The following is a 114321-nucleotide window of genomic DNA, read 5'->3' as shown; positions in this document are numbered from 1 at the left end:
TTAGCCTGGAGAAGGCTCAGGGGCATTGTATCAACGTATACAAATATCTGAAAGGAGGGTGCAAAGAGAGAGCCAGGATCTTTCTAGTAGAGCTCAGTGACAGGACAAGAGGCAATGGACACAAATCAAAACAGGAGGTTCCCTCTGAACACCAGGAAACACTTTTTCACTGTGAGGGTGACCAAGCATCAGCACAGGTTGTCCAGAGAGGTTGTGGAGGCTTGATCCTTGGAGACGTTAAAAAAAATGTCTGGATGTGATCTTGAGAAAGCAGCTCTAGGTGGCCCTGGTTGATCAGGAGGGGTTGGACCAGTTGACCTCCAGAGGTCACTTCCAACCTCAACCATTCTGTAATTCTGTGAAGGTGTCCTAAATGTGCATGAAAATCGAGTAGGTTCTTTCACCTTGCTTCAAAATCTCATGGAGTTCTAGTAGTAATCTGAAAAGTCCCCATTAGGAACAGAAGTCCTATGAGACAATGAGCTTAGAAAAATGGGACCCAAGGAGCTAAGATAACCTCAGAGAAATACTAGATGGCAGCTGTGAGAAGAGATTGATTCTGGCATCTGACAGAAATTTTTTATTTTGCAACTTTTTTCCCTATTTTATGGACAAGAGCCTACACCTTGGGTTTCTTGGAATTATTTTTTCTTATTGAGGCTTTTTGGCTGCTGAAGCTGATTCCAAGCCACTCTGGAAAATGAAACCTCCTTCTCAGTAAACAAATCCGTATAAAGTGATGCTGCATTAAAGCAGTGTTGCAGATGAACTCTTCATGTGCCTACCACGCAAGAAAATCTCAGGAACTGGGACTTACTTGCTGTCAGGTTCATTTGGCGGTGGGCAATGCCAAGTACCAAGAAAGAAGAAAGAGTCTTTCCTGACAGGCTTTGGCCAGATTGCTCCTGCATGGAGCAAGCGGTGGAGAAAGAATCCATGGCACAAGGTAATCCCATATTGACATGGGGGCCTTCATCTCCAGTGGGCTCCATGAGTACTCCTGCAGAAAAAAAACGCCTCATAATAAAAAATTTAACCATCTGGGTGGGTTTGGGATTGTTCAATAACAAAGAAGCCTTGCGAGAGAACTGGGACTTCTTAGTCCTCCTACAAGCAGATAGGACCCAAATGCTTCGTTGTGTTTTGGCAGTTTTGGCCTCCAAAGCATCCAGGGATTATTGCAGAGTGAAAATTGAGTACATCTGAAGGAAGCATCTCTTTGGGCTGACCTTCCTCTATTAATGCCATTAAATTCATGCCCCTGGGTGGTAGGAGGCAGTGAGGTGGTGAAGAAGGGTCTTAGGTGAGTTGTTTCTACCATTCACTACACGTTAAGGAAGAAAGTTTTTACTGTAAGGGTGGTGAGGCACTGGAACAGGTTGCCCAGAGAAGCTGTGGCTGCCCCATCCCTGGAGGTGTTCAAGGCCAGGTTTGATGGGGCTCTGAGCAACCTGGTCCAGTGGGAGGTGTCTCTGCCCAGGGCAGGGGGTTGGAACTGGATGATCTTTAAGGTCCCTTCCAACCCGAACTGTTCTGTGATTCTCTATGATTCTGTGATTCTGTAAAGGAAATGAATAAGTACAGCCAAACATGTCTCGGTGCTGTCTCTGTTGTGAGGTGTGATGGCCACACTCGTCACCAGAAGAGAAATGACTGGAGATGCTGTGGGATGGGGGTGTGAGAGGTGAGACAGTGTAGGGGTGGGGATGTGCAAGGTGTTGGGGGTGTGTGGAGGTGATGGGGTGTGGGTGTGAGGATGTGTAAGGGTGTGGGGGTGTGAAGCTATGGGAAGATGTGAGGGGGTGAGAGGGGTGTGAGTGGGGGGTGTGTGTGTGGGAGTGAGATGGTGCATGGGTGTAGGGTTGTAAGGTTGTGGGGGGTATGGGTGTGGGGGGCTGTGGGTTTGAGGGGGTCTGAGTTGAGGTGTGAGGGGGTGTGTGGGCGACTGTGAAAGGATGTGTGAGGAGGTGTGGTTTTGAGGAGATGTGAGTGTGGATTTAGGGGTGTGTGAGGGGAGTGAGGGGGTGTGAAGGGTGTGAGAGGGTATGAGTGAGGGCGTGTGAGTGTAGATTTGGGGGTGCGAGAGGATGTGAAGTGTGTGAGGGAGTGTAAGGGGTGAGGACATGTGAGGAGTGTGAGGGGGTATGGATTTCAGGGGGTGTGAGTGTGGATTTGGGGGCGTGTGAGGGGTGGGGAGGTGTGAGGAGTGTGAGGGTGTGTGGCTGCTGTGAGGAGGGGTATGAGGGCGTGTGTGGGGGCTGTGGCGGTTGGCGAGGGGGGTCACCGTGAGGTGGCCCAAGGGGGAGAGGCCGTGGCGGTCGCCCAGCCCCGCTCCGCTCCCGCCCGCCGCCGTCCCCCCGTCTCCCCGCCGGCCGCAGGCGCTGGAGGCGGCCACCGCGCTGCCCGCTCCGCTCCGCCCCGCCGGCCGGCCGGCGCTCAGCCCCGGCGGGGAGGCCCCGCCTCACCCCGCAGGTAAGCCGCGGGTGGCGGCTGCTGCTCGCTTCCCCTCAGCGCCGCTCGGGGCGGGCGGGAGGCTGACGGGGAGCCCGCGCCTCCTCGCCGTCTCCCTCAGGGTGCGCGCTCCCGTCGGCGCCTCGCGGGCGGATCGGCCCGGCCGGGGGTGCCGCCGAAGGCAGGTCGGTGGACGGTGGCAGCTGAACTTCGCCGCTCGGCCGCTGCACGCCGCGGCGGGGGTTGTTCCGTGGGGCGGCGCGGGAACGGCAGAGCGCTCCCCTCGCCCGGAGCTGCCCGAGGAGCTGCAGGCGCGTCCCTTCCCGCCCGGCGGGCCCTGAGGCGGCAGGAGGTAAAAACACATGAAAACGCTCCCCTTGCCCTCCCCCCGGCACCTCCGACCGCTGCCGAGGCGCCTTGCCCTCGCCTTTCTCCACACGAAGGGGATGGCGGGGGTTTTTTAGCGTTTGATGGCAGGTTGGGGTGGGCAGAATGCCGAGGGAGGGTTCGGGTCGGTGTCTGAAGAGATGGGATGTTATTTTGTGTGGGATGTTTGTGTCGGCAAAGCGGTTCTGTCAGGCTCTTCTCAGTTCGAACACCGGCCCCTTCCTTCTCGGAGAATTTTTAAGGTAAAAGCCTTCATCATGCTTACTCTTACAGCCGGCTTTTATATTTTTCAGGTGTGTTCTCTGTAACTTCTCTGTTAGAGAAGTTGCCTGTCCCATTTTTTTCCACGTCCCTCAGGGAAATGGTTAGAGCCATTAGGTTGGAAGTCAGGGTTGTGTGAGACAGGAGTGAGCAACAACATTGACCTTAATGTAGAGCCCCAGTGAAAACTTGCGGCTCTCGGTGCTCTCCACCGTGCTCCTGCCACTCTCTGGCAGTAATTACTGCAGTAGAAAATACCTCCAAATGGGAAAGAGTACTCGGAAAGAGGATAAACGCTATGACAGGAGAAAGCTGTTGTATGAGCTGGCTGGACCTCTCCAAACTTTCTTCCAAAGCACACAGCAGATTTTAAGTGAGAAGAGTGAGAAACACACAGATCCTGACCATCCTGCAGTTAACCTTGGAGAACAGCAAGGCTGAAGAGATGACAGAGGCTTCACTGTGGAAAATTGCGCTTTACAGGATAGGTTTCCAAAACTGGACTTGATTCTGGCAACTCTGGGGGAAGGTGGGCAAGTTTTGGCTGTGTTAGAATGGTAATTTTTTCATCAAGTTATTCTCATGTGGTAAATTTCAACGTGTTTATGACACTGTAGGAAATCAGAGTTCTCATACTGACTGAGAGAATTCACAGGGGGTTAACATGAATACGAAGAATCACAATATTTAAAGGCTTACGCTCTTTTTTTGGAGATGAGAATTGATGACTTGGTTTTACTGGAATGATTTTAGACTCTCTAAACGCTACTGTGAAAGCTTATTTGTGTTAACTGAGAGTGCTGAGGCACAAAGGGCAGAAAATTTGGCTTTCACATTGAAAAAGCGAGGAGTATCTTGCAAGAGCATTGATTCATAGCATTCTGTTACTTGTGAAAATGTTGTTTCTGTTTATGTTTGTTTATACATCAATGAGCTTTTTCCCCCTGAATTTTGTGATTATTTCTGCTGTTAGATGTAACAAAACACTGTGAGAATTTCTCCGTGTAATTAAATGCTGCTCACAAATCAAGAAACAAGAGCTGGAGGAAGAATTGCTAAAACTTTTGAAGTCTTTGTGGCTTTTCCTGCTATGATGGCAGCAGGACCTGTATCAGAATACGACTCTGGGTTATCACTCTTACATTTGCCAGCCTGATCTCAGGATAGGACCCAGCACAAATACACAACAGCAGCTATCTAATTCTTGGAAACAAATCATCATCGGCTTAAAAAATTGATTTTCATACTACAAGGTGCTTTGTACTACTTCATCTCAGAGCACTTTCCACTTTTTGCTTTCTGACAATATTGCTTTTTGAAAATAAAATGAAGCTCTTCCTAGACACACAGAGTGTTCCAGGAATATTTGTACAAGAACACCTGAAATTTGTGGATGATCTGAAAGACCAGTTCGTGATTCAGTGTCGCACACCGGGTTGTATAGTTCCTCATGCTTTAAACTGCTATTTTGGCAGAAGTTAACCTCCACAGACAAAAAGCAGCTGTGTCAGTCATGACATCTCAGTAACACATGTAGTGGTTCTGACATCGCAGTTAATTAGATTTAGGAATGTTTTATAATCCCAATCTGTTCAGTATCAATGTGTGATGAATTATCAAATAAATTAGTCTTTGAGGGATCCTGCTTGAACTGTGGTCTTTCTCTTCAGAATAGTTAGCTGTGGGTTTTTTTCGGAGCAGGTTGTGCCCAGTCCAGGTGTGCCATGGTTATTTCCACTGGTTGGTGCCAGTGTGGGTCTTACAGAGTCCATCTGCATTTTGTTCTGCATTGCACAGTGGCAATTTTAGGATGACACATCCCCAAGCACATTCTCCTGTAATTAACAGATTCTCCAGGGGAAATCATGCCTTCATCCAGCATCCAGGAATGTATTCTGCTTTATATTGTTCTGGGTACAAACCTGTAACACTTCATTTTATCATATTGTATCTGATTAAGAAATTTTGGGGGATTTTTATTCCCTGCTTTATATATTTTTTTCTCCACTTTCCCCTGCCCCCACGCTGCCCTCTTTTCCTGTTCAGTGGAAAGTGTAGATCAACCTACAAATAACGTGGCTGGATCTTGGCAGCACTGATTCTTGTGCTCCTTCTTGCAGGGATTAGCCAGCCTGCTTTGCAGACCTGACAGTCTGTGTACAGAATGATTAGTTTGGTTTCTGAAATGAAATTTGTTAGTACCTACAGGCCCCAGTGAGATCTCGGGCACACTGGAGCTGCTGACCTGCCTGCACAAAAACATCTTGGGCTTTCTCCAGGTTGGATTCACACAACATCCTGGCAACACAGTCTACTCCAACTTTCAGACTTTTAACTATTGTCTTAGACTAGCCTTCCTCTACCCTCACTCGGGTTTACAGTCCTGGTAAAGTCTATGTAGACAGTTAATTTAAGCAGCTGGAGGCATTAGATCGTATGGCAGAAAGACAGTCTCATTTTCAGCATTGACCTGCTGCAGGACTTCAAGTAGCATTATTCTCTCTCTGTGCCTGTTTAAATATTAATGTTCTTTTGTCCATAAAAGGTATTTCTACTGATAAAAAGACTTGTGTCTTTTCATTCAAAGAAGTGCTATATGGCATCACTTCAGTAAAGTGAGCAGTTAAGTATCAGAAGAGCTTTAGATAAATATGAAAGAAATGTAAAATCACCAATGACTTCCAGGTAGGTCAAAAACAAGGGAGAACACCATCAGAACCCTAGCACGTGTGCTATCTAAAAGATATTTTTCTTTAGTTTGTTTCTGGGAACCTAAATGCACAAATTAATTGGATACTTTTATAAAAGACTTGATAATAATCTTGAATATATTACTTGTCAAAAATATGCATTTCACAATAATGATTTGCACATCAATGAAAGCTGAGATAGACACTACTGAATCATGTACTTTCAGTATAATGGAATGAATCCTTAAAGTAATTTCAATGCAATTACTTTTTAAAAATGTTTTATCAAGACGGAGGGGAAGAAAAAAAAACAACCGGTCAAAAGAAGATGATAGTGCCACAGCCGTGCCCCCGCTCTCAGCATTGAGCAGAAGTGGGATGTTTGCTCTCATGAGAGAGACGTTCTGGCTTCTTTCATCCTCCTTAATTGTTTGGAGCAGGACTGCAGTCATAGACACAGTGCACAGTCTCTGTGAGGGCCGCAAGCCCAGAAATAAATGCTGCCAAAGGTGAACTGGTTCATCTCATGTTTTTTTTCCCTCACATACCAAATATTGTGAGGTATCTCACCTGAATACATGCTGCTCATGACCATTGTTACACCATGCCACCAAACAACGACTATATTGAATAATAGTTAAATACTGAATTAACCCACTGCAAGTATGAAGCACCCTAGCTAACTGTTCTCACTGTGGCTGATAAGCCACTGAATGTCACTGCGTAGCAAAAGCACCTGTAGCTGCAGAGCACGATGCTATGGAGTGAAATAAACGGCAGGGAGGAAACTATAATAAAAATGTCATGTGTGTTTGAGCTGACTTTTTTTTGTTTGTTGGACTTTAGGAACAAACTAAATTGGTATGAGGATGGGGCAGGCTCTTTTCAGTGGTGCCCGGCAACAGGATAAGAGGTAACGGGCACAAACTTGAGCATGGGAAGTTCCACCTAAACACGAGGAGGAACTTCTTTACTTTGAGGGTGGCAGAGCACTGGCACAGGCTGCCCAGAGAGGTGGTGGAGTCTCCGTCTCTGGAGACATTCCAAACCCGCCTGGACACGTTCCTGTGCAACCTGCTCTGGGTGACCCTGCTCTGGCAGGGGGTTGGACGAGGTTATCTCCAGAGGTCCCTTCCAACCCTACCGTTCTGTGATTCTGTGTATCATCCTTTGATTTTGGAATTCAAAGTAAAACTCCCATGTGAAAGAATGGAATTACTGCTCTTCAGTTATTCACCAGAACATTACTAGTGCTTTCAGTGGCAAATAAAAAGTAATCTCTGTTAATTTCCTTTGCAGTTAAACTAATTACACATTTTTACTTCTCTACAAATATATTGTAAATAAACAAATGTAATTTTCATATCCATGTTGAATCTTGTCTTGGAATTATATTGCTCTGCCAACTGTTAAATATTGATTTTTTTTTGTCTAGAAGTTTTCCCTACACATGGGTAAGCAAGCACATAAAAGACATAAATAAAAGTAATTGGATCGTATTAGTTGCATGTATGCAGGTTTACATTCATACAAGACCTTTTGTTATTTATAATATAAATATATATATATTTGTGTTCCGTTCAGCTCTTAATTTTTTTTGTGTGAAACCTCCAGATGTTCTTCGATGCTATTGAATGTTTCTTTTGTTTTAGAGATGATACTGTCTGCCCAGGTACGGGACTCCTCTCAGCCCCCCGATCCCCAGGATGAGTGGCACAGGTTGTACATCACTTCGTTTATGCTGCTTCACTGCAACTAGCATGTTTTCAAAGGAACATGAGGAAGGTAGCGTACTTCCACAGCTGTATTTACTTTTATAAAATACATTGATATTTGCCACACATTTAACAGTTTCTTCTTAGATAAAAAATATTTTACTATCCTTGATTTTCTTATTTATTAAGAAGCATGAACTCGTTAATTTCTAGGTGTTTAGCATTGTCATCTTAGGAGAAAGAATGAGTGAATGTAATACTATCTCACATAAATGAACAAAAACACTGCAGGATTCATTCAGTTCTTGCTTCTTGGGTGTTCTGAGTATAAAGCCATTAGAGTGTGGAGAATTAAACTTTTCTTGCAGCTTATTTGGCAGAGTGTGACAAAAGGGAGAACAGTTATTAAAAAAAAAAAAGGTGACAACCATGCTTTACGCATCTATAAATGTTATAACTACATCCAAATATTATTTTAGGTTTTTAATGCAGTTCTTGGAGTCTAGGAGGTGGGAATACTTTTTTTTTTTCCTTCCCCCCTTCATGCTCTTTTCACAAAGTACAAGGGTATTTACAGGAACAATTTGTACAGTTAAACCCTCTTTTTTCTTTTTCCTATTTTCTTTTTTCTGTGGGGCCTGTCTGCTTTCTCTGTGAAAACCAGGTGTTCTGTCCAGCCACTAGGAAGGTGTAAGTGGGACAAGTGTGATGACCGAAACGGTGGAGCTGCCAGCGGAGGGGAATTCCCTGATAAGAGCCGTCTACCAGAGCCGACTTCGTCTCACCAGGCTGTTACTGGAGGGTGGCGCCTACATCAACGAGAGCAACGACAGAGGTGAAACCCCTTTAATGATTGCTTGTAGGACAAAACATGTGGACTCGCAGAGTGTCAGCAAGGCAAAGATGGTTAAATACCTACTGGAAAACAAGGCTGATCCGAACATACAGGACAAATGTGGAAAGACAGCCTTGATGCACGCATGTTTGGAAAAAGCAGGGCCTGAAGTGGTATCTCTGCTACTGAAAAGTGGAGCTGACCCAAGCCTGCAAGATCACTCCAATTGCTCTGCACTTGTCTATGCCATAAACTCTGGAGACAAGGAGACCCTGAAAGTTCTTCTTAATGCCTGCAGGGCACGAGGAAAAGAAGTCATCATCATCACAACGGACAAGTCCGCCTCGGGAAGGCAGAAGACGAAGCAGTACCTAAATGTTCCTCCTGCAGACCTCGAGGAATGCTATTCCCCGACTGCTTGCACTTCCCCATCGGAAATAGAACTGAAAACGTCTCCATCCCCACTTTCAAGTTCAAATGAAACTAAAAAAGTACTGTTCAGCTTTAAAGATCTAGATCATCCACGAAGCATGGACAGCTCATCTCAAACAGTTTCACCAACGAGAAAATCCAGCTCAACAAAAGTAGGGACCAAGCTGGCACAAGTGACACGGCTACAGTCTGAGCCTTGGATAAAGAGCTCTCCGTCACTGTTTCACCAGAATAAAATTGCCTCTTTACAAGAAGAACTTCAGGATATTACTCCAGAAGAAGAGCTCTCTTTTAAAATCAATGGCCTTGCCTTATCAAAGAGATTCATCACCAGGCACCAGAGTATTGACATAAAAGACACTGCTCATTTATTGAAAACCTTTGATCAAACTGGATCAAGGAAATTATCATATGATGAGATAAACTCTCAGATTCCTTATGTTGAAGACAAACATAACCCCTGTGGGATTCCTATGGGTAAGGATGCCAGTTCAGGACAAATCAACTTCATTTCAAACCTCAGTAGTATTATCCAGAAAAGAAATTCAGGAGCAAATCACTACAGCTCCGATTCTCAGTTAACTACTAGTCTAAGTCCTGCTGCTGCAGAAGACAGTAAGTCAGTGATAGCAAAGAAAAAGATTCTTTCTCCATCTCATTCTCTGTTATCAAGTTCTAGGGAAGTACTGGAGAACATGCCTTCTGTTGCTCTGAGCAGGAGAAATCAAGCTTTTCTAGAAAGGCGGGGTTCAGGAGCCTTATTGTTGGATCATATTGCTCAGGCAAGACCAGGTTTTCTTCCCCCACTGAATGTGAATCCTCACCCCCCAATTCCAGATATTACTTTCATAAACAGGGTTTCTGGGATGATTTCTTGTGGACAAAAACACTTAGTACCAGCAGCACCTGCTTTTCCTAAGGAGACCAAAAATACGAAAATGCTTCTAAGGAGGCAGTCATTACAGACTGAGCAGATTAAGCAACTAGTGAATTTTTAACAGGGGATTAAAGCGTTGCAAAATCATTAAGATATGTACATATTCACTGCATTACATGATTGTAATGATACATATCACAAAAGACAGCAGGTCTGTGATGTAAGGCTCTCTGCCTTGGAATGAATTAAATAGCTTAGAAACTACATGAAAAGATATACTTAACTAATAATGCTGCTTTCTGGAAACTGAGGAATATTTATTATACTGTTTTCATAATGATTTCAACGTCAGCACTGAAATCTTACCTGTGACAGGCTGAACACACAATGGGTCTCAGGCACTGCAGTTCTCATTTTAGGTTGGAAATGCTATGCCTCCGAGGTTTCCCCAAACGTGTGCTCTTTCTGCACCAGAAAGGTGGTACAGGTGGGATTTGGGAATTTGAAACATTTGACTGTGATGCTAGACACCAGACTGACTCTGTCCAAGTTGTGCAATATCCCTAAATCCAGTGTGCACAAAGGGTGGGCAGTGGCAGCTGTACATAGCAGTGTCTTCTAGCTTCAGTGGTTTGCTGCACGTAAATGGACAATACGCAGAGTCAGTAAAATTTGTGTAGCAGAGCTGTGCTGCATGCATAGCTATGCCCAGAAAATCCCAGCTGAAAACTGGGAGCCTGCTTTAGACGCCTTGCTGCCCACTGGAAGTCAGCGTGATAGCCAGAGTGCTGGAGAGCTCAAGTTCAGCACACAATGCCTGGAGGCCAAGTCAAGAAGCCAGCACAGCGAGCAACAAGTCCTAAATAACCTCCTGTAAAATGACCAAGCCCTGCTTGCAGTGTCAATGCGGTACGTCAGTCAACTTCGGCTTCTCAAGCTATGAGATTGCTGGAATCTGCTCATTTAAAAAGAGAAAGGGTTGGGAGAGGCAGAAGCTGTATGTAAACTAGGGTCCATTACTTTCTGTAGTTCCAGACTCCCAAAGCACAGATCTCCAGATCATGCAGGAGCTCTTTGGCCCCAGTCACAGGTCTGGGTTTCTTTTCAAGACAGGATACAGATGGTGGTACGCATCCAGATGTTGTCTTGATCAGCAACAACACTTCACACACATGCTTGGGAGCAAGGAAGAGCTCTGTCCTCCTGCTCAGACAGACCTAAAAGGAATCTGACAGCTACGATACTCACCTGGGAGATGGAAGTCCTCGTTTTGCCTAATTTGAAGCAGAGGACTGAATTTCTTACAGATGAGAAACATGCTGTTGCCTCCAAGCTGTTGCATATTTTTAAGTATCTCTATCTAAAATCTATTTTTCCTTCCCATTTAGTGTTCTGCAAGTCCAGATATCCACTTTGTCTTTGTGTACATTCTATAGCTGGTTGATTTCTGGCATTTTATAACTCATCTTTTGAAGACTGAAAAATATTGAATGTGTTCTGTTTTGTCATAATTTACAGAAATTGTATTGAAATTGTGTCTGTATAATGTGAATTTCTGTATACTGAAATGAGATGCTTTTTTTCTGAAAATACACAGTGGGCACTATCTGCCTTCTTGCAGCATCACTTAAAATTCACCCAGTCTGGCATTACCTTACAAATAACTGCAATTTTACTTAGCATTGCCCTTATTATAAGACAATTTCAAGTGGATGATAAATATACAGTCTCTGTAAATACCTTTTAATGTAGAAACAGAAAAGTGTCCAAAAATTCATAATATGCATATTTTGAAGAAGGGAACATTTGACACCTGGAAAGCAAAGGAGTATGGTTTACATCTCTACACAGCAGAGTTGTATATCAAGCACTGATCTGAAACTACAAATTTAAATCTTGAAATCAAATTTGTGACACAAAATCTCTCCAATCTCTAGTGACGACTGCTGGAAGGCAGATGATCATACCGCTGATTCTCTGTCCAAGCTCTCAAAGGTAGCTAGAATAAGCAAAGATGCAAATCGGTATCACAATTGTCAAAATTAATTCTTGCCCACAAAATACAGGTCTTGAAAGCCGTGGTGTCCGTTGCCCTCTTGCAGTCACAGCTCTGCTAACCTGGTGACAGCTGGGAAGGCCCATGGTGAGCTGCACTACGCAATCACGTTTGATGTACCTAGACATGATTGTCACGCTTGTTTAGCTTCTCACCCCTCAAGAACAATCAGTGCCAGTCACAAAAATGTTGCTGGCAAACCCATTGTTTGTTTTTTTTTAATTAGAGATGGACTGTTCATCCACTGAAAGAGTCTTGGTCATGGTGGATTGGCTGGCAAGCCCCAGTCTCTGTACATACACAAGCAAAAAGTGTTCACTATGGTAAAAAAAGCAAACAACAAAAAACCCACCACCTGAGTTCATGCATTAAGCATCCAAAAATGAGAAAGTTCCAAAAGTGAAATTACGTACATTTTAAGAGCTCTTAAATACCGGTGGAAACATGGTGAAGGTGATGCAGTATTTGGTTCCATTCAGGTTCTGCCTTTTACTTCACGAGATGTTGCTGGATCAGCATCTGCGTATACCAGGCAGAAACGACGATTACACAGAAATCGTTTTATGGCAGAGAAATTAAGTGGAACAATATGTGTCAATATTAACTAATCAACTGGATACAAATTGGTCCCTACAAACACCACATAAAGACACAATATACTTTTCAAATGTTTTTAAGATATTATAAATGGAAACAGCAATTTGTAGTGTGTTCATCTCATAATGCAGTTAAATATTTGAAGCTAAAAATCTATCTTTAAAAAATATAAATCCTTTAGAAAAAATCAACTACTAGTGTCGTTGCTGAAGGTACAAAGCCCAATTTCCGCTGTACTGATTTTAAAATTAATTACAGAGAGATTACTGATCCCTCAACTGAAACAGTAATTTTTTTACAAAATGCTTAGACAATGGAGGAAAATGGCAAATGTCTTGAGGAGTTTTCTGTAGTGTTGCCAGTATTTGGTGCTTAATGTGCAAATGCAGAAGTAATGTGAAAGGTTAACAATGTTTATTGTTGCATCAATGTTAAAAGTGACCTTCAAAGGAAAAACAGTTCCGTTTTGTTCTCTTGATGTTGTTATGATGCATAAATAAAAGTGATCCCCCCCCCCCGCCATTCAGGGAATACGGAAATAGACACATCCTTTTATTCACCACTTAGGAGACGCTGAGTCACTACCAAAGGTGCTCGCTCCTAAGTGTTTCTCAGGCTGTCTCTACACGGGAAAATTGGAACAGTTAATTAGATTTAATCCAACATAGCTAAATTTGTACACAGTATTGTGTGAGAGAGGCTCTGTCTGTCTGTCAGCAGCTTTCTGTGGTTCCACTTTAGTCTGCCATCTTTGAAGTCTTAATCCTTGTCATTTTCCAGTCATCCGTAATATCTTTTAAGCAAAGACTGGGAATCAAGACCTGAATTTCTAATGTTAAATTCCATCCTGAAACATTAAAGTTTACAAACAACAAAATACCTTTCAGGTGTTCTTTATGCATCTTGGTAAAGAAAACACCACAAGCTGAAACTTTTTCCTTGCTAGTTTTAAGAGCTGTGGCTTCCCATCCAGGGAGAACCATTGGTTCTCACACCGTACAGTGAGAAATGAGTGAAGCTTGTCCACACTAATTTATAGAAAGATTAATGGCAGAAAATCCTTAAACATTTAAACGATATAAAATGGAAGTGACATTTCTGTCAGCAAGCACTCCTGCCAACATAAGTTACAGCTTTCAGTAAAACACACTGCCTGGGAGATTGTTGATTTTTGAATCTACGTGATGAATTTAGAAAGGTGAAAAACTTTTTTTTCCTGTTGGTTTTCATTTTCTCTGCAAAATGCTGTGAAAGCATGCAATGAAAGTAACCTCTAGACAAATCATGGTGGCCTCACAAAAAAGCAGTGATCATCTAAAAATCTTCATATTTTGGTTTAAGAAATTTAAGAACAGCCACTACACAAGAATGCTGTAAAAAAGCAGTTTTCAAGGTTGTGTTTAAGGCGTGGTGTTCAAAGGACAGTCTTCAAAGTATCCTTCTCTGCACTGTTTTTGCTTTAAGAAGAAAGGCATTTGGAGTTGCTTTGTCTTGATTTTTGTCTGCTACAGTTATGCAGCACTTCCAGAAGAATATTGCCATAATTTGATGCAGCTACGCAAGAAAAATAGTAAACTAAAACAGTCATTAAATTCCTCTTTTTTCCCATCATCAAACCTTAATAAGACCTTCATCTTTCTGCGTCTGTAATGCAGTACAACTAATTAATTTTCCAACTAAAATGAGGTATTCATAAATAAATGGATTCTTGCATTAGTAAGCCATTATTCCATTAGTTGGCTATTTTGTTTATATAACAAGAGCGTGGCTTGTTATAGAAAGGCCAACATTAGTCACAACCAGACGTCCTACTAAAAACATTAACACTGTATTGATAAAAGGGACAAGCTTTTTTTTTTTTTTAATTAATGTTGAAATCCAGAATTAAGAGGGAGAAATGCCAGTTGTGAAATATTTCCCAGCTGCACATTTTCACCTTAAGGTGTTACTGGCATGGCAATAACTTCAAGGAGATCAGGTTTGATAAGGATACATCTTAGGAAAACTCAAGGTGGTTTTTTTTTTCCACAGAGTGAAAGGGATAAAATTCCAATTTTTATGATTAATTGTTCTGATAAAATACCCAGCTGTTAATCCTTTTCAAAAGAAAGTAGGTCTTATACTCCTTTACACAAGTTAACCTTATTTTAAAATATATATGCAAAATTCCTGTTCTTCAGAGGACACCCATTACCTGAGACAGGCGTCTCCTTGGCCGATGGTGCATGTAGCTGGTTGAAAGAAAGCGCAGACCCCGTAGGAATGTCCTTGGCTTTAGCGTTTCACACACGTAAAACAAAAGCTCGCTTCTTTTTGCTGGTACAGCATGGGCTTCAGAATCCTGAGGACTCTGATTAGGGACCAAGGCGCTCTGTAATTTGTACAAATTCTTTACTTAAACTCCTTGCAAGTATCTGTTAAAGCTCAACAAAGATGACAGTAGGTCACTTAAAACTCTCCCTGCAGCCATATCAGTGCTCTATGGTAGTATGTACGGTGTAGCAGGTGAAATGTGTTATTAAATCATAAAAATTGAGGCTGAAAGGAACCTCTGGAGGTCCCATCCCACCTCCAGTTCCAAGCAGGGCTTGCCTCGGCCATACCGCTCATCCCAGCTGGGGTTCAGGAAAACCAGGTATCAACAGTTCAACACTTCAGGAGGCACCAGAGGACTCCGCGCTACCAACGTGAAGTCAAAACCCCTATTTTAACTTTAACCATAAAGATGGCATCTCCTGTGCTAGCACCGCACTGTAGATCCAATGTTAATTCAGAGGTTTTGTCCCAAGCAGAAAAAGTGAATTTATGTTCAGCCATTTAAAAGACACGGTAAGAACTTGAACAGTGAAGGTATTTTTTTTAGAATTGTATGCAGTAATGTTTATTCCCAAATTTCTCAAAGCCAGATGCAGATGCATGGCGATGAACTGTAATTAATTCCTGTATTTTTTCCCTGAAGGCACCAGCTAGCAATTTTGAACACTTTCACAAGCTGCCACGGATACAGGGGTTACAGCCTTCTCTCTCAAAAGGTAGTCCATTTTAAAATTAAAACTTGACCTGTATGTACATTTTAAACACACAATAATGAGCACACCTTTTAAAAACATATTTTAATTCTCCTTGGTCAGATCCCGATTAAGATTCTGAATTTGCATATGCCATTTTTTTTCTGCTACAGCAATGAGAGGAATTGCAATTAGGCAGTGAAAGCAACAGCTATAATGACAGAAGGATCACTGAAAAATTCAAGGGAACCAAGCCAAAACATAAGGATATTAAAAAACAACATAAAATTGCCCCAAAAATTTAGATGTTCAAAATTCAGAAGATGAGAGTACAGTACTTTTAATTTTACTGGAAGCAAAATCAAAACCAATGCTTCCTTATTCGGGGATTTAATGAACCACCTCTGCTGTGGCAGGCCAAGGTGTCATCCTCGGCTGCTCCTTGCACCCGTCTGCCAGAAGCAACTGGTCCAGTGCGAGGGAACACAGACCTCAACACCCCAGTGCAATCTGGAGTAACTGCAGCGTGCAGTGAGTATTTTCTTTAACCATTGTACTAAAAAAGTAATAATAAGGTAATTACCGTGATTTACAGTAAAAAGACGTATCAGAAGTAGCTGGAAGATGGTAGTAACATCTCACTTCACCGCAAAGGCGTACACCAAAACTCATCCAGCAGAGCCCTAACAAGAGGCAAAGAACTAACGACTAACACAGCACCCTGGCTTGGCTGTTACGTAGCAGCTCCTGGGTTAGTACGAGATTCATAGGTAAAACTCTCAGCAAAACTGACAGTAAATATAACAAGTTAATACACAGAAGAGGAGCCTGGGCATCAGGGAACCACACTGCACGGGCAAACGGATATTCCTGCAACAACAGGTGAACAAACTAAAGAATAGAGATCTCCATGAGCATCAAAACACAACAATGAAAAAAAAATGGTTCACAATTTTAATGAAAAAAAGTATAATTAATTAGTTTTGTGGTAGAAAAAGGTTTCTGGTTAACAGAGTTTATGGAAAAAATGTTTCTTTAAACAACTGTTAAAATGCCTCCTAATATCTTTCCTTACATTAGTAGTTTTACCCTTATTAAAAGAAATACACTCTGAAAATTGGAAGAAATTTTAAATGAATTAGAAGAAATTTTAGAAGAACATTGAAACTGATGGAAAAGCTCCCTTGACTCTTGGATATAATGTAGGATGCAGTTCATAACGGGCTCTCCCTAACCTTTAAAAAACCAACCAACCCCAAAACAGACCAAACATTTTTAATTCCCCAACACTGTGATTTCTGTATTTTTTCTTAAAGAAAAGGAAGGACAGGGCCATTTTATCACAGAGTTATTAAGTGAGGTATGAAGACTTTCTGCGCAATTCACTAACTCCGTCTTCTTAATCACCAGGATCACGAGTCCCTGGTGGTGGGCTGCAGAGGTGGAGGTTTGTGTAAACCCAGTTCTGCAGGCGGGTGCTGGGAAGGTTCAGAGGCACCCTCCCTTGGCGGCTGCACAGACACTGCCCATATGAAAAAGACAGCACAGGCCAGGTGCCGAATCAAATTCTTCATTACCCAAACAAAGCACAATAAAAAATCACAGGTGAAAAGCTTTACAGTGCTCGGACTCAAACATTAAAGAGGGTTTAATGGACAGTGCAGAAATAAGTCTGCAGTAACATTAGCAAATGGCCTGGTCGCAGGCAGCTGGCTGATAAATAAAACATACAAGGGTTTAATGTCAAGGTTTTAATTGAAGACGACGACTGGCGTTTTTTGCAGTCCGAGTAGGCCAAAACTGAGTAATTCTTCACATGAATTCTGAAGGTGGAGAACTGGTTTTTAAAATGCATGTCTTTGGGGGCATTTTCTTCGATTCCACAGCGCATTTAAACAACACAAACCTCAGAGAAGCGGCTTCTGTTTTCCTTTCATCATATTTACATCTTACTGCAGGATATTATTGAGTAGTTGTGCAGGACTAATGATGTCAATTCTCTTCTGTAACGTGTTATTTTATCTATTTAGTCAGTTCCGTCAAATTCACAGAAAAACATGAGGCTTGAACTACACTTGCAGCAAATTAGAAACATTTTATTAATTGGTTAACTCCCCTGGACATCCTGAACAATATCTAATTCATTTAAATTAACAGATTTTTCATGTAACAAGGACAATTATGTCTAAAAACCTCTCTGAAAGATATCAACAGACACAAAGCAACACCGACAGAGAAAATGATTCCACAAAGAAGCAGCAGAATTTATAGCTTCTAAACATTTTAAGTACAAGGAACAGATCACTGAGAGAAGGTTTTAAAAAAAAAGACAGCAACAGCTCGAGTAACACAGACCTGCCACAGAGCCCCCTTTCCAACAGAGTAAGTAGCTGTCTCTCTTCTCCCCTTTATTATCTTACTGCCAGCCCCACAGCTAACACATCTTATTTTAGAAGGAGAGCATTTGTACGAAGACTGGCATGAAAACAGAGAAACAAATTAAAATTAATTTATTTACGTGCAAGTCAGACCAGACTGACATAAACACCACAAACGACTTCACAGGAAACTAACAGAAATCCATAGGTAGAAAATACATACAGGAGTTCAGATATATAGGAGAATCCATACAGAATAATCAAATTCACCACACAGTCAAACCTTGTCACTGCAAGCATGCTCCATATAATTCATTTCTAGCATTTTATTTAATCTAGTTTCACATGTCTTGTTGCCTTAATTATTTTTTCTTGTAATATAGATCATGTCTTCTTTTAATTTTATCTGAATACCCACATGTATTACTCACTGATATTTCTTCCATGATGTCTGCACCCTTAATACCTCTGGCTGGTATTTTTTACTTAATAGTTTAACCAGTTTTAACAATACTTCAGGTGGGAATTGGTAAGTGGGAAAAAGGTTTCCAAATAACAGAAAAGTCTGCCAGTGTGGACGCAAAAATGGCTAACAAACTGAAAGACGAAATCCCTTAAGTCAATAAATATAACGGCCTGCAACACGGAGCTGAAACAAGACCTAGGAGTCCACCCCTGCCCTAAATGTTCACATAAATTGTGGAACAAAAGGACAATGGGATACTCTTGACTTTAAATCTATTTGAAATAAATATATGGCTAGAAAGTATTGCTGCTTCTGAATGACCACCAATATCCTGAAAAGAAAGCTAGACTAAGCCTAGAGCTAGTAAAGTGATCAATAAGAATTAATGCAAAGAACTCAGTGCTCTTTAATGGCACCTTTCACTCAATAAATGAACCCGGCTACAGCAGCGTGTCCTCAAGCTATGTCCTTTATGCCCCTCAAAAGCAAATTCTGTTATCCAGGCACCTGCCTGACTCATTTTGGCTAATGCAGCTGTGTTGCGTTTGATTCCAAAAGCTGGCTGATGGCCCGAAGTGGTTCTTGTTCAATGGTATATCCCAGAAAACAAAAACCTCTGAACTATACTATTTCCTACTACTTTATTGTATGTACTATAGATTCAAAGCAATGTCTATAACCTGGGTTTAACTGGAGCTTTGGTCATTTATATATCCTGTTTTCCCTGAAAAGGAGTAAGGTGAAAGGGTCACAAGGATACCACATGATCGTATCTGACAGCACGCCTGTCATCCAATAGCTCCTGAACCTGTTCTAGTCAAAATGATCTGGGTTAGAAAAGGGTCTTCGAAGTACTTGAAATGTTTTACATAGTTATGGTCAGTTGGGAAATAGTTAATCTCGCTTCCTGCCATGGTATAGCAAAATGCACGCGCAAACTTCAAAGAAAGAGATGCTATGAAGAACTGAGAGGTCAAATCTGTTCAAGTCAGATCATGTTGTCACAGCGAACTGAAAAATACGTCATTTCTCCCCATTCATTAAGAGGAATGGCACTGACAACTTGACCTTTTGGTGGTAACTGCGATTCACATCAACTGCGTAAATTAAATTAAGTACTCTATTTAACTATTCCAAGTACAACTAGATAGTTTTTTTCCTTATTTAGAAAAAAATTTCCTATTTTTATCCAAGTATATTATATCTTATTAGACAATAAAAATGATGAAAGATTTGCCCCCCAAGAACACAAACCAATTATTACATAAACCTGCCAAAGGAGCGTAGGTCAGCAATCCTGAATTTTAATGGCTGCATGAAATCACCATATTTCAAGATTTAGGATTAAGAAATATAACTAACTTTTCTATCACAGTTGTACTAATGCTATGTAATAAGCAAAATTTGCCCTAATTAACTCTTTAGTACTAACAGCCTGGACAGTATTGTGGAAAGCATCAAAGTTCACACAACTCCTGCAGGAAGCACGTGAGAGGATGGGAAAAGGAGGACAAGAGGATGACAGGGGACAGGGTAATGCCTCTTCACAGCATCAGCTTTCATTTAGAAATCAAGATCTCCTCTGTCATTATGAAAAAAAACTTTGTAACATTTGGCAGAAGGCAACAACACACAGCTTGTGCCTCAATCTGCACAGATTTCAATATCTCTATTTTAAGGGACGCAGAAGTTAAAGATGCAAAAAAATGCTTAAAAAGGAAATAGGTTGGACTCTTCCTGCAGGTGATACACAGAGTTGCAATGACTTTACTCTCCCTCAAAGGGAAGTCCAACTTTTGAAAATTTTTGAAATTGTATTCTGAGAATTAAAAAGATGCACAAACCAGGGGATTGTAGAAAACAACTGTTCCATCACAGAAATGTACAGGTTTTGATGTAAGTACTAATCACTGTACAGCTATTTCATTCTTAGAGCCTCTGGCCTTCAGAAAGACTGCAGCAGAACATTTTACATAACTGCTGTTAAAATTTCGTTTCAAACTCTTGAAAGAACTACCACTTTTCTCTTACAAAACCCTACAGCTCTTTTAATGCTGTCTCTGATGTGTACCTCCCTGTAATCCATCGCTGTGCTCTATGTACAGGACAGGATTTTTCTTCATTTTGGGGGTTCTGTTTGCCCGAGCACCTCCTGCCGTGCAGCTACAACTCCAGCTCCTCTCACAATCCAAGGACTATGTCGCCGATGGCTCAGAAAGCATGGAGGCAAGACATGGTATGACATGCACAATTACCACATTGCAGAGAACCTGATTAGTTTTAATTCAGTAAAAATAGCCATTCTTTCTCAATGGAGTATGTAGTATCAGAGATCCCACTCTTCACATCTAGCATACAGACTCATCTGTTGACCAGGAGTGAGAACATTATCAACCGCAATGGCATTAAAAATAGTGTATCAAGATGAGCTACAAAAAAATACCCTTTGGGAAGCGCATAGTTCTGTACTTAATATGGTCTTGACTCTTGTCCTCCCCTATAAAAAGCAAAAGCAGGCTTTGGTAGAGATAGAGTGTCCCATAGACTTTGTCTTACACAAAAGCGGTTAGTAGCGAACCACCTTGGTCCAGAAATATCAGCTGGGGCCATTCTCCCCTTCAGGTGCTTGCAGGGAAGAAGTATTGGTATATTTAGGTAACGTGAGTAGCCGTTACCACGCGCCACCAGGTGAATGAGAGGGAATGTGCATACGATGAGTAAGCAGCAATTCTGACCTATTAAAGAAGACATTAGATTTCTATTTGATAAGCATTTCAATACAAGTGTTATATAAAAACTCCTCCAATAACCACGGCTGTGTTCTATACAATTCTTTTGGGAAGGAAAATGTATTTCCCTGAAAAAGAAATCTTCATGTTTAAAGAAGCTAAGTATTATAAGGTGAGAGATTGCCTGTTTTGTGTTTACTATTCTACTCCTATGGCTTTTTTGAATTCAGAATTTTGGGGCTCTAAGATGTCATAATAAACCCTACTTTTATCAAAGTTTTCTCGGATGTAAAGCAAATCTTCTACAGAATACACATCCTCCTTCCCTGTCCAAACAGTGAGGCTGTACCTATATCAAAAAAAGGGAAAAAAAAAAAAAAAGAGAGAGAGAAAGAGAAAAAAGAGTATGTTATCTTAAGATAAAGCACATACAACAGAAATACATCGCACTAATAAGCTCCTAAAAATATTTTTTTCCTCGTTACAGAGCTAAGTCACACAATTTGGCTCCAGTCAAACTTCAAGTTCTTGCTCCTAAAGCTAAACTTGCTAGAACTTCCCAAGGAGGACTGCAAAATGTTTAAGATGGACAATCGTACGCCACCCAGAACCATTTATCTGTATTCTGGTCCTTGTGTGAACTGTTGTGCCAAACCTAGCAAGGAATAAAATAAAATATCCTAGGCAGATGTCCAGCAAATGAATTTATCAGTCTGAGCATTTAAAGTTTGACAAAGTTATAAACAGTTACATGTGGAGCATTATAATAGAAAATATGAGGCAATCTCAGTTATAGCTGATTTTCATACTCCATGTTTTGTCACCTACGTGATGTGTAGTTATGCCATCTGATTAACTGAATGTAATTTCTGCACTTTTCTCATTAATTGCACAGACGTTATTGTAACTCTAAAAAAACCTGAAAAACTTCCAAGTATCATTTAAAGTTAAAAGCATTACACTCCACAATCTCCATGTGACAAATACTTAAATTTTCCCCTTTGTTTATTAAAACTGTATGTATTTCAAATACAGGTAGACCAGAATTTAGTTGCATGTCAGCAAAACTGGCTCAGCAATTTCTTTCTTCTAATCATGTCACTAGAAAAAAATCATGATTTTTATGCTGAGGTAAAAGAGAAAATACTAGTATTTCAGTGGGAATAATGCTTGTATCCAATGAGGACAAATTCGAGAATGGCACAATTCACAAGACGTACTCTTAACATAACTATATTTTGAAATTAATTTCCCAGTTTCAAATGTTCAATTCTAATTTATCTCTTGATTCACCACTATAAACAAGAAAAAAACCCTATAGTTTTTCCACTCTGTTGTCTCTAATTACTTAGAAATTTTCCATACAAGTCACTGTCCTAACATTTCCGTCTTGAGCTTTGACCGTGGTTGGTGCTTAAGGAAGAACTTTATTAAGTGCAGGTAGGCAGAGTAAGTGAAAAAGATGAGTAAAAGACAATTATATACAAAGCAGGCTTTATTCTCATTCTATTACATGTAAATAAATTTTTTCTATGAAATTGTTATGTGTTTGTAAGAACTATTTTTAGAAGGAAATATTAAGTCAGTGTTTGGAAACCATTGAATGTATTTCAAGTACATAAGCAAAAACAGCTTTGTAGCACGCTCACTGACTTCCAACCTAAAAACCACCTTTAATGTTTTTATGTCACATTATTACAGAAAATATAAATACTGAATCCAATAAAAAGTACCTATGAAGTTTAAATATTTAAATATAATTATTCCAAATTGCAACATCCAGCTACTTGGTCTATTTAACTACATTAGTCCTACAAAATGCTTATAGTGCAACTGGATTACAAACCTACACAAGATTCACTACTATAATAAGTAATTTTAGAAGAGGCTTTTGGGATTTTCTTATTTTAAAGAAATTTATAGTGACCGTTTCTGTATGACAACACAATGTAACTCAAGGAACTCAAGGAATTAAAGAACTGAAGGGATAATCTAGAAGAAAAAATATTTTCAAAGTAATTGAGACCAGCATGTACACATAACTGTGCTATATTTCATATAAACAATTATGTGCCTTTGTAATAAGGACAGCTAAAAATAAAGGCCCTCAAACTTACCTATCCGACTGTTGGATTAACCAGCACAGCTCAGATATTGACTGTCGTACTAACGCTGCTCTTACAGGGAACGTTACAGGCTGGGAAAGCGTACTGCATATCTGAGCCATCTCTTTCACCATCACCCAGTCATAGCCTACAATAAAGACCATTTGATTAAAAAGAATTCTTCACAAATACAACCTCTATAAAGGCACAATAAATTCTAAAATGGTTAGGTTGCATGGTAATACAAGAGTGAACATGGGTTTTGTGAAAGTGACATAACTCTGCAATGAAATTGCTAAATTGTTATAAATAAAAAATGTCATTGTCCCAGAGGAGAAAAACAATACTAATATGAAAAAATAAATTTACTTTGAAAATCTTTATTTCTATTAATCGCAGTGTTATTTTACATAAAGCTACAGAATGTGACATCTTCTAACGTGCAGGAAATTATATCTTTGCTCTCTCTCTTAAAAAACAGTGTTACCATTGACTTCAACATGGACCAGTTTTAACTTGAAAGTGAGCCTAAAAAATGGAAACATTTTGAAAAATTTGGAAAAAAAATTCAATGAATTTTTAAATTATAGAGAAATGAAGGATGTAAAACATTTTGAACATCAAAATTGCTAAAATTAAGCATTGTGAAACGTTTCAAGTGCCTGCTGTTGAGATTTTTACAAGCACTGAAGCTAGTTAAAACAGTATTTAATATTCTCTTATTTCTACAGGCTATGAAAGTCTTAACTTCAATAACAAAGAGTTAATATTTTTTTTCTCAAGTACTCATATGCAATTTGAAAAGACTTAAAGCACCAAATCTTAACAAAACAGATTTTGTTGGGCAAACAGCAACTTGTAGTTGAAATCAGTCAAATAAGCTGGTTTTCTTGTGTCTTATCCTTAATTAGCATCATCACAAACTGAAGTTTAGAATGGTGATAAAGTTATTTATTAAAATGGTTACTTAGTACAGTATTTCCAGTACATTATTTCCAGCAACTCTTTACTGCACTGAAAATACTTTGGACAAAGTACTATATAGTTTAATAAAATTGCTGTATAATATAAAACAAAATCCTCATGCCACAATATTAAATCTTGCTAATGAACAATCAGCGATTTAGAAAGGTGTATAATTTTGCTGTTGTGGTCACAGACAATATTAGTGGGACTACACTACTGCACACAAATGCACATGCACTGGAGTAAAACATCCTAATCAAAGCAGCTGTGAGAATTACGAGAGGAAGCCTGTGAAAAGGACCCAAAGATAATGCTTATATGTTCAGGATCTAAATTCACGTTAGGGATTAACAATAAGAAACTTCAATTAGATTCTCAAAACTGAGACTTAAAGAAGTTACTAACATCAATAAATTGGAAAATTTATTGCAAAAATTTAATTATTCAATGGAAATGAAATGTTAAAAACAATGTTGACCTACAATTTTATTTCAGTGATCTACTGCAAAAGCACACTGATAGGGTTTTAAATTTCCAGTTAATGTATTATTGCTCAGGAAACGTGCCAGAATTCCAATTACCAAACCAATCCTCATAGGATGCAGGGAGCAGACTACCTGAAACAGGGCGTGAGCAATTTGCCCCCCCAAATTCCCCAATATGTGTGAATGAGTTCAGTAACAAAATACAAAACGTTCAGTAACAACAAAAACATCAGTTTTTTACACAGTTCCGCTACAACTCAAACATTGAACTAATTGCTCTAAAACACTATCAAATATAGACCAACAAAGAAAATAATTCTTCTTACATTCACTATTATTTTCGAACGGACCAGGTGGCATGTAATGTATTTTGAATCAATTATAAAATTAATTTGGAGAAAACAGACTATGCAGTATAAGCATTAAATGTTTTATCTTTACCTTCATTGTGTTTGCCAGGGTGCCAGCCAGTTGTCCACCCCAGCGATAAGGTTACATTTGGGAAAAATGAAGTGACAGTGTCGAGGAACCCTTTTGCATCCACCACAGCACTATTTCCATTAGGTCCTGGTAGGATATCTGCATTGATCCAAACGGGTCGCCTCAACTGCTGCTCCACCTGTTCAAGAAGCTCCAAGGAAGGCCGTACAGCTTCTAGACTATAATAATAACACATGGGTGAGATGAGACACCTCATTCTGGTTGAAGATGGGAAACATACAGTATGTATGTGGATGGGTATGTTAATGACACTGTCCCTGTAAGCCAGAGAGCAAATGCTGAGGACCCTTTCTACCATAAGGTGACTATTTCTGTGGGGGTAAAGTACCGTAAGCCTCTTGTCTCCCTGCTGCCCAATATGGACTGCTTCATGGGTCTTACCTCATGGCTCTTCTAACTCCAGACCTGTTAAGACTTCAATGTTATTGAACTCTTAGGAAGGATTTTAATTAAGGAAGCCACTGCAGGCTCCGACACTTTTGCAGTGGTTGTTTCCATGTTTCCACAGCTCAAAAGCCGTGGCATAGTACTGGCAGCATGAAGAATTCTGCCCACTGGGTGTTCATCCTACCGCTAATTATTAAGTCTGAGATGTAGTCACTTGAGCAACCAGCGTAGCACCACTTGTAAGCATTTAACAAAATATCTTAAGTCACATATTCTCACTATTCCCTCAAATCAAAAGAAAAGGCATAACTAGAAGGCAAACAATAACCTTTCTCTATCCACCAAAACTTTTGAAACAGCAGTATTGTGGATGGAAAGGAAATGTGGAATAATGGGGAAAAGGAATAAATGCCAAGAAAGTATTTTTTTCTCTCACAGCAAATTAATTAACATTCTATGTAACATTCAGGAATTTTTAAATTCCTGAATCATTACGGTCAGAGTTGTGATATCCTTACTAATACCTGTGTTTTCTCCTGCAAGTCATGAAAAGCTCAGAATAAGCCATCTTCTAGCTTTTCCTCAAAATTTTGCAGCGACCTGATACCGAGCTGAGCCAACAGAAAATTCTTTGTGCTGCTCTGCAGGGTTAGTTTCCCTGTTCAACATCCTAAACTGGTCCCTCCGGGTGTCGCGGGAGCACCAGGAAAAGCAAGGGGAAGAGAAGGCACTATGAAGAGCGAGGAGAGGATCACAACTGGTAGAGCTTACTCAAACATGGGCCACAAGCTACATGCTGCACAGATGCCTGTTCGAACAGCAAAGGTGATGGTTAATTAGTACCATCTCTTCCCAATTCCCAGGCCATTGCATCTCCCACCTGCTACACCAGCGCTGATGCTTGCCTTAGCAGCAGTGTGTGTGTGTTCAGGGATGTAAAGTGGTAAACAACTTTTCTCATTGTTTTGTAGGGGTGGTTCTGTACCAAGTGATTTCCTAACCTAGCTCATGATGAGGTCAGATGAATTGTGTCAGGATTTGTGGCCACACGTGGGAATGGCAGCCAGCTGGTACATTAGGTTATCTCTAAAGCGAAAAAGCACCCTGGGCTGCCTGTGTTATTTCCTGTGAAAAGTCATTTTGTACATTTTAATTTTTGTCTTGTTGAGAAAGCTGCAGAGTGGCAGGAATTCCTCTCAATGTTTTCAGTCAGCATTAGCTCAAGTCTTCTTCGAGAAAAGCTAGTGATGGCTTGAGTTAACATTATTCGCTTAAGTATTTCTCACATTGTCTGAGGCCAGAATAGATGGCATTTTCACATATACAAGGGATTGTGAAAGCCAGTGGAATACCTTCCTTTTTACTACAAAGCACAAAATAATGGAAGTAGAAAAAAGCCCAAAGCAGCATCTCTTGAAACAAACAAAAAAAACCAAACCCAAACTCCAGACAGCACTGTTTTTATTGCACAGCATTTGGAAAATTCAAACGTATTGCTGACTCCATGCTGAATGACTCTGGCATTTTAGAAGTGGGACTCTGAAGTCCTTTTGCAGAATACATTCATTCCTGCAGATAAAGCCAGCAGGAAATGTGATTATGGGGTCAATCATGCTGACAGAGTAGAAATACACAAAATAATTCTTATTAAGTGCTGTTGAAATAATCTTCAAAACTTCAGCAACGGTATCCAAAGGAATATTATTCAAAAGAACATCATAATCTCTATCACTCATTTGACTATAGCTGCACTGTGTGCTTGTATTTTTAAAATGCATTTATGCAATTAGACTTTGATAATGCAACATAATTTTAAAAACCTTTTTTTAAATGACTGCACTTGTGTGGAAATCCCATGTGGAAAAATAAGAGGCAGATGTTTTTAAATTAATTTAAACACTGACTAAAATGAAAGGAAAAAAACAAACCCCAAAACCAAATAAACCCAAACAAATGTCTACTTCTCTTGTCCTTGCCATTCTCTGTCCAGGCAGAGATTTACAGGTTTTGTTAACAATAAAAGGACTTAACCTGCCCACATTTTTTCGCAAGCAGAAAACTCACAGGAGCTTCCCAGATAGGCATTATCATTTCAGTTTTCTCTATCGAAAGCTTTGCTCAGTAGCAACTTGGTAACAAATTCACTGAATATAAAATAATTATTTGTAGTTTAAAACACTTTTGAAGCTTTTACTCTTGAAATGCATTTGGTTATACCGATTACGTTTCACTGCATTTTCTGTTTGGGAAGGAATGCATTACACGATAAGAAAAAGGTTGGTCTAACATCGCTAAAAGATAGTGCTACCTGTAAAATTGTTACTTAGTCAGAACACAAAGAATATAAAAATCTTTTTGTCTTGAGATACCTCTTAAAATCCAGCTTGATGCCTTTATTTGTGTCAACAACCTCTTTTAGCCATTCCTGCAATGTGTTATCGCTGTCTGTTTCAGGTGGGTGAGCCATGATAGGATCTCCATTTCCTCCCAAGCCACCACGAAGAAGAACATCTGCTTCTATCATGTGAACATCACCTGTTGATTTAAAAAAATGAATGCTCTAACAGAAGCAAATCCAATAGTTTCACTATTGCTCCACTTCAGCGTCACAATTACAGGGCAAGTCTTTCCACACTGGACTCTGCACACTTAGATCTCACTCCACACTCTCCACAAAGATCACCCAGTATGAGCCGCTATCTGCAAAGCAAGAGATGCATTTCTTTGGGTACTTTAGTCAATAAACTCTAGAAATCTACAAGCACATGAAAACTGATTTTTGTAGACACATTTGGCCAAGTAATCACTTTTTTTTTTCAGAGGAACAGCAAAATTAATATCCAAAATGTGAATCCACTCTTGCTAAATTTCGAATCTTTTCCTCTTAAAACAGGGCTCCGGACAGAGTCTTTTAGGAAAAGGCGACCAGAAGATTTTAACACTGGCAGAGACTGAGTACTCTCCTTGTCTCACTCTCAAAATCGACAAACCCATATGAGCCAAAACTTTAAAAAAAAGTCAGCCAGCCAGCCAGAAACATATGCCAGGAAAACAGTAGCTAAAACACACGACAAATGAGTGGAAATCTTAGGAATGCGGCAAGCTCTTGAAAACAGCTTCCTATGGTGAGAAGCATTCGAGAGTCTGGGCAGTACTACTAGCTTTGCAGAGAATTCAATGTATACTGAAATAATAATAAAAAAGGTAATAATTATACAGCCAATAGAAAGCAAACTACATATAAAATTACATAAATAAATTTACTATTTCCCCAATATTCACATACATTAAATTAAAATTCCCTAAAATAAACTGCTCACAAATAACCTGAAATACCTTAATCATCCTAAACTAAATAGGGGGGGAAGTAATAATAAAACTGTTCTATAGAATACAAGAAATATTACCCAACATTACACAACTTCATACTAAAAAGACCTGGAAGAAGAAGATCCATCCATATACGGTCAAAACTACCTGGGAATCCTTAACTGTTTCAGGAAGACAGGGCAAGTTTTGCAGCAGAGCGCTGACAAAACCATTGCGAGCAGCGATCCTCACCGCGCTGCAGCTGCTGCTCTCGGGCAGGCACCCAGGGCAAAGCCAGCCTGAGAGGTACGGCAGGTTCCCCTGAGGTTGTGCTCCACTGCCCGCTGTCCCTGTAACAGCACTGGTACTGAACCTCATCGGAAGGAGGGATGGAGGGAGGAAGGGGAGGATGGAGAGGGGGAGGATGGAGAGAGGGAGGGATGGACAGACAGACTTCTAATCAGGTCATTTCCATTTTCTGTTTTCCAGAGCAGATCCACAAGCAGAAGTGTCAGCAGACTGGACAGGGTGACCTACCATGAGATGAAACTGGAAAGAACAGGGCCGACTTGACCACTGCTGCCCAGGCTGGCGTATGAGGGATCTGTGGTGGGTCCTCAGCACAACCACATCACAGACAACAGTTTTGTCTGCAGCAGGCGGCTTAGTGTTCCCCTGTGCCAACAAATAAACTGGACAGCACTCCAGGCAATCTTAGCTCCAGTGTGTGAAACCAGAAGACTCCTTACCCACGGCTCTGGTCTGCTGACAGGGGACGACAGGCTTTGTTAATATGAAGGCCTGACCTGAGAGAGGGCCTGTACGCCTGGAAGTTGGTTGTCTTTTTACAACTAAACAAGTTTGTCTGCTGAAAGGGTATCACCTCCACGCCTTGTCCTGCTGGCCCGGTGGCCCGCGGGGGCCGGCGGCCGTCACGGGCTGGGGCTCGCCTGGAAGACAAACCGGGATGGCCTCACGGCCCCACCGGGCCGCCTCCCTCCGCCAGCCCCCCGACGTCGGGCCGAGGCGGCCGCCCGGAGGCACGGCAGGCCGGCTGCGGCTCACACTTACTTCTGGCGGCCTCCCCGGCCCGGGCCTTGCTGTTGGCGGCGTGGAACCACCTGATGGCCGCCGCGTCTCTCGCTCGGATGCGCCGCCGCCTCAGAAAGTGATCCACCGCCGCCTCGCTCCAGGCGCCTGCGACGGCGCCAAGGGAGACCTCCCCTCAGCACCGCCGCTCGGCGGGACCGGACCGAGGAGGAGGGGAGGGGAGGGAGGCCCGGTCCCCGCCGCGCAGCTCTTACCCTGCGCCTCGTCCGCCATCTCCTCGCCGGACCCCGCCCCGCTGAGGCGGGCGGAGCGGCGCCGGCGGCCGGGCTGGGCCCCGCGGGGCGGCCGGCGCTCTCCGGACCGGGGGAGTGATAGCGACGGGTTTTCGTACCGGCCGGTGAGGCGATGGCCGCGGGGAGTGTTTCCGCAGGAAGCGGAACGGGCGGGGAGCTCCGGCCGGGCAGCACCGCCATAGCCCCAGCGTCCGGCACTGCGGCAGGAAAAGGGACGGGCAGGAGAATGAGAGTGGTTTGGGTTGAAGAGACCTTAAAGACCATCCAGTTCCACCCCCCTTCCGTGGGCAGGGACACCTCCCACTGGACCAGGCTGCTCAAAGCCCCGTCCAACCTGGCCTGGAACACCTCCAGGGATGGGGCAGCCACAGCGTCCCTGGGCAGCCTGTGTCATCACCCTCACACTCAAGAATTGCTTCCTGACATCTAATCTAAATCTACCCTCTTTCACTTTGAAGCCATTAGCCCTTGTCCTGTCACTACGTGCCCTTGTAAAGTGTCCCTCCCCAGCTTTCCTGTAGCCACCTTTAGGTACTGGAAGGCTGCTGTAAGGTCTCCCCGGAGCCTTCTCTTCTCCAGGCTGAACAACCCCAGCTCCCTGAGCCCATCCTCACAGCGGAGGGCCTCCAGGGCTCAGAACATCTCCACGGCCCTCCTGTGGACTCGCTCCGCTCCAACAGGTCCATGTCTTGGAACAGGTCCAGGCTCCCCAAAACACTGCAAAGACCAGACACATCCACCAAGAAGTTGTCTTTTTTTTTTTTTTTTTTTTTTTTTAAATAACAGTGATAAGATATCAAGCATTTTAGTTAACTTTCCTCATGATCATTACTTAAAGGAGTTAGTAGAGGGCGAGTGGCAGCTGTTCCTTTGGTTACCCCCATGGCCTGGCCCACACAGTTCAGGGTACAACAGCCACCTCCGACCCCGCCACAGTCCTTCGCTTCTGTTCAACCCTTCGCTGTTGCTTCTTGGCTGTCCGGCTGCAGCTTGTTTTCAAGCAAGGACACGGTTGTTCATACTGCATATGGTGTGGTCTTCATCTCTTCTCCAGGACTGCAGGTTCTCTGAAGAAGTCACGTTAACCAGCTCAAACGCAGCCCCAGTTTCCTCCTGGGTCAGGATCTTGAAGCCTGAACCCTTCTAGAACTGGTATTTTAAAGCACAGGTAACAGCAGAGCGGATTAGGTTAAGTTACAAATTGTTTTTGATACAAAAACAGAAAATATCCCCTTATTAGCATCAAGAAGGCATCCAAGTTTAGTCTCATTACAAAAATGGTACCAGCATTTTTACTAAAACAATATAGATCCTGTATGTATTTAGTTTTGGTTCTGTTCTTGATAAACAGTTGTGTGACAGTTACCAAACCCCAATTATGGTTCATTGAACCTCAGTACAAATCACATGCATCACAAGTACATAAATAGATCTTAATGACCCAATATCAAAAATACGTAACTATACATGAACTCAGGTATACTAAAAATCAATCTGTTCATGAAAATTCACACTTAATACATCAATTCTCCCTGAAAGTAAAGGTGGCTACTAAGAGGTGGCAAAAGCAGTAGACAGGAGCAGAAAAGATATTGCAGAATTCTGGTCTGACTTATTGCTACATGTAGATTACATCAAGGGTAATCTGTTTTTTATTAATCCTTTAAAGGTCAAATTGTATCAGGACTTCTGAACACAGACTAAAGAAAAAAAAAACAGCATTTATAAAAATAGCATCCATTTAAGTTAGATAAATCCTTATAAATACAAGAAAAGAAATCAGTTGTTCTATAAAAAAAATTAATTCAGAGCATATGTTCCTGAAGCACCAGCATAATACTCTAATGTTAAGGACTTCAACTACAACATCTTCATAAACAAACCTGCAAAATTCTTCCTTGTGCTGACCATAACAAGTGTCAGAAGGTGTGCACTTATAACTGACACATGAAGTTTGCAGTCAGCTACAGATCTTGTATTTGAATCTCAAATGGCAAGAAAACAGTTTTGTGCCAGCTTCTACTTCAGTGTTTTAGCTCATTTGCACATGCAAAGCACATGCTTCAGACAGAAATTAGATCTAACCACAGCAATTTTCAGTAACACATTTATCTGAATTTAAGAGGCAAGATAGTATGGCTTAAAGTTACACTACATATAGAAAATGCTACAGCTGTGTAAAGAGGTAACAAAACCTGCCCTCTTCTGCACCAGTATTAAGTGTAAACTTTCAGAACTTTAGGAAACATTACAAACTACAATTCTTTTGTGGTAGAGTAACCAGAAAGGACTTGAGGGTTTTAAAAAACAGCCTGAAAATCTATTAAAACATAACAGGTTTAGTAAGTTCAACATTTTTAGTGTTTGTAGCATTACAACTTTGGTGTTCAGATCTAGCAAATCAGTATATTGCCTGTAATCAGCCTCATCAAAACAGATGTTCTATAATGAAAAATATTAATTCCATTTTCAATGGTAGACTTGTGGGATCTGACATCCCACCGTGAATCACAGGAATCAGAGCACTGTCCAATTCATTCAGATAGTTCTGTGGAAGAAGGTGACCTCCAGATCCGGCTAAGTACTCAACCTAGAAGGAAAACACATTAATGTTGATACTAACATTTTTTTTATCAACACGACAGCGCAAAAGTGTAGTATCTTGGTAAAACAGTATTTCAGCTAGCATGAAGTAACAAAATAACATTCAAACACTGGGAGCTGGATGGTCTTTGAAGCCAACCATGAATGATTAGGCTTGCCATCAAGAAGCATGCAACATTCCGCATAGGTTTACAGGGACACGCATCCTCTGTTTCCCACACTGCTTCAGTCCGATACCCAGGAGTGATGTGATTGTGTCCTAGTATCACAGTTGCTATTAATTTCAAAATATACTACTGAAAATTGGATTTTCAGGACTGTATTTCCAGCTTCTCTCAAAAAAAGCTGAGGAAGTGTAACACAGAACACCTTCAGAGGCAAGGAACTGAACTGTTCTACAGTTTTGTGATCTTTTGAGGGGCATCGCATGCTGGAAAGCCTTGCCTTCCCTCTCTTCCACTGTCAGCTGGGTAGACCTGTCCTTTTCTGCTGTACGGATTTTGATGCAAATATCCCTTACGGAACTACATTAAGGAGCAAAACCATCAGTAATTCGAGAAACGCCTCAGAAAATTAGCCCTACGATTCTCTAAATTGACTCACCTTGGAGGCAGATGACTGCCAGAGAGAGTTAGAACTAGGGAAGGACTGACAGCTTACTGCAAGCAGCTACTAGGGAATTTGGGCAGAATAGGGACTATTCCTTTCAAGAAAAACTAGTCATTAAGACAGTTTCTTCATGAAATTCCATCCTCAGTCTGGATCTGGGGTAGGGCAAAAAAACTAAAAGCTTTCAAAAAGAGATCCAAGGTCTTTACAAGAAAGAGATTTCAGTTGGAGTGTCTGCAATAAAAATTGAAAGATTACCATATCTGAGTCAACAGAAACTCTTAGGCCTATTTTATTCATCCCATTATTTTTCAAGGTTTTAAGGTGTCGGCAAAGAGCAGTACTGCAGGCGATAGCAATCTCTTTAGCAAACTGGTGAGGAACAGGACTGGATAGTTCACGGTCCTTTAGAAAATAGTATACCTGAAATTATAGAAAGGATAAGGACAGTCAGCAGCCTGGTTGTATTGAAAAATAAGGAAAAGAATAGTTGAGTACACACACAATGCAGAACAGAGCAAGCTATAATGCTTGTTTGCCGGCAAAAGTATTCTAGTATTTCATATACTCAATCAAAATACTTAAGTGGCCGTGAGAATATCTGGAGTATATCTTTATAGAGTTATCAATGCTAAGAGGCTTTTAGTCTTTTTCAGATGAGAAAAATGAAAAGCATGTAAACTTATCAAAGAGCTACTGAGAACATTCTGCCTATCAGTATGGCTGTACATCAAGTAAGTTAGTTTCTTTAGCAGTATCACTTAGTATGATCACTTCACCACTTAATTGTTCTAAAAGTAACAAAAAGACTCAAGAACAATGTAGTTTACTAACTTCGGTACACTTCATAACTCTTCCCTCTCTTTCAAAGTCTCTGCCTTGTGGTACTTTTTCACTCTGTGTTCCTTCCATTGGTTTTCCATCGATTGGGCTTAAAGTTCTATGGAACATAATGTTATGGTTAATAATTACAACAAGGTTTTATGATTTAGATTGAATAACTTGTATGAAATAACATTTACCCCTCCTTAAATGCTATTTGAACAGCTTTACAAGAAAATGTAATACAAGACTTGTACCCATGAAAATACAGATGCTACAAAAAGAAATATCCTGAACAGAAAACAAACAACACTTAATAAAAACCTAACCTTACAGGTTTAAGAAGCTATAAACCACCTTCGGTAAAGACACTGTTTGTTGTAACTGGTCAGAGAAGCCACAGAAAATGGTATACCAAGTCAAATGCATGGTGTGAGAAACAACTTAAGATGAGACAAGTTCTGAGTTAGTACAATTTAAGTTTGAAACTACATAAACAAGCATTCAAATCACGACCAATAAAGATGTCTTGCACCTCCTTTAGCTTTGTTGAATGCTGGCATTCCAAGCAGTGAATGGCCAAGGGCAGTTCTACGCACTTCCAACATCCCCCTGACAAAGAACCTTAAACAGATTAATTGCATCCCCACACAAACTCATTACTGATTTGATAGAGGACTTTCAAAGGGAAGTGAGGATTCATGCACTTTTCCTGTCAACTTTTGAACAGAGAAAACTGTATTAAATTTTGGTGAACTACAAGCAAAATTGTTCTGTTGGTGACATCTAGAGGATTGCAGGTAGTTTACTGTTCTATCCCCTTTCAAGTTTTAGTATCAAGTACTTTCTTTCAATAAAAATACCCTTAGATTAATTTCAAGAAATTAAAGGCGGATATTTGAAAATTGGGAACAAGAATTCTCCAAGATGTTTTGCTTTGGTAATATGTTTACCTTTTGTTTGTTTTCTCTTCATTTTCTACCCAGCAAATATCTACATATTCTTTTATGTCTCCTGTATCCGTTTTGCCACAAGTTATTTTAAAGTCCTTCTTGTCTCTTAATGCCTGACGTAGGTTTTCCATTGTTTCTGGTGTTATTTGTACCATTAATCCATCTAGAAGAAAACCAGTTAAAATTCCAACTTATCTACAGAAAGAGTAGCACAGCTTTTTAGTAGAATCTTGGCTTAAATTCTAGTGGGACCAACCCTCTCCTACAGCTCGTTAATAAAGGCGCATCAAATGGACTCCACCACCCAACTACACCATTAAGTGTTACATGAAAGAGGAAGTAATGAAAACCTTTCTTGTCAACAGAACTAAGACTGAAAGATCAATCTTTGATTAATCTTAGAAGTTTTTTTGCATGTCTGTGATAATATATGTATTTCATGAATACGGCAACGAAAACAGTTCCAGATGTAGGCAGCTGTAAAGGAAAGTCAAAGAGACTTGCACTGACTAAAGCAAAATATGTTAAAAAAACCAACTTAGTATCTTTTAGGTGAACTAGCACGTATTTTCCATACAGCATTTGTTTGCAATAGTTTTTATACAAAGTTAAAAATCCTGAAAAGACAAAGTTTAGCTTACTGAGAATAAAGATCCTGCACAAGACTGCTTCTATTTTTATTTTTTTTTAAAATTTTTTTCTAAAATTCTTACCTTCAACTATACTGGATTTAGCTAAAAATCCTGAAGATGTTTTTAAGGCTCCATTAAACACCACAAAACTTGCACCCGTAACTAGAAAAAGTAGGAACAAAGTGAGTACCACTCCATATCACTCAAGTTTGTCATTACTAACATTTAATTTGCATTCCCTTTCAAAAAGGCAGGCAAAAAAAGGTACTGCTATACTGAAAGTGCTAACAGAAATCCCTTACTGGCAGGACTGTATGAAACATAACTCTCTAAAGAGAGAAGAATTTTTTCCAATCAGACCTTGGCAAAAAAGACCAGCTTTGTTAACTTATTTTCTGAATACATACAATATCCTTTTAAGGTACTGGTGGCAAGCCAACACAGGCAAGCCAGAAAAGCTCCATGTACGAAAAGGAGAAATAGTTGAAGAAACAGTGGTATGGGTTTTTAGACATGCCGCTCAACTGTTAAATTTAATTTATTTACAGAAGATATTCCTGAAGTTTTAGATAATTTTCAGAGGTACTAAAAGCAACTGGAAGCAAAGACAACATAAGTGAATTTCCATGCACACAGTGCTTCAAACAAGAACATGCTAAGTAGTTATGCTTAATGAAGCACAGAACAACATTTCAAGTTGACACTAGAGGTGGTAAGAGTACACACATATCAATCTGGAATTCCCCCCAGACTAACAGGCCTTTTTGAGAAGCATGCTTTATGAGCCCAGACATGCTGCCACGCTGCACAGCTGTATTACTTTCAGAACCTAAAGGGTACCCTCTACACTCTTCTCTGCACAGGTGGTTGCTATCAGTTTGCTAGGTGTTGCTCACTGTTACTGTATTTCTATACACTCGGTTATTGAGACTATTTGTTTACGTGCGTAAATACATTGCCCAATTCACATGAATATTAAATTTAGATTTTGAAATATGTAAAGAATCTGTCTGAAAATATAAGTTATATTAATAACATTCTGGAAACAAGGAGGAAAAAAGTATTAATCTCCCTTTAATGTGACATTTGTAAAAGGTAGCTAAGTGTTGACATAAACCAGCAACATTTTATTTTGCATTTAGAATCACCGAATCTTCACGGTTGGAAAGGACCTTTGAAATTGAGTCCAACCATACATACACAAAAAAACCCCTACAATCTCTGCCACTAGAGCATGCCCTGAAGTGCCACATCTAGACGTTTCTTAAACACCTCTAGGGACGGTGACTCAACCACCTCCCTGGGCAGGCTGTTCCAGTGCCTGACCACTCTTTCAGTAGAGTAGTCCTTCCTAATATCTAATCTAAACCTCCCCTGCCGCAGCTTCACACCATTTCCTCTGGTCCTGTCATTATTCACCTGGGAGAAGAGGCCAACACCCACCTCTCTCCAACCTCCTTTCAGGTAGCTGTAGAGGGCAATGAGGTCTCCCCTCAGCCGCCTCTTCTCCAAGCTAAACATGCCCAGCTCCCTCAGCCTCTCCTCACATGCCCTGGTCTCCAGACCCCTCACCAGCCTGGTCGCTCTCCTCTGGACACGCTCCAGCACTTCAATGTCCCTCTTGTACAGCGGGGCCCAGAACTGGACACCGTACTTGAGGTGAGGCCTCACCAGTGCCGAGTACAGAAGCAATTTAAATTGCTTTGCTGCTTGAATGCTGAACTTTTTGTCTCAACCACTTACTGGGAATACAGATTTTTCCTTACAGCCTAAAAGCGAACTAATTTCTCCAGAAATGTGATTTTTCTCCCTAAGCCAAATTAGACAAGCTTACCTTTCCTGGGATGTCCAGTAGCACTGATTGCTTGTGTGTGATAGAGGCCATGCTTATTCTGCACACACACTAAGTGAGAATCTGCTTCAGTATTAAAACTTGCTCCAATACTAATTACATGTTCATTAGAAGAATTTATCACCTTCATTACCTGCCAACACAAAATTTGGCATTAAACTGACAAATCTCACTTCACAATATTCACTTTAAAGACACGACATTAGAAAAATCCATCTCTCAAAGCAAATCCCAAGAATTATTCACATAGTTAATTACAGAGAGTTTGAACAATGCAGTTTACCATGACAGGCTGGACCAACACTAAGCATGATAAAAATACTACTTCATTTGAGAAGGATAAGTAAGTCTGAGTACCTACCACTGGACAATGCAGAATATCAGCTGTACGGATTTTGTTGGTCTTAAGGCTAAAATACCCATTAAGCCTCATGCAGTTTACTATTCAGGGGATTTTTTTTGTTAAAGCTGAAGTAAACAAATTGTAATAAAAACTACACTGGCAAGAAAGATTTTTTTATTTTCCCCAAGTTTTACGCAAACCACCATCATCAGGAAATGTGTAAGAGAGAATCCTTGAAAAGACATGCTAAAAGATTTTGTAGAAACTGTTGATTTTTCTGCATTTAATAGGTATCCTAAAGCTCAGCTTTTCACTCATCATTATCCACCTTCCAACATACCCAGGAAGAAGGAAATGTGTGTTCAGATAATTCCATGCCCTCCCCCCATCACATGCTTACATCAGTTTGAAGTTCAAAGAGCCTACTGCACAGCAAATAGCAAAGTCATCTAGAGAGCTGATATCAAGTGGAGAATTCACTTGCAGAACTGCCTGGAAACTGATTACAGAATAAAAAAATTACAGCCTCTAAGAACCAGCCCCCCTATCCTTTTTTTAAAAAAAAAAAAAAAAAAAAAAAAGAAAAAAAAAAAGGAGCTCATGTGAAAGATGTGACTGATATTATATTAAAAATAAAGACTAAAGCAGTGTATATTAGAAAGCTAATCAAGATGATTTTACTCACCTCATTATACTTCCTTAGGGGTATTTTAATACAGCTTCTACCCATTTCCACATGAACAAACAGGTTGTCTATAGTATGCAAAGTATACTGATAATTTCTAAGGTCCTGTAACAGATGACGTTTTTATGTTAGCGGACAATTAAGTATCACTTTCTTACCTTTTATAACAAATATTATTTAACTAAAGTACTTTACATACATCTCTAACACTTCTAAAGAATAATGACATTAAGGGTTGCTAAAGACTTTTTTCCTGCTATGATGTAGGCGAAGGGTACCTTAGTGAATATATAAACAAATATATAGCACTGACAAGGTAGCTCTATTTACTAGTGGGTTATTTAGACTATGGCTACTTTATGCATTTTAGGATCTTACAGTGTTTTAGGTAATAAAATACTTCAACACCTTCCATCTCTGACAGAAAGGCAAAGCATGGAAGACCGCATATAGCTTTTTTCCAGGCTCACGCTCTGTCTCTTACAGCTCTAACTTCTTGAGCTATAGCTTGAATACGGCACTGTTTCTCATACCTTGCTCTGACAGAAGTTATGATCTATTGTACGATCTATGATACGATCTATCATCTCAGCCACTCCTGCAAAATTTTCCTATTCTGTTTTATTCCAGAAGAACATTAGGTGTAAAATGGTCTCATTCACCTTTACTAACGCAGCTAAGAAAGGTTACAGAAGGCTCTTGTCATCAGCTGAGACAGGTAATCACAGCTGTAGCAAGAAGGGTATTTATGAATAGATCTCTGCATCAAAAGATTCAACTGAGCTGGCATTGTTTTAGCAATATGAAGGATACACATCACAGACGGCCTTTGCCTTCATCATTTACCACAACTTCAGTCACTTGTGCGGTACGAGATTTTATATGATCTTTAATTGAGGATTTGCACCGTGTGTAGTTAAAAATGTAATAACTGCAAAATGTTCTTTTTGATATCTTACAAATGCATCCTCCTGCTGCATCAAATAAGGTAGTCCTGCCAAGGAGCACATGCTCCCACTGCCTGCTTGAAGCTACATTACAAACACAGCTATGAAGGAGAATCGGAGTAACTCTAACCCAGCTTCATATAAACTCCACAGAAGTCGCCTTCCTCAAAGTCTGAAGATGCAATTCCACATTGGTACTGGCACTTCACCAGTCAGGCAGGGAGCTGGCTCATGGAATTAAAATGTAAGATTCCTCCATTTAGAAAAAACACACTGTTTTTCAGATGGTGCAACTCTTCTGATTGATACCTTATGTGATGACATGGACATCAACAGCGGCAAAAAAGAAAAGAGGGGCCAAAGACTGCAGTTTCATTTCAGCTGTAACAGTCTCTAGACTTATAAGAGAGGATTTAGCGGTCACCTAAATAATACATGCAATTCTCTCCACAGCCTCACAGCACTTTTCATCACAGCATTAACGGTAAATTCTATCTAAGTATTAGAAGAAGGTTACTGGTCAGGAATACAGGCTTACTGAAGTTTAAATCAAATTATTTGAGTAACAGAGAAAGAACTTCCTCAGTGAATGGCATAAATTCCAGCCCTGACTTACTCTGACAATTCTGCCAAAAATCAAAGTTCTTCACATAAGACAGACTAGTTAATTGTGTTAAGATTATGTTTGTGTGACAAAGTAATTACTGGTACAGTTAGACCACAGCATCTGCCTGTCAACTTTCAGATTCAAAAAATATTACATTTAAGACTAGAATTCTTGCACCACACCAATGCTTGAAAGAGAAAAATGCAACTGAACAATTATTAACAGCTTGAATGTAAATGTCAGCATTTTCCTTATTCATTTAAAGCCATTTCTTAATACCAGAACTAATGCATAATGATGTAATGTGAAAGACATAGCTTTCCTGACTCACATATAAATACTCTTTGGTAAGGAAGTTTCAAGTCAGGTATGAAGAACAAAGATATCAGCCCTTTGCGAAAAATAACTCTTTCAAGAATAGTTTTGAGGATATTTTATACAATCTAAATTACAACACGAAAAGAGAATGAAACATTTACTCACAACAAGCAGATTCATAATTGTGTGTCCTATCTCTCCAAACAGTGGCTTCCGGTGCCTGAAACTTACTACAGGAGTCGGATATGCTAAGATGAAGGAAGGAAAAAACAAAAGGTCACGTTTACCTATCAACAACTGTAAGATTTGCTAATCCAAGTATTTATTTTTATTTTCAGCTATAGCCGATGTTTCTTATCTCAGTCTCTGACCAGCCAAAGGAACTACAGCCCCTCTCTGATTCTCTGGTACAGGCTGTCCTTCATCCCACTGCATGGTTTCCCCACCCATGGTTAAATCCTACTGCAATGTCGCTGCATGGAGTCACTCTCGGGCAGCAGTAATTTTGTGTCAGAAACTTGTTGCTGCTTTGGTATGCTTTGACAGCTATGTTTCTTGCAACAGGTGATCTGGGCAGAAACATCCTGGGTTGAGTCTTTGGGTGACCAGCTGTGGGAGGGGTTGCAAGGCTTTGTAGTTGCTTGAATAAGAATACCATACAGGTTAACATCTGCTTCTTTGTTAATGCTGCAATACAAAGTGAAGTACCACTTCGTACAGATAAGCAAGAATAGAGTGAGTGAGGATGTTCATACAAAGTAACATGCTTTAAAGTCCCATGGCTGCAATGGGAAACACAGGCAGATGGAAACTAGGGAAGACAATGAAAGGCAGGAGACCACCGGATACAGTATGAAGCTGTTTGAAAACAAGACAGGTAACACAGCAAAGTCAGGACTGCTAGGCCAAAGATGCAAAATTGGTTAAAAAAAAAAAAAGACAAGTAGTTTGTTAGGAGAAAGAAGAATGACAAAGAAGCTACCACCCATGTCAACATGCAGTCAGAAGCCTGGCCAGTAGAAATCTGCTATTGACTCAGGAAATCCATGAACAAGTGGCTGATACGTATTTATGGACTGGAAGCTTCTAGAATAGTAGGCTTATTTAGCAAAAATGCATTGAAGTGAGGAAAGCTGTCTATGACCCCTTTTTTAATTCCATTCCACTTAAGTAACTGCTGCATGCTGCACCTTATCTGAACTCCTGCTCTCTAGATCATAAGCAGCAGTGCAACAGGAAACAAATCAGCACCGATATCACTGAAGTAAATGCCTGCGTTACTCAGGTAAGTACACAAGCAACTCTACAAGGCATTTAGGACAGTATCTGCTTTCAGGTCTTGCTCAAGCTAGCTTTATCTGCTCTTCAAGGCAATGGGAATCTGCATAAACGCTTTCGTTTGGTGAGGCTGGAGCAGAGTCAGCATACACCTTGTTGTCAGAGTGCAAAATTCTCCCATTCAGCCTGCAGCAGACTGTGGAAGATAATTCCCACAAGGATGCTGTGTCACTGCACAACCTGTGGCGGTGCACATTTACATGCTCCCCATCCACTTCACTTGGAAAGCATGTGTCCTGCATTTTTACAGGCCTAGAGACTTCGAATGTATTAATAAGTTATCCTTATAAGTAACGAATACCTTTATCCATTTGATGAAGCGGTAATATTTTGCCCATATACTAAATTTCAGTAATTTAATTCAAAAAACCAACTTGTGAGAGTTGTATATGGGGCTTCTGAACTTCCCTTCAAACTTTTCTCCTATGACAACAGAAGTCAGACATTTTGAGTTTACTACTGTCAGTTCTGCTTTCTTATCTTTCTCATAATCTAAGAATATAATCAAGGGACTCCAATAACACAATGTAAATCCCAAGTGTCTTAATAGGTGGCTTCCTATGTATGAAACTTCAGCATTACACAGGTGCAATACAAAATACTGCAAAGATGATTTCAAATATTTTGCTTGTCTAGAAACCTTTCATTTTCCAAAGGGAATTTTACACTCATACAGCTATTTAAAGCATTAAAACTTACCCCCATATTCTGCTCCCAATCTCAACATTAAACGGATTGGAAAAACTTTCACCCAGGGAATTTCCATTTTATGGATAAGAATGCCATAAAGAAAAGGGTTATCTGGTAGAATCTGATCATCAAGTTTCTGAAAAATTGGTGAAACAAACAGGAATCCTCCATGTTCTTTGCTACCGAGAAAGTTTTCAGTAAAAGTAATGTTTTCCATGTTTCTTATTAACCTTCCTGTAGAAAGAGAAACAGAGTCTTTACACATCTGGAGAAGTAACACATCGGTGTCAAGAAAACTACTCTAACCAGTTGTAAGACATACGGTGTATCTCATATCTTCCTGAAAGTCTGACAGACATCTAAACCCATAGACTAAGTGTTCAGTATTTATTAACTGAATTAACTTGTACATGAAACTAGTTTTTTGCAAAGAATACCAAAACCCCTGAAGTGTACAATGTTTTGGAACACACCAATTGATGAACTTCGATTAACAGACCTCAAACACCTATACACACAAGAGTACTGTACTTCTACAAATGAAGTTCCAGATGTCCTAAACCATACACTCAAGAACTTATACCCAGAATCTCTAGTATAGTATGACTGAATAACACCAAAACAAACAGCAAAAACAATGTTTACAGAAGTATATGAAACAAAGAAACTTTTTTTTCCCCCTCTTATTTAGAGCCCAAGGCTAACACTGCAAGATTTTTCAACAGAATCATTAGATACCTAACAAATACTTGAAGAAAAATTACATATCAACTTCCAGCTTTATAGATCATCAAGAAGATATTCTAAAGTAAAATTTAGACATTAAAATCACATACCTTTCATTGCATCCTTGTAGATGTCAATAAATAATTTGAATATTTCACTAGGAAAAATCTCTTCATCTGGCAAACACTGCAACAGAATGACAATTTCTGCCTGACCCAAACCATGTAGTCCATTTGTTGAGAAGCACCAGCACTTCTCTGAAGAATCTGTAATTAAAAAGGTGGATACCACAGTAATGTTGTTTCACGGTCAGAAAAAGAAAGCTGGATTCAGTGGAAAAGATAAGGTGCGCTACTTACAAGTCATTAGCTTGACATTCACAAGCAAGTTTGCATTTAGGATAAAAGTTAATGGATTAGGACTTTCTTCCACAAGAAGCAGAGTGACCTGTTGGTGAGATGGATGTTCTTCCACTAGAGGATCTAAATAAATTAACACCCAATTAAGTTAAACATGTCAGCCAACTACCTAAAACAAGAATTACAGATCAGTGCATATAAAACACTGTCCCATCCTCCTATCTTAAGAGGCTGGTAATTATCCTCATACTTAGAATTACTACAGATCAACCAATGAACAGCTTGCTCACCCTAAGATTCAAGGAACATATAAAAATAAAGCAGTAACTTTCAACAAGGTGCAAACTAGGGCTACCATTCATTTTGTAATTACTGACAAACTGTGTATGCTGTCTCCTCATCCATGTACTGGTACTTTCAGTTATCATCAGTAAGCACAGTCACTACTGTAATGAATTTAAGTCACGAAGTATTCTTTTCATAACATATTGATACTGTTAATAGTGCATGTTCAGTTACCCAACAATCCATTCCAATTTGCAGCAAATAAATGAGGGATCAGAATGGTACTAAAATACAAATTATATACATACAAGTTCATATTTAGAATCTTGCATGAGGTCATTAAATATTAACAAAATTCTCAAATTTTACCTTTTCCTTTTTCACCCACTGCAAGCAAAAGCGGTGGCAGTTTGTCACCATCAGGAACAAGGCTGATTTCTTTACGAACACAGTTTTCAACACCACACAGTGCTCTGTAACTTGAAGGACTAACAGGCATATCACTTGTAGTCTGATCAACTGAGCCGGAACTAGTCTTCTCAGCCTCTGCAGCAGGAGAACACTCTTTAGTTCCTAGAGTTACAGATTTATAACTGTGTACCACCTCACTCTGGCCTGGAACAGCCTGCTGTGCATCATCTGAACAAGCAGAAGGACATAATTCCTCCAGTCTTGTAGTCGTATCAGTTTCTTCTTTAAGTCTTGGATTTACATCAGTTAATGTGTCATTTTCCTCTGGGTTTGCAGCCTATGAAGAAAAAGAACAACAACAACAAAAAATCTACACTCTTGTCTCACAACAAGCTAAAATTTCATTACTAGATTCCAGAAGGAAAAAGAGAAAGAAATCTATCACAAATATTGAGAATGCATTTCCTCTAAACAAGGAGGCGGCCACTAAATCTCTCCTGGCTCTTCTTGTTTTTATTTCCATCTTTAGAAGTTACACTAGTCCCTATTTTAGTTGAAGATGCATCATTAATTTATTTATTCAGTAACACAAAATTCTTATCAGAGCACTGCAGATTAGCCATTTTAGCATACAACAGTCCAATGTAAAACAATGAACAATAAACAAGTACCCCTCCAGAAATGTGTTTAGTATTACTGTTTCCCCAACTCATAGCTACTGAACATTGTCATCATTGTAATTTGCCATCACTGGGATCAGCAGTTCAGTTCTGCAAACGTATTTCTATTTCTACACTACATATAAATACCTAAGTCTACTATTTCACAGTCTGATTAATTTCTAGTTTGGAGTCAAACCTATGCTACTCCACCAGCAAAATGGATATGACAAGCTATAAGCACAGGCATATTAGGATATGAGCTGCCATCAAAAAAAGCCCAAAAAACCAAATTGAGAGGTGTGCTGTCATCGTTCAAGTATGCTAGACTTGCATCCTATCTCAATAGGGAAGACTTTGCACTGCAACGAGAAAAAAACCCTACAACTCTATGCTTGTCCTGTGACAGTTCTCCCGGTATGCCATCAGCTTCCAGCAATTCTCTTAACAGGAAAATCCTCTTAACAGGAAAAAAAAAACAAAACAAAAACCACACACACACCAACCCCCAAAATAACACCCCACAAACACAGACAAAAACATGACTAAACTGGCCTCTAATAGACTTCTTCCCCATGAATTTGCTTGCTGGTGTTTCACATCACTTTATACTTTTGACCTTCATAGCATCCTGTGGCAGCGTGTTCAGGATTATGTGTTACCTAGTAAAATACATCCTTTGCTTCAAAGCGGCAGGATGACGGTTTTGTTTTAGTTTCTGAAGCTTCATAGAAGAACCATCAACTGATTGTTTCCAACTCACTTTGTCCATGCTGCTCTTAATTTCAGACATTGCTCATCTTTTGCAAGGTAAAATATTCTACTCTTTCCTCAAAATGGAAGACAGGCTGTACCTTTTGATTACTATAATGGATAGTGCAAGAACTCTAGGTATGTTCAAGCTCTGGGAGCAGCACTGATGCATTTAGTGTCATAATGATTTTCTACTTCACTTTCTCTCCATTACCATCTCTGTTTGCCCCATCCCTGGAAACACTGAAGGTCATGTTGGATGGGGCTCTGAGCCACCTGATCTAGTGGAAGATGTCCCTGTTCACTGCAGGGGGGCTGGACTGAATGACCTTTAAAGGTCCCTTACAACACTAACCATTCTATGATTCTATACCACCCATTTACTTCCCTTTTTAACAACTGCTTAAATATTTTCTTCAGGTTGATCACTGATCATAAATTCTCTTTTCCTGATAAGTGATACAGTAATAAATATAATCTTTTAGCCCAGCCGAAGTCATGCACTCCTTATTCTGCATTTAAGGACATAATGGCATCTGTCATTTTAGCATCCCGTTCACTAGTATCGGGAATTTACCTGCCTTCACTGTCTGAATAATTTTACCATTTTTATCATCCGTGAGTTTGCTGAATAGCACGGAGTCCAGGACAGACAACTGTGGGTCTCAAACCTTTATCACTTAATTTGCACGTTTATGAACTGGAAGGATTTTTTTTTTTTAATTTATCTTATTGATGCTTAATTTCTTTTCAAGAGCTCTTGACGAGCTTTTCTAGAAATACAGGTTCATCAACAATATCAGCATTACTCTACCATTCTTTACAGACTAATAGAAGTGAGAAGCACAATCAGCCCTATAAAACAATCTCAGTGCTTTCTTGCTGTTGGTCTGAATGGATCCTCCAGTCTGAAGTTTCTAGGGAAGCCAGATTCACCTGCAGCTTACTGGAGTTTCTCCTTGTTCAAATGCAGGCATATTTACTACTATCTGTTCTTCATGAATTAACAGTGGTTTACATGCTATACACTTGGTAACTGTTCAGAGCCCCCATATACAAATAATAATGATCTGTTTGTTCGCTTTACTAATTTGTTTTGAACACTCCTGAATGCTGTTAGAATCATAGAATTATGTTACCACTTGACAAAGCGCTTCAGAGCTATGTTTTATTTTAAAGAAGCTCCAGCTGAGCAATCTCTCCAAATCTTTCCACAGCAAACTTACACCACTTCTTTGGACTCTTATTGTGAAGTGCTGCTAGTTCAACACCACGAGTATGATCTACTACAAAAAAAAGCCAAGCCCCCTCTCAATTCAGTATTAGTTCGCAATAGAAGCAATAAGTAGATTTTGATGCACCCCATGATCTAGTATTCTAGGGCGTTAAACAGCTTCTGGTTAGTCTAATCCAACATGCCAACTACAGCAAGCCACCGGAAAAAAACCCGCAAACTTATAGTAGAAGTATGTTGTTAATGACAGGTTTCAGAACTGCGGCTGAGGTTACCATCACAAAAGTAGTTAATCAAAGGCTGTGTATAATAAAAATCATCTTGTTTTGGAAAATCTTCTGCCATACCATTTCTAAAGTTCACACAGATCCCAAAACAAACACAGTTTCCTTTGAAGTAGGGTCTACAAAATGTTTCAACCCAAGGACTTCACAGCCACTCCCCCAAAAAAACCCCCAAAACCAAATATTGGCTTGGATTCCAAAAGCTATGAAGCAAAAGTCGTATTTTGGTATGTAAGGGACGCTACCAATAGCAAAACAAAGGTATTTCAAGAGGTAATTCATGCACCTACATACACTTCTTAATTCATACCATATGCATCTCTGGCAAGTCAGGGTTTACTGGACTTAAGTCCTGTGATGACCTCTTTGCTCCAGATGAAAGTTTTGTTGTATCTGCCACTTCACCATTTGGCAAAATACCATCTGCAAACCAAACTCTCCTCTGTTCTTTGGGGCACAGACCTAGGGCAGGTTAAGGAAACAACACTGACTTCATATTATTGTACTGGTGTAACAGCTGAAAGGGATAAAAATTAAGCTCCTTCACCCCCCACATACATAATCTATTTACAAAGCACAGGTAGACAGTTTGACACTAGGCAGTCTCCAGTCAGGCAAATACATGCAAAAAAATCTCATATCAAACAATACAAACAGAGAGGACAATGAAATAAAAAAACCAAACATTCACATTTCATAAACACAGACTTAAGACAGAGTTGGCCAAGCTCATACATGGCATCAAAACTGGGAACGAAAAGTAACTTTCCAGTGTCCCAGTTCACAGTTTCCATTTCCCACAGAAAATACCAGTATACCAAGTATGTATCCATGATGTGATTAAACAAGTCTTTCCAAAGAGATCCTGAAAGCATTAAGATATATTATACTGTATTTAGCATACCTTCAATACCAGGTTGTTTAAGTACTGAGATAGGTAACAATGCAGAAGGTGAAGGAGAGCTAGCACTACCAGATATCTGGGCCTCCTCCAAAGGTGGAACAGCAGAAGAATACTCAGAGGAGATACTGGAACTGGGGACGGGACCAGTTGGACTCATCATCCTTTCAAATGCCTGTGCTAAAAAAGTGTGGGTAGCTTTTAAGATCTCTCAATTTCACTCTCACAAAAATTTTGTTTACCATATAGCATTATGGGTGGTTTGATTTGCAAGAGCAGTGCACAACTGGTGAGACAGTTACAAAAAACAAACACTCAAGCTATTGTAGAGAAGAAAATTTAGACTTCTTGATTTTCTACCTGCACACTTGCCTCATTAATTTCTAACATAGAAACAGACCTCCCTGTACATCTTGCTACTGTTGCAGTGACTACATTCAACCATACAATCCCTGTACCTTGGTGCAAAAACATGTATCACATTTATCAAGTCAAATTCCATTCAGGTGGCATATTAAAAATCTGATATGTTCTCAACTTGTTATTTAAATATTAATAATTAGGACCTCAGTTTTCTCCTGATGTTTCCATAAGCATCCATGCTTAAGCTTTTCTTAACGGAAAGCTATCTTATGATTCAGTTACTGTAGTACTGTTAAGTGACTTGTAAAGATAGCAGGACAGAAAGCTACATGAAATGGGCAAATAACATGTGAGAACAAGTTGGGGTATGGTCTTCAAACATGCAGAAGGCTACTGCGGCGGGAGGATCACTTTTGCTAGAATCCTGCCACAGATGACCCAACAGTGTAACTTTATATTTAGTCCTGCAGAGTGCAAACCAAATTTATTTATTTTTTTTTTAAATAAAAAGTAACCAGCTTGCTACTCAAAATTTAAAATAACAACTGGAATCCAACTAAGAGGTACAATTACTCTCTTATTCCCTCCATCTCAGAAATAGGAAAACATACACTAATTAGAGTACTGAAGTTCCCTAAAAAGAACAAAGATTAAAGAGATGCTAGCTGTACCTATTCTTCCTTAATGATGAATGCCATTACGCAAAAAAAACTTTTTACCTTTATTAATATCATCGTAACAGCCAGTACAGACTCTTGCTTCCTTCTCCATGTATTGTAGCTTGCACTTTCGTTTGCAACAACCACCACAAAAAACCTGAACCAGAAAAAGATTTAATTAAATATTATATACAAAATCCCAGTATTTCCTGAATTAAGTTCCTATTATTATTTACTTCCTTTACTAAAAGACATTGCATTAGATAAAGCACACATGCACATTTTTGGAAGTAGGGAAGGAGAAAAGCATCTTTAGCATATGTATCTTATAATACATTTCTGTTTAGGAAGGAAGGAAAATACTAGACTAAAAAGGCTTTTACTGCATCCAGCTCCGGAGTCCTCAGCACAGGAAGGACATGGACCTGTGGAAGTCAGAGGAGAGCCACAAAAATGGTCAGAGGAATGGAATACCTCTCCTGTGAGGACAGGCTGAGACCTGGGGTTGTTCCACCCGGAGAAGAGAATGCTCTGGGGAGACTTTATTGTGGTCTTTCAGTACTTCAAGGGGGCTGTTAAGAAAGATCGGGACAGACTTTTTACCAGGGCCTGCAGTGACAGAACAAGGGGCAATGATTTTCAACTGAAGGCAGATTTAGACTGGACATAAGAAATAACTTTTTTTGCAATGAGGGTGGTGGGACACTGAAACAGGTTGCTCAGAGAAGCTATGGATGCTCCATCACTGTCAGTGTTCAAGGTCAGGTTCAATGGGGCTCTGAGCAACCTGACCTAGCAAGAAATGTCCCTGCCCACAGCAGGAAGGTTGGACTAGATGCTTTGTAAAGGCTCTTTCCAACCCAAACTATTCTACAATGCTATCGTTAAGAATCTCAAGAGCTCCACAATTTGGGCCAAACTACGAAGACTGCCCAGTCTGCTTTTGATCAGGGATTCTTCCTACATTGGCTAAGTAGGCTCCCCAACGCTGCCAGAAAGAACAAGCAAAGTTGCCTTCATGTTACTTACTCCCTTCAGCAAAATAAAAGCCAGCTGAAGACTGCTTTGAAAGAACAGAATATGCTCTTCTACTCCAACAGCATACATTCTCCCGTCTATTTTTAAGCAGAGATGCGGAAAAAAGTGCATCTCTCTAGCCTGGACTACACCTGCATGGTCCCACTGAAAGAATTACGTCTCTAGTAAAGCAGTATTCTGCAAGAGTTCCCATAAATATCAGGTTCTTTTCTCACTTTTCCCGTATGTTCTTTCAATAGTGATCTGCAAGATTTCAGAGTCACACCATTTTTAACTATATGCTGTCAGGATTAGCCTTTACAAAAGGTGTGTTTTGAAACCTCAGTCTGACAGAAGTCTTCTACCGCTGAACAGAGTTAAGTAAGTAGAAGGAACGCTAAAACTCTTCTGCTACTCCTAATTATATCCAGGAAAACAAAATGGATTAAGGAAAAAAAAAACAACCACAAACAAATCCAAACAGTAGTGACAGAGAGAAAAATTTATTGTAAGTGAACTCCTCTAAGTAGGTAAAGTCACTGTAAAAACAGTAATACCTGATTGGTGCAATATGAGCTCAAAAAATAAACTATTCCAATTCCTTCTGCATTAGTGTCACACCTAATCAACCTCAACTGAACATGCACATGCTCAGTAAAGATGTTAAGAATGTAACTGGTAAAGATTAATTGCTAATCAGTTGCAATCCACCTTAGAGCTTCAAATACTAAGCAGTACAATCCTTTGCAACTGGTCTCCTCCTACAGTTGGTGCCACTGGGGCCCACAACAGAGGAGGCAGCTTAATCCTAATGCACTGGAGACAAGAGGTGAAGACAAATGAAGAGACAGGCAATGTAGCAGCGGAAAAGAAACGAAGATGAGGCCGCCGAGCAAAGAAGTTGATTCTGGCTGTGCTAGGACGAGGAAGGATACCACAACAAGAGACAAACATCTAAATAAAGAACCTGAGAAGCTGTTTGGCCTCACAAGTGCTGCAGATGGGAGAGAACAGGGGGACCACTAACATCACACTTCCCTCCTGCATAGAAACCAGAATTCACAAGTGTTGCCATTTTCACTGATAAAAAAAAGCTGTAGGATCAGATGAAAGCTATACAACTGTCTTCCAGAATAGTCCACAGAGGGCAGCTGTGAATTCCTACCAGTTTCTGCTTATGTCCTAGTGTCCAAGTGGTTGAACACACAACAGCCCAAAACAGGTCCAAAAGGAGTGTTTCGTTTGTTGTTTTTTTTAAGGAAAAAAGTTACTATTAAAAAGACAAAAAGTCTTACAAGGCAGAAAGTTAAGCTATTGCACATTCAGAAAAGATATGACAGAGTTACAACTGCATAGCACTCCGGTATCCGTAAAGTTTAGATATCTATAGTGCCTTCACTCATTTGACCAATGAACATGTATTGTGATGCTCTGTCATGGTTTCAGTTAGCAGAGAGGTAACCTTTTTACTAGCAGCTGGTATAATGCTTTGTTTTGCATTGGGATGAGAAATACTTTTGATAGCTCACAGGTGTGTTTAGTTGTTGATAGGCAACTGCTCCTCATATCATCCTGCCAGCAAGCAGGCTTGGGGTGCACTAGAAGTCAGGAGGAGACACAGCTGGGACAGCTGACCCGAACTGACCAAAGGGGTATTCCATACCATGTGATATCATGCTCACTATATAAAGCTGGGAGAAGAAGAAGGAAGGGTGGGATGTTCAGAGTGGTGGTGTTTTTCTTCCCAAGTAACCATTATGCATGATGGAGCCCTGCTTTCCTGGAGACGGCTGCACATCCGCCTGCCGATGGGAAGCACTGAATGAATTCCTTGTTTTGCTTCGCTTGTGTGCGTGGCTTTTGCTCTACCTATTAAACTGTCTTTATCTCAACCCACAAGTTTTCTCACTTTTACTTTTCAGATTCATTCTTCAGTCCCAACCAGGGGGAATGAGAGAGCAGCTGCATGGTCCTAGCTGCTGACTGGGATTAGACCTTGACGTTCTCTCCCTAATTACACTGTTCTTCTGCCAAAACCCCCTCTGTTAACACACAGGATTAGCAATACTAGCAGCTGATGGCTGTAAACAGGACTGTGTAGCGAAGGCTGCTTTTATCCCCATCTACAGACAAGGCACAAGAAACTTCACAGTGAACATAAACAGGAACTTGAAGGCAGTCAGTCTTATGACTAAAATGAAAACACTCCGAAGAACTGTTTTAAACCATTACAAAACTTCAACAAGATATTCTGCCAAGTGATTAAGTTCAATGACTTCTAGGTTGTCACAAATGAGTTCTTAATTTCCTTGGCACCCAAATTCAGACCTACATTTTAGTTCACACTTACTGCAGTTGAAGTAAATGAGTACTATGCTTTGAGTACATGGTGCTCGAAAGGGCATCGTGGGAAAAAAGTTACCAAGCCTCTCCAGATGCCCTCAGCACTGGAGATGCAAAGAGTTAGTAACTCCTGACATTAGTCTTTGCTCTATCTCCTCATCCATAAAGCTAACAGAGAATATCTTAATTAGTATTGTTAGTATTTCCATTTATGCACTAGTAGAAGTGTAAGCCACAGTAGCTCAGAAAGGAATACTGGATTAAGAATAAGGTTTGACATTATTTACTCACTGCAGAAGACCACTGTCTGAAAAAAAGTACTACAGATTACTTGGTCAGTTGGTGAGTACCCACAAAAGTAGCATGCTTTTCCCCTGGGAGGACTCCCCTGGAAAATTATACATTTAAACATACAGGAGAATAGATTTAGGCTATATATCATTTGCATTGGTACTGCTGTTACATCTCCTGAAAGACTGCAATCCTTCTCGATCCATGGACAGTGTTTTACAGCTGGTATAATCCCTTACCTGAATTCTGATCATCACCTCAATTTTTTTAAGCTTAAATACTTAAGCTTAACTTAAAAACTGAGTAAAAAGCTGATTCACTATGACTACTGTGAAGTAGTCCACTGTATCATCTTCCTTGTTCTATGCAAAACGCATTAGTCTAGGTAGTAACGAAAGATAAAAAAAGAACATTCTCCATACTTCCCTTTAATTATTTTCACAAAAAAGTTATACGTTTCTTAATTAATATCAGTCTTTTCCAACAGCCTTTAAGTTTCTATGAAGGAAAAATAAAATATTTTTAAAAAATAAAATACTTTGAGCTAGAAAAATTCTGTCAATATTCCTTCCCTTCTGTATTTTGGTTATCTCCAAATCAGAATTCATTTGCTTTCAGTAAAATCAGAATTCATTTGCTTTCAGTAACTCAGGACCCCTCTCCAATAACTTACCTTTCCGCATGCACGACAGTGGTGTCGTCTTTTTGTAAACGTGAATTTGACTTGGCAGTTCATGCAGTTGGGTGCCTCTGAATCAGGAACCCACAACGGTTGTTTGCGTGAGAGCGCTGCAGGTATTTTAAGTGATTCTACATTTTCAGACGTTTGATTTCCTCCAGCGTCAGTGCTGCTTTCCCCAGAGTGCACAGGTTCAGAATTTTTACCAATATCTACGCTGGTGCCTGAAAGGGGAGCTTCTGCGGCAACAGAACTGGCTTCCTGGTTTTCTCGCTCAAGTACATCCGTTCTGTTCAGTTGTCTCTGACAAACTTCTTGGGAAGGGCCAAGCAACTGCTTTGGTCTTGCACCTTCAGTACAAACATTAGAAACTAGTCCTTCACTACCACTCTCAGTCATGTCCTGAACACGAGACATGTTCTCTTCTGTTGCAGACTTTGGTTCACTGGCAGTAAGAGACAGTTGAAGATTACTATTAATGCTAGTTATCTCCTCTAGTTTCGCTTGCATGTGTTCTTCAGTGACCTCCGTAAAGTCCAGGTTGTTCACATTTGTTAAATTCCCTTCATCTGTATCAGCTTCCATTAAGTTACTATCATTGTCTGAAGACTTCAACATGCTGGACTGAAGATTTTGTCCATACAAGAAATCATCAAGCTCAGCATCGCTTATTAGAGTGTCACTTTTAAAAACATTCTCCTCAACAGTAAAATCACCCATAACTGGGCTCATACTTTCACTGTAATAAGAGTCTGTATCAACACCATATGGCTCAGCTTCATATTCTAGAAAAGCAGAATCAAAAGCTTTGATTTGCTGAGAATCACTGTCATCAATTACATTCTCAGTATCATATTTCCCTCCATCTGTACTTTTTTCCACAATACTTTCACTGATTTTAGCTATATATCCTTCCTGTTCATGCAAGTCAATGTTTTCACAGGATTCCTTACTGGAGAGATCAGTTTTAGACTTTCCAGCATTAACAGTTACAATATCACTAATAACCTCCGCCATTTCATCTTGAGGTAGAGGATTAACTTTTTCTTCCGTTACAGCTAATGAACCACATATAGATACAGGAAGTGGAAGACATGACAGCGACGTCTGGACATCCTCAACTGAAATACATGAAGTTGAAACACTGTTCAGTATTTCATTGCTATTAAGTCCTTCACTACCTACATTCTCCTCTGAGATTTGTTGTTCCAATTCTACTTTAGCTCCTGTTTGACACGAGGAGCCTGGTAAAACATGATTTTCAGGAAATGCTGCAGGGCTTTTTTGCAACTGAGGCCTCTTTGGCAGATCTGAAGGCATGGACTCAACACTACTCTCATCTTTTGAGTCTATCTTTTCTATGGCATTTCTTCCACACGTCTCTTTGCTTACTGCAGACCATGCACCTTCATCTTGTGGTTCACAAAGAAATTTTTCATATGCTTTCTCATCTTTGGGACTGCATGCATTTGAATTCTGTGATGTTACAGGGACACATGCAGTTTCAAGGTAAGCTGCTTGTTCAGGCTGACCAAATACTTCACTGCACTTTACAGATTCTGTCCCGTGTTGATCATCACGTGGATCTGAGATCTTTGCTGTAGGATAACTGTCGGGTTTTAAAGCTAAACAATTGATCTCCTCCATTTTAAGATGTCCTGAATCTTGTAGCATTGAGTCCCCATCACTCTGCTCTGTACCTGAAACACCACTGCAACCTGCTGATGACACACAGGTAGGAACAGGTATGCAAGATATACCAAAGCCAATCAAACCTTCACTATACTGGAAATCATTGGGCTGCAACTTTTGAGTATTTTCATGAGGAGCCACTGAATGGATTAAGTTACCTGTGTCATTAACAAGATCACACACAGGTATACTACACCTTCCTAAGTTTGAAGCCTGAATTTCATTTAAGGAACCACTGTCCACAGTGGACAACAGATCAGGTCCAGCAACACTCTTCTCATTTTGTGGTGAGTAACTCAGAAGGGCCTCATTTGTTCCTATGTGGCCTGGTAGAGAGATTTCTTCTGATGAAGTACAATTGTTAGCATCCTCTTGCTGTTTTGGTGTTGGGTATACATTGTGTAAGCAATCCAGAACTGAAGAAAGCGAATGGTGTTTTGAGTCATACGGATTGTGAGGTGTTCTGTAGCAGTCATATTCATCTATTTTAAGCAAAAAGAGATCAAAACCGAAGTTTATAAAACTCCTCTCTTTCCACAGCGTACCCCCTCTAAATCCCATCTGTTCATCAATACAAGTTTTTACTTAGCATATGTTACTTTTGAATTCCACAGTAACAGTCATTTGAACAGTATCATTATGTTCGAGAACAAGGTAGTGCAGGAACTAACCTGTATTCTGTTCAAATTCATCGAGTAGTTTGTCCAAGTCACAGACTGCAGCTTTAAAGTAACTATCCATTCTAGTTACAGCTCTAGTGAAGCTCTGGCCTTCTTAAATCTAGAAAGAAGAACACAGCATTTCAGTCACAGCATTTTGCTGTTTACAAAGTCAAAGTGTTATTAGAAGACAACTTCTATGAAGTATTTTTTTCCTTTTTAACAACTTTTTCTTCTCTCTCCATGTAAACAAAATGTAACTACAAACAGGGCTGCAAACTGTCAGCCTCTAGGTACTCTGAATACTCTCTACAGTATACTCAATACACTATGCACAATACACTCAAAAATACACCTCCAATCAGGAAACTGAGGCTGTCTTATTAAAACCAAATGCATCTAAAAGCACATACTAAGGCATTATGTCAAGAAGTTTAAAACCAGAAGGGATACTAGGAACTTTTAGTTTGATCCCCTATACATTTTATACCACACACTTCACAGGCAAAAACCCCAAATAGGTCATCATTACCCTTCCAACACAAGTGAACTCTTTAAATAATGTCTGCATAATCCCAGACATTTCATCCTTTAAACTCCAGTAGAAAGCATAAAAAGTATTCTTCTGTTGTCAGAAGTGCCAGCAAGAAAAAATTCTCCTTTAGGAGTTAAAACCTGACAAGTTCAACATTGAGCGTGTGAACATGAGACTTAAAGAAACAGATTCTCTTAGTTCCCAAGCTATTCAACCAATCAACCTCAATCACTTTCAGCTTCAACCAAATGTTTCAGGTAAGACTAAACACTGGTTAAAACCTAAAATATACCAGGAACTATAAAGTAGCTAACCAGCTGAAGCACAAGACAGTCATAACACAGAGCTGCAATGCATTTAGGCAGGCTGAGGTCAGTACTCCTCCCCCGTGGTCACCAACGAGCTGCTTCTAAATCCTCCTCTTAAACCTTCCTCCAAGACCAGGGGAAAAAGAAAAAAATCCAGCATGGTAATTCAGCTCATCACCTCTATTTTACTTAAAACACATAAACCATTCACTTTCTCTGAGACTGAAACAAAAATTTTTTTAAATCTCTTTTTAGAGACTTGCCAACTTATCAGAAAGCTACTTATTAATCACATTCCCTATTGCAAAACATCCCATTTCATTTGCTTAATGAAGATTTCCAGCCACTCAGTGTTATGCCTTTTCGGTCACTCTGAATTGCTTTTTAATTCCACATCTTTTTCATGTCTGAACACCCACACTGTACAATTACTTAAAACATATAATCAAGATGCTATTTACACTTCCCTTAAGTAAACTGAAGGCACTAAAATCCCTTCAGTCTAATGCCTGGAAACTAGACCTGTGGAGGTCTGTCTAGTTTTCCTTCTACCTTTGACACCCTACTCCATTCAAGGTACTTTGACTATCTAGTACTGTCTCTTCTCAAAGCTTAGAGCCCAAAGAAATACTTTAATCCTCTCATATCACTTACGCCACCGTACAGCTACAGATCTAGATTCTATGCCTTACATACTCCAGTAAGGCTTCCTCTCACTGAATGGTTCACATCAGGTGCATTCGCTTACCATACCACATTAACAGGCATGTGACAAGAGTATTTTTTAAGCTAATACATAGTTCAAATAGAGACTTGCAAAGCATAAGAAAGGTGCAACATAAGATAATGCAGTACTTTGTACCCATATATGAGCAAAAACCAAATAATCTGAATATACCACTGTTTTGATATCCATGGCCATAAGTCAATCACTCCAATGGTCTTCAGCACACTGCACCGTACATTAAGGCTCACCCAGCTATCTAACAAGCATCAAAAAGCAACAAGGCCATACTTAATGCCATTTCTCTTACACTCATTTGAATACAGTTCTCCCCTGTAACAATCATCTCATTTCACGACCTCCTGCAAGTGGGAGGTTACAACTTGAAATGGAAGCTAATTCAGTTAAGAGCCTTACAAGGTTAACAGCTTTTGGTGATTCATTCAGAGACATTAAAGCACAGAACCCATCCTTAAAGCATGTATTTACGGACAGAAACAAACCGTTCGTCAAAAATTAGCTGAACAGATCTTCTTAACCAGAAATACGTAAGGATTATGAGAAAACTGGGGATCAATGAATACATAACGGAGTTTTATTCTCTGTAGGGATTTGTGTTACAGCCTTACCACTCAGGTACAACTAAAGTTACAACTAATGCGCAGACTAATACCTGTGACCAAAAGAGGGGGTGGTCACAGGCCCCTCGCCACTCTCCAGCCACACATTCCCCAAGCTTTCATTTGTACTGGCTTGTACATAATACTCTCATCTCATGCCACATGAAGCCAGGTCAAAGAGCTAAAAAGAAGACAGAAAGTCATGTACCTCTGAGGGAGAACAAAATTAGTTTTTTGCTTTTTTCGCCATCAAAACAGGTCTCCGAAGTGAAACAAACACTGACCTAGCGCAATCTGTCTTGCTTCACTCTTAGATACCTACAAAACACACTGCTTGCAAAGTTATAGCCCTGCAAGTTAAGCTCCCAACTTACTACAATCAGAATTTTGATTATTTTTAAAATCAGCAATAAATGTTTTTTAAAAAAACTTGACTGGTAATGAAGTAAACAAACATTTATCACCAATAAATTAGACTTAAAGATGTCCTCTGAAATGAATTTTGTTCAGGTTTCCCAATGACACCAGAAGCTCTCAGAAAAAAATCTTTCGCATTCCAAAAAACATACTGAGGAGAGGCAAATAATCTATTCAGCTATCTTTATTTCATACTTAAAAAGACCTAGAGATTACCCATTATTTTGCACTCTTAAGTGGCACAAGAAAAATTCTGAATTAAGCATATATGCACTACAAGATTATAATGCTAATAGGTATATTAGAAGGACATGTTTGCACTGTATGCTCTTGGCCCATTCACCTCTGAAAAAGAAAAGAACTCAATGAAAAGAACGGCAGAACTGAAATCGTATGCAAATATTTACATCCATTCTTCAGAGAGCTCAGAAACTACCATGATACCTCAGTTTATTGAGCCAATAAGGTTGTTACATTTAGTAAAACCTATATAGTTTTGTAATAAAACTGTTCCATTTGAGTTAGTAAAGCATTTTCAACACATAACATAAATTTGAATATTCAGCATATTATTCCTGTTATTTCACTACCCTTTCTTAAAGTGTTTCACAGGCTATCAGTTTTTCTAAAACAGGCCTCCAAAAAAAACACAACCAAAACCAGAAGACCACAACAAAACCAAAACCCCAAAACCAGGGTAAAAAGCAGTAACTCCTTCTCTCTCTCATCTCTCTGTCCTGAATCCATGTATCTGCATCACCAAAGAAATGTAAAACCCTTCTGGTTTCTTAACGTTTCAGATCATCTTTCATCAACAAGACCAATTTTTATTTTTTGCTTCCTAGATCTACCTACAGCCAATCCCAATACTTACGTTAAACAAGGAGTGGATTAGAAGCTATGAAAAAGCTCTAGTGACATGTTTTTATCGAATGGCTGCTTGTTTCCCTGAGCAAAAGAACTCTGTACGAACCATTTGTTTTAGCAAACTGCATTTGCTCTGAACGTATTTTTTTAAGGATTATACTTCTAGCAATCCAAAACCATCAGCACCACCACTATATATATTTTTTTTAAGTAGGTGGAACCTTCCGTAGTAGGAACACCCACCATCCCCCCACCCCCAATCCTACAAAACCATTAAGAAAACAAACAACTGAGACAGGAGAGGGAAATGATTGTTTCATATGGGCAAGGAAAGTGCGTGCGGCAGATGAGGGGTGCTGGGTGTAGAAAAGGAGGCTATGGCTGCTTATGCACACAGACCTTCCCACTGCAGGTTTTAGACCTGTTCTGTAACAGCTTGTCCCTTTACCCTTCCATACATCACGCTAGTTTAACATCCGTTCAGTGGCGTTGTGCACAGAGCAAGAACTGACCTGGGTTAAATAGAGCTTCTCCTCAGATATTTTTCAGCCAGACAAGATCATACAAAAAAGCGTGCCAGCACACCAGAAGGGGCAATGCATGAGCAGGAAGGAATTACGACCAGGAAGAAAAGCACAAAGCAGCTTAATCTGCGTGTCTAGCAGACACCTTCAGGATTTGAGTCAATCCCCTCCTTGCTGCTGCCACCTCTTACACGTTTAAAGGCATGGACCTTCTGTTCACTAAACAGCATTAAGTGCTGTCTTCTGAAGATGTTTTCTAGAGCTATGAAAACACTCACACTCACTAGACTCTCTCCAAGTTGGTTCACAGATCAATATTTCTTTAAAATAAATTCTTAAAATACAATGTTCATAATGGCATCTGAGGCATTAAATCCTTAACAGTGCAATGAGACGTACAACTTGAGGCTCTTACCAGCTCCATTTTATAAATTTTTTTCAAATTAGAAAGCTTCAAGTTTTAAATGTCTAAATCACTGTCTGTCAAAGACCGTACGTGTTCATACCAAGACAAGTTAAATATTTATGTGTGAGGAGACTTGAAGATAAAATACCAGTCCTTCTTGAAAAGGCAAAAAAAATAATCAAAGCATAAGATGACTACAGTACACTGATAACAGCTAGTATCTAATATTGTAAAACCCACTTTAAAGAGCAAGATCCAAGAAAGCTTTCTTTTAGAAAGTGAAGTTTAGATCTGGGAACGCAGTTACGGTTAAATCAGGTAATTTAGTTTATAGAAATTTACTTTCACAGATTATCGTGCTGCATTAACTTAATTAGGTCTGTTCAGTCAGAAAACGTCTTCAGACATTTTACTGTCTACTGTGTGAGTAAACTACAAGGCCTGATGTCAAAAGAAGTGCTGGGGTGCTTGATTACTACTTCTTCAGAAATACACCAAAGATGGCATATTAATGGACAGAAACAGGTCACATTCTGAATATTTTACACTGTTACAGGTCATCAGTTCTAATCACACCAGTCATCCTTAGGTACATTTCACTTCTTTAAGCGGCAGCTAATCTCACTTGAAGAACAGAACACACCAATCACAAGGGTTTCCAAGAGCATGGCTTGGCAAAGATCCATTTTTTTTTCCAGTTGACAGTCAACTCTTCCTTTCGTCAACTGAGTATCCTTAGCTTCGAGATAAAATAATACTTTTTGCTGATGTATTACAAAAAAGCACACTAAGAGCACTTGCCACTTCTCTGTGTAAACATTTGGTATGTTTCTAAACAAGCTCAACTTAAGTCTCTTATCTTTCAAAGCTTTCACCTGATTTCAAGATCAGCATTCTTCATTATCTTACCCATGTTTATTTAGTGGAAAACTAATAACACTCAATTGCTATGCCAGGCAGCAGTCAACATGGTGAACCCAGTAAGCCAATACCTAGAACCGCCGACGTGAACAGTACTGAAGTGAGCCAGTCAGTGGCAATCTCTGGAAGGACTCTGAATAGTTCCTATTTAGGTCACATCGACACCTGGCCAAACACCCTCCTTTACCTCCTGAGGTCTCCAAGAGGCAAGCTTAAAATGGAACAAGAGAGAATAAGCAAAAGTTTGCTTTTGTTATTTGCCCAGTCAGATGAGGCTTGCTGTCTGGGAAACTCCTAATTCTGCACTTTAAATTGCATAAATACAGTATCTTAAGAAACAGATGCAATAATTCTACTACATAAAATCTGTTACCTAACGGAAGCAAATACTGTGATTTGTATGACTATCCAACAAGTGCAAGTGTGTCAGTGCATTACCTGAAATAAAAGCTCTCGAAACTCAAAGCAGTTTAGAGAGGAGACACTGCTTTATTCGACGTTGGGTGCCAGGGGAAAAACCCACAAATCTAGCGCACCTCACGGGGGATATTCACCCATTATTGATACATGGAAGATCCTCATAATTCCACCCACCTAATACATGACTCCTCCTCGCTGTATGTATTCATTAGGATGACTGAATGGCCTTTTTGCACGGGCATATCAAATTTGGCTGCATCAGCAAGACACTTGGGCACAATTGTGAGCTTCTCGGTGGTTGTTTGGGTAAGGAGACCCTTCCTCACATTATCCTTTTAAGGTGTGGCGTCACCGCAGGATGTTAAAAGTTTACTGCCAGTTTGCCAACTTCTTGAGGATGACAAGGATGTTCCTTGAAGTAGCCCCAGCTCTGTCCTACTTGGGACAGGAGCACATACTTGACACATGAAAGAACCTTGAAGTGATTAACTGCTTCTTGTTATCCCATCCATGGTGATGAGCTACTTCTGGCTGTCTCCTCGTTATCACTGTCTGTAACATCAGGTCAGTGACTGTGTTCTCACACAGTAAGAAGGTTAGTAGGAAACAAACAACATTTTAGTTAGCATATGGTTATAAACAAAGCAGAGGCCTGTCTTTGGGAACAAGTGCATTTAAAAACACTTTAGAGGCCACTTCTTTTATACCCTTTATAAATAATTTCTAATATAATAGGCACATATTCCAGGAATCAAAACCAAGATTCCACTAGGGACTTCTCAACAAACTCTTATTTAAAGGAGAGGATAACACAAGTGTGCTAGGGTAGGGAATGGCCAAGTTACAGAATGGATTGTCAGTGGTTTTTCAAATACAGTCTCCCTAAATGGAGGTGGTTAGTAGCCTTCAATGGTGATAACTTGTAACATACAAGGCATAAGTAAATTATTACCAGCTAACCAGTTCAATGTCTGTTGACAAGTAGCCCTCTGATATTTAATAATCCCTGAAAAACACTCTCCGTAGTGTTAATATACATAGGCATTACCAGATCTCCAGCTAGTCACAGCTTATTATCACTGCAGAATACAGGTCCGCTTTTATAGGGAGCATGCCAAAACCACTTAAGATCAGGTTAAAGAAACACACACAAAAATACAGACAGAAGTCCTCACTCCAGAAAATTACCACAGCAGCCATCTTAATTTTAGATTATCAGGGAAGTCTCCTTGCTCGCTGCAAAGTTACGTAATTTCAACTTCACCATTGTGTTTAAGCATTATGAGTCTGAACAGAAAGCTGTATTGAAGCTTTTATCCTCACAACAGGATTTAACTAGCTTTTTCCACCTTATCACACAGGAACTACCATAACTAGAACAAAGCCTCTGATAGAAACACAACCATTAAGAACTATCGAAGTTCACAGTGCTATAGAAGTGCTGCATCAAGCACAGCACGCCTCTTCTCCCACCTTAAGGGTATTTAATTATTTAAGAGTATTTAATTATTTAGTTACCCACCTTCTCCTTCTCACCCCACCTCCAATATCCCTACCATGCACCTACCCATAGGGTTGAGGCTCTACAGACAAAAAAATGTAAGGGTACAACCACCCACAGAGATCATCAGCAATCAACTTAACAGGGAATTTCATTATAACTGAGCAAATGCTTAGTGAAAAACTTAAATGTTGTCAAATAGAAGTTAAAGTGATTCTTGCTGAGCAAGACAATGTATTATCCAACCCCAGAACTGCAGCAGCTGCTGCCGCTGCGAATTTACTAGCTGAATCAGGGGTTGAAGATAAAAGCTACCGAAGTTTTCGGACACGTAAGGAAAAGCTTATGTGACACACTGTAAAAAAAACCGGACTACCTTGCTTAAAAAGCAACATTCTGTTCGTTCAACACAATTTCTTCAGAAGAACAAAACTCTATCAACAGCATTATATTACCACTAACACCACTAAGACAACTCACAACTCCTTCCCTGCATCATCTTCAGCCCCTGAAGATTTTCCTTTCATTCATCCACAGTAATTTGTTATTGCTCTTCTGAACAGAAAATAATATCATTCACACAACACAGAAAAAACTGCCAGCAACAATTACTGATTTTCATCAGTGCTCCAACACATCAGCAGTACGATCAGCAGCCAGGCACTCAGCTGAAGAATCCACTTGCTCAACTGAACAAATGCATCTCACATACTGCCCACAGTGCCATCTCGTTAGTTGTATCAGCATTTATTACTCAGCATTAGAAAATGAGTCATGAGAACATGATTATTACATCAGGTCTGAAAGATCATTCCACAACGGAAACCACTGCTCCCTCAATATTCTCATCTGCTCTGATTTGCATTATTAATAACCAGATATTCATTAGACAACCCCAGCAATACAGCACTAGACACTAACGCCATCTAGCACTAGCATTCAACTGGATCCTTTCCTGTGCACTGCTCACTTCTCCATAATGTACCAATAACCAGTTCTCTCCCATTATAGCCTGTATTTAAATTCAGGCTGAGAATGTTTCCCAGTTTATCCAGAAGCGCGTCTTGAAACATTTAATGCCTGTAAGTGCATGGCATAAGCGTGTCCATTACACTCTGTACCCTGTATCAGGATAAACGGAACAGAAATAAGCTAAACTATCACCAATATCTCTATACTACAAGGGGCAATTAATCCACCTAAGCAATCTAATACGTGCTACGCAGCATGAAGTGCTGTGACAGTACTACACAGTCAGCTGCAACAGCGTGCAAGTAGCAAACTGCACGCTAAAAACCACAGGGCTCTGTTCTCGTTTCATTACCGTCTTCCATGTCCAAAAAGTGCATTCGCCGATGCCACAGAGACTGTAAAATCCTTACGGCGCAAAGTTTCTCTGGCTAATGCCAGTCCTGTCAGTTCTGAAGTACACAAGAGGCGCAGAAGGGATACACTTCAGTGCTCAACGCCCGCTCAGGACACCTTCCTCAGTCGCGATACGCAGGGGTGCCGGACCAGAGACGACGAAGGCGGTCAGCACCCACACCGCCGCGCCGACCGCGGCCAGGGGACCGCCGGGCGCCGGACGGGTAGGTCAGAACCCCCGCAGAAACACGATCCGTGTCGCGCCCCCCGGGCCCACAGCGGCTCCTGCCCCGGGAAGCGGCGGTCCCCGCTCTGCCGGCACTCCCGGTCCCCCCCTGCCCAGCAGGCCACAGCTGCCGGCCGCCCAGGCCGCGCGTCTCCCCACCGCGCCTCGCCCGGCGCCCCGGCCCTCCCGCCCCCGTACCCGCATCCTCACCCCCAGGCAGCGGGGCAAGGCTGCCCTCCCCGGCCGCCGGGCGAGGGGGGGACGCCGCCGGCCCTTCAACTTAGAGGCGGCCCCTCCCCCGCCAGCGGCCTCGGAACGGCGGCGGCGACAGCGCCCCTTGTTTGCGCGCGCGGAGGCCGCTGAGCGCATGCGCGCCCCCGCCCCGCGCCCCCGCCCCGCGCCCCCGCCCTTCCTCTGGACGTCACCCCCCGCCGTGACGTGATTCTCACCCCGTCACGCTCGTCACCACGTCATAGGCAGTCAGGGAAGGCGAGGGTTGAGGCGACGGAGAGCGACCTCACCCTGCTTGGAAATTACCGCTAAATTAATTAAATCGGGCTGTTCTGCCAAAGCAATAGTTAGGGCACTACTGCAGAATCGTGCATTGTCCGCGTTTGGCCCCCAGTGATGTAATCACAGGACGTTTTCAGGCATTTCTCTGTTCAAAAGTGCGTTTATTGCAGCGGGTGGCTATACAGAGATCACCACCGTTTCCTCCGATTCTCCCCGGGGATCGTTCTCTCCACGGTGCGTCATCCCAGACGGCCAGGAGTGTGATTTTCGAAGCATTTTTACCGGATTTTCGTATGTTTTTGCACCGGGAATTGAAGAAACACCGTTTTGAGGAGGGAGCTCCTGGCAGCAGGCGTGTAGGGGGCCCGATGATGCTGGGGCTTCGTGATGATGACCCCCTGGCATGCAGTTTCCTTTATCCTGCTCCAAAACACCCTCTTTCATCTCCATTGCGCGAGCGAGCATGTAACTAACCTTCCTTTGATGAGCCAGAGCCTCCTCTTTGTCATTTACCTGGGTGTTTATTGAAAAGAGAAAGACAAAAAACAAGCTTATAAGCTAAAGAACAAGGCAGGCTATGTGAATTGACAGATTTGCTCCCCTAAGGACTCACGATGAACGGCTGAACAAAATACTAACCAAATCTATTAACATCTTCAGGATTTCATGAGGATTGTCCAGCTCTTCGACTTTCCTGCAGTCCCCATCTGATGAGAGCAGGATGGACAGTTTTTGTCCCAGACTGTTCTTGTTCCCTCGTAACTTGACACGTCCTACGGAAAACAAAAGTATGAGGACTGTGGAACTTGGGAAGAGAAAATCTGCTTTGGGGTAAAAGGGGAATGCGTAAAACTGAATTCTGAACGATCTCCTCTGAAAGGGCAATGCAAGCTACAGCTTCTCCACCCTTAGCATTACTTGAACGCTAAACAGCGCTTTCATTGTATAGATGAGCAAACTGAAAATAAAATTCTTTTCACTCCACAAAAAAAATATAGTTCAATGCTCTAGTTAAACAGTAATTTGTGGTAATTTGTTTTTTAAACAGTAGGTAGCCTGAAAAAAAAGGGTTTTTGACAAAAGCTGTTGACAAGTTTCCAAGATTTCTAAAAAGATTAACAGACATTACTGGGAGCTAGGGAAACAATGACATCGGTATAGGGGACACGGATACTCAGGATGTATGCTGTTTTAGTATTGCATCCCAAGGCTGCTCAAGGAATCTAGAAGACCCACCAAAGCTTCTAAGCCTGGCACCTCCAAATCAATGGCTAGCACAAATGTATCTTGAGCCATTCCTAAATTCTGCTATGGCTTTGACCATGACATAAGCACTTAAATACTTCTCCGTATCCTTTTCCTTAAAGAAGAAAAGAATAAGAATTTTTCCTCTTCTTAGAGTGCCTTGTAATTCACAGATGACCATGTGAAGTATAAGCAGAGTAATAAATACTGACATACATGCACATACATAATAAAAAAAAGGTATTCTAATTAGTATTCCGGTGAAAACTCAGTAGGTATTTTTTGCACTTCTCTTCCTTCCCTACCTCTTATGTAGAGATCACTTGAAAGAAACCCATCACATTAAATTGCTGACAGCATCTAAAATGGCCAGGCTAAACTTGCCAGATGGTAGCTCTTCTGTGCTGTTTTCGTAAGGAACAACTTTAATATCCAGAATGTTATTGTCATCCTGGATAACAGCCTATTTATTTGAGCATGTTTTTTACTCAGATAATACAGTATATGATTGTGTAATAAAAAAGGGCCACATCAAAAGCCTAGACTGGTAGCTCCAACATCCTACAGCAGTACTTATGTATTCTACGTATACACAGACACCCTACCGTACATATGCAAAACTTCCAGTAGAAATTCTTCAACTACATGACGCACTATTTAACGTATTTACAGTTTTGACATAACTTGGTCTTTCTCTTTTTTCACTCTTCAGAAGCCTCCATTAGCAATTAAACCACAACCATACATTTAATACAGTAAGGTCTGCCTCTGCCGCTTGTCAGCTAACTTCTTTTCTATTCAGCCATTAGATACAAAGCATGTCCAGTTACCATCGTCTTTCAGACGTCTCCAGTTTATAAATTTAGTTTCCTTCTTAATCTTTATCACTTCTGCAAGCCTCAGGGCTTGGTCTTTCCTCTGCATTAGCTGCTGCTCAAATGCAATCCTGAAGGCATCTGCCATTACATAAGCTTCATCTTTACTCTTCTTCAGATTTTCAACCTGGTTTTTAATTCAGAGAAAAGGTAAAGTATATTAAGCCGTTTGGAAGCAATAGCAGATTTAAAATATATATTAAGAGACAGACTGAAGCCATTACCACAGACAGCTTTTAAATAAATATAATCAAAGTAGTAGAAACCAAGTGCTTTCTTGCCACATGAAGAAGTGCATTTGAAATGTGTATTGATTCTTTACCCCGCTATTCTCCGCATGCGCACACCACCACCCATCTACACAGACAAGCTGCCAGCAGTGCCCATTGGTCTCTGCACACGCAGAAGAGCTTGAGGAGGGCATTAATGTCCCGTGCCAGTTGGACCACCAGCAAAAGGAGCAAAAGAAGGGTATCTATGTCAGGGATAAGAAGTTTGGTACAAAAGGGACACGACGGTACTTATTTTCAAAACCAGCAAGTCACCTGGAACTTCTGCTGTGGGACCACAAGGACAGCAACCACATTCGCAGAGTTAAATATAAATTAGAAGAAAAAAATCTTCTATGTAAAACAATAGAATTTCACTAAATGAAAAACCGTAAGAGCTTGAAAATCACGTTATTGATTTATGTGTAAGTACAGAGTTTCCCGCAAGATGAGCTTCCTGACCTAGCTGGGTGAGCGGGCTTGTGAGTGGCGGCGTCAATGCAAGGGACGGGTGGAACGCACTGCCAAGAAGGAAGGGGAAGGGGAGTCACCCCCACCAGTGGTAGTCCGCACTCACACTGCGTATACATTTACACAGTGTATACATATTTTTAGATTAAGAAAATGTGTGTGGAAGAAAAAAGAATGAGAAAGAAATTTTTTTTTAACTAGTAAATCTGATTTGATGTCATAATGTCAGTTTCCTATCAGCAAAAGTTAGGGAATTAAAAGCTTTACAAACAAATATTACATTAAGTCTGTGAAGCTTTCTTGTTTTAAGATACATTGGTTTGTGTAAGCTGCGGTAGAGTGTTTGTGGTTTTATTTGGTTCTGAGCACAAGCGCCCCTCTGCTTGTTCGTGTCTAAGCTGATCAGCATAAGTTACCTCTTGCTTGAGATGAAGAAGTTGCTTTCGAGTTACAGCTGCCATTTTAGCACAGGGACAAGGCTGCCCCCCAGAAGTATTGCAGGTGCAGGCTCCAAGGACCGCCAGCTTAACATCAAAAACAAACCACCAGTTAAATACCTATCTGCATACACAACGCAATCCAAGAGATGCCGGATGACTAGTAAAAAAACCATCTTGAAACTACAAAAGGAGTGTAAGGGTGAGGGGAAGCAAGCACGCTACAAGAGATTTCAGCGCTATTTCTTTTGACACACAACCACACACGTGAAACATATTTTTCTGCAAGATAACATAAAGGCAAAAATTGTTGGCCTGTATGTGCCACTCCCTGCAGACCTCATTAGAATTATTTTTTTCACTCAAAGTAAAGCAGTAGGCATAGGAGTTAACAGCTAAGATATTAGGAAGAAAAAATAAGCATGCTGGCTGGGGAAAAATAGCCTGATGCTCTTTCTGTCCTTTCTTTGCAATATAGGAATCACAATGCATGACACATTAGAAAACTGATTAACAGGCATGCAGGGGAATATTGTCATTATCTAAAAGTAAATCCAAAGAAACAGTGAAATAATCAGTAAGCAAAATTTATCTGTATATTTTGCATATAAACATATCTTTGAACCAGCCATTTCGAAAAACACGGAAGTCATACTTACTTCAAGACCTGTAAAATCTGTAATGTCGCTTTTATTCAGGGACATGTTTTCCTGAACAACCTTCTGTTGTTTCACATCCAGCATGGCAAGAAATTCCAAGCACTGCTGATTCAGAACTATGAAATAAAACAAGGAAAGTTACTAAAAAATCTGCTGCTCTGATTTCTTAATCTCTGGGTTTAAAAAAGCCCAAATTAAACAGTTCTGTAGTATAAGCATCAGTTTGGGAATGTATTGAGACTACGTAGATCAGGAAACTCAGATCCCTCTGTGTTTTCCTAGGGAATGACCCACTTGCAGAGACACCATCTCGTATGTTGCTCTGCCTCAGTACTAGAGGGCTCATTTCTTTGTACACTTACACCTGAGGCAGCTGCTCCTTTAGAATAGCACAACATTGAGAATATAATGATGTACGTATGTCAGCTATTTTAGAGCTTTTTGGAAGCCAAAAATAAGGGAAAGGTGCTTGAGCCATCTGACCCAGCCAGACGCCTGCACAACCTGCAGTTTGGAAACCTCCGCTATAAAGCCAACACGCTGAATTACCTCAAAGTTTGTGCTATGGGAATCTCTAAGTGTGCACGTTAAAAATGAACGTCTCTGATGCAGATTGTCATTGTAGCAGGAGCGCTCGGTGGCTGCCCTGGCTGCTGTTGCCACCTTCCAGGACAGGACCAGGAGCACAGACCGGTTGTTTCCCTCCTCGCCCAGGGTGTCACCATGCCAGGGAGATAAGATAGGTATACTTCTTTCACACGTGATCTACGCTGTAAGCTTGACATACCTGACTTTTCCTATCATTTAAGGTTGTTTTTTTTTCAGTTCAAGTGACAATGTGACAAGAAAAACAAACACAAAATTCTGTTTAAAAAGGGTTTCTCCATATCCACTAATGTCAGCTTCCACTAACAAGAGACTTATCCTGACAGAAAGCTTCCTTCATAGCTCAGTCCTGAATTATTGCTGAGAAACAGTATGGGAAGAGGAATAGCTGCTGGTGGCTTACTTGAATTTTCAGCTTTAAGAGTTTTAACTTCTTCTGTTCTCAGTTTCAGTGCTTCCTTGAGAGCTGCATTTTCACAATATATCCTGCAGAAGTCAGAAAAAGTCTGTATTATCTTTTAAAAAAAAAAAGTATTTTAAAATGGCCACTCAAATGAAAAAAAAAATATTAGCCTGTTAAAACACTGTATCTAATAATTCTGCAAATTAAAGTTAGGATTGGTGACAAGATTGAAGAGAAAAATCAAAACTGAAAAGAGTATTCATTTTGACAAGGTATTATCCATGCAGCACTATATAAGCAGTTTCCTCACTTCTAAATTTTTTTGTGGAAAATATTGTAAAATTTTTCCATAACAATATCTGTACCAATAATACGCAGTATGCTGTTAGATCCAAATCCCCTAGCCAGGGGCCAATAAGCAACCTAAAGCTACTCCTAACCCTCTGAAGAAAGTTCTGTGTGTAGGCTGGGTCTGCCTGGCACAGAACCAAGGCGAAGGAAGGGGGCTATGCCAGGCTTGGCTTCTGTGGAGTCACTCCTCCTTATCCAGGCTGCAGGTGGCTCTGCAGCGAGCAAAACCAAGAGCAAAACCATGAATCTCTGCGCTCATAGAGAGGTTTCTCTGCAACCCAGAGAGCATGTCCTGTCCAAACAGGCTCGCCTTGTTCAGGAGACCGCACCCTCACCCAACCCATTTAAATGCGTCCAAGTATGTTCAAGTGAATGTTAAGAAAAATAAAATTTAAAAGAAAAAAAAAAAACATTCACGTGTAAGTAGCAGGTGCCAACAACTTCAGAGTTTAACAAGAGCTGAGTTTAAGTAGCACATTACCATTAGAAACTCAAAGAAATTTGTAACTACAAACCTCTGAACACTGGCTAGAAATATCTTACTTCCTTGAAAGAACATAATTGTTATTGGACATGCGACAACATAGCTCTGGTCTTAATTTTAGAACGTAAACTTCCTGTAGTCTTAATACTGTTCTCAAGAACAGCTGTACTTTCAAGTGTTGCAACCTGAGAACATACAATATGCCTTCATAATGCATTTTTCCTTGAAGTACTTAAGAATTTCCTTCTTGAATAGAAAGGTGGCAATCTAACATCCTAAATGTTAAAGCAATGTAATATATTTGGTGCATCTCTTCAGCTGTCAGTAAATGCAGCATACTGTACATTCATGGTTTTGCTTCAAACTAAATGGTAACCTGAATTATTTAACATGAATAAACAATGGGAAACAGACATTCTCCTCATCCTGCCGTCTCAGATATCAGAAAATCTTTATGCAAAGTGGACTGAGCTCCTGGCTTGCAGTTTTCTGAAGCCAAGTCTTTAGCTTTCAACAGCTAACAGTAATTTTGTTGCTCCAGAATACCTGGCTACACTTCCCATCCCCTAAGTCAGAAAAGCCAAAGAGTTTTTCAAGAGGTATCCCTTGACAAGTATAACTAAGTTCACAGGTGAACAAGACACAGTATCTTAGTAAAACTCTTCTTACAAATTCATAGTTTGAAAACTTTTTCATTATTTTTTAAGTTTGAAAATTTTAAATAAAAATCTCCGCTGAAATAATTGTAACTGATGGGGAGACTTCAGAGATACCATTTCTACATTCGAATAAGTGAGCCTGCTGGTCACATTTTTCAACATCTGTTATTGCCTTATTAGTTTAGTGCCTCTGGCATCTTCTGCTTGCCTAACCACACCTGCTCTCCGTCCAGAGTAACTCTTATTTAAACAAAGAACCAGTTGATCAGCCTCTCTTAAAAACATTCCATTTTACCTGTACGTATGCTCATACCTACAATGCAAGAAAATAAAGCAATGATTAACCAGCAAATGATATTTCCACATGCATGCACATACCATTATTTTCTATGCCCCATTTACAGTTAAATTAAGTAAGGACAGTCTGGCTGCAGCTGCCTAACATAATAGCGTAACGGGATGAAAATGAAGAGTCAGCCTAGCAAAGCTAGCCTATATACACACTAAAGAATTGAGACAAAATCATTTTAGTAGTTTTAATTGAAAAATACAAATGTGACTAGCAAGAAAATTAAATAAATATTCACAATTCCAGAAGGAAATTGTGAAAACAGAAAAACTCCATAAAACCTGATGAAGCAAACTTGGAACACAGGAAAGATGGCATATAACACTGAATGCAATTAAAAACCCCACAAAGATACACAGTGTAAGTCGAATACCTGTCATACTTTTCTGTCCATGTGTCTTCTATGTTTTTAAATCTATCTTGATCAAATTCAATCTCCCATTGCAAAATATTAATTTCCTGTGGAAACAAAAACAAACTTGCAGCCGCTCATCACAAGCCTCCCACTGAAAGGAGGAAGACAAAATGCTGGTGCCAATTTTGGCGCTGGCAGAGATCTAGATGACCAACGATGATGACAATCTGTTGCACTGTTAAAAATACATTTGGTACAGACACCAAAAAGTTTCTGCATCACTGATCTATGGATTCCAGACTGCACTGCATGACCTAATGCTGGTAGTACTCATGACAAAAGCAAGCCCACTGTCATATTTCCCTGTCCTCTTACTGTCCTGTGGAAAGGTCACATAGGAGGAGAGACAAAGCATAAAACTCAAGTTAACAAGGTAGGTCAATGCCACCTTCCTCCTCCTCCCTCATCTTCCCTATGAAAATTGGGCACCCATTTCTTACACTTGTTGGAAGTGACAGTTTAATAACTAAGAAATAGGGCAACCCACTATGAATGACTGTGAAACTCACAACAGAGACCAACTGAAAATACAGAGAGAACTCTAGTAACTGTCAGGTATTATTTGTACACACTAAAGCATGCAAACATAGAGACCAAAAGAGTTACACATGAACATTTTCCCTTTCTAGTAAGAAGGAATATGAACACTTAAAAAAAAAACCCTGGAACTAATGCCAGATTTCTACTGAAAAAACAGAAACAGTCTGATAACCCCTTATTAATCTAGTATGTTTTTGCACAGGTGTGAAGGAAACATGCACCCTTACCTTTTCTAAAGTTCTCTTTTCTTCCTCAGTTTTTTGAAGCATTGCTTTTGTATGACTAGTGGCTTTATTAAAGACTGCCTGAAAAAAAAAAAAAAAAAAAAAAATCACAACTCTGTCAAATCCTGTAATTAAGCTTACTTGATTTAGCTTTAGCCACATTTTCAGTTTTACATCAAGAGAAATTCACATTCTTAGTTAAGCAGGAGCGTGCAAAATTACAGACAGCAGCAACTTGCTTGTAAGTCCCAGCAGATCTAATTTCAGGTCGCTACATAGCTATGTTGCATAAGGAACTTGTGTTCCAATCCCATAATCTTTTCTATTGAAAAACGTAGCATCATTTAAAATGAGATGACGTCTTCTTTAGGGCTTGAACACAAAATCAGCTCTTAAAAAATATTAGTTACAACACACTTATAGTTTGATCCAGATATAACTTACTAAAAATGTCTGAAGGTATAAACTGCAGAACTATAAATGGGTTATGCAAGTAGGCTAAAAACCAGAAACTGATTTCAACACAACTCATTGCGATAATGAAAAAAAATATTGCAAACTGAACAAAAGACTGACGTAACATTTAACGCATAACGTCCTCTAAGACAACAGACACAGTAGTCAACAGAAAATACCTATGCTTTGGAGCAGAATTTCAAGCACTGGCAAAATCTGCAATTTGAAGGATTGGAAATAAAGCCTTATTTTTGTAAGTTAAATAGCTAAATCTTCAGGGATCCTCAAAGATAAAATTATGAGAATTTGCTACAACAGTAAAGTCTTCTTAAATAACTGCAATAGTTCCACACAGAAAAAGTCGTAAATCGTAGAAGCTGAGTCTGTAGACACTTGCAGACTCAAGGTTTAAATTATAGCCCTGGGAAGAACTTAAGGTTTGGGGGTTTTGATGAGGAGCGGCAGAAATATTTCTTCTCTCTTCTTTCCTGTACCACTAAGTACTGAAATTATTTCTGAACAACTCATACCATGCTCTGCAGAATTCTTAGGGCTTCATCTTTTCCTTCAAGCTGTCTTTGTGATGCTTCAAGCTCAACTTTCAAAATTTCAACTTCCTGAAGCAAAATAAAATAGGTACACTGAGTAAAAGCCAAGGTAATCCTGTTAAAACTCGGCTGTAACAGCAATGTAAATTTGCCCTCTTCAAAAAACAAATATGATTCTTCTCTGACTAATAGCTTGCTTGCGATGAATAAATGTTAACTGTGCATGTTAGCACAAAATCCTTAAAGAAGAATACTCGTAATTATTATTCTTTCTTTTCTCTTTTAGTGTATTTGGAAAATAAGCCACCAAATACTGTAGTTCTTCCTTGCTTGTTGTATATACCAACACGGGTCTGGAGCTTTAAAATAATAAAGCAAAACAGAATAGCAGATATACATGGAGGCAAATAGATGCAACAGATACAAAATATAGTAAATATTACAAACATACACTAAAATATAAATGCTACATTAACATAATGTACAATATCTTGTACAAAATATCCATACTCTATAGCGCAGATATCATGTTAGGACTGTTAGATCAAAACCACTGCTTGCCCAGAACAAAATAACAACAACAAAACAGATTCCTGCTCCAGGTACATGCCAATCACGTCTTCATGCAACATTCCCAGAACATGGGAATGATGAACAAAGCAGTTTTTCAATTTCCAAGTGTTAAAAGAAAAATTACTGCCTTGTATACTTATCTTTCCTTAACCCCTATCTGGGTCACTCAGTTGTTCACTTGCGGTCATACAAAACTTTTTTCATAGTTCTTCCCAGTTATATTACTTCAGCAGTTGATTCTGAAAACATATCTGGGAGCAATGGCAAATTAGCAGTTTTGTCCAATTGAAAATGAGTAAGGTTCTTGACATTTTAACTTCCTGCACACTGAAGGCTCTTCATGCTAAGAGAGCATGAAAATGATCTACCACGGGCTATCCTGAGGTTAAAGAACACAGAGCAGATGAAGTGTGTACTTTCATAGTGGAGATCATCCTGCTCGTTCTGCCTGGGTTGATGCCAACATATCAACACAGTAAAATTAAAATGTAGGAGTTAACTACCTTTCCGCAGTGAAAACCCAAAGACTGTTGTGTTTACAGGGCAGATTTTCAGGCCCAAAGCTTAATAAAAAAAGAAAACCTGCTAGAAAAGGAGGACAATCCTTTTAATATTCTTGACATCTTTAAAAATACTCCCTCCCAACCCCCCCCCACCCCCCCCCAAAAAAAAAATAAAATCCAGGCTATAAACTGCATCTCACACTGTGATTTCCTGGCATAAAATGTTACGAGGCTTCCAACTAGCACTCTAATTTCAAGACCCTGAATCCATCCAAGTTCTGGACACACCAAGGTCTTCAGCTAAACTAACACTGTGCTTTAATTTTCTACATTAAAAGGAAATGCAGATTTCAAGAGCAGCACTCTTGCACTCTTGGCACAGTGACTAACCTCTAGAGCGTCCCGAAGTTGTTCCTTTAGTTCTTCATTGGACACTTCAGTATTAGATTCTGTCAGATTGATAGGAGGTAGTAAAAGATGAGATAGTAAAATATTTACGAAAGAAAACATGAGAATTTGCTTTACCCTGAAAACAGGTAATGTGCGGAGGTGAATTTTCATCTTTGTGGTTTTTTTTCTTCTTCTGGAGCTAATACACAGATTTAAGGAATACATAAATACTAAGCTCAAACATATTGTTTCACAGTTAAAGAAGTAAAATGGGGAAAAAAAAGAACAGTTGTAGAGAGACCTAAAATAAGGACAATTATTTTATAATTTTCTTTAAAAAAAGCCCAAAGCAATAAAATTGCCATCTTGATTAAAAAATAATTTAATTTTTTAGATTCTTTTCAGAATGTAACTTTTCAACAACCAAACTAAACACAACAGTGGCTAGCACTATTAAGAAGTAGGGGCCATTTGCAAGAGATGAAGATCAAGTGCAGTGTTGGGAGTGTCCCACAAGATCCAGCATTCTTCTAAACAAGCAGTTACTACTGGTACTGTTTTTCTTAAACTGAGCATTGCAGATATATGTTAAGATGCCACCTCCTCCTAAATCAGAGTCAGGTTCACGTGGACCTTAACTCATGCTTTCACGGACATTGCTGTGTGAAAGACCTAGACCTTTCTCATCAGACAGACACCAGCAGGACAGTGAAACCAGCAGGAATTATGCTGCTCTCATTAATTCTCACTGAAGATGCTGAAACCAGCAAAGAATAATTATATTGCTTAGCTTACTGCAGTGTGCAGAGAGGATAGTGGGGACTCATTTTAAAGGAAAGAAATAAGCAAGTTATATGGAAATATTTCAGTCAAAGTACTTAAAATGGATAAAAACATAAGGCAAAGCATCTGAAGTGTAATGAACAGCACAGCCTTCATTTGATGTTATTTACAGCAGTGTTGTCCTCACAAAAAAAAATAATAATGCCAACACCGTGAAAACAGAGATGTGCAGGTTCTAAAAACAACTTCTTAACCTCAAAAGTAAGGCAAATTCACAAATTTCAACTAAGTAGCAAACAGGATTTTGAATACTTGGCTATTAGCTTTAGACGCAATCTCTAGGAAGACACATTTAAACAAATCAGGAATCAAAGCAATTCCACTCAATGTCATTATATGCATTTAGAGAAAAACAACGCTGTCCCCCACCACAGGGTGCTTTTCGCCAAATATCACTTCCAAATGTAAAAATAAACATTTAAAAACTGGTCATTTTACACTAAGAAGGGCCACAGCCTCATTCACTGGAAAGGAATTCTGCCATTAACTGTTTTGGGAGGAAGATCTGGGAACAGAATACGCAAAAGGGCTGCCTCCTTTTGTGCCACCAGCAGCAGACGGAGAGGTTGCCCAGCCACCCTGCCAAGGCTGCGCCGGATCCCAGCAGGTTTGCAACGCACACGCATTTCATGGAATCCTGCAGAGATTTCAAAGCCTTTCGGCAAACAGTTTGAATTAAACTTGACACCTCGTGAAACAGATGAACTGTGAGGCAGTTTTGCCGAGATTTTTCTCACAGTGAATAATTAACTTCCAAATTACTCTTACCGCAGCTATTCTGTCGAGTTGGACCAGTAACAGGCTTTTTGGATGATCCATCGTAAAAACTGTTTCGTTTTGAACCAGGAAGAGCTGCGGCATCGTTTTCTTCCACTCTTTTTGCTGACAAGAGAGAACTACACACCTTTCCAGATCCCTTCCTAGATCTAAATGAATAGGAGTTTTGTAAATTTTCCCCTTGATAAACAGCGCCAGGTCTTCTCCCAAGTCCGTTTCCCAAGTCTCCACACGTCATGTCATCCTCTTCTGCTTCCTCCATCTTCTCCTATTTTTTTTTTTTTTTCCTATTGAGAGCACTTCACTTACTGGCAATGTGAACAGTGCCGCCCTTGAAACAAGTATTTTATCTAGAAAAACAGAAAAACTCCATAATTAAAGCAGCAAAACAACATAAAAATGAAAAATCTGAAGCTAATGGTGCGTGGCTGCTTCCAATACGGCTTCGGTCTGCTGTAAGACATCGCTCCCGCCGCACGGTAGAACATTAAAGCGTTACATATTTAAAAAAAACCAAACAACAAAAACACATTAAAGTGAAACCTCCGGCTGCGGACGCATCTGCAGGGGAAGGAAGGGGAGCGGTGGTGGTCGGGTGGAAGCGCCTCGGTGACCCCCCCGCGACATTCCCACACTCCTGCCCTCCCCTCCCGGTCTCCCCCCCCCGCCGCCGGAGCCCCCGGACCCACCTGCCCGCCCGGCTTCGGCGCTGCCGGTCCCGCCCCGGGGCGGGCCGGAGCAGCCGGCGGCCGCAACGCGATCCCACAGCTCCACGGGAGGCTAGAAATTTTTCAAGCAAATGAAGAGTTTTACTGTTCAAATTCGTGTATATAAAAACTTTATTAGCAAGCGCTTTCTACAGAATCCTAAATATCTTCCATGACTGGGACGTGTGATGGAGACTATTAAAAGAAAAAGGAGGAAAAAACCTTATTGCTTAATATTCCACACCAGTGCAGACACAGCTAATGTTTCCTGACACCGCAAGTAATTCCCAAAGTTCTTATAATCGTTTTAAATATCTCTCTTACCACGTCACTTCTCTTCCCTCCAAAATAAAGCACCCTCCTTAAACTACATCACATGCCCCTCACTCGACATTACCCTCCATACATTCAAGAGTAAAGTGGAGTATAGCAGGTTTTAGTCTAAAAATTCAGAAACAGACAAAACTCCTTTTCAGGACACCATTTTGCCCTTTGGAAATCAAAAGCTCCTCAGCTGCCACTAGTTACCAGGATTGCACACTTTTTTTGAAGGGGGGAAGGTTTGGTTTTAATTGTAGGCTCCAAGAAATTCTCAGTTACGGAACCCAGTTCCTGCTACTAAGGGCAACCGTGTCATTTTCATCCTTTCATTCACAGATGAATTTTCACTTGTGTCAGCTCTCCTGTGTGCCTCTCCCATAGTGCTCCACGGGCTGTTTCAAAGCCTTACAACCTGGCTATTCTGAACCACCTTCTACTCCCCCCACCGTACCATGTTACAGTAAAATTGATTTTAGTTTATCATACAAAAATGATGAATGTAATTTATTAAACCCTCCCAGGAAGCGATCCAGCAGAGTTACTTTATCAGCAAATGTCAATTGTTGTCCTTCATCCATTGCTCAATCCATTGCATAATCTGATCCAAATTTCTCTCTAGGTCTTCTGGAGTGTTGCTGGGTAATTGGTGTACAATTTCCTCTCTATATGATGACATAGCTTCCTCATAAAGTGTCTGAAAAATTTCACACTGAATGTTGTCTTGCAGCTTTTTCCCTTTGTAGCCCCTAGAAAATGAGAGAAATACCGGGAGAGTCTCAAATATGCAGAGAAGTATAGAGGGTTCTATAAAGAATCAGTAATTTATATCCTAGAAAAATCTCCAATGAAGTCACACAACAGTACGTCACTCCTTATTTACTCCACTGACATACCTGCTTTCAAGTCTGTCATACAGGAATGAATTTTCTGTACGAAGTACAAATACTATATCAAACCACCGTTCAGGGAAAAAGTCACAGCCGTGATAATCAATAATCACTCCACCGTCACTCATTTTATCTTCTAGTTCATCAATTACCTACAAAGGAAACAAAGACAGGTTTATCTGAAATTACAGAAAGTCAAGATAGAAAAATGATAGGTTTTGAAGTTGCACTTACCCTGTCTTCATCCAAAATCGGACAATCATATTCCTCATCAAAACCTTCATACAGTTCACCTGCAGCAAAAATAATTTGTGGAAGTTTATGAAATAACAATGGTTATTAGAATTATTTATATTGTTACGTTTACTTCAGGAGATAGTGTTCACAGCAAGGAAGGCTTTGTTTACAAATCCATATAAGGCTAAGTTATTTATTACTTATTACAAAGCATGCTATGGCTACATAAATGCTTTTTTAATTCATGCCTTCAAAAATATTTCTGTTAAAGCAAATCCATTGCTTTTTCATTTAATATAGAACACAGGCGCTAGAAGCACATTGTTACACAAAGCAAAAATATCTAAAGTACTTTGATGGACTGCTTCGTTCATACAGCCTACCTTCTTTTGCCATGTCACCCACATTAATATAGGTCATCCCAGATCTTGACGCAAGTTCTTTTCCAAGCGTGGTTTTCCCAACACCCGGAGTACCTAACGAGAAAACACCATATAATAGAAGGGCATGTAAGAGAAGCATGTTAGAGAAGAGCATGTAAGACCTCTTCAAATAACCTTCTATGGAACCAAAAAGAAAACTTTGGACAGTCACGTTGGCAATTCCATAGAAAAACGGGCAAAAAGGTGCATGACAAGACAAAACAAATAGGAGCAACACCTAGAGATTATAAAAAACATCCTACGAAAAAACCTCACTTTGTGTAGAAGTGTTATTCTAACCGAGGCGAGGCAAAAGTAAAACCTGCTTCGTTTAAAAGCCCTAACTAACATGGAGAAGCCCCACGTTTTCATGCAGAGCAGCCCGGCCCCGGCTGCGCGGGGACCTCGACCCCAAACCTCCCCCCCGGCTGTGAAGAGAGCTGGGGCCTACCTCCGCCGCCCCAGCTCGGGCCCCACCCGCACCCCCACCGCTCCCAGCCCCGCCGGGGCCAAGCGACCCGGGCACCACCGGCGTCCTCGACCCCCGAGACATCCCGGGGCCCGTCCCCACCGCCCCGCACCGGTGAGGAGAAGGTTGGGCCGCCTCATGCTGCCCGGCGGCGGCCGCTGGTCGCCTAGGAGACACGTGCGCGGGGGCCTCCGCCACGCGCGGCGCACGCCGATGGCGTCACCCATCCGCCCGTCCCTACGGCGCTGGCGGGCAGGCGCCCCGCGGGCAGCTAAGAGCCGCCGGAGGAGAAGGACCCCTGGGGAGGTCGGTGGTCCGGTGAGAGGGGGCTCGGCCCGGGTTCAGCGGGTCCCGCCTCAGCCCGCCCGGCTGCTGCGTCGGCCGCCCCGGGAGCGGGGCTCTTCCCCTCAGGAACTGGGGGCCGCCCGGCGGATGGGCACCGCCTGGGCTGAGGATGTCTGGAAGCTCCTCGGGAAGGCAGGCAGCGCCGGTGGAGGTAGGCCGCGGGACGGGGTTGGGGGGATGGGCTGAGGGTGAGGGGTGCCCGCGCGCCGAGTCTGTCCTGAGAAAGCCTTTTACAGCTTCCCGGAATAGTCTGGCGGCTCCGATTAGCAGTATGTTTACGCCCGATTATTACTCCTTGGTCTCTGTGTTGACAGTTATTCTTCAGTTGCTTTCCCCCTACTCCTACGCACACACACACACACACCCATGTGTAAGATGCTTATTTTCTTACTTGCTGGTGCAATGTGTAAAAAAGGGAACCCCCTCACTCGGTGCTATCAGACCCGCTAGTGAATATGCAAATTCAAATAAAAATAGTTTTTGTCAGAGTAACGTTAAAAGCAAACCGTGTAGAGGCAGATCCTCTTTCCCAGGTGCTAAGGCCTCTCACATAATCTGTGGTCTGGTAATGGTGTGTTGCATTAATTTATAAGACTTGTAAGCGGTAGAGTATTCACAGACATTTTTGGAGATGACGTGTCCGTGTCTATTCTGTTACTCACGTTTTCACAGAAGTGTGTTTCAGCGTGTAGCCTGTTACAATTCCTATGCTAAAAGGTTATGCGGTTGTTAGCAGCACAGATACTATTTTGGGACCATAGGTAGGCTGAAAAGCATCTCAAGGGTGCAAGTTTGTACACCTGTTCTAGCAGGGTATTTCTCAAATCTAAAATTAAATATTGACGTTCTTAGCAGTTTTGTTCCTGGTCACTGTCTGATACATGGGATGGTCTGATTCTAGATCAGTCCAAGCTTCCTCACACAGCAGACAAATAACACTTGATTTTATTGTGCTGCCTAAATAATTTTTCTCTGTCACCTATTTCTAACTTTTAAACACAAATGGCTGCATTGTAAATGTTAAAAAAAAAGAAAAAAAAAAAGCCACATACTGAAACCTGTACAGAAACAACATGAACGTGACCGTAATGTAAAAATGGTAGGAATAAGCTTATGCTATTTTTTCCTTCTTATCTCTGTTTTAATTTTACTTCTTTAGTTTGAATGTGTGTTTGTAGAATTTTTAACTTGTTCTGATTTGCCAGTTTGATGAAAAATACTCTGTCACAATGTGTAAGATGTTGGTTTTGTTAATACTGAAGAAGCATGTAGCTGACGTTCAAAAAGCCTAAGTGCCCATGTTTGCTGATAGCTAGTAGTATGCCTTTCAGTGTTAATGAAGTTCTTTAGATGTACGAGATATTCTCATATACACTTGATTAAACATCTTTAATTTTCTAGAGACAACTGTACCCAATTAAGTGGAAGAGTGTGCTACGTTAATAACAAAATGTTTGTATTTTACCAGGTAACAGATTGGTTGGCACACTCATTTGATGACTTCTTTGGAAACCCAAATATTTCGTCTAGTGCTGTTCCTGTGAAGCCACTAGAAGGCAACTCTGGAAGAAAACGGCAGCAGAAAAAGAAAGACCTGCCTTCTGTGCCAGAAAGTAGCAAAACCAAAGTTCTGCCCAGGAAAAGAGCAAAGTCATCTGCAGTAGATCTGCCTTCTAACAAGTCCAGACAAAACTGGGGCCAAGCTCAAGATGAGGCATGGGTAGATAGATACAAACCTGAAACCCAGGTGTGAGAGTTATGCTAAGTGCTAATGCAGTAGTAACATTATAGTGTAACATGTTGTGTTTCTGTTCATATTGGTCAGTTCTGAGTATATCCTATTTATTAGGGCAGTGAAATACTAGTTTGATTTATTTCCTGACTGTAGTTAAGATTTTAATGAGCTATTTATCTGTATAAGGTGCATTTTTTTCCCTCAGGCTTCCTGAGGAGATAAAGCTACTGATGGGATGTAGTTTCCTGTCCATCCACTCCCGTTATTGAACCAGTTATTGAAGTTCAGCCAGATCTAACAGCTCCAAGTACTAGAAAAATGCACAGCTGAAGAAAGGAGAGAGAACTGAGTTAGTGCACTAATTATGGGACAGAGAACAGAAATTATTTTGTGTGTTACTGGACAGCAGTCAGCTGGTCTGTTGGCATGTTCCTGAATAACTGTAGTTTGTGCTGTCTCTGACACAAACAGGCATGATTGTAATGTTGTTACTTTAGGAATAATAATAATTCATTGTTTCCCAACTGCAAGCAATGGAAAATTGTTTGAGGAAACAGGCTGAAGTGATTGTCCTTAACTGTTGCACTTCTACATAGCATAAATATATGTAACTGGAACATACATGTACATGTCTGTTAGTGTTTTAGTCAGTGTATATTCTGTTCTTGAATGTCATCATTACTGTATTAGAAAGCAAAAGGTGTATATATGAATTTCATGTATTTTAATCTTGTTTTAGAATGACCTTGCTGTGCAAAAGAGGAAGATCGAAGAAGTTGAAACCTGGTTAAAAACTCACATATTTCAGAGGCAGCCAAAGCAGGTAATCTTGCTAAAATTAGCAGCTAGAGATACAAACCCATACAAACAAGCTGGATTCAATTTTATTTTAATTTCAGAGAAAAATCTTAACTTACCAGTAGTGATTATGTATCTGTTGCGTTATAAGGAATCTTTTAAGAATATAGATTTAGAACTTGTACATTTATTTAGGGCTTATGCTGCTAAAAGGTGGAGTCTGTTTTTGTGTGGGTTTTATGTTGGTTTTGTTTTTGTTTTTTTTCCTGTGACAGGGTAGCTCTATTTTACTGCTAACTGGTCCTCCTGGTTGTGGAAAGACTGCAACTATTGAAGTATTAGCAAAAGATCTTGGCATTCAGGTGCAAGAATGGATCAATCCAATATCTTTAGATTATACAAAAGAAGACTTAAGAAATATGTTTGGCCATGGTAAGTATTTTTTTTCTTTTTTTTCTTTTTCTTCCAGTTACTTTTGTGACTCTTGTGTTCTGTATTTTTTTGTTCTTTTATGTCTGTCACAGATGAAGTCAGATCCTTAGTGCTTAATAAGAATCTTAGTTTTGCATTTATCTGAAAAGGAATTTAGTTTTTCCCCAGTGTTTACTCCAAAATAATTTGCAATTCAAATCAATATAGAGAGCTATGTAATAGCCTGGATATCATTTGAGGCAATTAAATAAAAATAGGTAAGTCTGTCTTCGTCTGGGTCCTCAATTGAATTCTGCCCTTTAAAAATTCTCTTGTATGTGTCATATGTTTGCCAAAGGGCTTGTCTGCTGGTGTTCAGTTGCTACTGTCAGAAAATAGCATGGGTGGGTTTTAGTTCTTGTGGTATTTGTATTCTACTTAGGATAATATAGAGAATACAAATTTTTAATTAGTTTTCTTTTTCAGACTCAAATTTTCATACGTTTCCGAGTCAGGCCCAAGCAACTCTCTTTCAAGATTTTCTGTTAAGAGCAAATAAGTATAACAAACTTCAGATGCTTGGGGAGTCCTCAGAAAATGATAAAAAGCTTATTCTTATTGAAGTAAGTGAAAACTTGTAAAATTTTATTTCGAAAAGAATACCTTTTATTATAATATTGACATGCTAACTGGCTTCAGCTAGTGGATTGGTGTTGCCAAAAGTTAGTCTGCTTTATTGCAGATATGAGTTCTTTATTACTTTTTGAGTCTCTACAGCAGGCTAGAATGAAGTTCTACCTGTGGTTAAGCTATATGAGCTAATAGTCAGGCAGAAATTGGAGACTAGTTTGTGTACAGAAATAAGTAATAGAGTATCAAAAACATCAAAACAATTTTGAAAATTCACACCCATGTTTCTGTATGGTTAACTTTCTGGAAATATACGTGTATAAACAGGAAGAGGGGAAAACTCCCCGCTATTCTTGTTACTTAAGGATGCAGGAGAGTGTAGAAGATATGTGAGAATTAATACAATCAGAAAGCATTTGAAATTTAGCATTCCCTGGTCTGATGTGGGTGGTGCTATTTAGGGCAGAGATGTGAACGCTGAGGATTTGTAAGCTATAGCAGGAGGTAGAGGAGAAGACTTTATTTTTACTTTTTCAGAGTGTGATTCAGTAGCATTTTCCTTCTGATCTTTTCATGTGCTGTGACAGAGGAGTATTAGAAGTTATGATAGTCAAGTTATCTGTAAACTTTCAAGAAAAAGAATAGATGAGATAAAAAATTCTAGTTGAGTAATGTGATGTTTGGTAGAATTTAGGAAGCGTAGTTTTCTGTGACTTCTCTTCATGAAGAGAAGTCCTTGTGTAGGTCCTCTCAAATCTCAAGTCCTCTTCCTCAGTGGTGCTGCTACCTTGAGCGTTTATCCTCCGAATAAAACTCTCTCTAGTAGGCAATGTAATCATCCAAGGCTGTTTCGTAGGAAACAAGGACAGAAAGAAAATGTTTCTTTTTAGATAATTTTTTCTGCGTAATAAAATAAAGAAATACTGTGCTGTGTTGGGGTTTGGTTTTGTGTGGTGTTTTGGTTTTTTTTTCCCCCCCGGTTATCTTCACTGTTAGCCACATTCAGATTTAGTTGAAAGCAAGTTTACTAGGAAGAAGAAATGTGTAGCAACGGAGTGTGCCATTAACAGTCAGTCTGTGGGAAAGAGTATTTGCATCTGAGTGTAATGACAGCAGTTCATTTCTTTTGACTAGGATGTACCCAACCAGTTCTATCGAGACCCTAGCAGTCTACATGAAATTCTCAGGTCAGTTGGAAATAAGTTTTTCATTATTAGCTTTAGCCGCTTGCAGTAAACTGGAGTTTCATTCTTGTTATGCCTGCTTATTTTTCAATTTAGGAGATTTGTTCGTACAAGTAGATGTCCCCTTATATTTATAATCTCAGATAACTTCAGTGGAGACAGCAACCAGAGGTTACTGTTCCCAACAGAAATTCTAGAGGAGTTGTCTATAGCCAGTATTAGGTAAGATCTTCTATCTCATTAAAACTTGATTGAAATAAATGAGAAGTCAGAAACTAATGAATTTTTTTTTTAAATGAAATTCAACAGTTTCAAGCCTGTTGCACCAACAAATATGATGAAAGTTCTTAATCGAATAGCTGCAACAGAAGCTAGTATGGTAAGTTGTCAAAACTGATAACTTCTGTGTGGTGTTAGGTCCAAAGAAACTTTAGATTTTTATATCTAATATATGTTATTTACATTTGTTACTGTATTTGTTTGATCTTTGATAGCAGACCCCCCCCACCCACCAAAAAACACAACCAATCCCCCCCAACAGAAAACAAGGAACAAACTAGAAAGATGTATTGTTTTTAAGATTAGTTCCACTTGATACTTGTTCAAAGCCTTCAAAGTTACTTCTGAAAATTCTTTTGCCGATTACAGAAAGCATATATATGAAACAAATAATAGGAACAGAAGTAGTTCTCATTGTACCAGCAAGGCCAGAAGAGGTCACAAACTTAAAACCTGTATTATTCCTGAACTGTTTTGATTACAAGCAAGTCTTCTGTTGAGTGACACCTTGCAAAGAATTATGTGTGTTATTATCTTTAATATTGCTATATAAAATGTGGCAATGTGCTTAAATGGATTAAATGTTTTAAAGTTAGCAGTATTACACAGTTTAAGCACATGGTGGGTGCTCATGTAGTCTGTTGATGGTGTGTATCAGACGTGGGTCCCCACAGCCAGAATAATACTCAAATACTCCTTTTCCTACTTCTTATTCCTTTGAATGTTGTTTTTCCTTGTAGAACAGAGAAAAGAATTATGCTCTTGATAGAACTTCTTTGGAGTTGCTTTGCAGAGGTTGTTCAGGGGATATAAGAAGTGCAATAAACAGTCTTCAGTTTTCTTCTATGAAAGGTAAATACCTATGATTTTGTAAATCGAATGACATTTTGACCATTTCTGCTGTAAAGTTGGTATACTCTTGGTATACGTATAAAGAAGGTACACTCTTCACTGTTGCAGCACAGCTAGGCGAGCTGTGCAAAACATTTTTGACGTGCTGCTCTGGGGCAGGAATAAAAGGCACAAAGTTTGGTTGTGGGGTTTTTTTTTCTTCTTTTTAAGCTGAAAGTGTTTAATTTCATAACTGTGATACGTAGTCTTAAAATTGAGTAGCATGGGCTATGTGTGTGTTGATGTAATTTAATGAAATGCCCTCTTAATATTTTTGCCATTGGTGTTTACTGATCAAATCTTTTATGATGCAACTTTAATTTGAGAGGGATATTTTCTTTGCTTGGTTCTTTATACTTCTCCATGTCCTTATTTCTACCCATAATGCATTCCTGAAGTAGCCCATTGACTTTGTATACAGCACTTCTGTAATGATTGATTTTTGCTTTGGAGCTCCTACGGCTGTTGGTAAATTGAAAAACTGTGAGGTGGCATGACCTACTGTGAAGTTTTTGAATGTATTACAGAAAAACTTTGAAGTTATTTTAGTAGTCTTAGTAGTCTTCAAAGTACTTGGTTAGACAATGCGCAAATCAGACTTAGTTTGGGATTATTTTGAATGTTCCAACATTGAAAGAAAACAGGACACTTGCTGTTGTGTCTTTCATAAACACTGGAAGTCAATAATTGTTAAGAAACCAATGTATGTGAGTTACATAACTGATAATTTTTCAAAGCAGTACTCTGACATGTGTAGTTCATGCCAAGAACCATTAGATGGTGCCAGCTTTTATACACAACCCAGACGTAAGAAATTAATTCAACGGTTGTTTTCTGGTGTATGTCATAAAGCTAGCAATGATCTTGTTGCTTTTACTCATTTTCTCTCCCATCCACCTTGCAAATGGAAAATCTGCTCATGGAACACAGGAGTGTTTCAAGTCCTTGTTGTAAGAGGGAGTATTGTAGTTTGAATTTTAGAGTATACTGAAATTAACTTAGCTGTGTTTGTTAAATTTCCTGAGGGAGAGAGTCAAGTTCCTAGGTTTAACTTGAGAACGTGGAAAATAAATTCTTCTGATGTTGTCTTCTAGTATACTAAGTTTGTACTGTTCTGTATTAATAGGAAAAATAGAATTTTTTTTCTTAGTACAACCATTTTGATGATAATGCCATTAATTTAATAAACAGTAGGTTGGGGTTACCTGAGAAAAGTTTACAGTAGCTCGCTGCTGGGTGCTAAGTAGCTTCTACGTACTGTAGAAAATCTAAATAGTCTTAAAATGACCAGTTTATGTAACTTTTAATAAATTACCTTGGAAATGTAAAAACATGAGAGTTATGAATAGAACTTGGGAGAAAGCAAAGGCATATGGCTTGACAGCTTCTGTACATGAGATCTCAGGATCATGTTCTCTTTATACCACACAGAACAGTCTCTTGTCGCATTTTCTCTAGATTGAGAATTCATGTTGAATAGAAATTTTTTAGTTGTTCAGGTATTTTAGTTAGGTAAATGCTTGGCAGCCAGTGATATTTTGTAAATTTTGGAGAGACCTCACCTCCTTGTTGATCTCCTGAGAATGCATTATTAACTTATATTTTTTCTTCTTCACTTGTGGCTGTGTGTAAACACAAGCGATACATTCACTTTGGCAGCATTAATGGGTAAAATGGATCTATGGTAATCTTGGGAGAAGAGAAAGGTAAATACTTAAAAGAGACGTTCTGTTAGCTTGATAGGGAATATTCATCTGCCACTAAATCAAATTGTGGGTGAAAATTTTTGAATTTTATATAAGAGCAGAAGGGTTTTATTCCTTGGAGCTCAAAACATTGTGGAAATTAGTAGGCTGTTGGAAGAATCACCTAAAGAAAAGGTTTTCTTTGCCTCCTTTTATTTCAGTGAGGGCATTATACAGATCATGCAAATGAAAGATAAATTGATAAGTGAACAGAATGTAACTGAAATATAATTTTATATATTTGCATTGTACTTTATAAAGAAGAACTTTTTAAGTACTTGGCACTTTAGCTGACTTAAGGGACAGAAGTAGAATGAAACATGCTAGTTTAGGTGACCGGGTTGTCTTCCTAATACATGAGTTTTCTCTTAGTGCCCCTATTTATATAACTTTTTCTGTTTGGTGGGGTTTTTTTGTTGTTTTTTTTGTTTGTTTAGAACATTAGCAGTAGCAATATAATAGAAAACATTTTTTTGATTCATGTGCTTTGTCCTGATTGTATTTTTGCTTTTTTTAGTAGACTGCTCACTGGAGAAAGAGTTTTGGTCAAGGAAGAAAAGGAGCTCCACACTAAAATGTGAAGCAGCAGCAGTATCTAAAGCAAGCAAGAAAATTAAATCTGATACTTCAGAAGACCAGGAGATACAAGCTATTGGTGGCAAAGATGCTTCCATCTTTCTTTTCCATGCTCTGGGGAAAATAATATACTGCAAAAGTAAGAACGCTTTGACTTACTCTTCCTTTCAATGGGCAAAGTATGTCAGCTGCTGATAGCTAGATTTGCTAAAGTAAGGCTTAGGGTGAGTTCCAATTCGCATGTTCAGTCATTACTAACAGTATAAAAACAGTAATAAAAGTATGTGGTAACTGAGATTGCAGCTGTTTGTATCTTTTAGGTAAATAAACATTTCATTAAGATGTTCTACATGTATGTAATAAAATTACATAATTCTAGTTGCGTTAGGTCCATGTGTTGTCATCCTCACAAAGCTAGATAGATAGCCACTATGTTTGTTGTATTGTACAAAAGCAAATTTTGCTCTTGTGCATAATAATACATTGTTGTACAGTTATGTTCTGTACTCATCTGTATTCCTAAAGGTTATAGAACTGCCCTGCAGCCTCATAGGTACTGCCTTCCTTATTTGTGTATATGGGTTTGACGACTCGTGCCGTCTTTTCCTCCCTACTGTTTATCTCAGCTCTTTGTTTCCCTTTTAACAGACATGTGTGCTCTCTCCTTTCTGACGTGAAAACCTCTTCCACTTCTCTGCCATACCTTGTCTCCCTTTCCACCTCTCTAAAATACTTTCCACTTTGCTACTTTCTACTGAAAGTTCTACTTTCTATGGACTCAGGTTCTGTAAATTTACAGAACCTATCTGCTCCCTGTGTGTGGTTACAGTACTCTTTTTTTAACATTTAAAAAATATAATTCATAAGCATTTGGTACTTAATAAACTAGTACTACCTGCATTCAGCTAAATCAGGATCCATAATGACGTTGGCTGTCCACATTTCAGGGATAATTCACAGTATCAGTTCCAAAATCAACTGAGGAGAATTAGTGAGATGAGGCAATATGAAAATAACTAATTGAAATTTTTTTATATGAAGTGTAATGTAACTAATTACCTCTTGTTTACTATATAATATTGACTGTATAATTAAGTACATACACCTGCAGCAAGAGGTTCCTGGGAACTGAAAATGGTGTAATCTAGTTGCTGGTAGAGTTGACAGTTGCTAAAAATGGTGCTCAATATATGTGAAAGCTACTGTTCATGCAGTTACACATCTCTGTTCTTGCTCTTATGTAACTTTTATTCTAATTTTTAATATCTAATCTGAAATGTGTGTCTTTCTTCTGGCTTTTTTGATTATGTGCAGAAATGTAACAATACTTCTGATACTAAAAGACTAAAGATTGTAAAATCCTTTGTAGGAGAACCAGTGTCAGAATCAGAATTTCCTCAGCTGCCTGCTCATTTATCAGAATACCGTCGAGACACCTTGCTTATTCAGCCTGAGGTACGTCTGCAATAACTACTTGATTACAGTTTGGTGTGAAAAAACCAAAACGGACTCTTAAGTGATTGATGCAAATTCTCAGGCACAGTCACTGTCTTGACTTGTCACTGTCATTGATCTTAATATATGTGTACTCAATCTGTCTGTGTTACAGAATAATTAATCTGGAAGGGACCTCTGGAGGTAGATTAGGTTCCCAGGCTCTTGACTGTCGAGCTTTGAGTCTGTAGGGACAGAGGTTCTCTCACCTCACTGATGGAATTGTGCTGGAAGGTGGACTTTCCTGTTTCCTCCTACGTCTCATCCTGCATTGCCAAGAGGAGTCTGAGTTCACCTTTCTGTTACCACCCATTAAGAGAGTTGAAGACAGCAGTGGCTTCCGCCCCTCCGTCCCCACCATTAGCCTTCCCGGGGAGCAAGCCAACCTTCCTTTTGTAATAAGCATCTGTTCATAGATGATGTGTGCCAGCTCCCTAACTGTCTAAATGTATCGTAAGTTTTATAGGATGCTTTTCCTTATGCGCTGTGTAAAACTTGAACTTTTTTTTTTGTCCTGATAGGATATTGTGGAAAAATCGCATATGTCTGGAAGCATGTTTAATTTATACCTTCACCAGAACTATGTAGACTTTTTTTCTGATATAGATGATGTAGTGAGAGCCAGTGAATATTTGAGCACCGCTGACATCCTTTGTAGTAATTGGACTGTAAGTGTCATCTTTTTATACACACATACTTTTTTTTTTTAATACTCTGACATTGAGCTTCTAATTTTTTCTCTAAGTGTATATGAATGGTAGAAATAATTTTTTTTACAATTCAATAAGAATTAAGCTTCAAACTTCCAGTACAGGTGACAGTGAATTGTTAACAAATGCTGAAGTACATCAACTATAGAAGAGATGCACGTTCAACTTTTTGTCCAACTTCTGTCAGTATTTCATTATAGTGAGTTATAGTGTTTGTAAAATATTCTACAAAGTATTTTTATGTAGAACATGTTTGTGCTAAAAATGTGTTGGAGTTTGTATGCCTTTTCCCTGAAGTAATTGAGATAGCTTTTTCATTCATCTGCTTTGAGTAAGAGTTTCACAGTGATCTAAACGTATTCTGGGTGTGTGCTGTCACTGCAATTACAGAGTGTGTGTTAGTGCAAATGACACACCTTGCACAAAGGCCTTGAGTTCACATAATGCCCAATTTGTCTCTTAGACAAGGCTTGTGATGGAAGAATACAGCGCATCTGTGGCCACCCGAGGGGTGATACATTCAAATACATCCAGAGCCTTTGCCCACCACCAAGGAGGGATGGGGTTCCGGCCTTTACATAAACCACAGTGGTTCTTCATCAATAAAAAGGTAAATACTTGATTTTTTTAAATTTTTTTTTGTAAGGTATGACATTTGAGTAGTATAGATGAGATTTGCTTACAGTGCTAAACTTGTCAAATCTTTTGATAGAAGCTACTTCTAAAAAGCACTTGCTTGAACAGTTACGTTTATATTATTCCTTTAATGGAAAAATAAATTGGAGGCCTCTGACAAAGTCTGGTTCCTGTATCCAAATTGGCATACTGCTGGGAGAGTCTTAATTCTAAATTAATGGAGACACAATTAGTGTTGAAAGACTATAAAGTATTCCTACAAGTAAAGTTAAGGGGTTTTTTCAGTTTAAATCACATTAATATGTTGTGTAAGATTAACAGATTATTGCTGTTATGTTTTATGTGTTTAACAGAAGTACGTTGTTCATAAGATACCAAAGCACTTTGCAATTTTTTACATTTGAACTAATACTTCTCTTGCTGTATCTGGCAAAATATATTTGCCTGGGTAGGTGGCAAATTCTGTAACCAAGGGATAAATATTTTCTGGAAATTTTAATGCCCAGCAAAAGGCAAAAATGAAGGAATTTCCCATTTTTATGATCTGCATATATTAACTCTAACTGCTTATCATTTTCTTCTGGTCTCATTTTTCAGTAGCTTGTGTGTAGTCATCCATCAGGCAAGAAGAAAGTCTGCCTTTTATAGTACAGAGTATCTAAATTAATAATGATTTAACAGGTTTTTTACTTGTGTTTCCTTCCCCCCCACTCTTACAGTATCAAGAAAATTGCCTTGCTGCAAAATCTCTCTTTTCAAGCTTCTGTTTACCACCCGAGTGTCTTCAGACAGAGCTGTTGCCTTACCTTGCTATGTTAGCAAATCCAATGAGAAACCAAGGTAAGATGGGTGTAACTCTTGAACTTTTTTTTTTTTCTTCAGTTAAAAGTAATTAAATTTTTTGTAATTAAAGGACCCAATAGCAGCCAGTGCATGTAAAAAAACAATTACTTCGTGTGGTATATAATCCAAAAATTACTGTTTAGACAGCCGTGTCACTTATGATATGTTAATTATTTCTAATTAAAGGCTTCATATCTTAACTAAGGCCTTGACATCAGGATGAATTCATTTTGTAGGCTATGGAATAATAACTCTACCTCATAAATACACAGTTGATGAATGTCAGTGATTTTTTTTTTTGTACGTAGGCTATCTGTAAATATGGCAATATGGTAAACAGTTTGAAAAAATAAATGCATACATGTGCATGCAGTGTTTTGGTGTCTAAAGTATTGCAAATATATACAGGAATACTTGACTAAACTTATGAATTAACTTATTTTCCAGTATGTTTAATGGTATGTGTGTTGTGGTTTACCCAGTATGATACTGGTGATTCTTTTTTCTCAGCTCAGATTGCTTTTATCCAAGACATTGGGAGGCTACCACTGAAAAGACATTTTGGGAGGTAAACTTGACTTCTGTCTTTTCTTAAAGGAAGTAAGACTTTCTTTTTTAATATATTGAGGAAAAGAACCCTTTCATAGAAAAACGTCTTCATTGTACACCTGAGATGTGACATTGTCCCTCATTTACAGCATGATAATTTTATATTTAGCCTCTTAAAACTTTTTCCAGTTCAAGTCTATTTATCACTACAATGTTAGTAGCAACATTTTTACTATAGTGTTGCTTTTAATCCTTGGTTAGCTTTCTTTTCCATTGTACCAAATATTAGCTCTGCCCTAGACATACTTATGTTTCTCCAGTGCATGATGTGAATATTATTTTTTTTTTTACAATCAAAAACGTTTATGTGAGAATAAAACTGAACTGATGCAAAGAGTATAGTGCACTTTGCCTATTGTTTATCATGACATAAAACATTAATCTGGAAGTCTGATAGAACATTCTGTGTTCACGTGCGTGATGTATAATGGGGAATTATTCTTATTTCCTTTGAAGCAGTTGTTTATCTATGAAACTACAATGTATTTTAATGAGCGCTTCCTCTGAAATTAGATAGCAGCACTGATTTTTGCTTTATGGAATTTCTGGCTGCCGGACTGCTTATGAGTAAATATTTATTTAGATTGCATTTTTTTTAAATAAAACTATAGCTGCTGAAGTCCATCTGTCTTAGATGTTAAATACCGAATAGTGCTCCACTTACAGATTGTGTAGTGCTCATGGGGAGACATAGCATGACACGTTATATCTCTGGTGACTCTGGTGAGCCTTCTGAATCATGGGCATCATTTATACTAGTAGAGCCCCAGTTATATTTCAGGAACTTTCATATCTCTGAAATTTAAAAAGAGTTTTAATTGTGATGGTCTGTTTCTAACAAAGGATCGAGATCACAGTTAGGTGGAATGAGACTAACTCTTAGCCAAGAGAGTGAGTTTCTTAGGGCGTCTGACAAAGCATCTCGTATTTGTCACGGTGGTGTTGCTGCCCGAGTTATGAAATATTGGCCTGTGAGGTAAAGGCTGTGTTACCCACGAACCACCCTGTTCCCCAACAGTTCTATTAAAAGCCATTTTGGTTGCTGGTCAGGAAGAAAGGAAACTCCCTCATCTAAGACAAAATATTTGTAACTTCACAAACTAATTGTAGACTTCCTTATGCCATAAATTTTGTCTGCAGCACACCGTTAAATACTGATAAACATTTTGTATCTGCATTACTAAGTTGGGCATGTGTCATTTAGAGTTTTATCTGAGGGGTGATTTTCTCCTGAAAACACGGTAATCTTTTTAAATTTGTTCACTATTTTGGAAAGGAAGTATGGCCAAATGTAGGTATTTTAGTAAGTGTTTGCTTCCTTCAGGAATCCTAACTGAAAATAACTTATTTTGTGTTATTAAGCAGTCTTTAAAATAACTTATGTGTTACTGTTTAAATGGAAATAAGAATATTTATTTTCCATTGTATTTATTAGTGGGTTGGGAATGGTACGGGAGTAAGAAAAGTGGCAGTGAGGAAAGTGCATGATATTTGATCAGCTGGAATTTGTGTCAGGATGAGTTTTTGTCAGTAACTGTATGGGTTTTTATTATTCCCATGTAAAGTGGGGAAAATAATATAGGAACATCGGTAACATACTGATGCAGAGATGCTGGAAAGATTGAGAAGTCCAAATAGTAACAGAAATTTAAAATATATAAAAAGATTTCCTTTCAACTTTTTTTTTTTTTTTAATTTGCCTCTTTCAAGTTAAATTGCTTCCCATCCTAAAGGATTTCAGTTTTGCTTGGAAAGGGTTTAATGGGCCGTTGTCAGTGAGTTAATTGTTTGCAGCTCATGTGGGTGAGGAAAGCTCAGCAAAAGCGCTGTCACCATAAGGAAGAAACTTTCAAGCAGCAATGGGTATGGGGGAGTGACGGAGCACAGATGCCATCTGGTATTTCGCTGTCGTTTGGGGCTATGTAGTGCAGTCCTTTCCCCGAGAGGAACTCCTCCTGTGTCTTCTGTAGGCTGTCACATAGGCTGCATGGTGCTGAGTTCTGGGCACAAGGATCTGGACGATGTGCGCAGAGCCGTAAAAACATAATACTGAAGGTAGGGATGTAAGCACAGAAAGTATATAGCTTGAATTAATTGTGACTGAGGGATGGTGTCGCTACCAGAAAATGTGAAAGCTCTTAAGCACCAGTGAAGAAGGGTGACGCCTGTGGTACATGGGCAGTCTTTTCTGTTGCAGCTTCTGTGTGAAAGAGCAGGAGATGGTTTGGTTTTTTTTTTGTGGTAACTTACTGTTGCAATGGCAATTTTGCAGGTTAAAGCTTGAAACACTTACTGACAAAGATCCGGGGATACCAGACTTCTTTATTAGCTCTGAGGGGGACTGTGCCAATGTGCACGCTATGGAGACGGCTGCGCAAGTGGAGAAAAACGGAATGAATGAGAACGAATCGGACGGATTCCCTCTCTCCTCGAGCCAGTGCAGTGGAAGTGAACTGCCTTGCAGTCAGCCTCAGCCTGTTGCAGCTCAAGCCATCATGGAGGAAGACGAATTAAAAATAGAGGAATATGATAGTGACTGAGTACAACACAATAGCAACCTCTGACTTGCCTGAATAGATTAATATACTGCCAAGGCCTTTGCTAAAGACATGATGGTCTGCGCAAAAGTACTGCTTTGGCTGCTTAGGTGGGCTAGGCGGCCAAGTCTGAACGTGCTGTGTCAGCATCGAGGCAACTGTCCTCAGCTTCCTCTTAACATTGCAGGGTCAGACCTGAGCTGAATACTAGAGTACAAGCTATTCCCTGCCTCTCCTGAGCCATGAAGTAATCTATATTGATAAAAAGAGAGTAAGAAATGATGACTGAAATTAGTTTGGAAGAGACTGTAGATAAGCAGTGTCACTCTTAAGTTATTTTTATTTTTTACACATTTTAATTTACTTTGCAATTGTAGAGTATGTTTCCTGAGTGCATACTTGGTAAGTTGTCAGCATTTGAAGGTTTTATTAAAATTTATACCTTCAAAAGAATTGCTGTTTGGAAGCCTGGCCCTTCTGAAAGGAGACACTGAAGTGTACATGTAAAAAGTTTGACATCCTATACTGATAATGTAAATAAAACTACTGTATTAATACTGTTTTGTACTCTTCCACAGATTTTTATGTGTTTATAAGTTGAACATATGTTGTACAACAGAATATTTTTGATTCCTTTTTGAAGGATATTTTCATAATTTATAGAGGGGAAAATATAACAAGCGTAAGTCCTTCTCAGCCTTTGTATTCTGTAGGAAGTTAATGGTGTATTTTGCTGTTTTTCTCCTTAAATTGGAGTTGTGCTGGGTGAAAGAATAATCCTGTGTTTGGTAACTGACACGTGAGAAGTGTGTTGTGGTTGTCTGAATAGACTGTTTGATACCTCAGTGTTTCTCTGTAACTGGGCTTGGTCTATGCAAATCAATCTAATATGTTGCTGTGGTTAGTGATACCACAGGAATAAAAAAAAAACCCAAACAAAACAACTTTGAATGTGTAATATAGGTTTGCATTTCTGTATTGCTTACATCCAGAGTTTGGTAGAAGCAAATGTGTGTTTATCTGCCGTAACCTTGGAATTAATGCTGCTATTAAAAAGTCTACTTTTATCCTCTCTCAAGGGACAGGTGTAGTCTTTACATCTATAGGTGTTGTTTAACTGTGAAGAGGGAAATTTCACCCTGAATTCTTAAATTCTGTTACAGCAAACTCAAAATGTTTTGTTGGCTGTTGATGCCCCTTAACCCCTGTCCCCCTCCCTAGGGTGCTTTGGGTGGGGTGACCCCTGCTCCGCTTAGGTGGCAGCTCCCTTCTCTTGGGTCTCCTGTGGTTGCGTATCCCTGTGCTCCTGGGGGGCTCCCAGTGCAAATGACAGTGAGGCGTGAAATTCTGACTTGCAAGTAAAACTCCAAGCTACTTATTTATATATTTTCAGCTTTCCTTACATTAGTATCCCATAATACTAGTAATAACAGAGGTACTTTGGCATCAATTACTTTGCATTACTGTTGGCCTTGCCCTTACTAGGGCAGTGTTCAGTGCTTACCTGGTTAATTATAAAATTCAACAGTAGAGACTTAGCACCATCAACTACAGCATTCATAGTAATTTGTGTAAAGCCTCTTTCACGTGAAAACACCACTAAAAAACCCAAACCATTATTGTCTTCAATAATCTCTTGTGCTTGAATGTCTATGCTCTTGCCTCTGAATTGCCATGGCATGCAAAGTGTGTGAACAGGATGGAAGCTCCAAATTAGTGAGGTGGCAGTGAGCACCCTCTTAAAGCCAATGGTAATCAAGATTAAATCAATCCTAAAGTGAACCAAAGTGTCGTGGTTTTGGCTAAATTGGCCAATGACGGTCAACAGATGTTCCTTCCCCCAGCCTCTCATGCACGGAGAGGAAAAGGAGAGATAAAGAGATTTTACAAGTTCAGAAGAAACGAAACCACTTCAATGAAATATTAATAATAAAATAGAAAGGAAAATAATGAAATAGATACAGCATATACCCAACCCTATTAAGCTCCCAGGATGCTGCCACCGGCAGGCACTGGGGAAGTCCCAGACTGCACTCAGCGACGGGTGGGAACCGGATTCCACAGACGAGTCAGGAACCCACGGATCGGGATCAAAGGCAGATGAACAGACAGGGTCCTCCTCGGACGTCAGCCATTGAAGGAAGAGAGCTGACCCTTTGCTCCCTCGGTTTGTATACTGAGCAGGAGGCAGATGGGATGGACTACCCTGTTGGTCAGTTTTGGGTCCCCTGTCCTGTCCGCTCGTCCCCGCAGGTGGGACCCCTCTACGCTTTTCCCCTTCCGACCCTCCAACGGGGCAAATAATGAAATTAGCTGACCCTGGGCGTTATAGCAATGAGCGTAAGCAGGAGCCTCTCTGCGTACCATTCCTTGGCACAAACTCTCCTATCGCTCTGAACAAACCATTTTAGACACAACATGCTGTTAATTTCAAGAGAGTTAGAAGAGGCCTAGCTGAGAAATAAAATTGCTGAACAGAAAGTTGGTTCTGTTTTACGGCAAACCGGGACACAAAGGGAAGTGCTGACAGCTGTTAAGCTTGTGTAGCTGCAAGCAGGCACAAGCATGTTGGTGCTACAGCCCACCTCCTAGCTGTCTCTGGGAGTGGAAGGGTCCGTTCTGGCGCTCTCGGCGATGTTACCTCAATGACAAGGCGGGGGAAAGAAGAGAACTGCCCTTCAAATAGGAGTGACTTAGGAGCATCCCAAGAAGGAAAGATACCTGTGCTTTTTTGGTGGGGTCCAAGAATTTCAACAGCTGTGACAGCCTTTTGGAAACCAACGTGGCTCACGCTTGAACCCATCCGACGCACCCAAGATTCTAAGTGTAGGTGTAATCCTGGGGGTGTTCAGTGCAGACAGTACATCACCGACGCGTGAGGCAGCCAGAGCAAGCGCAATCCTGGATGCGCCTGCCTGCTGCTCTGCCAAAAACAGTCCTCGCCCAGCTGGGAAGACACACCTTTGGTTGTCATGGCCTTCTCAGGCTTCCCCTCCTCTGAGGTACAGCTACTTAGAACTTTTTTCACCTTGTCTAACCGCAAAGTTCTCCAGAGAGGAACTGAAAAACTCTGCAAACTGTGGGCCTGAACAGGAAAACTCGCTCTTGTCAGCAGGTGCCACTGCTCCGTGTCGACCTGCTGGAGGGTAGAAAGGTGTTGCAGAGGGATCTGGACAGGCTGGATCGATGGGCCAAGACCAATGCTACAAGGTCCACCAAGGCCAAGTGCTGGGTCCTGCACTTGGGTCACACCAACCCGCTGCAGCGCTACAGGCCAGGGTCAGAGTGGCTGGGGAGCTGCCTGGTGGAAAAGGACCTGGGGGTGTTGGTCGACAGCTGGCTGAATACAAGCCGGCAGCGTGCGCAGGTGGCCAAGGAGGCCAAGAGCATCCTGGCCTGTGTCAGGAACAGTGTGGCCAGCAGGACTGGGGCAGTGATTGTCCCCCTGTACTCGGCACTGGCGAGGCCCCATCTTGAGGGCTGTGTCCAGTTTTGGGCCCTTCACCACAAAAAAGGCGTGGAGGTGCTGGAGCCGGTCCAGAGAAGGGCAATGGAGCTGGTGAGGGGTCTGGAGCACAAGTCTTGTGAGGAGCGGCTGAGGGCACTGGGGGCGTTCAGCCTGGAGAAAAGGAGGCTGAGGGGAGACCTTCTCGCTCTCCACAACTCCCTGAAAGGAGGGGGTAGAGAGGTGGGGGTCGGTCTCTTCTCCCAAGTAACAAGTCATAGGAGAAGAGGAGATGGCCTCAAGTTGCACCAGGGGAGGTTTAGGCTGGATATTAGGAAAAAATTTTCCACTGAAAGGGTTATTAAGCATTGGAACAGGCTGCCCAGGGAAGTGGTTGAGGCACCATCCCTGGAGGTATTTAAAAGACAGGTAGATGTAGTGCTTAGAGATAGGGCTTAGTGATGGTTTTTGGCAGAGTTAGGTTGATGGTTGGACTAAAATAAGGGTGTTGAAACTAGATGATCTTTAAGGCCCCTTCCAACCCTAACAATTCTATGATTCTGGGATTCTATGTCAGAGTTGTGTGGGACACCCAAGAGAAATCACCTCTTGGTCTTGATCCAGTTTACCGTGGGTAGTTCTCTTTCCCCCCCTGCCAAAAAAAAACCCTTACCACCCCCAATTGCCTTGACATCCTCACCTTTGAACGGGCTCAGTTTCAAATGGATGCCAGCCTGGCGAGACGCGCTCCAGCTGCAGAAGGACACGTATTGTGCGTTTTCTGTAAAGGCAGCCTGGCTCAGGTTGCACAATCGCATCTTCCAGGGCAGTAGTTCTCTTCCTGAAAGGCAGTTAATTGGAGTTGGATCCAATGTGTTTTTATGCTGAAGAGGTCTTGGACACGAACACGCACAAACGTTTCTCTCTTTGTAGCAAATGTACGGGGAACTCTCTGCCCGTGTATGAGAAAAAGAGCTCGTGAAACCACTGGCAGTATGAGGATACTAGAAAAATTGCTAAAAACTAAACCAAAAACATTCTTGGTGCTTTGGCAAAGTTTTCAGGAGTTGTGGTGAGAAGTGACCGGATAGGGGGAATCGATTTCTGTTCTGTCCTCTATTACCTCCTTGGGGATATTGAAGTTTTTATGCCACTCCACTTGGGGTTTTTTTGACGCTTTAGCCCCTTTCCCTGTTTTGCGTCTGGAGCAAGCTCTAACAGTGAATGTGGGTGTGCGGAGCATCTGACGCGGTGAGATCCAGGACTCGGCTTTGACCCCTGTGTCCTGGCAGCAGCAACCTCAGCATCTACCCAGCAGCACGCACCAAACGTGGCAGCCTCGGCGCAGAGTTACAGGCCATCAGCACTCACCCTTTTGTGACAGCCTTTGTGCTACCGTCTGTGTGTCGGTGTAATCCAAACGCTGTTGGGGAGATCGGGTACTTTCTGACCCCTTCTACAATCGGCAATCGACAAGCAACTGTCAGCATGGTTAGACACAATTAGATACAGTCCACTGCTATAATCACAGCAGCTGTGACAAACCCAGTCTTGTGCAGAGCATTTGACACTGTCCCTGCACAACATGCTTCTCTCTAAGTTGGAGAGACGTGGATTTGGCAGATGGACCGCTCACTGGATAATGAATTGGCTGGACAGTTGCACTCAAAGAGTTGTGGTCAACGTCTCCATGTCCAAGTGGAAACCAGTGAGGAGTGGCATTCCTCAGGGGTCGGTACTGGGACCAGTGCTGTTTGACATCTTCGTTGGTGACATGGACAGTGAGATTGAGCGCACCCTCAGAAAGTTTGCTGATGACAACAAGCTGTCGACACGCTGGAGGGAAGGGATGCCATCCAGAGGGACCTTGACAACCTTGAGAGGTGGGCCGTGCAAATCTCATCGAGCTCAACAAGGCCAAAGGAGAGGTCCTGCACGTGGGTCAGGGCAATCCCAAGCACAGATGCAGGATGGGCGGAGAAGGGATTGAGAGCAGCCCTGAGAAGAAGGACTCGGGGGTGTTGGTGGATGAGAAGCTCAACATAGGCTGGCAATGTGTGCTCGTAGCCCAGAAAGACAACTGCATCCTGGTCTGCATCAAAAGGAGCATGGCCAGCGGGGTGAGGGAGCTGATTCTGCCCCTCTGCTCAGTTGTGGTGAGACCCCACCTGGAGTACAATGTCCACCTCTGGGGCCCCCAACATAAGGAGGACATCAAACTGTTGGAGCAAGTTGTCCTCCTCTGAGGGCCACTGTGAGAGCAGCCCTGCCTTTGTTCAGGCCTCGCCGGAGAGTGTGGTGTGGGGACAGGGTGGGGAGAGGCAGCTGTTGCTGATGCACAGATTGTGATTGATACACAGAAGATGCTTATCGTTCCGCCCACCTAATACATAACTCCTCCTCGCTGTACGTATTCATTAGGATGACCGAATGGCCTTTTTGCATGTGCATATCAAATTTGGCTGCATCAGCAAGACACTTGGGCACAATTGTGAGCTTCTCGGTGGTCGTTTGGGTAAGGAGACCCTTCCTCACATTATCCTTTTAAGGTGTGGCGTCACCGCAGGATGTTAAAAGTTTACTGCCAGTTTGCCAACTTCTTGAGGATGACAAGGATGTTCCTTGAAGTAGCCCCAGCTCTGTCCTGCTTGGGACAGGAGCACATACTTGATGCATAAAAGAACCTTGAAGTGATTAACTACTTCTTGTTATCCCATCCGTGGCGATGAGCTACTTCTGGCTGTCTCCTCGTTATCACTGTCTGTAATCATCACCTCAGTGACTATTTTCTCCCGCAGTAAGAAGCTCAGTAGGAAACAAGCAACGTTTTATTTAGCATGTGTCTATCAAAGAAGCAGAGGCCTGTCTTCGGTAAGAGACCGGCCGCCGGGATGGCTACGGCCCCTGCCACCGGACTCCGCGGGGCTGCTGGCCGCTTCCTGGCGGGGCTGGCGATCCCTGGGCCTTCCCACGGCGCTCCAGCAGCCTCCTCTGCTCCCCCCTGCCGAAGGACGCAGAAGAAAGGGACTCAGCTCTGAGGCCGGGGACAAGGGCCCACGCTCAGGCCAGCGCTTCTGGGAGGTGCCGCCGAGGGAGGCCGGCCCGCTGCTCGGTGTGGCGTCTCGTGGGCCTCCTGCCCGACCTTTGGGAAGGCAGAGCCCAGCAGCTGAGCCGGCCTTTCGTCCTCAGCCCGCACCCGTCCAGGGCTGGGAGCCGCCCAGGGCTTTCCCCGGCCTCTGCGGGAGCCGGCACACACTTACTCTGCCCGGGCTCTGCCCGGGAGCTGCAGCTCTGCCCGCCGCCCCTCGGAGGCTCTCGGCCTCGCAGGGCTTGGGCATCTCTCCTCCTCCGCTTGCCTCTCCTTCAGCTTCTCGGCGTAGGCCTTTCTCCGCAGGTGGGGAGGGCAATAGGGATCCTCGAAGACATGGCGGCAGGGGCTCTGCAAAGGCAGAAGAGACTCCTAAAGCCAGCCACCAAGAGCGGGGGCTGCTCCCGAGGCTTCAGCCGAGGCGTGGGACTTGCAGAGGCTCCCTCCCAGGCAGCAGCCAGGGGAAAGGCCCTTTTCCTGGGGCGCTGAACTGCATGCCGTACCTGGCCTCGCTCCGTGTTCTGCCCTGTTCTGTGGGCAAAGTACTGGCGCCACACGTCCGCTTCCACCTCTTGGCGCTTGGACGCCATCAGCAGCCGCAGCCGTTTCTCTGCCCTCTCGGTGCAGAGGGAGCTCGTTCCCTGGAGACCAGGCACACCCCACACACGCAGCGTTAGTCTCCTGGGCTTGGGCAGGGCGGGGCGCTGGGACGGTGGGCAGCTCTTGCTGCCTCTTCTGCCCCGGCCCAGAGCCCAAAGGGGACACAGGGCTGGCAAATCCCTAGGGCGTACCGTTCCTGAGGGCTGCGGAGCACACACAGGGAGCTGACACCGTGGCCAAGCCGCAGCTCTGGGCTGCTTTAGCTCCTCCTGGGACTTCTCCTTGATTTCTGGCAGGAACCTAAAGAGGCACGGCACGCTGAGCTGATGGGAGCCCGGGCTGAGCCACCTCCGCCGTCGCCAGGCGGTTGGGCAGCAGGACCACATGTCCAGCAGGACAACGACTCCGGGGACTTTCAGCATCAGCACAGACACCCCCCGGCCAAGGGAAACGTCTCACTCACACTACCACAACGGCACGGCGTGCCCCCGCAATCCCAGGCACACCGCTCCTGCGGGAGGCTCACCTGGCTCGGCCGGCTTCCTTGGGTTTAGCCCGCTCGGCTTCCTGCGCCAGCTGCCTGGCCAGAGAAACCCTCCGCTGAGCCAGGAACACCGGATCCAGCACGCTCACTGCAAGCGGGAGAACAGCCCAACAGCGTCTTTGGGACCCTGCGGGCCAGAGAGGAGCACCCACGGCCCCCTCCCAGCACTCGGCTGGGACATTACCTCTGCGGGCACCTCCGTCCCACGGCGCCGACTCTCTGCGGGGCTTCAGAGAAATGGCACGGACCCACGCTCCGTGGGGGGTCTCAAGTGCCAGCCTGGAAAGAAGAAGGCACCAGCTGGGTGAAAGGGCTCCACGCTCCCTTGGGGGCTGACGCTACTAAGCTGCTGGCAGGCATCTTTGGCAGCCGCTGCCCAGTCCTTGGGGGACGCAGCTCTGTCGACCTGAGGGGCCCCACGGTCTCCATCAGCCACTGCTGCCCTCGCCTTCCTGCCAGAAAGCTGATGATCCCAGCTCACGCCCTCCTCGCTGCCCCCTCCGCAGACCCTCCCGCCTCTCTCGCTCTCTCAGGGCACATCCAGAGCGCACGGGCTGCTTGGTCCGCACTCTCCAAGCCAGGGAGGAGCCAGCGGTGGGAAGACCAGGAAGCTCTCCTGGCAAGCAGCTGGTCTTGCCTAAGGTTGGCAGGAGAGGAGCCTCGGCAAGAGGGTGCCCCCAGAGAAGGCGCTGCGCAGCTGCTCCCTTGACCAGCCAGGGGCTGCAGAACCATCCTGCTCACCTTGGCAGCGTGATGACCCCATCTTGACTGAGCCGAGCAAAATTGTTTTTGCCAGGGAAGGCCACGGTACTCCTCATCTTGGAGTCCTGCAAGGGCACAGAGACACCTCAGCAGAGGCCCAGGACACGTGCTGGTTGCTCACAAAGGTGGCAAACCTCCTCGGCTGCTCAGAGACACAATGGCTGCCTCTCAGAAAGCCTCACACCACCGTCTCCCTTGGTGGCAGCAGACCCTCCCTTGAAGGGGCCGAGGTGCTACCAAGACTAGGGCAAGCTCGTCGAGAGCGTGTCTAGGCCAGGTGGCGAGGCAGGAGAGCGCAGCCAAGAGAAAGCAGCTGGAGAGAGCGTTGCCAGCACTGCCACAGGGCCACGAGGAGGAGCCCCGCAGAAATCACTAGCTCACCCCGAGAAGAGCTGCCTGCATGTTCCCGGTGGCATCCAGCTGCAGCAGGAAGTCATCCAAGAAGGTCATGCTGACCGCTTTTCTTCGCACAGCAAGGATGCCAATGCCCTTGAAGGAGAATTCCACCTCCTTCTCATCTCGGAGAGTCCCAGCAAAGAAAAGCAGGGTCTCGTGTACACACAGCTCCACGACTTCCTGGCGGAAGTGGATATCCGCAGCAATCTGCTCAAAGTCCAGCGGAACGCATGGTGTCTCGTCTAGGAAACAAGCACAAAGCAACCGACTCACTCCCACCGCAGTTCAGCCGACCCCGAGACCAGGTGCCATCAGCGCCCAGCCCTCGAGCTACGCTCCGAGAGAGACGCTCCCCTTTCAGCTTCGCCCACGTCTCAGGAACAGACCGCTTCGACAAGTGAAGCTCTGCCTCCTGCTGGGAGCACCCAGCTGGAGCGTTGGGTGCACTGGGGAGAGGAGGCTGGCTCCCAGGGGGGGCAGGGTGCTGGGCCGCCGTACGTGTGCCCACGCTCAGCGCTCTCCTGCCTGGGAGAGCCTTTGCTCGGCCATGTCACAGAGGTGTCGGCACCGAGCCAAGGCAAGGGCTGTGCAGGGGAAGCACCCGTCTTCTTACCGGGAATTTTGGTCTTTGCACACTTGAGTTTGTAAAATTTCTTCAGAAATTTGCACGGCTTGAAGACAGGTCTCTCAAGCGGCAAAACCTCGTCCTCTCCCACCATGGCACACGCTGGGACAACCGCAAATGTCCCAACGCCGATCTCCACCGCCTGGAAACGCAAGCAAGAAGAGGGAGCGTTGGGGCGGGAAGGCTGACGCGTGACTGGCGTGGCCCTGGGGCCAGTGCTTTGTGCCCTGCCCCCTCCGGAGGTCCAGAGGGGCAGGAGGGACACGAGCAGGAGGCAAGGCTCACCCTCTTCTGCAAGAGCTGTCTGCGGATGTACCTCGATGTGGCAGCCCAGACTCTGCAGATTTCTGGAAAGCAAAGGAAAGGCCCGCCATGCTCTTGAGTCGGCAGCGCCCAACCACCCAGCACCCCCCTACCCACGCAGACAACAGCGGAGGGCACTCGAACCCTGCCTCGCCCTCAGCAAAGACGGCCACTGCCAGGGCGGCCCAGCTGCCCTCCTGACCACCCCCAGACTCCAAGAAGCTAGCCCTTTGCCCAGGAAGGTCCTGCAGAGGAAAGGCAGGAATCCGCAGAGTTTTGAGGAAGGGGATCCCGCCCTTTGACACGGGCAGCAGCAAGGAGCCTGGGCTACCAAAGCCCACTTGGAGCCCCAAGGCAGCAGCAGGCAGGGCTCTCCTTGCAGACAGCGGTGCCCTCCAGAACATCCCCGCTACAGCCCCAGCCGCAGCCTCAGGGCTTCCACAGCCCGTCTCCATTTCATCTTGGCTCTGACAGGGCTCCTGCAAGGGCTTCCCCGGCGCCCTACCGCTGGTGGTGAGCTCCTTGAGGGTTGGGAGCTTCTCAGGCCCCAGGGAGCTAAAGAGCAGGTATTTCATCATCTTTGCCCCCTGGCGCTGCAGCAGTTAGGGAAGAGGTGCTGGTGCTGCTACGAAGCCCCCTCGTCCTCCTCCTGCTCCTGGTCCTCGTCCTCCTCCTGGCCGCTTCCCCAGGCGGCGTCTCCAAGGCTCTCCACGGCCTCCCCTCGCCTCCTCCTGGCAGCAGGGCAGCTCCTGCAGAGCAGAGCGCTGGCGAGAGCAGCCCTGCCCTTGCTCAGGCCTCGCCGGAGAGTGTGGAGCGGGGGCAGGGTGGGGAGAGGCAGCTGTCGCTGGGCTGCGCGTGTCCCATTGTGACGCCATGCTGTGTCACACAGGGCTGCGGGGACCCCCCACCTCGCAGCCCACCCACCTTTCGCCCCACCAGGGGCAGGGCAGCCCCCCCCGGGCACCTGAGGCTGCTGCGCTGGCTCTGCCGCCTGCGGGTCTCAACTCAGCCCCCCTCGGCTGCCACGGGGAAGCGCTCTCATCACCCTCTAAATTATCACTTCAGTCAACATTTCAGTCATTGTCAAATCACTCTTTAATTGCCAGTCAGTTATTGCTTAATCACCAGTTAATTTTAATTCAGTCATCGATTAGTTATCATCTGATCATTGTTTAAGAATCAATAAAACCCTTTTAGTTAGGCCCGCAACGATGACTTCTCTTAATAATTCACCTGCGACAAAAACTGCCATAGTCGGTCGTGCGGCAGCTTCAACCGCGGACTATTTATAGAGGCGTGGGGTTAGCCCTTCACTGAAATTTCTGGATTACTTGCCGTGCGAAAAGCGGGATAATTGGAGTAAGAGAAAAGACCAGGCAAACCTCCTAAGATGGTAACGGAAAGAGAAGGGAAGAACAACATACAAGATGTTAAAAAAGTATATAGGAGCAACACGTCAGCGTGAAGAATACAGAGAACAGAAGAGCGTGATGAGATGAGGTGGAAGAAAGCAAGCGAGCAGAAATGCTGCTATCTCTGGGAACAGAACAATTGCAGAAACAACTGGGGGAAGAAAAAGAAAAGAGAAGGAAGGCAGAGGAGAAACTAGAACCGACGGTCATTCTGGCCCCCAGCCACCCAGAGCCTGTGGAAATTCCTCCGCTGATGGTTTCCCTGGCAGATTGGTGTGACGGGGAGAGAGAGAGACTTCACTGTGAGGTTCCAACCGTTTATTGACCTTCACTCAGGCCCAATACGCCGCCATTGCAGGCGTTATGGCTGCAAGGGAGGAACGCACTATCGCAATTTCAAAAGCAGTTCACAGGACACTCTTGTTACAACCTACAAGAGATGCCCAGAAGGTACTAACACAAACCGCAAGCACGTTCACTTGAATGCCTTAGAGAGTGCACTAATCGCCATCTTAAAGCACGCCAAATACGGTACGTGTGCTCCCCCCCACACCCGGGCGGTTCCGGCTGGGGCAGAGACGCTCCACAACAGAGTGATTTCTGGCGGGAGACGGGCCGGGCCGGGCCGGGCCGGGCCAGGCCGCGGGCGGCGCGAGCGGGAGCAGCGGGTCAGAGCGGCCGCAGCCCCCCGGGCGGGCCCCGCCGGCGGCCGGAGCCTTCCCGGGGCGGGACGGGCTGGGAAGAGGGAGCCTTTGGCGGAAAGCCTTCGGCCCGAGGGTGCCCCGACGGTGCTGCGCGGGCAGACGAGGCTGCCATCGGGCACGGCGGGAACGGCCAGCGGGGCGGGACAAGGCCGGGAGAAATGGCGGAGGCAGCGGCCCCGGGACGGGACCTTCACCCGGGGCGTCTCTGCCGCCGCTGCTGGAGGGACAGAGCTGGAAGCCGCCGTTTGCGGTTTGGGCCGCCCGCTCCCCTGGCGAATTCCTGCCAGGGGCCACTGCCAGGGAGCCTTAATACCCACTGCTGTGGGTGCGAGAGGCCGAGTTTGGAACTGGTCGCTGGTACAGGGGCAAAATCGCCATTTTAAACGAGGAGCAGGACGAAGAATTGGAATTAAACCCTCAAGAAAAGCTAGAAGCGGGTACAGCAGAATGAGTAAAGCAGAAAAATGTGCTTTGGCTACCCAGGGAGAGGAGAGCAACGGCTGCAGAGGTGGCTCTGAGCCCTGATGTGGGAAATACACGGGGTGTGATGTACCCGCGGGCAGGCGGTGGCGCCGACGCGGCATGACGGAAGTAATTAATGAGCTTGAGAAAAGGCAAATCCTCAGTCACACTCACTCGCTGTACAGTTCCCTACTTGGGCCAGTCAGGCCTGACAGACGGTGGCGTTTAATAGTTGCTTACAGAAAACCAAAGGGTAATACTCCACCCTTCCCAGTTGCTGTCACGAGCTTAGTGCCAGTGGTGATGCCGGTCCAGGCATCCACTCACCTGTGAGTGGCCGCTTTAGATGCTAAGTCCCTGTTTTTCATGATAGCCCTGAGAGAACAGGGTAAAGTCCAGCTCGCCTTCACTCCAGTCGCCGTGGAGACCAGCTTCAGTGCAGGTAAGGCCTCACTGGGGAAGGGGATCGCGGTGGATAAGGCCGGCAAAGGGCTCTTTTGAGGGCTCTTTCGAGGGCTCTTGTAGCCAGGAAAGGCGGCTAGCTCGTGCCGAAACCGGCAGCTCGGGGGCGGGCTGCTGACGCGGCAGGGGCGGAGTCAGCGTCACACGCGGCAGCTCTAAACGGGCGGTCCCGGAGCGCAGCGGCCGGCCGCTGCGCACCCAGCACGCGGGTAGCCTACGTGGGTCACCCAGGGCGGCACCGCAGTGTGAGCGAACGAACAAGGAGCAGCATTTCGTATGGTGGGTCACTGGAAGCCTTGAGTCTAAGGTAAGCAGAAGCTGGGCAACCACAAGCAGAGGAACATCGGCGTGCAAGGGCACCGGCTCAGGGCGCGAGGGAAGCAAACAGCAGAGATCCTCCATCTCCCGGTACGAGAAAAGAACATGGCCGCAAAACAGTCAAAAGCTTCTGCGAGGAAAAACATGGGAACTCAGACTGAGCTCCTCTGCAAGCATGTGGCTGTGCAGGTCTCGGGCTGTAATGAATGCCTGAGTCTGGCACTGCTCCCACAGGGATCCAGAGACACTGTGTGCATACGGTGCGATCAAGTAAATGATCTGCTCAGGAAGGTGGTTGAACTGAAGGAAGAGGTAGAAAGGTTAAGAAGTATTAGGAACTGTGAAAACGAAATAGATTGGTGGAGCCATACCCTGAGGCAAAGGCAGCAGGAAGAGGCTCTATCAGAAGTGGATGACCCACTTCCCTCCTGTCACCAGGCAGAAGGAGAGGACTCAAGGGATAAGGGGGAGTGGTGTCAGATCCCTCCTCGGAGAGGTAAGCGAAACCTCTCACGGCCCCCCTCACCATCCCAACTGCCCTTACGTAATAGGTATGAGGCTCTGGAAATTGAGGACCAGGCGATTGAGGATGGAGGAGCTGATCCATCCAGTGAAATGCCCAGTGCTCGTCACTCACCCCCACGCCTCAGGACGTCCTCAACAAAGAAAGAAAGAAGGGTTATTGTAGTAGGTGACTCCCTTCTGAGAGGAACAGAGGGTCCTATCTGTAGACCGGACCCATCCCACAGGGAAGTCAGCTGCCTCCCTGGGGCCAGAATTAAGGACATACGGAGGAAAGTCCCTTCCCTGGTCCAGTCATCAGATTACTATCCGCTACTGATATTTCAGGTAGGCAGTGATGAAGTAGGTACCAGAAGTCTGAGGGCAATGAAGAATGACTTTAGGGCCCTGGGACGGCTGGTTAAGGGATCGGGAGCACAAATAGTGTTCTCCTCTATCCCATCATTTGCAGGGGTAGACGAGGGGATAAATAGGAGGAGCCAGCAAATTAACTCCTGGCTCCGCGACTGGTGCGTCCGGCAGGACTTTGGCTTTTTTGAACATGGGCTGATCTACAGGAAACCAGGCATGCTGGCATCAGGCGGGGGAAGCCTAACCCGAAGGGGAAGAAAGAGACTGGGACAAGAATTAGCAGGGCTTATCCATAAGGCTTTAAACTAGGTTTGATGGGGGATGGGGACGAAACCAGGATCACAAAAGTGGTGCCTGGGAGCAACATAGCAGTGCTCATGGGTATAAGTGATAGCAGGGTCTTGCAGCCTGCCTCAGCGATGGTGGGGGATAGTGAATTGTGTGGCAGCATAGACACAAGGAGTAGTGATAATTTGGTAGCTACAGTAGTGTCCGAGAATGACCAGGTGCAAATCAGGGCCTGTCCCCCCAAGAAAGTGGCAGGACAATTAACCCAACTGAAGTGCATCTACACTAATGCACGCAGCATGGGGAATAAGCAGGACGAGCTGGAGGCCATCGTGCAGCAGGGAAACTATGATGTAGTCGCCATCACAGAAACGTGGTGGGATGACTCACATAGCTATAGTGCTGCCATGGATGCCTATAGGCTCTTCAGGAAGGATAGGCAAGCAAGGAGAGGCGGGGGTGTGGCCCTGTATGTTAAGGAGTGTTACGAATGCTTTGAACTTAATGATGGTGATAATGGGGTTGAGTGTTTATGGGTAAGAATCAGGGGCAGGGCTAACAAGGCGGATATCGTAGTAGGAGTCTGTTATAGACCGCCCAATCAGGATGAGGAGGCAGATGAAATATTCTATAAACGGCTGGGAGAAGTCTCAAGATCGCGAGCTCTTGTCCTCGTGGGGGACTTCAATTTGCCGGACATCTGCTGGGAATACAATACAGCAGGGAGGGAACAGTCTAGAAGGTTCCTGGAATGTGCTGGGGATAACTTCCTGACACAGCTAGTGAGAGAGCCAACTAGGGAAGGTGCCCTGCTGGATCTGTTGTTTGTAAATAGGGAAGGTCTTGTGGGGGATGTGAAGGTTGGAGGCTGTCTTGGGAACAGTGACCATGAAATGATAGAGTTTTCAATTCTGCAAGAAGCAAGGAGAGGGGTCAGCAGAACTGCTACCTTGGACTTCCGGAGGGCGGACTTTGGGCTTTTCAGGAGCCTGGTTGACAAAGTCCCCTGGGAGGCAGTCCTCCAGGGCAAAGGAGCCCAGGAAGCCTGGATGATTTTCAAGAAGGAAGTCTTAAAGGCGCAGGAGCAGGCTGTCCCCATGTGCCAGAAGACGAGCCGTCGGGGAAAAAGGCCGGCCTGGCTAAACAGGGAGCTAGTGTTACAACTTAGGGAAAAAAAGAGGATCTATGGCCTCTGGAAGGAAGGGCAGGCCACTCAAGACGACTACAAAGAGGTAGTTAAGCTATGTAGGGAAAAAATCAGGAGGGCTAAAGCCCAGCTGGAGCTAAACCTGGCTTCTGTTGTCAAGGACAACAAAAAAAGCTTCTATAAATATATTAGCAATAGGAAGAGGACTAAGGATTATCTCTGTCCTCTAGTAGATGGGGCCGGCAACATAGTGACCAAGGATGAGGAAAAGGCTGAGGTACTTAATGAAGTCTTTGCCTCAGTCTTCAGCAGTAGGACCAGTTGTTCCCTGAGCACCCAGACCCCTGAACTAGAAGACAGGGATGGGGAGCAGAATGAAGCCCCTCTAATCCAAAGGGAAATGGTGAGGGACCTGCTTCAGCACCTGGAGGTGCACAAATCTATGGGGCCGGATGGGATCCACCCAAGGGTATTGAAAGAGCTGGCGGAGGTGCTCGCCAGGCCACTTGGTATCATTTATGAGCAGTCCTGGACAACCGGGGAGGTCCCAGCTGACTGGAGGTTAGCAAATGTGACACCCATCCACAAGAAGGGCCGGAAGGAGGATCCGGGGAACTACAGGCCAGTCAGTCTGACCTCGGTGCCTGGGAAGGTCATGGAACAGATCCTCCTCAGTGCCATTACACGGCACATGCAGGAGAACAGGGTGATCAGGCCCAGTCAGCATGGGTTTGTGAAGGGCAGGTCATGCCTATCAAACCTAATATCCTTCTATGATAAGGTGACCCACTTAGTGGATGAGGGAAAAGCTGTGGATGTTATCTACTTGGATTTTTGCAAAGCTTTTGACACTGTTTCCCACAGCATTCTCCTGGAGAAACTGGCTGCTCATGGCCTGGACAGGTGTACTCTTCGCTGGGTAAAAAACTGGCTGGATGGCCGTGCCCAGAGAGTGGTGGTAAATGGAGTTAAGTCCAGTTGGTGTCCAGTCACAAGTGGTGTCCCCCAGGGTTCGGTGCTGGGGCCAGTTCTCTTTAATATCTTTATCAATGATCTGGATGAAGGGATTGAATGCACCCTCAGTAAGTTCGCAGATGACACTAAATTGGGCGGGCGTGTTGATCTGCTTGAGGGTAGGTTGGCTCTGCAGAGGGATCTGGACAGGCTGGACCGATGGGCTGAGACCAATGGTATGAGGTTCAACAAGGCCAAGTGCCGGGTCCTGCACTTGGGTCACAACAACCCCATGCAGCGCTACAGGATTGGGGCAGAGTGGCTTGAAAGCAGCTCGACAGAAAAGGACTTGGGAGTGTTGGTTGACAGCCGGCTGAATATGAGCCAGCAGTGTGCCCAGGTGGCCAAGAAGGCCAACAGCATCCTAGCCTGTATCAGGAATAGTGTGGTGAGCCGGACTAGGGAAGTGATCATCCCCCTGTACTCGGCACTGGTGAGGCCCCACCTCGAGTACTGCGTTCAGTTTTGGGCCCCTCGCTACAGGAGGGACATTGAGGTGTTGGAGCGTGTCCAGAGAAGGGCTACAAAGCTGGTGAGGGGCCTGGAGGACAAACCTTATGAGGAACGACTGAGGGAGCTGGGGTTGTTTAGCCTGGAGAAGAGGAGGCTGAGGGGAGACCTTATCACCCTCTACAACTACCTGAAAGGAGGTTGTAGAGAGATGGGGGCTGACCTCTTCTCCCTGGTGACAAGTGATAGGACGAGGGGAAACGGGTTCAAGTTATGTCAGGGGAGGTTTAGATTAGATATTAGGAGACATTTTTTCACTGAAAGGGTTATTAAACATTGGAATAGGCTGCCCAGGGAGGTGGTGGATTCACCATCTCTGGAGGTGTTTAAAAAAAGGGTAGATGGGGCACTGAGGGACATGGTTTAGAAGTGGCTCTTGTCAGGGTAGGCTAAAGGTTGGACTCGATGATCTTAAAGTTCCCTTCCAACCTCAACAATTCTATGATTCTATGATTCTATGATTCTATGATTGCGATGAGCTTTTAACCGACTCCCCAACGATACAAACACTCCCCTGCCGTTGGCCACAATGCCTTAGCTAAACTTATGGATACTGTAGAAGTGCCATCAGGCATGCGCATATATCAATATATAGATGATATTCTAGTTGGTGGAGATAAGAAAAGGTAGGGCAAAGGGCTGAGGCCATCTGGAATCTGAGCTGAGAATGGGCTAGACATTCCAAATGTCAGGGTCTGGGACAAGAGATGGAATTCCTAGGAGCCCGGTGGAGTTGCGGTACCTGATGATACACTGTCAGCTCTTGAGAAGGGGCAAATTCCGGGCAATAAGACAATTAGAGCAGCTGCTGGGTGCATTGGTCTCTTGGGGGGGCATGTACTTGGGTTCTCAGTGATTGCCTGCCCTGTGTGTGGCCTGCTCCGGAAAAACGGAATGGCGTTGGGCTAGGCAGCATGCAGAAGCCCTTAACACCTTGAACTGAAAACCTGTCAGAGGTGGGGTCCATTGCACCCACAAGATCTGCCAAGGGCAGAGTGGGGAGTTGAAGAACATGCCTCCTATTGTGGCGTGTTTCAAAGGGACCAGGAGGCCCAGCTGGACCTTTCTTGTTCTCTTCCATCTCCTTCAAAGAAACCTATCAATCAGTGGTATTCTGAGTGGGACGAGGGACTACCTTCACTCACCAGGGCAGTTAAGGAAGCAAAGAGGTTACGTACCTCACAAGATATCATGGTGCAAGGCTCTTCCCCTCTTCTAAATTTGATCCTTAGGGTGTCACCCCCTTCTGAGGGTGTAGCCCAAAAGGCCACAGAGTGGAAGTGGTCTGCCTACCTGGAAGAAGTTAGTCAGTTACTGCAAGTAAGAGAGGGCCCCATTAAGGTCTCCAGGATCCAACAACCTGTTGATCCAGATCAAGTTTTGTTAGGCCAACCTTACAGACCTTCCGTGATCACAGAGGCATCCGCACTATCCGTAGGTTTGGACACACAAGGCATGTTGTTCGCTGATATATCTGCCTGCCAGACAGGATCAAAGTGGCAATATGAAGCAGCAGCATTGGCAATTAGTACCAGGAAAAGAGTTACAGAGGAGGGAGACAGTAGTGCACAGATGGGAGAATTGTGAGCCCTTCTGCTGGCAGCAGAGAATGGCACCACCACCATTTATACAAATTCCTGTGCAGGTTATAAGGGTGCTATAAGAGTGGATATGCCAGTGGGAACCCAATAGCTGGGAAGTGGGCCATACAAAGAACCAGAAACTGGCAACGATTGTTAGAAATAGGCAGATCATGACCCCTAAAGGTGAAAGGCCATGCAAGGA

The 114321-nt window shown here is 42.1% G+C and overlaps 6 protein-coding genes across 19 annotated transcripts; 2 read left to right on the top strand and 4 right to left on the bottom strand.

The window, feature by feature from the left end:
• The first annotated feature begins 7862 nt into the window (after positions 1-7862).
• ANKRD34B (ankyrin repeat domain 34B) lies at positions 7863-9769 on the top strand. The gene has a single exon (XM_074570584.1). It carries the CDS (start codon positions 8213-8215, stop codon positions 9767-9769), a length of 1557 nt encoding a protein of 518 aa, XP_074426685.1. The 5' UTR covers positions 7863-8212.
• Positions 9770-17384: 7615 nt separating this feature from the next.
• FAM151B (family with sequence similarity 151 member B) lies at positions 17385-30085 on the bottom strand. 5 transcript variants are annotated; one of them, XM_074570336.1, is made up of 6 exons: positions 29940-30085; positions 29707-29832; positions 27696-27861; positions 24880-25097; positions 23000-23135; positions 17385-21231 (listed from the first exon to the last, which is right to left on the bottom strand). In XM_074570336.1, the coding sequence occupies exons 1-6, from the start codon at positions 29956-29958 to the stop codon at positions 21081-21083; spliced, it is 816 nt and encodes a 271-aa protein (XP_074426437.1). In that variant the 5' UTR covers positions 29959-30085; the 3' UTR covers positions 17385-21080. The 5 variants fall into 5 exon arrangements, with proteins under 5 accessions (XP_074426437.1, XP_074426440.1, XP_074426438.1 ...); XM_074570339.1 differs by lacking the exon at positions 29940-30085 and adding an exon at positions 28804-28985 and having other exon boundaries at positions 29173-29929; XM_074570337.1 differs by lacking the exon at positions 29707-29832.
• A 670-nt stretch (positions 30086-30755) lies between these two features.
• ZFYVE16 (zinc finger FYVE-type containing 16) lies at positions 30756-65533 on the bottom strand. 7 transcript variants are annotated; one of them, XM_074571146.1, is made up of 18 exons: positions 65515-65533; positions 55706-55814; positions 53337-55516; positions 49073-49169; positions 47994-48170; positions 47400-47551; positions 44118-44496; positions 43464-43586; positions 43215-43370; positions 42388-42612; positions 40516-40598; positions 38479-38583; positions 37433-37583; positions 35680-35760; positions 34967-35129; positions 34026-34131; positions 33450-33614; positions 30756-32568 (listed from the first exon to the last, which is right to left on the bottom strand). In XM_074571146.1, the coding sequence occupies exons 2-18, from the start codon at positions 55773-55775 to the stop codon at positions 32407-32409; spliced, it is 4575 nt and encodes a 1524-aa protein (XP_074427247.1). In that variant the 5' UTR covers positions 55776-55814; positions 65515-65533; the 3' UTR covers positions 30756-32406. The 7 variants fall into 7 exon arrangements, with proteins under 7 accessions (XP_074427247.1, XP_074427243.1, XP_074427248.1 ...); XM_074571142.1 differs by lacking the exon at positions 65515-65533 and adding an exon at positions 64738-64875; XM_074571147.1 differs by lacking the exon at positions 65515-65533 and adding an exon at positions 64738-64875 and having other exon boundaries at positions 48063-48170.
• CCDC125 (coiled-coil domain containing 125) lies at positions 65178-77843 on the bottom strand. Of its 3 annotated transcripts, XM_074571152.1 has the most exons (12): positions 77807-77843; positions 77109-77467; positions 75498-75556; positions 74014-74100; positions 73031-73108; positions 72222-72307; positions 70006-70088; positions 68997-69112; positions 68317-68424; positions 67116-67287; positions 65680-65813; positions 65184-65553 (listed from the first exon to the last, which is right to left on the bottom strand). In XM_074571152.1, the coding sequence occupies exons 2-12, from the start codon at positions 77377-77379 to the stop codon at positions 65218-65220; spliced, it is 1530 nt and encodes a 509-aa protein (XP_074427253.1). In that variant the 5' UTR covers positions 77380-77467; positions 77807-77843; the 3' UTR covers positions 65184-65217. The 3 variants fall into 3 exon arrangements, with proteins under 3 accessions (XP_074427255.1, XP_074427253.1, XP_074427254.1); XM_074571153.1 differs by lacking the exon at positions 77807-77843 and having other exon boundaries at positions 77109-77773; XM_074571154.1 differs by lacking the exons at positions 75498-75556; positions 77807-77843 and having other exon boundaries at positions 65178-65553; positions 77109-77386.
• AK6 (adenylate kinase 6) lies at positions 77404-80447 on the bottom strand. Its single transcript, XM_074571155.1, has 6 exons — positions 80273-80447; positions 79653-79745; positions 79267-79325; positions 79039-79184; positions 77807-78891; positions 77404-77467 (listed from the first exon to the last, which is right to left on the bottom strand). Exons 1-5 carry the CDS (start codon positions 80385-80387, stop codon positions 78702-78704), a joined length of 603 nt encoding a protein of 200 aa, XP_074427256.1. The 5' UTR covers positions 80388-80447; the 3' UTR covers positions 77404-77467; positions 77807-78701.
• Positions 80434-96655, top strand: RAD17 (RAD17 checkpoint clamp loader component). 2 transcript variants are annotated; one of them, XM_074571150.1, is made up of 16 exons: positions 80434-80656; positions 81974-82252; positions 82980-83063; positions 83314-83470; positions 83936-84072; positions 85214-85266; positions 85360-85485; positions 85573-85642; positions 86283-86394; positions 88696-88893; positions 90124-90209; positions 90770-90916; positions 91422-91568; positions 92314-92434; positions 92948-93005; positions 95319-96655. In XM_074571150.1, the coding sequence occupies exons 1-16, from the start codon at positions 80615-80617 to the stop codon at positions 95584-95586; spliced, it is 2085 nt and encodes a 694-aa protein (XP_074427251.1). In that variant the 5' UTR covers positions 80434-80614; the 3' UTR covers positions 95587-96655. The 2 variants fall into 2 exon arrangements, with proteins under 2 accessions (XP_074427251.1, XP_074427252.1); XM_074571151.1 differs by having other exon boundaries at positions 80441-80656; positions 88699-88893.
• The last annotated feature ends 17666 nt before the right edge of the window (positions 96656-114321 follow it).

The sequence above is a fragment of the Larus michahellis genome, chromosome Z (genome assembly GCF_964199755.1).
Source record: "Larus michahellis chromosome Z, bLarMic1.1, whole genome shotgun sequence".
Taxonomy (NCBI): Eukaryota; Metazoa; Chordata; class Aves; order Charadriiformes; family Laridae; genus Larus; species Larus michahellis.
This window is presented reverse-complemented; position numbering and strand designations above follow the sequence as displayed.

What these genes read in the sequence shown, in the direction of transcription:
- ANKRD34B (XM_074570584.1), top strand. Translation starts at nt 8,213, where the DNA reads ATGACCGAAACGGTGGAGCTGCCAGCGGAGGGGAATTCCCTGATAAGA.
- FAM151B (XM_074570336.1), bottom strand. An exon ending in GGCCGGGGAGGCCGCCAGAA is followed by an intron (nt 27,862 to 29,706) that starts GTAAGTGTGAGC and finishes TTAAATCAACAG; the next exon opens with GTGATGTTCACATGATAGAA. An exon ending in ATCAAGCTGGATTTTAAGAG is followed by an intron (nt 25,098 to 27,695) that starts GTATCTCAAGAC and finishes TTATTATTATAG; the next exon opens with TCTAGAAGCTGTACGGCCTT.
- ZFYVE16 (XM_074571146.1), bottom strand. Translation starts at nt 55,775, where the DNA reads ATGGATAGTTACTTTAAAGCTGCAGTCTGTGACTTGGACAAACTACTC. An exon ending in TAAACAACCTGGTATTGAAG is followed by an intron (nt 47,552 to 47,993) that starts GTATGCTAAATA and finishes AACCTGCCCTAG; the next exon opens with GTCTGTGCCCCAAAGAACAG. An exon ending in TTTCTGTTGACTCAGATATG is followed by an intron (nt 32,569 to 33,449) that starts GTAATCTTTCAA and finishes TTTTCCTTCTAG; the next exon opens with GTTGAGTACTTAGCCGGATC.
- CCDC125 (XM_074571152.1), bottom strand. Translation starts at nt 77,379, where the DNA reads ATGGAGGAAGCAGAAGAGGATGACATGACGTGTGGAGACTTGGGAAAC. An exon ending in TGGACAGAAAAGTATGACAG is followed by an intron (nt 70,089 to 72,221) that starts GTATTCGACTTA and finishes TGACTTCTGCAG; the next exon opens with GATATATTGTGAAAATGCAG. An exon ending in TGAAGATGTTAATAGATTTG is followed by an intron (nt 65,554 to 65,679) that starts GTTAGTATTTTG and finishes ATAAACACCCAG; the next exon opens with GTAAATGACAAAGAGGAGGC.
- AK6 (XM_074571155.1), bottom strand. Translation starts at nt 80,387, where the DNA reads ATGGGTGACGCCATCGGCGTGCGCCGCGCGTGGCGGAGGCCCCCGCGC. An exon ending in GCCCAACCTTCTCCTCACCG is followed by an intron (nt 79,746 to 80,272) that starts GTGCGGGGCGGT and finishes TTTTCTCGTTAG; the next exon opens with GTACTCCGGGTGTTGGGAAA. An exon ending in TATGACAGACTTGAAAGCAG is followed by an intron (nt 78,892 to 79,038) that starts GTATGTCAGTGG and finishes CTCATTTTCTAG; the next exon opens with GGGCTACAAAGGGAAAAAGC.
- RAD17 (XM_074571150.1), top strand. Translation starts at nt 80,615, where the DNA reads ATGTCTGGAAGCTCCTCGGGAAGGCAGGCAGCGCCGGTGGAG. An exon ending in TTCAGAGGCAGCCAAAGCAG is followed by an intron (nt 83,064 to 83,313) that starts GTAATCTTGCTA and finishes TTCCTGTGACAG; the next exon opens with GGTAGCTCTATTTTACTGCT. An exon ending in GGTTCTTCATCAATAAAAAG is followed by an intron (nt 91,569 to 92,313) that starts GTAAATACTTGA and finishes CCACTCTTACAG; the next exon opens with TATCAAGAAAATTGCCTTGC.